At 39.5% G+C, this 120,291-nt stretch overlaps 8 protein-coding genes across 17 annotated transcripts; 3 read left to right on the plus strand and 5 right to left on the minus strand.

Moving 5' to 3' along the window:
* Positions 1-888: 888 nt before the first annotated feature.
* pdcd6ip (programmed cell death 6 interacting protein) lies at positions 889-13,020 on the minus strand. Of its 2 annotated transcripts, none has more exons than XM_033974748.2 (18): positions 12,687-13,020; positions 11,187-11,241; positions 11,032-11,101; positions 9,066-9,193; positions 8,725-8,878; positions 8,192-8,292; positions 6,665-6,781; positions 6,353-6,575; positions 5,907-6,030; positions 5,391-5,568; positions 4,809-4,920; positions 4,551-4,720; positions 3,895-4,143; positions 2,993-3,127; positions 2,752-2,846; positions 2,503-2,620; positions 2,232-2,428; positions 889-1,841 (listed from the first exon to the last, which is right to left on the minus strand). In XM_033974748.2, exons 1-18 carry the CDS (start codon positions 12,890-12,892, stop codon positions 1,673-1,675), a joined length of 2,601 nt encoding a protein of 866 aa, XP_033830639.1. In that variant the 5' UTR covers positions 12,893-13,020; the 3' UTR covers positions 889-1,672. The 2 variants fall into 2 exon arrangements, with proteins under 2 accessions (XP_033830639.1, XP_033830638.1); XM_033974747.2 differs by having other exon boundaries at positions 6,665-6,796; positions 12,687-13,019.
* Positions 13,021-13,334: 314 nt separating this feature from the next.
* Positions 13,335-21,570, minus strand: ubp1 (upstream binding protein 1). Of its 4 annotated transcripts, none has more exons than XM_033974864.2 (17): positions 20,732-21,062; positions 20,055-20,428; positions 18,344-18,495; positions 18,151-18,227; positions 17,982-18,087; positions 17,798-17,904; positions 17,559-17,711; positions 17,368-17,478; positions 17,073-17,180; positions 16,659-16,765; positions 16,530-16,584; positions 16,297-16,405; positions 16,133-16,223; positions 15,943-16,061; positions 15,687-15,829; positions 15,516-15,567; positions 13,335-15,397 (listed from the first exon to the last, which is right to left on the minus strand). In XM_033974864.2, the coding sequence occupies exons 2-17, from the start codon at positions 20,168-20,170 to the stop codon at positions 15,360-15,362; spliced, it is 1,644 nt and encodes a 547-aa protein (XP_033830755.1). In that variant the 5' UTR covers positions 20,171-20,428; positions 20,732-21,062; the 3' UTR covers positions 13,335-15,359. The 4 variants fall into 4 exon arrangements, with proteins under 4 accessions (XP_033830755.1, XP_055081438.1, XP_033830758.1 ...); XM_055225463.1 differs by having other exon boundaries at positions 16,297-16,390; positions 20,732-20,973; XM_033974867.2 differs by lacking the exons at positions 20,055-20,428; positions 20,732-21,062 and adding an exon at positions 21,282-21,570.
* A 611-nt stretch (positions 21,571-22,181) lies between these two features.
* Positions 22,182-59,511, minus strand: clasp2 (cytoplasmic linker associated protein 2). 5 transcript variants are annotated; one of them, XM_055225469.1, is made up of 44 exons: positions 59,062-59,511; positions 55,035-55,113; positions 52,031-52,134; positions 51,315-51,406; positions 50,607-50,682; positions 49,662-49,759; positions 45,257-45,327; positions 40,953-41,090; positions 39,837-39,910; positions 39,673-39,765; positions 39,459-39,604; positions 39,250-39,385; positions 39,114-39,184; positions 38,980-39,039; positions 38,787-38,864; positions 38,530-38,697; positions 38,385-38,425; positions 37,991-38,143; positions 36,266-36,367; positions 36,090-36,116; positions 35,154-35,180; positions 34,080-34,253; positions 33,770-33,817; positions 32,707-32,814; positions 32,119-32,181; positions 31,622-31,728; positions 31,484-31,507; positions 30,872-31,027; positions 30,098-30,189; positions 29,952-30,015; positions 29,398-29,457; positions 29,167-29,169; positions 28,634-28,797; positions 28,405-28,483; positions 27,175-27,318; positions 26,961-27,104; positions 26,528-26,634; positions 25,886-26,018; positions 25,019-25,208; positions 24,720-24,913; positions 24,495-24,623; positions 23,725-23,931; positions 23,527-23,643; positions 22,182-23,421 (listed from the first exon to the last, which is right to left on the minus strand). In XM_055225469.1, exons 1-44 carry the CDS (start codon positions 59,257-59,259, stop codon positions 23,344-23,346), a joined length of 4,617 nt encoding a protein of 1,538 aa, XP_055081444.1. In that variant the 5' UTR covers positions 59,260-59,511; the 3' UTR covers positions 22,182-23,343. The 5 variants fall into 5 exon arrangements, with proteins under 5 accessions (XP_055081444.1, XP_055081440.1, XP_055081442.1 ...); XM_055225465.1 differs by lacking the exons at positions 29,167-29,169; positions 29,398-29,457; XM_055225467.1 differs by lacking the exons at positions 29,167-29,169; positions 29,398-29,457; positions 32,119-32,181.
* A 927-nt stretch (positions 59,512-60,438) lies between these two features.
* fbxl2 (F-box and leucine-rich repeat protein 2) lies at positions 60,439-72,753 on the minus strand. Of its 2 annotated transcripts, none has more exons than XM_033975051.2 (14): positions 72,164-72,753; positions 69,234-69,295; positions 65,773-65,827; positions 65,254-65,328; positions 64,791-64,885; positions 64,179-64,343; positions 63,968-64,094; positions 63,672-63,746; positions 63,460-63,590; positions 63,249-63,309; positions 63,107-63,151; positions 62,866-62,922; positions 62,580-62,792; positions 60,439-62,287 (listed from the first exon to the last, which is right to left on the minus strand). In XM_033975051.2, the coding sequence occupies exons 1-14, from the start codon at positions 72,191-72,193 to the stop codon at positions 62,180-62,182; spliced, it is 1,299 nt and encodes a 432-aa protein (XP_033830942.1). In that variant the 5' UTR covers positions 72,194-72,753; the 3' UTR covers positions 60,439-62,179. The 2 variants fall into 2 exon arrangements, with proteins under 2 accessions (XP_033830942.1, XP_055081271.1); XM_055225296.1 differs by lacking the exon at positions 72,164-72,753 and adding an exon at positions 71,672-71,842.
* A 3,323-nt stretch (positions 72,754-76,076) lies between these two features.
* On the plus strand, positions 76,077-83,917 carry susd5 (sushi domain containing 5). Its single transcript, XM_055225309.1, has 5 exons — positions 76,077-76,315; positions 77,083-77,260; positions 79,913-80,022; positions 81,214-81,402; positions 82,023-83,917. The coding sequence occupies exons 1-5, from the start codon at positions 76,234-76,236 to the stop codon at positions 83,669-83,671; spliced, it is 2,208 nt and encodes a 735-aa protein (XP_055081284.1). The 5' UTR covers positions 76,077-76,233; the 3' UTR covers positions 83,672-83,917.
* A 2,130-nt stretch (positions 83,918-86,047) lies between these two features.
* Positions 86,048-89,616, minus strand: crtap (cartilage associated protein). Its single transcript, XM_033975635.2, has 7 exons — positions 89,057-89,616; positions 87,926-88,075; positions 87,661-87,832; positions 87,455-87,583; positions 87,237-87,382; positions 86,610-86,693; positions 86,048-86,213 (listed from the first exon to the last, which is right to left on the minus strand). The coding sequence occupies exons 1-7, from the start codon at positions 89,516-89,518 to the stop codon at positions 86,166-86,168; spliced, it is 1,191 nt and encodes a 396-aa protein (XP_033831526.1). The 5' UTR covers positions 89,519-89,616; the 3' UTR covers positions 86,048-86,165.
* A 1,037-nt stretch (positions 89,617-90,653) lies between these two features.
* On the plus strand, positions 90,654-99,189 carry fkbp9 (FKBP prolyl isomerase 9). Its single transcript, XM_033975356.2, has 10 exons — positions 90,654-90,958; positions 91,571-91,716; positions 92,847-93,036; positions 93,119-93,264; positions 93,422-93,611; positions 94,126-94,271; positions 95,269-95,458; positions 96,179-96,324; positions 98,064-98,227; positions 98,421-99,189. The coding sequence occupies exons 1-10, from the start codon at positions 90,756-90,758 to the stop codon at positions 98,595-98,597; spliced, it is 1,698 nt and encodes a 565-aa protein (XP_033831247.1). The 5' UTR covers positions 90,654-90,755; the 3' UTR covers positions 98,598-99,189.
* Positions 99,190-100,061: 872 nt separating this feature from the next.
* Positions 100,062-119,308, plus strand: LOC117379061 (uncharacterized). The gene is made up of 47 exons (XM_033975773.2): positions 100,062-100,186; positions 105,390-105,458; positions 105,536-105,560; positions 105,637-105,654; positions 105,731-105,790; positions 105,874-106,013; positions 106,092-106,202; positions 106,329-106,386; positions 106,471-106,518; positions 106,598-106,666; positions 106,760-106,899; positions 107,045-107,164; positions 107,233-107,290; positions 107,399-107,470; positions 107,550-107,606; positions 107,873-107,964; positions 108,047-108,115; positions 108,195-108,219; positions 108,419-108,484; positions 108,555-108,694; positions 108,773-108,886; positions 108,963-109,020; positions 109,245-109,289; positions 109,372-109,428; positions 110,411-110,544; positions 111,887-111,991; positions 112,071-112,119; positions 112,207-112,287; positions 112,956-113,321; positions 113,403-113,459; positions 113,534-113,670; positions 113,746-113,835; positions 113,923-113,983; positions 114,052-114,149; positions 114,340-115,378; positions 115,457-115,578; positions 116,196-116,300; positions 116,778-116,835; positions 117,113-117,274; positions 117,418-117,543; positions 117,620-117,682; positions 117,758-117,897; positions 117,969-118,091; positions 118,546-118,603; positions 118,671-118,742; positions 119,075-119,118; positions 119,236-119,308. Exons 1-46 carry the CDS (start codon positions 100,163-100,165, stop codon positions 119,077-119,079), a joined length of 4,986 nt encoding a protein of 1,661 aa, XP_033831664.2. The 5' UTR covers positions 100,062-100,162; the 3' UTR covers positions 119,080-119,118; positions 119,236-119,308.
* Positions 119,309-120,291: the final 983 nt, after the last annotated feature.

Genomic DNA, 120,291 nt, shown 5'->3' on the forward strand with positions numbered 1-120,291 from the left:
GGAGGTTGGGGTCTGTATAATAATTAACAGCAAGACAATGCACCCTAATATTGAAGACTATAGTAGGGACTGTGCTATGGGGGTAATGATTTGAGAGGTTTATGAGATAGTGATCAGTGCTGACAAGTTATACATGATTTGTGGTGGGGAAATAGTCAACTGGAGAGAGCGGGTGAGAAATTGAGACAGGTGGCATAAAGAAAGCACAACACGATGAAGGGTGTTGATGGAAAAGAAAACAAAGCGCTAAGGGAGAATGTGATAGAAATATGGTGGTGTGTTTTTTTTTTAAGCATTGGGATGATAAGAAGAGGGGAAAAACGCAGAGAGGTGGAGAGAGTGATGGATGCAGGCAGGGGACCAGCAGCGTTCTGCCAACATCTCCATGCATCCTTCCAGACATCACACTGCGCTACCATCTGCTTCAGCCTCTGCCACGTACACACACGTACACACACATACACACCCCTACACACACGTGCGCACGCTTACACACACACAGGCACACACGGGACACACAGGCGCACAATGCAAAAAGGAGGAGATACGTGAATCATTAGCGTCTCCCAGCACTGAATAAATATCTGGGGATGAAATCTTGTCTGCAAGGAAAATCACCTGCGGGGAAATACGATTGGATGAGATCACGACCTCAATGAAACGCAATTTGCATGTCATCTAAATGGGATCTGGCCCGGATGCACGGGAGGTCAAGAGGGGTCCGATTAGTCGAGTAGGACGACTCACTTCCCATCCAATTGGCTACAAAGACGAGTGATAGTGGCAGGTTGAGTGGTGGTCCTAGAGGGAGCTGCAGGACTGCCCTCTTCTGGACACTTCTCAAATATTCACAATTTAAACCTAAAACTGAAGACAAACAAATAGTGATTGCGGTCATTTCTGTTTAATCACATTAGAGCTGAGGAATAAAAATAACACAAACAAGAGCATGAGTGCATCACAAAGTGTCCTGGTTAACCACGTACATAGTCGTTTTATACATATATTTATATAGTGTAATTTCCCCAGTTGTACAGCTTGATTGTAAGACAGAAATATACCAACATTCCCTGGGTGAGAAACAGAAGAGCCAAACTCTCAACAGTCTACATTACAAAACCTACAGGCCATTCCTTTTTATAGGTTTATACATCAGCGAGGCATCAGGGTTCATTATAAAAATAGGAATATTGTTGGTGAAGAAGCACTATTTATGGGGGAGGAGGATGTGGCATGACAAGTCCATCCACTCAATACATTTCCATTGCAGGAAAAGTGTGCCCCCGTTTGAGCGCCTCTTAAAATGTGGTACAGCAGTCCAGCCCAAAGAATAAATGAATAAAAATCGTTAGAAAAGTAGCAGTACAAATACCCATATAAACAATAGAAGGAGGTTAGATTACAGAGAAGTGCTGTCAAATCAAAACAGGAGCATTAGAATCAAGTAGGATGAGATGAAACCATAGTGGCAAAGTAATGAAGGGGTTTTGGGAGAAGTGCAAAGCAGCACGGAGGTCCCCGTCAGTTGGGTTTCCAATGGGTGCTATTAGTGAGAGAAAAAATAATCGGGTGAGCGTGACGAGGAGGAGGAAGCCAGCAGAGAAAAGCTGTTATTGCTGGAGGGTTATTTGGTGTTAACATATGACCAGAGGAGCAGACAGAGAAAAAGAAATTATTGCTGTGGATAATAGGGCTGCTGCTGAGGGGGCTGTTGGGGGTAACTGGGATATGGTTGTCCAGAAGGGGGCGCTCCTGGGTATCCTTGTCCTGGAGCGCCCTGGTATGGCATGTAGTACTGTCCATAGGCAGCGTAGGGGTAACCCATCGGCATCTGGTAGTATCTGCATAAACAACACGGAAATAAGCAAAAAGATCAAATTTGTAATAGGTTTCTGACACAACTAAATATGTGAAAACCAGAATGTGTTTCACTGTGTACAAAGATTGTTTTTTCTAAGAAAATGTTAACAGCAAAAGATCAGTACTTCCTTTTAGCAGAGACAGAATTGCTCTTATAATAATTAGCAACAGTTGAAAGAATGGTTCTTTGATAAATGCCACATTAAATTAAGTGTCAATCTCTGACTTAATGTTTTTAGTGTACCCTTTACAAAGACAAATAATCCTGCCAACACAGAGCAAGACCAACATTCAACAACCTTATTTCACTAAGACACTTAAACACAGGAGTTAAGATGATTCAGATTCAAATTGTATAGTGAAAAACGCACCCTGGGTAACCCTGGTAGGTAGGGTATGGAGGTCCCTGGGCCTGAGCGGGAGGAGCCACAGGTGGGGGGTTGTTGGTGGGTGGGACAGCAGGCAGTGGGTTGGCGGGAGGTCCTATGGCTGCCTGGGGAGTGATAGCGGGTGGAGGGGGTCTGGCTGGAGGAGCGGCCTTCGCTGGAGGTTGCTGTGGCTGTTCAGGCTAAAAGAGGACACAAATGAGTTAAATGTACAGCTGTGAATGTGCGTCATTGCTGTGCAGTGATTTCTGCTTACAAACAGAGTCCTGGGAGCAGGTGTGGGTCCGGCGGCAGGGGCAGCGGGAGTGCTCTGATATGCAGGTACGTTAAAGGATGGAGCGCTGGGCTCACGTGCAATGCTTTGCTGTAGGTCTCTGGAGAAAAAGACAAATGCCTTTAGGTACAGATTACACCGCATAAAAATATGCCATGTGGTCTACTCCTGAATCATCAATGGGTCAAACATGTCAAACAATATGAGAGAACAGTAGACACAAGGACGTACTTAAGTAGTTCATCGCGCTCTGTTTTACGAGCAAAAACAATGTCGCTGCACTTGTTCTGGAACTTCAGTAGAATTTCTGTCAAGTCGTTGTAAAACTGTGGAGGAGAAACACAGGACAAAAATAAACCGCTGGGCTTGACACAGTGCGGTAACAACTTTTAGAAGAAAGTTTGTGACAGGCTGATTCTGGTGTGGTACAGTTCATATGGCACAGTGTGCAGGGCCTGGGCTAACTGAGTACCTTGGTGCCTTCACGCAGGTTACTGCTGATCTCGACGTAGCTGTCGTGAGCTGAGGCCAGCTTCTTCAGGACTTCCTCTCTCTGGTTGGCCTCAGAGTTTGACTGCTTCAGGTTACTGAACTCCTGGTGTGATGTCTGCATGAAGAGTGCAGGGTTTCAAAATGGAAAAACTTGGAGAAACACTTTTTCATAATTAGTCAGGGAGGGCTTAGATAAAACATGTAACTTTGGCTCAATTTGACTAAAATACATTAGGCTTCATTCATGAATGTTTCAAAACATCCTATCTAGACAAGAGAATTCTGAGCTGTATAACCAACATATTCTTAAGCAGCCAAATAAATTCTTGAGTGAATTTCTAATTCACCAATATCTGGTTATGAACATCATGTAAAGCATATATACTTTTTTATTTACATAAAAAATGTTTATGTATTAAGGTATTATTTAGAGATTGTTTCTTAGTAAACAATGCTAAGATTCATAATAAGTCTTCTAGAGCTTTTCCAGACATTTTAAGTCAGTATACAATTATGTGCATAATTCATTCACTCCGAGTAATACGAAAAATCACACAGCTGCCTTGTGGTAAACTGACTGTAGACTGCCAATCAGGAATCACTCGCGCACACACCACATGAATACTAGGCAATGTGGGTTAAGTGTTGCCTAAAGACACAACAACAGTTTTGCCACTAGCTCCCCACAGTGGCACCCTGCAAGTACTAATCTGACCCAGCTTTGGTTAGTGGATTTGTAGCAAACATCCCAAAGTGAACAATTTCTGCACTACTAATGCACTAATAATACATGTTGTTCGTTCACTGGTTAACTGGCTATACTGGTAAAGTGAAAGGGGTAACAGGGGTAAGAATGTTCTGAGGCTGCAGTGTTCCTTGCACCTGCACTTGTCCCAGCAGCTCCTCCTGTTTGCGGAGGCTGGCCTGTACTCTCTGGTTGTAGGAGCTGTACAGCTGATCGAGCTGAGCCAGTGAGAGCTGCTCCTCGTTGATGGCGCCATCTTGAGCCAGCGCTGTCAGGAAGGTGACAGACATGTCGAAGGTGACGGCCTTGATCTCCCCCTCCAGGGCCTCCCTCTCCCTCTTCACCTCATCAAGCTGCGCCAGCAGGGACTGCAGCACATTCACTACCTGCAAAAAAACACAAGATGGATGAAGCCAACGCAGAGCAATAAAGACTCGTTTTGGAGATGGATGTACACATGCTGTTTGACCTTTTCCATCACTTTCAGTTAATAATTGCCCATTAATCCAACATCCTTCTGATATTGTATGGCTAGAATTGACAATAAAACCTTTTTTTGTGTTTCAGTTGAGCCAGACCTATTTCCCTCTTTCTGCTTGCATAGTTATTTAAGTTCCCCCGTGAAACACTCTGCAGTCAGCAAAGAAAATGAAAAATGGAGCTGGGGTGAGAAGTGGGGACAGGGCCATAAAGCACACTGTGTCCACCAGGCATTTGAGTACAGCAGGTAGCACTGTTTATAGGTTTACAAAACACTTACAATGAGTTTTCACAAAAGCTGAGAGAGACAGACCTCACTTCCTTGCAGGGTCTTGGTGGGGTTTGCAGAGGGGATGGCAGCATTCAACTCATTTTCTGGTTTACACAGCAGAGCAATCATCTCACAGTGGGTATTGTAGCGGTCTCGCACCACCTGGTCTGCCTGCACTGCTTTGTCCAAAATGTTGCGGAAGTTAGCACCCTCTGGGGGAGAAAAAAAGCGAGACAGAGAGCATGGTCAACTGCTGTACAATTGGATGTATTTTAACAGATAGGCTGTTTGTGAGCATACCCGCACGGAGGGGTTTGTAAAGGTCACTGGATGGGGTCCTGTTCCAGCGCTGGTTAAATTTGCTTCGCAGCTCATTGTCTGTAGTCTCTTCGTCATTCAACATCTTCAGAGACTAAATGATAAAGCACAAAGAAGCTCACACATCCCAATAGCAAATAATACATTTTAGGTTGCTTTTGCATTTAATCATAGTGCTTCAGAAGGAAGACTTCGTTTTTGGAGGCACAATTGGGACAATCTGTGTTGGACTCTTCAGCACTGCCAACAAACTTGGAACTTGGGTTGTTTTATGTTTTGAGACCCGTCTGTTTATCATGGCTAAAGAAGCATTGGCACAAGATGGCGACAGAGAGTCCTTGGCCCAGAGATCAGTGGATTAGATATCAATAATGATCCTAATCTGGGATCTCTGCCAGTGGGGACAATTCTGACTTTTTTTCCCCCATTTGAAAACCACGCAAATCATAGAACGAACCAATATCCAAGTCCTTCATATGCCTCATCAAGTAAGCAAACCAAAATACAAGCAAGCTGTTCACAAAACTTTAGTGTAACCTTTTGTGATTTAAAGTGCACACTAACCTCATCCAGTATTTCCCGGTTACAAGTGAGCAGTTCAGGCAGGCCTTTGATGAGTTGTTCAATGCTCTGAAGCCCTCCTTGTTGTATGATGGCATGAGATTTCTCAACAATGGACTGTGGGATTGAGTCTCCAGACAGGTCCTCCAGAGCAGCAGGTAGGTTTAGTGACGCCAAAACACTGAAGGTAAAAAAGACCAATTATTTTATGTGTGGATCTGGAACAGTTTGTATTCTGAATTCTAACAGATTCTATGCCATTTTGAGAAACAATGGCTCAATAGCTAACAAACTGTGTTGAGGTTGCAGGACAGGGCCAAATAATTTCATATAAAAAAAGTTGTAGTTGACACTAGCTCCATTACATTAGCTTTAAAACAAATCCCAATGTACATTTATTGACGTTTTAATGTGTTGCACCATCTCCTGTGTTGAATATTTAATACCCATCTGTACATTAAGACAAATGGGAGGTACCCTTCATTTTGCCCATTATCTGAAGCAGGTGCAAACATGTACCCATTGCAGAGGTTGGTCGCCTCCCTCATTGTTCCCACCAGTCTGTTCACAGTCTCAGCCTTCCTCTGGTTGTAAATGCTCATGGACTGCTGCACCGCCATGGGAACCATCTTCTCAAACAAATCTGCAGAAGGAAAGCACAAACAACTAGTTAAACAACAGGCTGAAAAGTACAGAAACTCCACCCAACTCCTCTTGCATATCAAAAACCTCACTGCATTATAGTATAGTATTTGAGATCTACAGGTGCAACTGTAATACTTTATATATATATATATATACATACATACATACACACACACACACAGAATATTCAAATGCATGTTCCACCGACTGAGTCGTTCAAAAGCTTTTACTGTAATAATTATCAAAAAGAGGAAATTAAGTGTTGTTATGGGTGCCTTTCAGCGCAGAAAAAGAAAATATTTTTTGAAATAATCTGTTACCTGAAAACTTCTGACTGATTGGGGGAGTGATGGCTGTGGGTTTGGCCAGTGCAGCCTTGCCAATGTGCTCTAGATCTTTGACCTCGGGAACTCGCTCATTGTAGATGAAGTCATTGTCTTTTTTCGCTGCTGTGAGAGCTCGGTTGATCTTTTCACTCAAGTCTTTGACACTCACATATTCATCATAGCGAGATGCTACTGTTTTTACAAGTTCTGCTGCGTGCTGAAAGGGAAAAAATCAATCAAATTAGTTGATTAGTAAAATTTTAAAATAATGTAAACGAGACTAAGTAATGATTGGACATTTTTTACCTGCAGACGAGCAATTTCCTCCCCAAAGTGTTTCTTCTGCTTGGCCACCATGCTCTGGTGGAGCTCGGCATTGGCCTGCATGATACAGTGCTTGGCTGCCAGCACCGGGAGCACTTCCTGAAAATAAAAATACTGACCAGGGAGAGGCAACCACAAAGCAACACACAGACGTGCAAACAAATAAATCCAAGCACACAGACAACAGCAGGGCAAACCACAAAATGGCAGACGCACACCAGCCAAGTTCATCATGAAGAACAAAACAAAAGCCAAACATGAGCAGTGGTGGGCAAACAAAACAAGCACACAACCAGGACCACCAGCACAAGGGGATGCAAGAGGATAGGAAGACAAGAGAGAAAACAGAACAGGCCATGAGTTTTATGCTTATAGCGAATTCAACATTGGCCTAAACTAATGTGCCATTTACATGAGAGCAGCAGTATGAAGCGTTAATTATAAGATGAGACCACTGGACTATTATGTCAATGGCAAGATTTATTTGTGTGTATGTGAGGTACTGACAGAGCAAGTCTGATGCAGAAACTTTCAACTTTGCAATTTGATTTACAGTTTTACAACACGGGCATAGCAATAGAATTTCCTGATACTTTTTTTGGTGCATGTCCAGGCTAGACCTGGGTGATATGGCCAAAAAATAATATATATATATATATATATATATATATATTTTTTTTTTATACACACTGGACAATGATGATTTTAATTTAAGTCAGAACTGGACTGCTAGTGGTTCAAACAGGGGAAGCTCTTTACATTTTCATTCTTATAATATCTTATTATTTATTGCACTGTAAACTGCTGTCAATTACATTTGAATAAATATGTGATCTAATAGTTTAAATTAGGATGACATTGTTTTTTACAATGTCAGTTGTTTAATTTCAACTGAATTAATCCTGCATTTCATGTACAAAAGTCAGGAGTAAACTTGTTTCATAATTATACTTGATTTAATGATTTGTTTTCAAAATCTCAATTATTAAAACATGAATTAATCAAATTAATTTGATTATTTGCCCAGCCCTAGCTCCAGCTATAAACTTATGATACCAAAACGTGTCATTTGACAGTACCTGTTACCCAATTAATGCAGTGTTTGAAAATTCTCTGGCCCAGTCATCAAGCATTTGCAGCTCATTTTTACCCAAATATTTGTTTGTTTTTTTCTTAGCACATTACCTGCGGCTAGCTGCCTGTCACATTGCTGCTACTATAGGCTCAATGTTATGCCTTATAAGAGTATGTTTGCTTTGCCTCTAGCTGAAAGTTGTCAAGGAAGCAGTCAAAGAAATCCAACACCATTTAGTTCTTGAGTAATCAGTGAGAATAAGATGGAAGTGACCCAATGAGTACAGAGAGATGTTACAGTCCCACAGGCTGAAGCCCAGTGTCCAGCTAAGTTCTCCACACACATACATAATGATATACAACAACACACAACAATCTGTTATGAGTTACTTTATAAGTTTGTGAAGTCAACTGCAATGCATTTCTTTTACATACCTTGGGGAGATTATCTTTATACTGACATTGCTTGAAAGCATCTCCATAGAAGTCTGCTGCCTGGTTTGCCAGTTTTGCAATGACACCATCTCTCATTTTATCTGCATATTCAACATAAAAGTTAGTTAATAAAGAAGCACACACCAGTAAGGTAGTACAATACATAAGAGAATGTTTTGAAACTATTAATCCATTTTACAACAACGTAAAATGTCAGATTTACAAATTAAGGCCATGCGCAGCAGAGAACAAAAGTCCAATTCTAAAATGGTATATCCCTTAACAGGTAACCTTCAAAACTTTTGTGCTACCAGTCAGCACTTTCAGAGACATATTTAGGACACCGTGTGTAGAGAACATGCATCAACCCTGCTTTTGTCATTACTAATTACTCTTGAGGCAACTATAGTCATGGGTGTCCAATTAAAGATGCAAAAATGTTTTGCCCTGCTTATATGCGTGGGCTGGCTAATTTAAGGCAAGTTTTAGTTGTTAACTTGAAAGCCCTGGGTGAGTGGTGTACACCTGAGTACCTGAAGTAGCTTTGAGGAAGAAGACCTCTTGCGCCTGGGCCAACATAATAAGACTCAAGGTACCAACAGTCTCTGGGGAAATGTCCATGGTGGGTTCCCGGTTCAGAGCAGACAACACTGTGTCTTTAATGTGGCCAAATGCTCCACTGGCCAGCTACAAGAGAAACATGACCAGGCAAAAACTGATTAAACAGTCATCTTTATTGTGCTAAAACCAGTCTGGTCAGTGCTTAAAAGGTTCCTGTTTTCTACATCCACTGTTGAATACACTTGAAATCCACACAGAAACTACATTGCGCTGGTAGTGGCAGGCAAATTTATGCAAATAAAGTCCTTCTTACCTGGTAGTATTTTGCAGCAGCCTTCAGTCCCTCATCACTGTCCAGGTTTTGCTCTGCGGCAATCTGACTGGCCAGAGCAGCAGAGTTGAAGAGCACACAGGTTTTTTCATAGCCCAAACTGGCTAGAGCTAAAACAATAACCATAGAAGTTATGTTACAAAACTGTGACATCATGAACACAAGAAGAGGCCTAAACTCTTTTCCACTGTTAGATTAGTTAGTATTTCCCAATGTTATTCTATGGAGGAAATCAACAAGCCTTGAAGCAAACATAACACCTGTATAGTGCTGTTCAAGATGCTTTACACAAGGAGACAGGCAGATTATTAAAAGAGTTTTTCAAAGGCATTTTGGAAGAGGTGGATTTTCTGGGATCTTTTAAGATGGTGAGTATGAATGAGTCTCTGGTGTGACCCCCACAGGTCTTGTGTTTAACTTTATTTAATATACAAGGTCATGGATTTCTCTTAAAGGATGTGTTGCCTAACTGGTTAAAAAAAGATACTACAATCACAACTGAACATGGGTTGCCAGTGCCTAACATGTATGTAGTGGACACATACAAGTTTTTTCTCATTCTATTATATATCGCCAGGTCTCTCGTGAAAGACAGCACCTTTAGAATTTACTTACTGAGCTGCTAGTGATTAATGATAGGCTGCAGGTGCTGGGGTTTACATAGTGAGGATTCAGATCAGAGAAAGTCCTCTTAGGGTTATTTCCAACTGGTTTTAGGTTGTTTTCACCCTGCCACTAGTTGGTTTGACATAAAAGAGAATTAGCTCTGAGAGTGGTACACTTGGGCTGGTGTGAACAAGACAGTCACATTCTGAATCGCATTAAATGCCATTCAACAGTCTGAGAGCACTTAAAACAGGGGGGCTTGAAGCAGCTCCACCTGCACTCTGGAGCGGGGTGAGTGTGCTGTGAACGCGGCTGACCTTGGACCGGCATATGCAGTCCGTGGTGTAGGTAGAAGTGCTTGAAACTGGGTAAAAAGCACTCTGGTCACGTATATTTGTATGAATGGGCGCTGAAGACCTGCTGTTTGACACATTCTACTGATGAGGCAATTTGGATCAACTTAATATCAGTGCCACGTCTCCTCCCACCTCTGTCTGCGGAGCTAAGCCTGGGTCTGTCTGTCTGTTGTTTTCTCTATTGTCAGCAGCACACATAGTCCTCACTGTATATTTAGTCACAGGTGAAAGAAAAGCCCATCATGTAAAGCACCAGAGAAGTGAGCATGTGCACATTCATGGGCTCGGTCCACTTGAAGCACACTGCCATAGAAATAAGTTTATTAAGGAAATAAGTAATAGGTTGATCAGCTGATGGACTCTCACGTGGCTTATAATGTGGTGTTTGGGGTGAATGATGAGTGGTGGATGTGAACAAGACTGACCCAAAAGTAAAGTAAACGGAGCTAAATCTAATGTGCACTGGGGTCGGTCCAGAGAGCCACCAACATGTGTAAAAACGTCCTTAGTCATAGGAACTGTCAACCCAAATGACAGACTCATGTGAGACTCATTCAGCTTTCTGATTGGATAATTGCCTTGAGAACAAAAGCGCAAACATAAAACAACTTGGCCCTCATAATTAATTTAATTAATTTTGTAATTCAGAAAATGAACATTACAATTTATAAGTAAAAACAATATTTGAGTTGAATGTGTCTACCCCAATCTGGGAACAGGTCAAGTTTATTAAATTTGAAACAAATATTCTACATACCTTATTTTTAAGAAATACATACATTTTAGGTAAACCATCAGTCTTATTAAAAGCTACACACTAATAAATTAAATATTGGAGTGCAATTTACAATGTAATTACTTCATTTAGTGGTTGAACAACAGTTTTTTTTAAGTTATGTTGTACATTAGATATTCTTGTGAATATAACCTCCACTAACAATTATTACAGCTTTTAAGTATTGAGCAGTTGTGACTTCTGTACTTACCAAGCTTGACTGAGCCACCAAATAGAGATCCTTTATCAAAGGCATCCTTCCATGTGAAGGTTAAGCAAAGCTGTTGAGACAGAGAAAGACTTTGTATTGTAGCCATTCTGTTCAAATCTACAGTCATGCTCGCTGCTGAGGGATAATGCAATTACCTGGTTTTCAGAGAAGGGGAACTTTGGCTCAACAGCACATAGTTGGTCATAATATCTGTAAAGAAATATAATAAATTACTTTAATAATTGTGAACAGAAAACTATATTTCAAATTATTAATTTGTGAAGGTTGGTATCTGTGCTAAATAAGTGGCATGTGACAATGACTCAGGGAAAAATAAGACTGAAAGAGCTGACTGCATTGCAGAGAAACACGCACCAATGTACAGCTTAAAACATGAGGTCACTGATGTGGCAAGTGTCTATTATTAGCAACAACGGACATTGGGAATCCCCTTCTATTTGAGCTACACATAGTTTTGTAAATAAAGTCATCTTTTTGCACTTAGCCCACTCTGTAACAATGATATCCAGTTAACACGCATCAGTGAAAGCTGAGATGCATGTGCTGTGTGGTAAGAAAACAAAGAGACTGCCATGGCAACACTGAGGCACTGAATCTGATTGGGGAGAAAAGCTGGTCACTAGGGCTGTCTGGCGCTTTGTCAACGGACAAGTAGTAAAAACCTGAGCAGTAACAATACCTGGACTTTTCAAAGAAAACTACTCAGACAGTAAACTTATGTCAAAATCTTAAATTTGACTGGATGAGTTTTAAATTCACATTCCACCTGTATATCAGAGACTGGAGACAACGTCTCCAAAAGATAAACATGGCTTAGAAACTTTTAACTTTGAGGTGACAAAGTAATTGAAATGCACTAGGAGCTCTGGAAATCCTCTAAAATCCTGCTGTGCACCTGCCAACAATGTGATAGCCTAGCTGCCATATTCAATGAAGTTAAAGGTGGGGCTGGGGCCTCACTCTCATAGTGACTGCATACTTGGCTATGCAGGTAGCCTGGGCATACCCAGTGCAAAAAATAACCAATGAGTCACTGAGAACAAAAGCAACTATATCACAGAGAGCAAAGTCTGAATGATTGTGTGATGGGGGTGGATCAAATTTCAAATTAAAGAAACTCTAAAAGCATTATGTAAAAAGCTATGGAATGAAGTCATATTATGTGGATGAACACCTGTGTGACATTCTCATTACATAATGTATGATCCTGAAAGGTACTTTACAATTAAAGGTGGTCCTGCTATTTTGTGGTTATTAAACATAAAACCACGGGTTTCCTACAGAAGTAAGACTACGACATGTGACGTTTCCTGTTAATTCTGATATTTATGACAATTAATTTGCATTTGTGGTGAGCTTAAAACAACAGTGATTACTTATTTTAATTGTAAATATGAAACAAATTGTTATCGCTAAATCCATAAGATACAAAATTAAGTTGTCACCACCTGACACCCGACGATGAATAACATATGAGTCAGTAAAAAATCTCATGGTAGCATTTAGCATTAGCAAGTAAGCTAACTCATCTGGGTGCGGCAGAGAGAAAAGTGAACAGGACAGGTAACAAGGTAACGGCCAGTCTTTTCAATAGTAATCATAGAATTATAAGACAAAAAATACATTGCAATTACCTAAGTAGAATCTCAAGTGAGCTGTCGTGTTTGTCGAGCGGCCTTCCTAAAGCGCTTTTGCGTAGCTTGTTGAGCTCTTCCACTGCGCGGTGATACTCCGCCTGCTCCTCGGATCCTTGATATGTAGTTGTGACAAATTTCGACAGCGGTTTCACTAGATCCACCTCGGACGATTTCTTCAACGGGACAGAAATAAACGTTGCCATTTCGGCCCGCAGAAACGACAGCTCAAAACAGAAAAAAGCGTGTCGAATAGAGACCACAGAAAACAAACAACAGCGATCTCACTTCCTGGTTTCTGTCCGGAGCCGTCAGATGACGTCATGGGAACGGCGTGGCGCTCAGTCTGGACGCACAGGGATTAAATCATATGATCGCCAATGACAGTATTATTCTTTTATATAACCAGAACAATGGATATGCTCTACGTTCAAACTATTTTTTTGTTTTAAGCTCTACTACGTTTAACCAAGGCTGCTTAATTAACATTTTCATTGCAATAGATATACTTGAATTAAATTACAACTGAATAGATTTCACCATACAAAGATTTTACAAATTTACCCTATAACTGGCAACTTGTTAACTTTTACTTACAAAAAAAAAAAAAAAAAAAAATACACACGTTATAGAAAGGAGACTCAGAGGAAAGTTATGTAGTCATTTATTCCCAGCACATGGTTGTATACATGTCCAGCATACGATACTGTGCACATGAGAAGCTTTGACATTAGGCTGTACATGAACAGTGGTCAACTCTCTTGCTCACTCTCACACAGACACAGACTATGATCAGGCCGTCAGGGACTACAGCTGCTGCTCAAGAGGTTTTTCATAGATTTTCTTATCTGAATTGACTTGAACTGACTTTGTGAACATTAACATTGTAAACACCACAGAGCTACAATGCTGGCTCGTGTGAAATGAGACCAAAACTCCACATTCGTTTAGTTTTCAGAGCCAGAGGCAGGTACAAAGGTGCGTGGTGGTAAAAACTACAGACTACACACCGAGCTAGTTCTGTGTTTTCAGTGCAGGCTTGGTCTCTTAACATTTGGAACATACAGAGGGTTCACAACTGACCCCAGAAACAATTGACCCCCTTCCTCTCTTTTAACATATTCCACATGCTCTTTTCTAAACAAGCTAACACGTTATCATACACCAGGTAATATGACAACTACAGACAAGCCTTCTTTGCAAAAAAACAAAACAAAATAAAATGATACACATGCAAGCAAACATTCGGACACTTGAGACGTGCAGTTCACGCACAAACGCACCCTGTGCAACTCAACTTTGTCAGACGCTGTACCAAAAAAGGAAAAAGGGGGTTGGCTAAATAAAAGACTTCCATGACTCATCTGAGGTCAAATTATGAATGTAATAGCAATAAAAACATATCCATGCTCTGTTAACTTATAAAACAGGAGTAGAGCAACTTGAGTAAATCAGGCAAAAGTAAGTCATGTCTTTTCCAATGTATTTCCAGTAGTTTATTGAAAAATATGCTAAGCACCCAAGATCAGAGCTGTCCTGCAATCTAACAGTTGTGCAAGACATTAGGATCGGCCATTGCTGTTCTTGGATAAATACCTATTAAAATCGAAAACCCATTTGGTCCACATAAAAGTAGGTTCTTGTATAGTTATTCTTTGTTTTTGTACATTTGTGGCTTAGTACCCTTTAAGGTAGTCAAGCAAAGGCGGCATAGGAGTCCTGTACCAGCTGTATGTATGTGGGGGGGCGGTTTCTGATTGTGCGAATTAAATAAACAAAATAATGCTGACATGAAGGAAAAGCCAGTATGGCACCAGAAACAAGTGAAATGAAAGCGACATAAATAGCTACATACACATAAATACTCAACTAAAATAGTAAAAGCGTAAGCTGAAAAAGACATACCATTACAAGAAATATAGTTGTCAAAGTAGCACGTGGGGTAAGGCTGGGGTACTAAAAAAAAAATCACATAATATTTCATTATGTGAAATCTACATGAAATTAGTTAATTTGAAAAATAAATGTTGAGGATATAACACAAAAATGACAACTTCAACAAATTTGTTGAAGGGTCAATTTGTCAGGGGTAACCAACATTTCGATTTGTAAGAGTTTGTTTTAAGACAACCCCTCGAGAATGTTTAGCAAGCAGAGTTAAGATGTACGATAACTCAGAAAAGCAAGTTAGTATGCTCCGTTTTGCATGCTGTTTTGCTGTACAAATATCAAATACTGGCCTAGTGCTGGTTGTGTGCGTTGTGCAGGAAGGGCAACGAGCAATAAGGAAACTGCTTTCTTTCTACATATAACAACCCTCTCCTCCCTCACCTGGAGCCTCTCATCTCCCTTTTTTCACACAAGACAATATAAAAAAGAAAACATAAAATAAAATACATCAAGCAGTATCTTTCCCCCTATACCCTAAGCCTCTCCTCTTTAACTAAATCCTTCTGTTAATAGTGTTTTCAATATGAAACAATGGACACTCCCATGTCAGATTCTAACATTTTACATGGCTTTAAGTCAGTCCCTGCTTTCAGTCAAGCACCCAGTTAAAAAGGGAGGAGGGAGGGGTGTGAAGGGAGAGTAGAGGCGCACAGAAGGGTACAAAGAGGTTCTTCTCCTCCAAGACAAAGGATGGAGTATTAGAGATGCCATTTGTCCCAAGCACTACTTCAGGATGAGATGGAGTCCTTCACCAGTTTCATCTGAAATGGACAGCAAGCAAGTCTATTACTAAACATTAATCACAAATCTATATATATATATATATATATATATATATATATATATACACACACATACACCAAGTATATACAAACTTACCTTTGACAGTGCTGATCAAAAAACAGCTCTCATCTGTCAAGTTGTAAACCATCTAAAATGGACAGGGATGAAGATGAATAAGTTATGATGAGCAAAACTGTCTTTTATTAAACAATGATTTTCCTGTTAGACTACAAGTCCTTCATAGGGTTTAATGAGAGTGGCCATTACCTGGTCACTGAGCAGGATGTGTATGCCTGTGGGGCCCTGTCGGTACACATGGTGAATTCTTTCCAGTGGAAGGCTGCACACGCCTGCCATCTTGCGGATAAGTTCAGCTGCTGTCAACTCCTCTAAGTACAAAGCATGATACACTGCAAAGATCAGACGCAGAATATGATTAAATAAAATATCTGTTGTTTTCATTGACCTTTTATGCCATATTTAAGTTTGTTGCCAATGTACATGAAGCCTCATTAATTATTACCATGCAAACTAGAGGGGACACTGTGTTCTCCATTCTCATTACTACTATGTCTTTCCAGCAGGGGGCTCTCACGAGGCGACTCCTGACAGACATACACTGTCAGCCTAGGTCGCACAGATCTGCAAAAAGACATGTGTTTAGTGAATATTGGCCCTTGATCACACAAACAAACTAAATGTTGTAAACACACCTTGATTTAAGTGCATTAAAAAGTCTGATGCCATCTGCTGGACCACAAATCTGGACTAGGTCATCGCGAGTTAGCTTCAACAAATCAGAACCTACAAAAATAAACATGCTTCAGTTTACTTTATTCGTTTAAAGAAAAGATTATCGCAGAGGTGTAAACTGTACCTGAGAAGTGAGAAAAGAGTCTGGTATAAGAGTTGAAACGGTTCTTCAAAAGCCATTTCTGGGCATCCTGTATTGAGGCAGTGGGGCTCAACTGCTGCAGGAAAGCACACTGTCAGTGACCCGGAACAAAAAAAAAAACAAAAAACATGTGACACATTTGAACCAATAGTAGTAATAGTACTTATTTACAGATGTTAGAATGTACAGAAAATCATTGACATTTTAACACAAACCTCTGAATTGCCGTAGCTGCCTGGGTCTGCCTGGTGATTAGGAGAGGACGACTCACTAAAGGGGAACAAGTTAAATAATGGGAACGTAAATATTCAGTAATGTGGTGACGGTGAATACAAACAAGCTACCTGTCAGGTATGGAGGATGTTGTGTAAGTGGACAGAGGTGTGGAGGCAAAGGAGGGAGTAGCTGCCTGATTGGTGCTGACATAAGCGTTGTCTGGCCACGGGGAACACTGAAAAGGGAAGCCGTTTGATCATGTCAAAAACTAGTAGAGACCTATGAAAATGAGCTTTACTACATCTTAAAATGTGTTTGAAGTTGTTTTTTTTAATGTCTCATTTTGATATTCTTTTTTTGTTTGGCAAACTAAAACGTATGCCATTGTTGAAGATTGATTCATTGCTGAATCTCTGCACTATTACTTGATGGGGAAAAACAAGAATCATTTGAACTGAAAGCACTTGGAGAAAACCAGGTGGTTTAAAAAAAAAAAATCATATTAGATTTAAATAACTGTAGGAAAAGAAATAAGAGCTTACACTGCCTCTTTTGGCCAAGGAGTCGCCACAGTCAGCGGGAAGTGTCCGTTTACTGGACTTTTTCAGCTCATGATCGCCTGCATCCTCTATGATGGGCTCAAGCCTCGTCTACACAGACACAGCAAAAAAAAAACAAAAGTCAACCAATCACTAATAGATCAATTGAAGACAACATTCTGGTAACATATCAGAGCAACACTAAATGAAGATGGCAAATAAATTACATGCATGGGCAAAACCCAGTCTCCAGATTGATGTATTAATTGTTTTAGACACAAATCCACTGAAAACTTACCTCTGAAAGGATAGTGGTATCATAAGAAGGCTGGTATTTCTCCTTCTCTTGCGCAGTTCGTTTCTCCATTTTTTCCCTGTCCGTTTTTTGTTTACGGTCTGCACCCTTTGGCTAAACCACCAAAAACATTTATATATGAGTTAATGAAAAATGGCAACATCAGTAATAGTAGTCATTTAAAACAAGTGAACCTTAAAGACTTTGATTTGGCAGGAGGCTGAGTGGAGGTGCTCTGTGTACTCTCCACTGTCTCCTTGTGTGAACGTGTCGATCTGGATCCGAAAGGGGACGCCCTTCTCGCCACCATGTTTCCTGGGAGTGAACTCTGTGCTGATACAGTGTACCTGCAAGAGTCAAAAGTGCACAGTTACAGTATGAGCCAGTAATGCAAGACTGACCGACAAAAGCTGTAGATAAAATGGGCCTCTACCTGCACAAAAACAGAGGTCCTTTTGTTCAAGTCCCAGAGGAACTCGGCTGCGTTGAGCTGAGAGGGGTGAGTCTTTGGCTCCACGATGCCCACCGACATGGGGATATCTGCACCATACAAACAGACAAAGTTGATGTTTTGATCAATTAAGTTTGTGTGAACATCTTTCAACAAGAAACTTTACCAATGTCAAGGAGCCGGTCGCCAGGACGATTCCACTTCCAGCCCTCCAGCTGCTGGTGCTCCGTGTACTGCAGCCGCCGATCATGAAACACCACTCGTACAGTGCTCTGCAAAGAAAAACCATTAGCACACCATCCCCTCGCCTGGCAAAACCATCACTAGAGACTCACCTTCACCAGTTTGTTGTTAAGCTCAGGTAACTCCCCGGGGTTTCTGTTGTCCAACATACGCACCTCATAAGACTGACCTGTGAGGAAAAGTGTTTGATCAGAATTTTATTTTTCCAAAATCAAGCAGCCCTACATTAAACATAATGGTTGCAAAGGTGTATTTTAGGGTCCATCTATTGCAGACAACACTCACCTTGGTTCAAGTATGTGAGTGTCTCGTCATGCAGCTTGACAGCTGGAGAGGTGGCGGCGCACAGCACATATTGGAATGGGGGATTTTTGGTCTCACTTTCAGGAGGAAGGCTGGAGTCCTCCTGCTTGAAGATGGGCAGCGCCAGCACATCACTGGGGAGCAGTCAAAACAGTGAGGAGAGAGAGACAGACAGTTGGGAGGAAAAAATGTGAGCATCACCTCCATGAATGCTCAATCAGCATCTGTTTCATCATGACTGGTTTTGGCAATGATCTACAAAATGTTTTAATATAATGTTGGTTGTGTTCAAATTATTTACGTCTCAAAACGTGAGAGAGCCACAATTAACATTACATTGTTGAAGGTGATCTATTTTAGTGAGCATCTCAACTGACTAACGAGTGCTGTATAATACATGTGTGAGGCCAGTGCAGGATAAATGATCACGTATTATCTCACATTTGGCAGTCGCACTAGACAAACCGGCCATCCTCAGCTCACCCTGCCAAGTGCAGGAGTGTCACTGGGTACACATTAGAAGAGGTGTGTGATCCTGTTTGGATGACATCTAAATTAAATGCATTTTTTTTTATCATAAACTTTCTGCCAGCCATTCAAACCACAATCAAACTAACACCACAATGACAATTATTAGACAATCATCTCTTACTCGTAGTAGATATCTTTAAATTACATTTTTCATCATTTCCTGTCAAGTGTACCCATATCATGGCATCCTAGGTATGGCTGCTTGTATCTATCTGAACGTGGAAATCATCTGCTTCCTGAAACATGACGAGGCTGTTGCAAACAAACTGAGACATTCTGTTCCTACCAGCTGCTGAATCCAACCATGTACCCACCCAGATAGTGTGGCACTGACACTGGTGACCCTAAAGCCTCACACTCCATTTTCACAAATACATGCATGCACGCACACACGCACCCACGCACACATCACTCCAGTATTAGTAAATTGTACTCACATTAAAGTACATGCTTCTTACATCACAAACACAAATGTGTTAAAGGCAAGTCGAAGAGGAGTTAGACATCTACATACCACTTTACAGCACAAACAATACAGTGTTTCCTTGTATCATTTTGTTTAAATTATAGGATTAAGAAGTACTACCACAGTATTCAGTCGCACATAATTAAGGAATGGATGTATGACATTAGCTAGGCGAACAACAGGATATGGGCTGACAAAAGGACATTTCTTGCTTATAAGACAGACACCCATGACATTTTACCACAAGACCTATAGTAGATAGGTCAAATACATGTGTATAGACTTGGCAACTACTCAAGTTCATGGGTTTAATCACGTTAGATAAACAAGCTTTTTGTATTGTTTACACAGGCATCCTTGTGCATTAGCTCGTTGGTTTCTTATTTACTGGGAAACATACATTATTGTGTTGCATGAAAAGCCGTAGAACTGTATGCAGTCTTTTGTTCCCTGACACCAGACCCAAAGGTCTTTTCTGTTCACTCTTCTGTGTTATCTGGGAATGCTGTACTGGAGCGATACTATCTCAAACCACATTTTTCATCAATGTTTTCTCAAGAAGCTGTGTCCCTGCCCAGGACACACAGCAAAACAAAGGCTGACCCACAAACGATGCTGTAATAATAATGCCAGACATGTGTGTGCTTTTTTTCTGGATAACTAAAAGACGCCGATGTCGGGGTGGCCATCTCTAACCTCATGCTGTAGGCTCCAGCTCCCAGCTCCTGTCCGATCCCGGACAGACTGGCATCAAAGTCGTGCACAAGCCCCGACTCGATGGTGGCGTCCTCCATCTTCAGCACCCAGGTCATGGGCCCCAGCTCTTTGTCGTCGGCTTCTACTTGTAGGGCCGCCAGCTTGCCTCAGGTATGAGATGTCGCCAAAGAAGGAAGTGGCTCTGCAGCTTTCAGGGAGACGCTGTGGGAGGAAAGCTACGCAGCTAACCCGTTAGCTGCTCCTGCACAGGCTGGACAGGGGAAACTGTGCACTTTGCTTAACGCCATATCTCCAATAAGGGGAACTTTTGGACTTCTGACATTCAAGACGCGGTTCCCCAACTGGTAGAAAGTCTGGAAATAACCATAAGTAAGAATTCACTCAGCAACAATTGTTAGTCGTGACTGAAGATGAGCTGATGCTAATGTTATCTAAGTGCTAGCTAGCATACAAAGACAACATGCAGGTTATCGCAAGTACACAGCCGCCCGCATTTCTCACACTGAGCCGTGAGGAGCGATGTTAGCTCAACAAAATACAACAGACAGGAATTGTGTGGTTAGATGTGTAGCTGTCATCTACAGTGAATCCACGCAGTGTCCACGACTGTTGCTATCGATGTAGCTATGCGGCTAACTAGCACCAACTTCACTTGCTTTGAATCCGCGGTGATGTCCGCTTAGGTGCAGCTTCCTTCTGTCGCTCCGTGAACCATCTCCATCTGCTCTCCTCTTCTCATCGCGACACTGCGACCGCCATAAAGCCTTAGCTCACAAAGACGACATCCTTCATCCGCCCAAATAGCACAAAACCAGCATCAACATGGCCTCCTGTAATTCACACGGACGGTCTGTGAAGCCTGCGGCTGCCACCACCACCAAGCCTCAGGAAGGACGCCAGGAGCTCGGCCAATCACAGCGCGCCCCTTATGCCAAGCTCGACATTTTTAGCCAATCAGCGGCCTTCGAGCTTCCGTCATTGTGTTCAACAGTCTACCTCCCAGAAAATACACAAAATCTTATCAACAAACTCAGTTACTAACACAAACACTTCTACTTCACTTAAGCTGGTAATGGTGGTCCCTATTACAACATTTGTCAAGACCTTACATAAACAGGTGCTGCGCTGGTACATGTGTTACTGCCAGTTATGAGATATCGAGTCCAAGGAAACTCTTAACTTTACATAACTGATAACCGTACATACCCAGTGTAGCTACTGTCTCCATATTTTTCTGCGGAAGGACGGAAATGTTCCGTGTAAGGTTGCCAGAACAACATCTTGTGTCCCACAACAGCTGTGCCTCACGCCGCAGTCCAGTGGAGTCGACCCAAACCGGTGCCAAGAAGCTCCAGACCCACTAAAAACATCATTATTGCCATTTTGACTTCAACAACGGGAGTATATTGTGCAAGACGTGTCCACTACACTCTGGTCAATGATTATCTTGCATTTCTCGGACCCTGAACTGCTCCCTCTCTCTGCGTGTTTTCCAAGCTCTTTGCGCACACGCGCTATTTTGGCCCACTAGACCCGCCTCATGACTTCATTACCACCGCATGCCCCTTTTGACATTTCAATACATACAAACTGACTCCACAGATACATGGTGTGTTTATTACATTTGCAGCCAGCATTGGCAATCAAATACTGCATATCTGATTGTTTTGGGACTCAACCACCTAGAGGAATATTAGTGCAGTGGGTCTTCAGGCTGTCTCTTGTACAAAGTGTATCTGGGACTATCTTCAGCTGCAGCTAAATTTAAAGCCCAGTCAACAGATGCATACATGAAATTTAGCACCTGGATCTGAAATAACTGTTGCATAAGGTGAAAATGTTATTTTTTACCCAACTGCCCTCCTTTCCAACAGGTCCATCCCCCATTTCATGGTTTACTTGAGAGCGCTCAGCAGTCTACACCATAGGGCAGGTCAGACTATATTAAGCAAGTAGTCTATCAAAGCTTTGAGCAAAACAAAATTGACCCCCCTCAACTTTCCCTCCTGGAAATTCAACTGACTTCTGGAGAGTAAGGGGTGAATGCATTTCAAATCTCTTAATACCTATGATCATGCAAATATTGTAAAAATTATCCATCTTGCCTTGTTGTCTGTACAAGTTCTTAGTTTATTGTAAGCATTGCTTTGTAAATACACAGAAGAAACACAACAGTAAAAACTAGAATGTTACAAGGAAAGGAGAGAAAGGATGACGATGACAGTGAGCTTCAGAGCTGTAAATGATACGTTTCTACAAATAAAGCGCGAGAGACAACGGCACACGCATCAGAATGAAAAATAAAAGCAAGAATGGGAATAGGTGCACATACACTCCCCAAGAGACAAAATGAGTGACACTGTTATTGGATATTCCTTTTCAATATCATATATAGATACATATCTGTTTTGTGATAAGCCATGTCTTGACAAACTTCATGTAATAAGCTGCATGCACCCATTTTTTTTTTCAAATCTTGCCAAAAAATGGACAGACTTGATGAGCTGGGAGTAACGGGGGACCACATATTATTCTGAAAAGGGCACTGTTCACAATAATTTAATCCTGCCATAGTTTTCAACATTATACATAAAAAAAAAAAAAAAAAAAAAAAGATTTTGTCTCATGCATAGCCAAGCACATAATGTCTACCGTCGCCCATGTACTGTAAATGCTATGAGCAGGCATGAACCAATGTCACTGTGTTACTGCTATGAAGAACTGGTCGTACCGTTTAGGCTCATCAGCACCTTTGAAAAATAAAAAAAACTGTTTTGAGTGTATGCTAAGAGACAAGATTCTAAAACTGCTGCAGTGGAACCTCAGTGTTAAAATAATCCAACTATGATGCAATGTGAATTTACATTCTGGTCTACCTGGCCCCACATATGCATTGTTCAAGAAACAAACAAATCCAACACTGAGTTGTTTCAGCCCACCACTCTTCAGATGAAAGATAACCATGCACCGCTTCCTGTTGACATTGTAGCGGGCTGAAGAAGATGCTCTTGAAAATCAGAAAGGCAGAGAAGACATACATTTCTTTAAGGAAAGGAAAGACAAAGGCTTTTTACTCCAAAACTTTCAGTCTTTGAAATCAGGAGAGATCCTCGGCTCCCACTCTGTGATAGGAAATGTATTTGGACTGGATGTACCTACAGAGCATGGTGGATGAAGCAGTTTGCTCAGTCTGTGTGAGGAAATAATATTCATGTTTGGTGGGCAGAGATGCAGTTCTGTGATTGCCCTGCGGAGGATGCTGTGTCACCTATAGGCCTTCTGACGTGGGTTCACTGCCGCTGGAGCCAGACTGAGCGCGTTTGATGTAGAGATTCAACAACTTCAGCTGAAAACAGTTAACAGAAACATTACTGAAGAGTCATATCTACACTGACCATCAAGGAAAATAGCTCATGTAACAACTGCAGTACTTCAGCTTAACGGACCATACCTTGCTGCTGGAGAGTTGACTTAGGTGAGGTTTGAGGTCCTCACCGATCACTGCATAAATTGCCACCAAGCAGAACACACATGCTTTCCTTACGCTGCTCTCAGAGTTGTCATAACCCTATTTGATCAGATGTAACCAGTTAAACAATGAAGAAATTACACATGATATATGGCCTCAGTTAAAAGAATTACACGTCACCTGTATGAGTCCTGGCACTATCTCTGGCAGCACTGATATCAGGCCCTCCCTAGGAATCCTTTCGACTACCTTGGTCTGCATCTTGATGGCAGCTAAATTGATGGGGTAGTCAGCAGATTGAATTATGGGACACAACACCTTGATACATTGGTCTGGACTAATGGACTGAGCCAACATCGCTGCTGTCTCTTCTGCGGCCTTCACCACCTACAAACACACACAGTATTGATCTGTATCAGTATCAAACAGCGCTTCATTTAAAAAGTCATTTAAAGACATATTTATTGACCTTATTCTGTTCCATCCACTACTGTTGAAAATGCTACTAAACCACGGTTTCTTTGTGATGCTACTTCCAGTTAAGCGGGAATTCCATTCAATTCTATGGAGAATTTGGGAAAAGTTTTGCAGCTACTCTGATATAAAGTAGGTTGGTTGTGTAAAATGTTCATTGTTCATGTGCACCAACAAGTCAACACTGCACGATTCTCTGCAAGCTTGAAAAAGCAGCTTTGTAGTCAGTATAGAACGGATACAAAATAATACAACCCCAAAGATGGTAGTAGTGGGATCCACGGCAACTTCTTTTACTCTAGTTGTACAATGTTGAATTTGATCATCTTTAAACCTTTTTGTGTCTCTAGTCAAATTATTTCTAATATTCTAGTTAGATTGGTTTGATTAATTTTCATTTAAACTGTTTTAAATTAGCAACACTAGAATTTCTCCAGTGTGGGACAAATGAAGGTCCTCTTATCTTAAAACTTTACCTCCTTGTGTGGGTCTTTGTGTGCCTCCAGGGCTTTCATAATGGTGAGCTCTGCATAGTTTTTGAACCTCCAGGGCTGCTTGTTGAGAATCTCGCTCAGAACTCGTAGAGCTAGTGTTCGTATCAAATGCTAAAAGGAGACACAAGAAGCGGAAAGAGAAGGAAAGGTGAATAGTTTCATTTGGCATCACAGCCTAGACACTGTTGTTAGGGGGGACTCGTTTACCTCTCTATCACCCATAGTCTCAAGCAGAAGCAGCAGGATGGTTTTGAAATGTTCGTCCCAAACCTGCAGTGTATTGTCACGAATGAGCTTCAGCAGTTCACATAGTGCCGCTTTTCTCTCCTCTATCCGCTCATTGTGATTCGAAAGCTCTTTCAACAGCTCTGCAACTAGTTCAGACTGATCCAAACTGCTCTCTGTAAAAAAAGAACAATAATAATGTAATTTAGACACATTATATTAGTAGTTTCTTAAAGATGTAAACAACGGTGGGGGGCATTTGAGGAGTTCAGGGAGTGTACCATCTGTGAGTAGCTCAGAGTCATCCAGGCTGGTATGTTTGCGGCTGTGCTTTATCGGGGAGTCAGAGAAGTGTTCACGTCCCCCTCTTGGGCTCGATGAAAGCAGAGGAGTGTTAAGGAGAGACGTTTTGTTGTCCAGGGCCATGCGTCCTCCTTCCACTGCATCAGATGCTCTGCAGTCACCACTGCCCTAAAATCACCCGATGTTACAATAGATAAATGGGTGCTGCAGTTACATATCAACAGTCAAAGTATGTATAATTTCAATTGAACATACTTATGATTGAAGCTACAATTTACAAGAAAATGCCTGATTTAGTAATGCTGAGTGGTTCCTTAATGTAAAGCTCTTTGAAGATGGAAAAGCGCTATATAAAAATATGACCAATGTGACCATCAGTCTCAAACAGTTAATACAGAGAAATTTTGAACACATTTTGTTCAGCTGTTTATGAGACTACTAGTAATATGGTACTAGTTTGCTCCATCAGGTGAACTCCAACTGACAGAGTGAGGACATGTAGATGGCTTAAATTTCAAATGCTTCTCATGGGGAAAATGTCAAAAGGTTACATCTCTGTACTATAGTGCACCATGTCCTTAAAAGGGGCTCAGGGTGATGGGAGGCACTGCAACAGGACCTGACACGAGGCCCAAGACCATAAATTTGGACTGTTGGACTCTTAAGGCAAAGAAATGGGGAACTAGTTTTAAAAAACTGAATATTTCAGATACCATCCAGATGTTGATTGTCTGTTGACTAATTGGATAAAGGGTAATCCAAGTCCCATTCTTTAGTGAGCCAAATTAAATACTTGCATTTTATGTCATATAGTCTCAGAAAAGTAAAGCTTTTTTAAAACTTACTTCATCTCGCTGAACAGGATCATTCATGTCTTCTTGGCTGCGAACACTAAAGTTCTGAATTGCTTCAGTAACCCCTCTCAGTGAGCTGTAGATGTCCTCAGAGTTCATATTTTCGGTGTCATAGTCAAATGCACTAAACACAAAAAGAGCACATCCTTGGTCATTTCTTTTTCATGTTATTTATTAAAGAAGACATATTGTGCTTGAGCCTGCTCTATCATTATAATCTATGACACCCATGGATCATTATGTTATAATTTCGTCATTTTAAATCACAATATTCATCTAAAGCAAAGTAATGTAAAAAAAAATAAGTCAGCTGACTTCTGCCTTAGAAGGGAGCTGACATCACCATAAATATCACCATATCAAAGAGCTGTGAAGTTGCACATCACGCTAGCGAGCAGCAGATTTTTTTCATTTGTACCAAAATGACTAGGTGACACTGCCAAATGCTATGTGTATCACAGGCAGTGAGTGTATGTCAGTGGCGGTGAAAACAGTTAAACATTGCTCAAACATGCACACATCACTCCAAACACAACTTTGAGAGAAGGGAAAACAACTGTAACATGGGTCAAATCTCTGAAAAGTCGATTTTGCAGAATAGTCTGCTTTAAGTGAGGACCTAAAGCAAAGTACCTTGGTGAAGGGGTGTTTTGGGAGGTGTTTGTGGGCGATGTGACCGGACTAGACCAACTGGCCGGAGATCTGGGTGTATGGCGAGTCAGGGGGCTGCCAATTTGTGCCTGAAAGGAAAGAAAATCCAAGATATTACTGACTGCTCCATTTGTCCTAGTTTTAATGGTGAAAACACATTTTTGTTAAGCTTCCCCTCAGAGAAAGCTGTAGTTTATCATGGAGTAGACATGACCTGAAAATCCTTTGTATTTAGCTGGTCCGTAAACAAATTTTTTAAGGGGTTAATGAAGACTTCAAAAAGAAAAAAAAATCTATAACCAAACCAATGTATTACTGTGATATCTTATGCCTTATTAAGAGTCAATTACTTTATGACACCACAGTCTCTTTATTGCACGATATACACTTCCCCTCTGTCTTGTATAGTTTTTACCTGTGCTGCATTGCCGGTGTTCTTTAGATGATTATGGAGCAGTTTTGTGGCTCCGTCCTGAAACGTTTTGGGCAGAGCGGCCAGCAGCTTGGTGAACTCAGGGGTATTGAGCTGGAACAGGGCAATCAGCACTGCCTGAGCGGCCTGAACACACAAGAGACATTATGTTAAGTTTTCAATCAAAGAGGAAAACGTCTCCTAGGTTTGGACTTACCTTTCGGACTTCTGCGCTCTTGGGGTCAGTGGTCCAGGTAATGAGCCTGGACACAGCCAGCCTCGTCTCACTGGAGTTCACAAAGTCAGGAGCTTCCATCTGTAATGTCAGCGTCTCTATGTACTTCAGAATAGCCACCTTAACCTGTAACCAAGCATGTAATAGGACATCAGGGTGAGCTCTCTATAACAGCCCTAATAATGACCCGTAAACAAACACATGAAATATGTCTGGTCCACACAGCCAAATGTGCATCTGTCACATGGATGGAACAATAAAAGACTGCACAGAGTTCATGCTTAGCAAAAGTCAATTACTGATCAGAAGCAAAAGACATGAGAAATGAGAGCAAAATAACCAATGATTGCACACGGACAAAGCAGGCTCCAAAACTCCACAGATGACTCCTGAACTGTACATTTCCTTCAGTTAACGGTTTTGATGTTTGACTACAAAGACCCCTCTGAGTGTTCTCCAAATCACTGAGATGCATTGTGCCACCGGGGCACAAAATTGCTCCCCCCGGAGCGCACTGACCTGGGAGGACTGGCTCCAGGCTGCGGCCTGCTCGTCTAGAGAGCAGGCGTGGCGCCGCGCTCTGGGGGGAAACAATTTTACCCTGGCCCCTCCCCTGCCACGCCCGCAACACGAGCTCTGCCCAGGCTTCAGAGAGAGAGAGGAGAAGCACTGTGTCAATCAATCAACGCCAAGATAGACAGACCTATGGCCAAATGCAACTGTCAGGGGGTAGGTGCAGCCAGGTTAAAGGGAATTAAAAGGGTTAAATGGGATGTAGGCTTAAAATTTAAGTTTGTTTTATCAGTAAAAAAGAAAAAAAGACATTGTCAAGACAATAACAAAATATTTATGTGCAGAAAGTGTTGATTGCCATTAATAAATAACCAAGGACAGTAAACATATTGTGCTCAGTGAAATTAATACATAAGTTCAATGGGACAAGAGGGAGGAAGCTAAATGGTGTAATAAAGGGTGTGACAGGGAAGATCATTCTAGCAAACGTGACCAGGACAAAGATGGAGGACATGAAGAGAAAGCAAAGAATTAAAGAGGACAGCCCGAGGTCATAGCAGCGTCTAACCAATCACAGCCCAGGAGTCAGGGAGTGGGGTTTTGGGGCTCAGCAGCAACAGCACCAAGTTAGTTTGAGCAGTTTCCATAGTAACCAAATACAGCCATCTCTGCTTCTGTAAATGTAAAAGTAGATTTTACCTTGAGGTTTGGAGTCTGCGTCTGGTCCACAGTGAACCGCATGAGTATAGTAAACTGGAGATCATTGGGAAAACACTCTCTGGAAAAAATAATATTTCACATCAACACAAATCTGAAAATATCCACCTACATCTACAATAGCAGATATCTACATAACAAAATACAAATAAATATTGACAACTGGCAACCTATTCTGAAGCAGTTATTTCATCACACATCACAAACTAACCGTGTGACATCTAGTGCCCTTTGAACTTTGGCCTGTACAGAGCCGAGGAGGTCAGCCCCCATCTTCTTGAGCAGCTGAGTGAGTAGGACAAAGAGCCAGTCCTGCAGGTCATCTTTATGCACCTGGATGAAATCTACCAGAGTCTCCAGGAACATACTGAAAACCTGAACACGTAAAACACACTGGGTGTTAGAGGCCGCAGATTCACCACAGCTCAACACACACGGCACACGGACACACCAGGCACTGCAGCTGATCAAGTGAACAAGCGGTTAGTGGTTATTGACTCATTTTCAACAGCAACCAATACCGTCAAACCCAGTCACCAAAAATGTATCTGTGATTACTTGCAATGAATTAGAGCATAACAAAATGTCTGACTTTTTAATGTCATACAGTAATATTAATTAAAAGATAATGTCAATTCAAGCACGAAATCAGGTTAGTATGTAAGTGTTAAGCAGCTGATTGGTAACTTGTTATTAATTGATTACTAAACAGTTTTTGATGAAACAAATTGAGGCCAAACTTACTCTCTAGAGAGAGTTCCAAAGTTGGGTTGCATGGAGAAGAGAGAGACATGACCGTTAGCTTTCTCACACTGTAAAAGTCAAATCTGTAGTCCTGAAATCTGATGTTCAAGTGTAAGATGTAACCTTAAAGTAGACACTACATTTGAAATGATAAAATCTATGTATCACAAGAACACAATGCTGCGGGGCATAGGGAGGAATGCACTGATGGTCCACCATGAGATGAAATACCTTGAAGGACGCCGAGCTTATACCGGATTCTGCCGTGCCGTACGCCCTGCCGGAGTCTCGCTGAAAGTCATCAAATCGTCAAAGAAAGAAAAAACGAACAAAGAAAACGAGGCTCACGCACCTTACGACGGATGTGAGGCAACGGTGCTCAAACAGTGTTAGAAAAGACGAACCGCAGCTTGTTAGTTTCAGTTAGGAGCCAGCCCAAACGTGCGTGTGTGTATATTTGTGTACATTTCTCTGTGAGGCTAGTGTCGCCTGAACGGAAGCGAGCGTCGAAGAGTGGACGGTGAGTCCCAGAGATCAGCGAGAGGTAAGATCGCTCAGCGTGACATGCCGTTAGAAACAGGACTGTCTGCATGCCTGAATTATGGTTCATATCTGAGCAGGTCCTTTTGTGTTCCTCTTGGTTGTGGTGTGTTTTTTGTTTTGGCAGAATCCGGTAAAGTGAAGAGGAGTGAATGAACATGTGAAGTGACCTCCACAAGGGAAAGAGATTATGGAATAATAAATGTAAATGCGTGCATCAGACAGTACGTTGCATGCAGCCATACCTTGCTATGAGGGTCAGCAAACATCCTAGTGAAAATTTCACATAGTCTCTTCAACTCCACCCGACTGTCAAGATAAATATGGGGTTAAATGAAGACAAGTTAGATTAGCAACAAAGGAAGAAAATGTCTGTTAGTCTGTGGCCCACCTGAGGGTGCGCTGGTTTTTGAGCAGAGCTTGTAAACCCAAAAGACCCTCCTTTCTCTCAGACCAGTTAGCGCTAGCACATCGGTTCAGCACCTGAGAAAAACATGAGAATCATGGGTTTGGACAAAGGGGTCAATGACTGGATTTTGTGTGTTTTAAATGTACTGTTATTACCAGGTAGGGGTTGGTGATTGAACTTTATTTGAGGCTGAGATTCATTCATGTCAAATTGTTAATGATAAGTTTTTTAAAAAATCAACCCTCAAAGCATGGAGGTTTGGAAAAATATTAATATTTTTATGTTACATGGCACTGAATATAAGTCTGTCCGATGTATGTTCATTAAATCAATATTAAAAGGCATTTTTGAAAGTCATTTTATTTAGAAGTACTAAAATGTAACTGAGAAGAGATCAATCAATATCAGAAAAAAATTGTGATATATATATATATATTTATTTATTTTTTTTTACCATTTTTTGCTTAAGTGTACTGTCAAGGCAAACTATCATTATCATTGAGTTTCAAATGACATCACAAAATTCTATAGGCAAATAATATTTAATACAGCTAAAATGAATACTGTTAAAATGTAGGTTTCTGTCATAATACAGGGAGGGTCTAGGGTCTAGTCAATAACAGAAATGGTCAGGTTCAAATTACCTTTAGGATATGTCATGTCAAAATATAATGTAATCAATAGAGAAAACGGTCTCTTGCCCCCATCTGAATGTCAACAATATTTCACTGTAGTAGCACACTGAAAGTCCCTCACCTCTGCCACGTCCTCAGTCTGTCTCATATATGTGGGGATCGCTCCTCCGTTCCTGGAGCTGTACGAGCGCTCAGAGCAGGCACTTGACGCGTCGCTGTTTGCATCATCGTCAGAATACATGCTGTAGTTCTCATATCGCCTTCTCGCTGGCTTCTTCTGCAGGAGGTCAACAGAATGAAGGTGTTTATATGACAGTTATAAAAGGTTGAGTTCACGTGATGGACTATGAGTATGGTTTAAAATTAAGGTGGAGGGCCTGATTTGTGGTTAATATCGCTGAGCCTAGCCACATTGAAATACTGTTGTTTTATATGGCAGTATTTCAACCACAGGTACAATTACTATTAGCAGAAAGATACCACTAAAATCACGTTTAAAGTTTGTGAACCTAATCCCAAACAAAAATGACAACAGAATACCTGCAGAGTGGCTTGCTCTTTCAAAACAGTGAATTTTAGCTAATTTGGTACTGCCCTCCATCTGAAATTATGAAATCAAATTCTACAATGTCGTGAACACAACCTATAGATTATTATAGAAAGGTGAAGACTAGAGACATGCAGTAACAGAAGACACAAAGCACACAGGTATGAGGCGGGAGAATAGGCTGACCTTGGATCGCATGTCTCCCAACAGCTGACAGCGTTAAACAGAGGTAGAAGTGAGGGTTAATTTTCAAACACACAACTCCACACTCACTCTGGTTACTAAATTAAACTAAATATTTTGTTACATCGTGCTTGTCAATACCAGTGCATCCGCAAGGGCCTCTTCCACATCGGAGCCAGTGTTCAAGACCCGCATAGCGCTGACTGAAGACGAGAGGCGGCTGGACTGGCTGATCCCAAACCCTGAGCCTATATCAAGAGAAACAAATATTACACCCCAATCCAGACACGTATTCAACTATTTCTCATGAGCCTTTGGTGCAAGTCAATGAGATGACCTGTTAGATGCAACTGAGGACATAGAATGAGGTAAAACTGGAGTAGGAAACTGGTGCTCCATGGACACGAACCAAAGCTAAATATTAAAGAATAAAGCAAAAATGGTAAAACTGATAGAATGGCTGCAACTCAATGTGTGGAACCATGCATTTCCACTAGAAGGCGTCCTGGAGCAAAAAAAACAAATAACCATAAAGCAAATGGGGAGAGACATGTTGACAAAAGATGCATGAGACGAAAAAGAAATAAAAAGAACGTGGGTGGGTAAAGTACGGAGAAGGATGGTAAATCAGCCTTCACCTGCTGCCCCGAAAGCGTCAGGTGTGTGGAGAGCCCCAGTGGAGCGAGAGTAACTTCGTGTAGCTGCAACCAAGATTAAAACACACACACGCAGTTTTAGCAATTGCACACATGCACAAGAGAAAAACAAGGAAGAACTGTAGATTAAATCAGAGGCTTGAGAGAAACATTTTAATAAAGTTTTTAACATTTTTTAAACTCAAACACAGAGGCCTGTTACCCCAAATTAAAACAAAACCAGCTTCTAGATGCAGGCATCAGAGAGAAATGAGGAAGTAAATATTGATAGGACAAAAAAAATTATAAAATGAAATATCAAAGCATTTTAACAAAAAACAAGTGAAAATGACTGCGTTGAAGCCCAAAAAATTCACTATTTTAATTTTACTTGACATATTTACATTACAAATCTACAAATTGCTGCTCTGCGATTGATATCTGTTCTGTGCAGAAATCTTTTTAGCTGCTGGTAGTTTGCGCTTTAGAGTGATTTTCAGTGATTTCCTCCAGCCTAATGAAAAACACATCTTTCTGACCCTGATTTTAATGTGGATCCCTGCTTGAGACGTGTCCACTCCAACTACTCACCCAGAGGTGTGAAGGAGCGTACTGGGCTGGTGTCCCGACTGCTCTCCCTGCTGGCATCTCTGCTGCAACCCTGACTCATACTGGGCCGTGGGATACGGCTTCCCCGAGCTAATGCCACACAGGAAAAGAGGGGCGGGCACACAGAGTCGAGGCCGCAAGGAAAGGAGGAAAAAACGAAAGTAAGAGAACACACATAGACAAAACGAGACAAAGTCGGCGGACGACAGCAGAGACTCAGACGAATGAATAAAGACAAGACAAAAGAACAAGGACGAAAAACTGACAGTGAAGCACAGGGCTCCTGGTCCAAGTGGGTGAAAATGGCATTAATGATGATGGAATTAATTTAGAACATACATACATACTTTTTCTTGGAATAGTGTTCATTTAAAAAGGCGTTTTGTATAATAAGCTCAAAATAACTAGCCAATAGCTTCACTAACCAACAATCTCATATTTAGAGGGTCTGTGGCAAGATTTGTATCTCTAGAGATCATAATTAATCTGCACCCAGAAGGACACCTAAGCCCTGGCAAACATATTAACATACATATATAGAAATTCATGCAATCAACATTTTGCACAAGAGCCAGACAAAACAGGAGAAAGTATCTTCATGAAATCGTGAGATCATGAATCAGTGAGGGACAGGGATCAAGGATTGGCATTTTTAACAGAGACATCACAATCAACGCTTGTTCATTGCTCCATTTGTCAGTGCCAGCATCTTCCTAGCCAATCAGTGTTAATCACACAGCCCCCCCATACCACCACAGCCAAGATGAAGCTTAGCTGTTCCCGCTAACAGTTTCATTCAAAGGCCATGGAGTACAGGTTTGCACAGAGATAGAGAAGGGTTGGACAGTGCTGCTGATCATTGGCACCCATGTCCGCAGCCAACAGCCACGGAAACACAAGAGACTGGTTCAATGAGGCAGTGAGTTTATGGTGAGATTAAATGTCAGGATGGTGTTAGAATGACATTATGAAGACATATTTAGGTTTTATTATAGTTGTTATTAGATGGATTGGTGGGACTGTGATTTTCAGGATGGAGTCTTACCTCCTCTGCTGGCCCCGTTGTAGATGGAGCTACTAAGGCTGGAGGGAGCTACAGGGAAGGAACAGGATACACCACAACAACACAGGGAGAGAAGGGAGAAAGAGGTGAGATCTTCCTACCTTCAACATAAAGACATTTGTGCTAATCCTAAGTATGTCAAATATCAGGGGTTCTCAAAATATGGTAAAGTAAGCCCTTTATGTTAAATATTTTATAGGCAGTCGATTTTTAGTTTGTGGTGACTGCATTGCATCAGCAAACCATCACTCTGTCAGGATAATACTTGAATGTTTTGTGAGTATTTTCTTACCAACAGAAAGACGTGTGGGTGAGGAGTCCCGGGAACAGCCCTGACTGCGTGGGATCCTGCTGCGTCTGTGTCCATCTGCGGTGCTTCCCCCCAGGACCCTGTGCGCCCCAGAGCTCATGGTGCTGAGGGTCGTGGTGGTCAGGACACGGCCAGGAGAGCCACTCCGACTGCCCGCTATAGTTAGACAGTAAAGACGTTTTAAGAAAGGCTAGAAATATGGAGTTACAGTTCATTAAAACAATTGGAAAAACTGAGGAGAGTTGAAACCACGGTGACAAATCTTTGTTGTGACAACAATGCTATAACTATAAGGCAAAGAGTTTAAAAGAGAGGATACTACAAAGAAAAAAAAAATTCAATCCAATTTTTCATGAAATGTAAACTGGCAGCTGTGCTCCATGACAGTCTTTAGGATACCTGGATCTGGCACATGTCAAGCCTTATTTTAGACTGACTCACTGGTCTAGTAGTCTAGGCTACAGCACATACGCTAGGCTCTGTGTCGGGGGAACAATTCTGGCTCTGAAAATTGACCTAGTCTCTTCCCGCTCTTCCCCCCCTTTTCATCTTTACATCTGTCTTATCAAATACAGTCTTTAGGAAAATATTTTTTTTATTCATAAAAAAAATTATAATAACAGCCAAAAGCAAACTACAAAAGAGAAAGAAAATAATAAACTAATAGATCTATTGTAGTAGCTACAAAATTGAGCATGAAGAGATTGCACCTACACTACAAACCAGTGACACAACACAGAAGCCATCTAAAGCAATGTAACAGAGTGTTGCAATAAGCCAATAAATTACATATTTGTACCAATTCTTTGATATTTCTGAATATTTTTGTTGCATCTAAATATTTTAAGTACCAATGAAAAGCGAAAAAAATAAAAAAAACAATAAAAACTCAATGAGCAGAAACTGCCACATTCTGAGAGCCCCACTGTGCTCCAACCAAAAATAAGGAGTGTTACATTAAGTGACCTTTTTGTGCACATCTAGAAAGGAGAGAACACCAGGGCAGAGAAAGTATACACCATAAAAAGCGGGTAAATCTTAGCATTTTAATCTTACCACCAACAGGGTTAGCCGACTGAGATCCTGAGCCATAAAGCACATGGGATGAACGAGGGAAGCAGAGCCCAGGGAAGGAACAGCAGATTAAACCAATATATTAAAACCATTATGTGCACAAAAAGCACCATGAAGCACAGAACAATGTGATCGAGTCTTAAACTACAAATGAGGGCATAATGTTCATTAGTTTCAGCTGCAAAAATTATGAGACATCAAACAAACTACACCAGCTGTGATGATAAAGCAGTGCATGTGCGGACACCTGTCACAGAACGTATGGAGTGGGGCTAAAGCAACTAATCAGAATAAACTTGATTAATAGAGAACACGTTTGTATTAGGACTACGAGTTACTAATTTGATTTTCAGTTGAGGAGAGGGTCTACTATTCACACAGACGTCCGAACAGTACACAAAGAATGTGCATGTGCTTTCCGGTTTAAACAAATAAAGTGATAATAAACATCCTTCTATTAAGAGCACATTACCACAGTCAAATGAAGCTTGTGCATATGAATATAGAAAAAAAAAATGAAATAAACAAAATCTTACTTTGCAAAGAGAAACTGTTATCTGCAGTCCTTAAGAATAAAAGTAAATACATAATAAATTGACTGACTGAGCTGTTCTATGTAACAAGCTCTTCAATTTTAATAATATTTACAGGTAAAAAAACAAACAAAAAAACACTCCTCACCATCTTATTTCAGTCACATTTGTAAGATCTAAACTAAGATGCAGATCCAATGTTCAGATTAAGTTCAAATCAGAGCCAGGCTAAAGCTGTGGGAAACAGTTAAGTAATGTGACACAGCATGCAAGGTTACAACACACTCCCACACCCGTTTAAAAATACTGTAATCAAAATGGCAGCGATAGCAGGTGGGCCCCCAATCCCACTGTGAACACAGAGATACACACACAGACAAAATACCTGGTGTGCAATCGGATTCGTCCGAACCTAAAGGCACAAAAATATTTACATGGAGCTTATTGTCACCTCCTGGGCAACAAATGATCAAACTCCAACAAACGTGCCAGTACACACCCCCCCCCCTATGTGTCACACACCTGTTTTTCATGCATTTGATGAGACAGCAGAAGACTTACGTTGGGACTGTGACACCATCTTAGAGCGGCTTCGTCCTCGCGAGTCCACTTGGCTGGACATACTGCCCGCTGTGGACAGGGGCTGCTTGGTGCGAACGCGTCCTAAAATGTCCAGATAAGAATATTAATGACACAAAACAGTTTAAAGTTTTTCAAACCTTACTCATGCTAACCCAGCCAGTAGTTGAAACAAATTTTATGTTTTAGCCCCAGAAATTACAACTAAAAAGCAGCTGGTTTCCTTCACAATGTTGTTCATTTAGACCAGGGGTCGGCAACCCGCGGCTCGGGAGCCGTATACGGCTCTTTCATCCTTATACTGCGGCTCCGCGTGGCTTGGGAAAATAAATTGTAAGTATATAATTGAAGTGTATTTTATTTGTGTTAGTTCTTTTTTAAATTGTAGTTGCAAATTGGAAGATTATTGTGATCTTGAAACATTAAAATAAAATAATATTTTATTATTTTTTGCTGCTCAAAATAAGCGTCACACTTGCGGAAGCCAGTATATCCGCCAAGCCCAAAGACAACTAACTAACAGGATGACGGCTCATGGTATTTTTTGTTTGTTACATGGATAATTTAAGTTCAGGTATTTAATTAATTTTAATGAATCACTACAGTTGATTATACAAAACGTAAAGGTAAAACAAAAATATGTACAATGTTATCTTCATTTTATATGGCAAAAAGTACTTGTGGTTCCCAGTGGTTTCTTTTCTGTGGAAACTGGGCCCAAATGGCTATTTTGGTGTTAAAGGTTGCCAACCCCTGATTTAAACAAAGGCACCTTAATATACAGTATGCACTCAGGGATGGCATTGAAGGATTACTAACTTTATTAGTGTGATTATAATTTGCAGTTTAGTTTATGTGTCCAACTTATCCTATATTGGGTCTTAACAACTATGCATCCGTGAGTCTACTGTAGGATCAGCCAAAACACCCTATGTTCTGATAGTTGTACCTGACTACAGTCTTACCAATGTCTGATCTGGTTCCTATGAACAGAAGAGGAATCAAGGGGTAACTCATCATCATAAACTTACCATAAACCTCAGTTCTAAGTAATGAGTATGATGCCAATAGTTTCAGTGTATATAGGTTAATTAGTTCTCAATTCTGCAATTTAGTAACATGCTAGTAGTAGTACTGCAGTAGCATAGAACATCTTTAATGAAATTCTTATTTTTTAACAGAAGGGGGCGCTGTGGCCACATACTGAATTTATACATGGTTAAATAGGAAATGAGATTAGGAAAACACAAACTGTAGGGTTATTCTGTGTAGCTGAGAGATGATCTTACCATCCTTTTTATCAGAGGCATCATCTTTAGAAGCAGAGAATATGAAAGAATAGCAACAAGGGATAAAGGAAAGGGTGTAACAAAACAATAAAAAAAGGAAAAGTTTAAAAGAGAAAGGGAAAATCAGAAAATAAAGAGAAAGATAGACAGAGAAAGAGAGAAGAAAAGATTGGCATGACTATTAGTACATGAATTTTTCTACGTAGATCCATGCAGCAGAGACAATGCATGACATTTCAGACTAGTGATAGAACATGCACAAAAACTGGGATACTGTGAAATGGTGAGAAAAGGAGGAGGAGTGATCAGTCCGGGCAGTGTGTCTAAGAGTGAACTGCTTTGATTTTCTGCTGGTGTTTATCCAGAAAATAGCGCTCCCTGACAATCTGCTGATCTCTACTGCTGACCAGGCCCTTACCCAGAGAGGAGTAGGAGCCAGCAGTCAGACGGCTCGCCCCTCCAGACTGTCCCACTTGTCGTTGCTTAGCCACTGCAGCCGCGTTAACATCCACATCGCTACGGGAACGCTGGAGTGCGGCTGATGACAACCTGCCCTTTGACCCCGCAGTGACTGATGGGAAAGGAGGGGTTTGGAAGGTGATGATAGACAATACAATGTACAGCACAAGACATGCAGGCACCACAATATATAAACAACAACAAACAAAGCAAAATGGGGAGAGAACTGGTCACAGGCAGAGGGGGTGAGGGGAAATGGAGTTTGTACATATTTTGGTGTGTTTTTTCACAAAGTAAAAAATATAACATGTGTATCATGGTTTGCTTGAGCATTGTTGAGCATTCTGACTCACCTCGGCCTGGAGCCGCTGACCACTTCGAAGATAAAGGCCGACTGTGGGGAAAACAGAAAAGTAGGTCAAAACAATTTTTTTTTTGCCAAGGTTTGTAAATATCCCCAACCATGCTGTTAATAAGTCCAAATCTAATTGTGATTACTTGAGGCTCTCCTGTGAGGAGGAGGAGGAGCGGTCACTCTGAGGCAGAGATGCAACGCTGCCAGAGTTCTTCAAACAGGACTGGAGCGTTCTCTGGTACGACGGCTCCAAAGAGTTGTACAGAGCATTGGCTTCCCCTGGAAAATGGTTCCTGAGACCCCAGTAGGCCCTAAGCAGAAAAAATTGTGAAATTTAAAAACATCAAACCCGTGATTGATGGCACCACTTTCATTTCAGATGTCATTTTGAGAAACTTACTTGCGAGCTTCCACTCTGGCTTCTGAGTCAGCATCTCGAATTCCCTTCTTGATGCTTTCAACCAGAACTGCAGTGTGTCTGAGAGGAACAAGACAACATGATTATATTAAGGGAGAAACAAAGCCAGACTATCTGAATAGTAGGAAGAAAAAACTACTGGTTTATTTGTTGCATTTATGCGAAAAGTACTTACCGCTCCAGAGAGTGCGTTTGCCATTCTTGTAGAAGAAGATCTAAGAAGTCATAACAGCGCCTGAAAATAATCAATTTTAAAGTTTGTTATTATTGCCAAAAAAACAAATATGTTATTAGGAAGATTTATGTTACCGTCTGACAGCCACAGACTTTGATGTGCAATTACTAGCTATCAAAGGAATGAGTCGTGGGACATGGGTGTGCTGAAGGGTGTAAAAATATGATTAATCAAAGGAAACACATAAAAGTATATTTGAGGAAAACTCACCTGAATGATGATGCGAATTGCAGACACACCAGAGGTGGCCATGACTTTGGCACAATTTGGGATGAGGTTGAACAGGACTGGGACAATGCCTTCAGCTCCATGATCAAACTTGTTCCCCAGCACCGATGAAAGGTAACTAAGGAAACACAGAATAAGTTAGTTACACAGTAACTTTTTTTTTCTTTTCAGATAGCTGATTTGAAACTTACGCCACAGTAATGCAGGCCTCTCTGACCACTTGAGATCTCAGATCTTTAGCAGAAAGTTTGAAGGCTCCATCCAGGAGCCGTAAGTGCTGGTAAAAACAGTCATAGTTGGCTGCACCAGCAACCAACAGTGAACGGATTTTCTTAAGCTGTAAATAAACATGATTAAGCTGGTTAATACTGTGCGTAAAAGTTGACTAATATAAAGTGTACTTACAGCATGTGCTCTTTGGTCCCAGTCATGTTTGTCATCAGAGCAGATCTCTCGGATTTTATTAAGGTTGTCTTCAAGGTCCCTTGCTGAATAAATCTACATATAAAGACAAAATAAATTAAAACCTAACAGTTATTGCTGTAATTATTCACCTGCATGTTGTTTACCTGCACAGTGGGGACATCTGTAAAGGCTCTGATAAAGTTCTCTTCATCAACAGCACCAGCACATTCTTTGGATACTGGGAAAAATCACAGAATAATCAGAAACAGTGGTGTGAACTTTAATGGTATTTCTGTTCTGTTAGAATTGTTTCTGATTTAATTCAAAACACTGAATTAACACAGAGCCCTCAGCTGTCAGGGTAGACTGTGTCTCTAATGGATTTCCTGACAGTAACAAGAACGTCAATCACGTCTCTCTGGGAACTCTATGCTCTATAAATCACAATATTAAAACTGTTCTCAGAAAGATTTAGACACAAAGCTCCTCAGAAATAGAAAACTGTACAGAAGTATTTATATACACAAAATGTATACCGAGGGGAAAAAAAAACTACAGAACGGTGAATATCACAAATTCCTGAAACATGCTACAGCAGATTTTTCTCACAGTTACTTAGAAACTCAAATATTGGTCTTCGGTCTGTTGGTTGGTGTTGCCATGGTGTGTGGGAGTCTTGTCATGTTCATCCAAATGCTAACAATAAAGCCTCCAATCTCTGCTGTCAAGAAAACTAGTCTTAAACAACTCAACAGTCATAAGAAAAGGGCTACATTGTCTTTGAAATATCCATTGGTAAGAGTGGCCAGAATGCCCTTGACATCTGCTTCTCCACAACAATCTCTACAATCAATAAGACAGTAATGATCCACGAGACATCCCCATCTTTTGTTTCCAACTGAAAATGCTTCTGTGCTACAAATGCAGCACCTGCATCTCACATGTATGAGCAGATGTAACGAGACGTAACAAGGGAGAGTGTTGCATGTACATGTTTTTGCTGACACAGACAGATGAGAAACTGAGGTAGGCGGACTGCGCTGGGATAGAAACATTGCTTTAAATCGGCATGACAACAGAGCAAAAAACAAAAATGAGCAGAATTAACCAGATATATAATGGAAATGATCACATCTAATAATCCAATAACCATTTTCTTGGGACCTTTATTTTGTACAATAAATCCCATAACATCTCAGAAATATTCTATGTTTAGCATTGACAGCAATAATCGTCATACTATCGCCATATTAAGTTTAAATAAAATTCAAATAAAATACCTAGCTTGCCACCGGTTGCACTGGGCCTGCGAGCGGCTGAGGACTCTGCTGGCTTCTTGGGAACTTTTGGGACTTTGAACGCTTGAGCTGAGGAAGCACGACTCCCATCCACGCTGTCATCTTCGTCAAAGCTACGATCTGAAAGAGAGATATGAATGTTACATATTTATTTAAAATATTTTACATTTTAAGAAAATAATTATTCATTCATCATCATTCCTTGTATATATTAATTTTCTTTCAATCTCACCCTTTGAAAAGGGTTTGCAGAAAGCAATATAACTGAGAGGATGTATCCTTCAGAGAGCTAGGTCAGGAACAACTAAATCAATACTAATTACGCACTCACACACCACATAGCATTTTAAAGAGTAAAAACTACAACTTAATGATTACTATGTCCACTCAGACAACTGGTAACTGACAAGTCTACACAAGTCAACCCTTTATTCTGCAAACAAACTCCATTTAAAAACAAACACGCTAAATGGGATGCTAGAAGTAGTGTAGTGTTTAAGTAGTGTGAAAGAGTCTTAGAGGAAGTGGGGAAAATGGTTATTTCATAAAAGCTAAACTATAACAAATGTAGTTTAGCAATACGATTTTAAAGCATAGGAATGCATATGTACTACTGTCACCCTGACAACCAGTGATGAAATGCGCCAAAGCCAACACCCTACACCTTCACTCAGATCAATTTACTTTTTCACATACAAAGCAAAAACAGTATCAGGCCTACGCATGTGTCACATAAACACAGCAGGTTTATCATTAATGCAAAGCAGCACTTGGACAATAACAAGAAGAAAGCTAAACAATAAGAGATAGCACATGTTCACTGAAAAAACACAGATATCGACAGCACACCAGTCCATTCCCACACTCACAGTCACAGATGCGCTGGCAGATAAGGCGTCTCATGCTTCTGGGAGGGCGTGGCAACAGGGCACCCCCCTTTTCCGAGGTGGTGTACCCCCAAACAAGACGCACACACCAACGTCACTGCATCCTCACAGCAGGACTCTGTATTCACGCAACCCTAACATTACCGTCTGAATACCCCTCCACCCATACAACTGCCGGCATTTTCCTTCTCTCTCTCTCCTACATCTCTTCTCCCTCTCTTCCTCGCTCAGCCAGCATCTCTGCTCCTGTTCTCAGCCAATCAGAGTGCAGGTGACATCATAGTGTGCAGCCAGTGCGGAGGCAGCAGCTCTATGAATGTGAATGTGCCGGGGCAGAGAAAGGGACACACAACATGAACGGACACCCCAAGAATATTAACAGGGAGTCTTTGTATAGCTAAACTTGCCAATCCTAACCTATTACTACACATAACTAGGGATGTCAAGATTTGGTTAATCACAATTTGGCCATTCACATCACAATATAAATCATAGGAACGAGCAAAAACAAGTAATTTTAATATAATCTAAGTAAGCCTAAATTACCTCATCAGCCATGTTTACTAGTGATGTGTAGTATCTTTATAACATCATTAAAATCAATTACAGAAGCCCATCCTTAAGGATTATGCATATGTAAATTTAATATTTTAGTTTCTTTAGAGATGGACTAAATACTAAAAGAAAATATTCAAGCTAGATATTTTTGCTAGCTTTGATGATAGTAGTAGCACATAAACATAACATGAACAGCAGCACACTACAACAACATGTTATAAGGAATTTCAAATAAAAAAACAAATGTATTTAGATTACCAACTACTATATTTAAGTAAAAGCACAGATATGTGTTAGCATCATTAGCATTGAGCTTTTGTCTCGTCAGCCCAGGGGGACAAGTCTCTGGTGTCTTAGCTCTGCCCTTCACCCAGAGAGAGACGCTGAGCACACATGCCGTTTCTATGGTAACCGGAGTTGACCAATAACACAAATGATTCATAGCAACCACAAGATAGACAGCAGAATGTGTGATTTAGAAAATACTACTGAAAAAAGATGAAAAGGGACAAAGCTGAGTGAGAGGCATATGTAGGATTGATAAAACGCACTGTTTCAAATTGGGATGCTCAAACACACATAGAGACAGTGTTGCTATGGAAACGTAGATGAAGATTCCAGTCTGTGAGCAAGGAGGAAAATCGGTCTCTATGCTACATGGTCGGTGAAACAGTTCCGCAAAATATGCAAGAGACTGCTAGATATAATTGCTCAAACTGGCTGAGCGGGTTTTGTGCACAATAAACCTTTATATAAAATATACTGAGTGGATGAATGGCATTTATTTAGTGAACAAATTGTGTTAATATCCACAACAAGGAGGAAGTTACATCCACATGATGGCAGCACATCCTCTCTCACATAAACAGTTCCCAAATGCAAGAGAATTATGAGTCTGATTGGACAGTTAAAAAGTCTTAAAGGGGTTTCACGCCATCTTTCTGGATCAAGCAAACAAGCTATGACCACACCAAATATCAATCATAACAACCACAACAATGAATTTGCTAAAAAAGACAAGACAGGCTTCTCAGATATTTGAGAAGCTTCAAAGCAAATTTCTAGGACAGAGAGAGTGAGACACAAGCTTTAGGGCTGGATTCTCAAATTGAAGATGGCCTGCTCCAATTTCAGCTCGACTTAAGAAAATGTAGCTTCTTAAAGGAGAAGCGCAGCTGTTTGGATCCCAATTCCTGGATTTGAACAGATAACCTATAATATTTAAATTCCTGCTTTGCCACGGCCACGAGCCTGGCCTGTAAATGAGGTCATGGTTTCCTTGGCAGAGCTGAAGATGCACTGAGGCAGAACCAGCACGTCTGAGGCGGGACACCAATGAGCGTGTATTTGTGTGTCAACACAGAGGCATGAGGAACGCTGCCCCCAATGACCAGTTTGCATCAAAACAAAGTCTATTCACATTATTTTAGTCTGATTGTTCACACAACATGCAGCAAAAAGCCAGGGCTGAAGCTTGTGCATTGCCAATGAACAGAAATATGTACATCTCATATGTACGCTTTTCTTTAAGACCCATCAAGTATAATTTCATTTTTAATATTTATTTTTAATTTTGAATAAACACAAACTATATCAAAATAGGCTCATTGGCTCCAAAATATACAATAATAAGGAATGTGTTGTGCTACTTACTAATAAACTGTAGTGGTATCATTTCTAAAGACACATGAAAATCAAAATCAGAGGCTAAAACTTACTGTACAGCACTGGATAAATTTGGGACAGTCCATGTTGTCCTCTTTACATGTGCCACACAGTCTGAGCCAGAGCATGTGGGGTGAAAGTTTAAGCTGATTTTGAACCATATGTTTACAAGCCTTTGTCTGAGTGCCAACATCCACAGCCAGATTAACCACACTTAGCAAGGGCATCCTCTCCTAGTGCCATAGTTACGCTGAATTATCAGTAGACACTTCCTGTCCATCATCACCGACTGCTCCTTTGTCCTTGCCACTTCTGTTGTTATTTGTTCTCTGTCTCAGTCATGGTGAATCAGGGGAGAGCAGTGACAGGCACAGCTCTGTGACTCTACTTCCTCCAACAATCCTCTGTCCTCCTCAAATCCTCTTTACATCTCCTCTTTACATCTGCCTCACTCCTACTGCCTGAACTAAACTGTCCAAAATGATACTGCTCAAGGACACACTAGGTCTATATCTGTATGACGGAAGCTTGGCACAAAACATGAGTCACAAGTGGCAGTGAGCAAATGAAAAGTTGCAAAAAGCAATTCATAAAAGGCAGTTATTCAATTATTCTTATAAATGTTATGCACACCCATTTAAATGAAGGGCTTGAGAGTAAGTACATTACAGGGAGCAAAGGCCAACACTCATTGTGCTAAGGTTAACTGAGCATCTGCGGAAACTACACTTCAGGTACGAGGCCAAGGGACATGTGGCCAAATTGTCCTCCAGATAAATGAAGAAACCGATAGAGGTTAAAAGGCAATCTAACTTTCCCTCACACAGCAGGTGAGAAAGTTCTAAGTAAAGCAGCAATAGCAAATGAAAGCATAAAAATGAATTAACAGTTCTGCATTTGATGATACATGCCAGTGTATAAAACTCAACACAACCCCGGGAGGGAGGTATGAGTTCAGAGAGGCTGCTTTTATATCACTGCCACCTCACAGCCAACTTCATTGCAACATACACAACCTTTCTATCCAAAGTAATAAAATAAGGTATGGAATAAAACCAGTTTATTTAGTTACATTGTCTCATAAAAATCTATACCAATAAAAAATAAACAATCCAAAAGAAGAATAGACTAAAACTTTCTCTAATACACATTAATTAAACCTAAGTTTGTACTGACCGTGACTTGGGCTGAGAGCCATGTTGCCTGAATTCAGGGCTTCATCAAACCGGGCAAATATTGTCTGCAACCTGCAAAGAACAGAAATACAAGAACATATCAGTGTTGCATAGCAGGATAATGAATGACAGGATAATGAATGACTAACTATACTTGATCATGACTGCATAGAAAGAGCATCCACTGGAGGAGCAGCGGAAACTTTAAAGTGAAAGTGGTGACTATCAGCTGTCTAAGTGTGTAAGCCTTCAGGCAGTGGGTGTGTCCACCGTGCCAGTCAAACTCATGAGGCTTTGGTGGCAGCAGATCTCTTGGCATCCTGCTCAGTAATACAACAACACTATCACACATCACCTCTGCTCAGCAACACACACTGACAACAAAACCCCCACAGAGCATTCAACTGGTTCAGACGCATTGGGAAAATGAGCCACTGGTGTTAAGTGTCACGGATCTATTGCACAATTGTAGCAAAATTAATAAAGAGTATTTTAAGTTTGTGTCATGCACGAGTAGAAAAGACTCATATTGTTTACATTACATATTTTAAGGCGCGCAAAGAAGGCATATTAAGAAAATAAAAAGCCAAAAGAGGTGCATGCAAGACTTGAACCATAACCAAGACCTAGACACGTTTAACCACTTTTCAAACATCATAAAATTATTGGTACTGGGAGAATCTCAGGAAAAATATCTACATGTCATTTTTTCCTCAATATCGCCCACCCCTATGAACAGGTAACAAAAACAACAACAGAACCACCATGACCCGAGCAGCAGCACCCAAACATACTGTATGTCTCCTTGTATGCAAACATGAGGAGTGATACACACCGCTGAGTCTGTGCCTGTCTCAAGTGTCACGATGCCAATCCAAACGACAGACTGCTTAGGAGCTCCAGATAAGTGGCGTTTAGCGTTGTAGCGGACTGCTCAGCTGCGCAGGTTTTCACATGATTCCCAGTTTATCTTTAACACGTCCATTTTCTTTATAAGTAAATCCAGAAATAGGCCGGTCTCATTCGTCTCTATATTTCCCAGTGGGCTTATTAATAGGCTGGTGCGTTGCTGTGCAGTGTAGAATTAGCTTGCATGCCAGTGACAGCGCTTGGTCCACGGCTCTTCTGGGCTCTTTGTATCCAACATGGTGCAGTGACTCTGAAGGGGAGGGAGCACCGTGGGAGGGGGGAGAGGCAGCCAAACAGAAGAGACCTGAGCAGGCTACGAGCATGCGACAACCACCACCTCCTGACACACACGCAGCGTTTGCTGAGCACACACAGTTCCTGAGAACAACACTACAGGGCGATACCAGAAGGTAAATCTCAGGATGCCTCTTTTTGTCCCCGTGTGAGAGGCTGACAAGTAGGGCAGTTAGTGTGATGGGACGGGAGATTGAGTTACCCTTTACATAACCTCCGCTCCATACAGACACTACTGAGGGGGAGGGGCTTGAGAGCAAACTGAAAGCATGGACTACCCTGCCTCTTTACATTTCCTCCACATCTTGAGCCTGTCACCTGTCTCAGGTCTGGGTGATATGCAATTTTTTCTTTTTTCTTCATATTGATCATCTCAGTTTTATAGACATATTTATTTTATCTTATTAAAAACAAATAAAAATTACTTTCAATATTAATTTCCATAAACAATACATCATTTTAATCATTGTTATTTAACCCAAAACTTTTTTCCCTCTACTATCGAAAGTCCACTCTAAACCTTTATTGTTCTGTAAAACAACTTTAGCTGCCCAAAGTGCTTCACATAAAAGTCAACAAAAAAACAAATATACAGGGAACACAATACATAGGAAAAGAACAATAAAACACCAAGATATCCTGCCTGCTAGTATTAAATACCAGGGAGAACACATGAGTTTTCAGTGTAAACTGCATTAAAGACGTTAAAGGATCTGACAGGCAGAGGGATGCTGTTCCATAGTCAGGGCACTGCCACAGAAATGACCCGGTCACCTCTGGTCTTGAGCCTGGCTTTGGGCACAGCAGCAGGAGCTGGTCAGCTGACCTCAGGGCTCTGGGTGGAGTACAGAGCTGCAGTATCTCCCTCAAATAAAGTGGACCAATAGAGTGCAGATATTCAAACAGTATCAATAACATTTTGAATTGCACCTGATATGAAATACTGTTGGAGGATTGGCAGTAGACCTCCCGGGGAAAAAACAAGCTGATAATTGAGGCTTAGAAATAACTCTTGATTAAAACTGGATTAAATGCACAGCTCTAACCTGTTTGTCTAGAAACTTCATTTTCGGTTACAACTTTACACAACCACCTTTGCAACAGAAAACTTTAAATGTTTAATTTTTGTTTTTCAGTTTCATTCAGAAAACATGCAGGTGTGACAGGGTTTGGAGGCAGAGTTAAGCCTCATTGAGCCACTAATAGAGTAAATGTCTGTTGTGCAAGTTTAATCCAGTGTCAGTTCCTAAACATAACTATGCAACTGTGATTCCTCTGAGCGCTTGGAAAAGTGCCAAGAGATTTAAGCCACATCCTTTTAGTGTCAAGTGGTCTGCATAGTGTGTTTTGGTGCTTAAAAAGACAAAAAACAATGTAATCAGAACAACACAATATAATCCAGTGAACTACTTTTATTAGTTTTGTCCACTTGTGAATCATACCTGGACGACTCAGGGATTACATAGACATACTTTTACTAGAAATATGTTATAAACTCTATAAATAGCCTCTTCTCCATGGCATTTAATACTATCTAGACAGAATATTTTGGTGTTCTATTGTTCTTTGCCTATGTATCATATCTGTATATTTGTTTTATTTTATTTTTGTTTACTTTTTAGCTGAAGTTGTTTTTAAATAAATTGAACTGAATAAGGATGTGCTGATGCAATTTTTTGGCAAAAAACGTGACATTGGTAACAGAAGTGATACGTTATCCAGCCAGGATCCAGTGCAGCAGATCGTATATCAACCCACACTGACATGCTTTCCACTGAGCACTTGTTTCACTGTACATTGTACCGCAACCACTGAAAGCCACGTACATTACAACATCATACAGTAGGAGTAGACGATATTGTCAAGGATAATACGAAAAATATTTTGGCAAGCCAACAAAAAAGTGCCAAAATGTATCTTTAAAGGCGTATGGTTTTATTTTTATTTATTTAGTTGATTGAGACAATGCATGCTAATGAACAGACATGATACAACATGAATGCAAACATATCAGATTATAGCAAAAGGCCAATTTCCATCTGTTGTCCCAAGTAACAAACAAATGTGAAAGAGTATTGTGTTTTTAGTCTTTCCGCAAGGGTATAAAGTGATATTTTTGCACTATTTTACAAGTTAAATCTTTAATCAACCAGTTTTGCAGTGTTTTGAGGCAGTTTTTAAAATAGCTATACTCAATAATCAAATTTGTAAAGCGTAAAATGAGCCACATAATCTTCCCTTAGCTGTGGATGTGAGATATTTTAATAAGGAATCTCACTAAACTGTACAATTAGTTTGACCCAACACCATTTAACATTGAGTATCATTATAATTACTTAATGCACATACACCCCCTCCATCTTCCCCTCTTCTCTCCCACACGGAGTCACGGACAGAATGTTTACAGTGGAGATCGACATAATATGAGCAATGCATGACACAGCCTGAGCAGCATTCACAGACTTTGAACAGTCAGCATACATCACGGCTGGAATCTCACAGCAGATATGTGTGCTCAAAATAACCCCTAACCCAAGCTCGCAGCCACAACGACCAGCGACTGACCACACAAAACGATCTTTTCATATGAGTAAAAATTATTCCTGTCTCAAAAATTACTATATGGACTAATCGTACAATACATGACAGTTGGAACATTTTTGGGGCTGAATATTTTATGTATGTATATTGTCTTTGCACTAGAAGAACATTTTTATTTCTTTTTGTCCTATACAGGGCTGAATTAGTAACTTCTATGATTTATACAGATGAACTACTGTTTCAATCGGTTTTATTTGTTGTATGTGTTAAGCTTAAACATTTACATATACTGATATAGATATTTTATCAGTGGTATAGATTAGCTTCAATAATTATCGTTTATTGTGATATTTTCTATAGCAATATATTTGTTATTGTGACAGGCCTAACTACAAAGACAAACAGCACTGTCTTCATTTTTGGGTAGGGGTGGGGGGATTAGACCAAATGCCATTGTACCCCATTTGTCTCTTTCTCTCTCTCCAGCATTGTGCTCTGGATAATGTTCCTCTGTGTGCATCAAGGGCACAGTGGTGCATGGTGTGGCCTGGGACAGACTGAGCGCCAATGCAGCAAGGCTCAACACATCACCCCTCCCAGATTTGGATGAGGGCACAGACACAGAAGGAGGAATATCAAACTTAGGGGTGACATCGACTCACCGCGCAGCAGGCAGTCCTCTCTTTGCCAGGTCAGCTCTAACTTTCTCACCAATGTGGCGATAGACGTCCACTAATGTTGTTATGGAGGCCTCACGAACCTTAAAGCAAAACACAAAATACATAAATATATAGACTAAAATTTCACTTTAGATTAACATAGCACGACATTGCTAAGGATTTTTTTTTTCACATTCAGAGAAACTTGCAATGAAAAAATAATAAACTAAAAGAACAAGTAAAAATAAAACATTGTATACAACAAAATATTAGTAAATATTAAATGCCAATGAAAGGGAGGAGTGCAGACAAAAAATTAATTCAGATCCACAGTTACAAATAAACTATCTCATAACTACTGTGGTTATTTGTCTAAAAGTGTCCGAGGAAAAACGGCTTGTAATGAAAATGCTAATTTCCTTGTACAGCTTTAAAGATGAGAAATGGGACTTGAAGAGCAGTGTTGTGATAGGATGGTGAGTCAGTGTTCAAGGGATTTCTGCAGCTAAGAGTGGGCGGGACTAATGGACGTGCTGATTGGCCAAGATGCTGTGTGGGCAGATAATGATTGGGTAGAAGGCAGGAGCAGATTTTGGTTTTGGGATGCGACTCCACAGGAGGTTAAACCAAGCCTTTCCCTCTTTCTTTGGTGCAGATTTGAAGCTCAAGCTGTGTGGGTTAATAGATGGGTGCGTGCAATGGTTATGATTCAGCAATAAAACGCAGCAAGAGGGTTTTTGGAGCCCATTTCCTGTTGATGACAGTAATAATGAGAGAAACGCAAGAAGACAAATGACTGTAAAACTGAATTTAAAGAGATGAAACAACATTTCCTTCAGAAAAAGGGGTATAAACTGTTAGAATGCTGTAATGACGCTATCACTCATATCACTGGAGGCATTTTAAGCTTATTGTTGTAAAATAAAAACACAGTTGAGTTATGCATACCTGCGGGTTTTGGTCTCCAGTCAAAGAGCAAAGATGAGGGACAAGTTTACTGAGGCTCAGCGTATGAGACCCATATCTACAAAGAAATAATATACTGGTCAATACAAACATGCATAATGGGCTGATACAGAGCTAAGTATGGCATTCACTGAAGGTGTGACTTTTGATTAGTAAATGAAAACTACAGTAAATAGTACTGAAACCTGAGTAGTGAAATACATAAAGATACTACATTTAAATTTACTTAAACCACTCAGTCTGTACAGTCTGGGGGTTACATAACAGTAATACATCTCTATACATCTGTAATGGTGCAACTGAGAGGACCTCACGTTATGTCATCTTAAGAGGGATAACATTATACGAACAAGATTACATTTTAAACCTTTGTTAAACATTATTATAGAAGTAAAGCTATGTAGTCACATGACATTGGTGGTGGCTGTACTTGTTGCACTTATGCCTTCTTTATAGTCACACTAACACTTAAGAGGATTAATCCTGGAGACTGGAGTTCTTGAAAAGGAGTTCACAGCACAAAGATCCTTCAAGAAAACGTGACTACACTATCTTAAAACATAGGGAATATAAATGTGACAAATGCCACATGTTTGATGATTGAGTTGCATCTAAAATAAAAACTTAAAAATAATTTGAGTTTTAAATATAGCCAGGAAGTACACATGAGTGAAAAAGGAAGCTACTCACGTGGTGATGGTGGCACTGAGACAAAGGCAGATTCCTTCTCGACTGCGGAAGTTCTTGTGTTTGAAACCAGGGAGCAGCCTTTCCCAAACATACTGAGAGGAGCAGAAACATGCAAAGAAACACATGAATGAATAGAATACTTGAAAAGAGGCAGTTAAACAGGCACACAATGTACTGCGGTCGAATGAACAAATTATAGAGCAAAAGTCTGTGTCTGTGAAAAGACAAAGCAGAGTTGACATAGAATGTGCAGCTCCAACAGTGTCCAGAAGAGGGAGATCAAAACACATTTTACTTTAGCAAAACAAAACAGAATACTTCCCTTAATATTGATACTACAGCTGCTTGAGTATGGACAAAATCACAATTATTTGGCACCTAATCTAAATGCTTTCGAACTATTATTTCTAAAAGTTAATCTTTAGAGAAAGTAAAGGCCACATCGTCTTTGTAACTGAATAGAGTATTTGAAATTATGATTTTAAATGTTATTAATTGCACAGGGTTCAGCGATAGCCATGAGTAGCCTCTAAATCTAACCATAAATATAATATAAAACTGTGATATTGTGAGAACAGGTTTGCATATCTTGCTTAAAAGTAATCATGTGAATTTCGCTTAATTCACAGAGGATTTGTGATTTATATAATCCACAAGCTTTATCTACCAAGGACAAGATGCTCTGACTTACAAAAGCATGTTTATTTGAGTCTTACCATGGGTGAGGCAGTCTGCTCCATAGTGTGGAGGATGAGAGCTTGGCTGTTTTCTCTAACCTGATCCTTCCCATCTCCCAGTCGGTCCACAAGAGCTGGCAACACTACAAACAATGCCAGAAAGAGAAAGGGTCAAAGCATGGACATTGGATAAGAAGTGAATAACAACAAGGAAGAAAATGTAGTGTTTTTAGATCAACAATTGACCTTTGAAATGTGTGTTTGGCCAAGTGTGTGATCAGACAAGGATGAAGTGAGGACAAATGAGAAATGGACCGTAACTAAAACTATGTCAAGAGCATGAACTGCACTCATGTCACACCCATTTAAACTTACAACTGCTCCATCAATATCCAGACAGTTAGACAAATGTGTGACTGTAACTGCATTAACCACAACTGTGAATCATAACATGGGCCAAAGAAAGACAAAGAAACATGTGAGATTGGTATGATTTATCTTTCAGCCCCAAACAATGCAATTTGAAGAGTTGCAATTAAATTGCCAACATTAAAATGATTTACCCAGCCATCTCCATTGGGTTTTATTGTGTATAAAACTTAGCAAAAGTAACTTCAATGTTTATGCCTTCATTCAGTGACAATAGAGGATTGTAACTAGCAAATCCTTAGACCTCTACATATCCTGAAATGTGTGGGATTTTGTATTAATTTGATAGGTCAGTTTTTAGTCTACTCTCAAATGTAATTGAATGAATACTTGTTTAAACATTTGCGATACAATATTTTAAAAATCATTCAGTCCTATTAGGATTTATGTTTTTAAAAATATATTTTAAGAGCATGGGGTTTAAATAAGTCAGAGTAGACAAACACACTCCTACCCAAATTCCTTCTCTGCAGCATCAATGAGGGAGTAACACAGTGATGTCATCTGCCCTTTTTCTCTACATGAGCGTGCATTATGTTAGCATAACAGCTGGTTGCCTAGACTACAAAGACAAAACCCTCAAACAGAGAAATGACAGTGGGCCATTGTGTCACCACAGACGGCGTCATGCTGTAGTATGTTGTACTGCATGGGCTCTGGAACTTTAAGATTTAAAGGGCCCATATTATGCTCTATTTTTATCTATGTTACAATGTTGCTTCCTCATCTAAAACATAGATGTTTTGTTGCATTCACCCACGTTTAAACACAAACCCTGCATATTTAGGCTTTGTTCTTCTCTCAAACAGAAAACATGTGCTTCAAGTGCTTCACTGTGTTTTTAAATTCCATACACCTTCAACAGGATGATTTCAGTACCCTGGAATTGCCAATCTCTACTGAACTGAAGGTAAAAGGTAGCTAAATTGAAAACTACCACTACATGATATCATAAGGTGGAGCTTTGGAGATGTAGACAGACTAATAAAGCTGGATTACTCAAATGTATGTCAGTAAAACATAAAACAGTTCCAGGTATGTTTTTGAGGTGGTAACAGCATCTAATATGGCTTAAAGTGCACAAAAATCAATTTAGTGTAATATAGGACCTTTAAAATGTATAGAGGAGTTTTGTTTCCTTTCAGATGCTATTCCAGGTGTTTAAATACTGGACTGCTTTTGGTAGGCTATTTATATGGACACAACCACAATGACCTCAGCAATTTAGTAAGCAAAATGGCATCCTGTGATACAAGACTTTGATTCCTACTTTACTGGAAACACAGAATTTAAAACGAACAAATAAAAAAAAAGAGAAAAAGAAAAACTGGTCATAACGGCTGCATCAAACACAGATTAAAAAAATGAACCTACAGATATCAAATGTCTGTATTGTTTTGGACAATACAAAAACCACCTATCCTTTTATTATGAGATCACGTCATCAAATCACCAGCGGACTATAATTTTCGTGGGATAACACAAACTGCTAGGAGTACTGTGGCCCGTACTGTCAACATGTACACAAATACGACACACAAGTGCAGTGGCGTGGAAAGAGCAGAGGCTTTGGATCAATACAATCGCTCAGTTTCAATGATCTCATCTTCCTCCCCTCTGAGGGCCGTGGAGGAGGAGGAGGAGAGAAGCAAAGTGGAAATTTGAGAGCACAGGAAAACAGAAGGGAAAGTCAGACACAGGGAGGACAATTTCAAATGTCATCCATGTTTTTACCGTCAACCTGAAACAGTTCATTACACACAGTCAGGACAGAGGTGGGCTCACGCACTCAGCAGCCCAAGGTTGAATATATTTGTGGGTGTGCGGTTGCGGACTTTGCACTGCACATCATGATAAGCTGCTCCAAAGCTGCGCTCCTGAGAAGTGGGACTTTGTTGGCGTCAGGAGCCAGTCTAGTTGACAAAGACAGCTGCTAGCACTACTGCCACTCACAAACACAAAGGAAAATCTGATACAGGATCTGGTGTATGAAATCATATGAGACTTAGGCGTAGTTTGGGTGTAATGAACTAAACAGCAATATGGCAGACATTTAAACAACCTAAAATAGACAAAAATGAGGACTAAGATGAATCATGGGGGAAGTCGTAAACACCAGTTAGGTAGTTTAAGAGGAAGTGGAACAATGTACAAGTAGATTCAGAAATAAAGGTATAGATATAAATAGACTGAAAGGCACATGTACTTTAGAAAGCATGACAAACGGAACAATTTCATTTAAAATTGTTCGCAGCGGTCCAGTAATTTCTCACTTTCTTAACACATTCCTAGTATCCTAAATATTATCTGTGATGAGTTCATAAGTGCATTTCACAACTTTCAGAGGCCAGAGTGCTACTTCCGGGTTCACAGAAGATAAAATTATATATATATATATATATATATATATATATATATATATATATATATATATATATATATATATATATATATATATATATATATATATTATATAATACTGGGACATTTTACTTTATTATATGAAAGAAATTTGGTAGAGCCCTTTTAAATTTGCAGTTGTGTTTTAGCTTTGGTTATTTCATGTTGTTTGAAATCAACCCTTTAAAAAGCAATCGTACAGTTCTGCTCTCACCTGTGCCTAAGTATCCTTTGAACCGTTCTCCTATTCGATCCACAAATGCTCCACAGATGTCTATCCCCAGAAGTGCCACCTAAAACATAAAATGATTTGTTATAAAGGAATTACACAAAAATAAACACTTTTGTTTTTGATACAGTGCAGCATCAAGTTTTGATAATTATTATATTAATATTTTAGGCAAACAATTCCTTCCTGATTTGAAGAAAGTTAATTCTCCATTCAAAAGATCATATATTTTGACAAAGAGCATAAAAATAAACAGAGAAGTTGTCTTGAATCAAAGGTCTGATTTATTGAATCAATTGTGCACAATTGTCAAAGAGCTGTGTCCCTAACGGTGTCGTCTCACCCTCAGCTGACAAATGTAAATAATACAGAGTATTTATACCACCAAAACAATCTTGCCAGTTTGGTCTAATCGAAGTGGCTTTGACGCCAGACACAAAAGAACATAACAACATAACAGATAGTATTATGAAGGTTAGGTCAGAATGATAGGTCAAAATGATCCATAATAATACAGATAAAGATTCATGCTAAAGAATGCCATAACAGAGCCAGTGTGATTCTGTTTAGAACCCATGAATAAAAATATTTCTGTCAAGACAAAGGTGAAAGTAACACGTGAAAGTTACAACTTAGTGTTGTTGGAGTGGTATTGATTTACCAGTCAGACTTGTAGCTGTGTCACCACATAATCAAACAGCTAAATTTATTGCAACAACAACTTTTTGGGCTAATCACTGCACTTAGTATAGCTACCACAAAAGTGCTATTGTTGTGTTAACAGCGAGTATGATGTGAAAAAGCCATTTAATTTGACCTATTGTTTTATAGACTAGAGTTTAGAGCATGCCTAATGTAATTTCCAGTCGTTTAGCCTGTCATCACTGGGATTTGCCATAGTAAATACTATTTGGCTTGTGACTCAAGTCTGTGAAGGGAGCCATGTTTTTTTTCTCCATAGAGTAAAGCTGACTTTTCCACTGCGTTTCTGATTAGAATCACATCCCACACTGTGCTGTGCCACTGGAATGCTTGTCTTGGCAAAGCTGTGGTCATAACAGCTTTCAAAACCACATTCAAACATTACTTTCCCATATCGAAATGCCTCTTTTAGCATTTTTCCTTATTTGGACAAAGGGAAGCCAGGCAGGTAACATCAGATACAAAGGCTGAGGAAATAGAGAGAAATAGCTGGCATGGAAGCCAAATAACGTCACCAGAAAATCACCTGGAGAAAAACACCACAAGCTGGTTGAATGAGATGACTCCTTCTTGACCTAATTTTGGAGTAGAGATGGAAAACAGCAGGAGAAAGAGGAAACCAGGGAAACGGGACTCCCCTCCCCCTCCAGTACCAAGCACCCTAACAAGCTAGGGCCTTCAACCATATGCCATCATCAGAAACAGGTATAGGGGTGCACTTTGAAGAAAATAAGTATTGGATAGGGCTGTCACAATAATATCACAACTATAGCAACTTCAATGTATGAAACTGGAACAATACATTTATTGTGTCTACAGTTTCTCTGCAATAGTGATAAGATTTTAATTATTTTTGTTGTAATTCGATAAGATTTGAGCTGTAGAGAGATGAATAAGTACATTTTAAGGCTAATTGATGCTTCATTCTGTTAGTTATTTGTTGGAGATCATGTCTTTAAATCCTGCTTCAATTTTATTGTGACAGAGAAATAAAGTAGTTTCAATATTATCGTTTATTGCAGTATTTCTCTGTAGCATTATACTCTAATTCAAAATGCGTTATTGTGACAGGAAATGGATTGCATAAAAGAATAGAGAAAGTATGACGTTTACACACACAGTAAATATATAGTCATTGAAAAGTACAGTTCTGTGGACATGGCCTTGATGAAAACATGGTGGTTGTGTTGGGTTGAAAGTAAGCGAACATTTAGTTCAGAATGAATAGTCCATTGTGAAGTTACTACTTAAAGTGGCTTAGTTTGCTAATAGGCCTCATGCCACGTACAAGGTTTACTCTGGAATTAAGACAGGCCCACAGCATGTTACATAAAAACATCAACAACATAAAAGGCTCCCAGTGGCACAATTTTCTCACATAAAAATATATTTTGTTTTTCATCTAGAAGAATGGCTATTTACATGTAAAACAACTCATTCTGAACCTTTGTCCATGTTATCTTGTTTCCTCATGACAAATATAAGCATTTTTCTGAGCCAGAATAATGCCTCTTATAGGACTTAAATTGAAAGTTCATGTCCTTCAAATCAACCTCCCCTCATGTGTACAGTGAGCCACTGGAGGACACAGAGCAAAGGCGTCTTTCATACAACGCTGCTATATTTCACTCCATTTCTGCCATGACCCTGTTATATTGAATCTGTCATGTCATGCTCGGACCCCTTTGGACTCCATGTAATAACATTGTTTGTCTCCATTTATTTACTTGCTTATTTGTTATGTGAATTGTATATTTTGTTTTTTCTGTGTGTGTTAGTTTTTATGTCTCCAGATCCTCTTTTTGAGGGTGGTACTTTCCAGCTAGACGGGAAGCTGAAAAGAGCAGCTGTTACAATACAGTATCTGTTCAATATTACATTCTGTGTACAAGTACAAAGCATGTTATTCTAGTGATGGAAAGCTGGATTCAGGCATCAGTTTGGATTTGATGTTAAATTAGGTTGCATATGGAGGCAACATCATTCCTTTGTTTCGCACAGTGCACACACAGTCTCGAGAGGTTTTCCAGTCAGCACGGACGCCTCCCACATTAACACCATAATATTTTAAATGTGCAATAAAACACCCATTTGCCTTTTGTCGATGTTCTTACTGTTCATGAATTTAAGTGAAGCCTATTAAGTCAAATCCTCTCACAACAGTGTATGCCCTTTATCTTGAGACCAGGTTCTCCTGTCCAATGATCTGACTCATCAGTCCTTAAAAGCTCCATGTAATATTCATTATGTCCATAAAGACACTAAATGCTTTGAGTGAAAGAATCATCACTATACACAAATGGTGCATGGTTCATTTTAAATGTTGTAGACTGTTCATACTGCCTACAACTGACTACAAGATGTATTTTTGAGAATTACAAAACTCAAAGTAATGTGTAATGAGACTGAGTGCATGATATCATATTTCCCAGGAAGAAAAGAATTTGCTTATTTATGTGTGGCATTATGTTTATCGGGAAAAAAATATCCCAAGTCTGTTTCTTTAATTGTATTCTTGTGCTGCATTCCCCTTCATCCATCAATGCATCAACACCTCTTGGTCCAGACATTCATCTCTGGAGCTGACTCAGCATATTACAGCTAACAGCGCCTTCCTCTCTGGCATGGTACAACAGAAAGCTGCTGCTTATATTTGATTAGCCTAATGTGTTGAAAACATCTGGCTCACAGTATGGTGATGCACACATGTACAGAAATAAAGAAACACATTAGTTCACCTGTAAATAAATCACACAAGATAAGGAATAAGATATTCAAGTCTAACCCAGCTTAAACCTAAGTACAAAGGCATAATGAAAAGGTAATCAACTGTAAGCACGTTCAGGCCTGTCTTGACTTTGGTGGCAAAAATGTTACTTATCTTAAATAAGACTACTACTCACAGGCAAATATATTACAGATGAGACGTGATTGGTAAAGCAGACAGATGGAAAATTGGGGGGGGAAATAGAGAAAAGGCATATGTCATAATAAGGAGTCTACAAGCCCCTCCCCCTCTGTTCAGAAGGCTACAGTTCTGACAATGGGTCTGGTCTCCTCACATGCCCACTATACTGGCAATGTCAACATTATAACCCCACAAATGTACTGCATAATCCACACTATCTCATCCCAAACAAGGGATTTTTTTTAACCTGGAAATAAACATCTAATGGAATAAGAAAATTGTGTTAGTGTATAATTTGTCATTGGAACATTGGAGTCAAAACTTAAAATGTATTCTTGCCCGTGATGAAAGCTACTGCAGCGCCACTATTGACTGTTGTCCACTGAAAACCCTAAGACTCACCTTGAAATTGCTGGCGTTGATCCATCCCGTTAGCTCGTCTATCGTCTTGTCTAAGCGGGGTTTGTCCTGCTCTACGTCCGGGGAGCGTTGTGGGTCATTCAGGTAATCAATTAGATCCTGTCCGACCTGTAACCTTCGGGACACGTCCTTCTGTACTACCTGCTGGTAGAAATAGTCCATGTTGTCATGTTCCTCCATTGGGCACTCGCTGCCGAGAGGCCAGCCCCTGGAGCCGGCCGCAGACTGCAGATAGCGGGAGTAGAGTCAGGGCTGAGCAGCGCTCTCCCGTAAAGAGGCAGATGGACTCTGGGTGTGGGCAACAAAACTCTTAAATATGATGCACATGTATGTTGTTAATGAGCAAATTTCTTGTTATATATTTCATCCACAAAACATCTTTCAGAACAAATAAAACTTTAAACACAGCAAGGTTAGCTATCCTTCCTTGTTTTTGTTTTTTTTAAAACGGTCAAGTAAATAGCTAAAAAATAAAGCTTAAAAGCACTTCCGTTTAGAGATGTTGGGATTTTCCAAAGAAAGTGTCAGTCTGGGCTGTCTTTATACTGGTAAAAACAGCAGGTCGGTTATTAGCGCAGCGACCCAAACAAGAGCTAGCTGAGAGCTAACGCTAGGCTCGGCTCCGGAGGCCCCGCGCCGGGCTTCACTTCGGTCTGTTCATGTCCAGAGGCTGCGCTCCGCGGACGCTGTGTCTGACCCGTAAAGTTGTAGAAAACTTCCAGCAAAGTGTTACGATCCAGTGACACAGTAAGATTCTTCTCTGTAATCCGCAGTTGGGCGCCAATTCGGGTAACCCTGTGAAGTGAACCTGCCGGGGACCGCAGTTTGCAGAGGCGCAACCGATCAGGGCTGGGTCCTTGGCGCCGCACAGCTGTCCACCACAGTGCCCGACGAAAAATATCAAATAAACATGTTACTGAAGGCACGCGTTTGGTCTTATTTTCTATACCACATGCATTATTAAACTAAGTATCTTTTAGCCAGTTCATATAGTCCCTTTTAAATAACTTGTGACAGATAAACGTTTACATTTAAACACTGGGCGTGTTTATTACAGATGTAGATCTTTGCTGACACCTTGTGGTGCAGTGTCTTGTTCAGACTGTAATGTTTTAACCGGAGGGTCCAAACTTTCATCACCGAATATTGAGACCATGGATTGAAACACAGATGAAACATTAAGGGCCATAGACGGATGGTCAGTACAGTGTATAATTCAAATTAATGCATTCAGCAGGTTAAACTCAAAACACAAGGGCCCAATTTCACCCCAGGTCACAATTTGGTACATCCTTGGCCTACAATTAACTGTAACTTCTGAATAACTGAATAAATGTGACAAAATAGACATGTCACCATTTCTTTTTGCATTTATTGTTTATTTTTTCCATGTATTTATTTTTTCCAAACATAAAACTGTTAAAACAGTCAGAGAGAGGGCAAGTATCACAGTTGGTGAACTATTTCTGCTCTGATTAGTTAGTTTAGATATTATTGTTTTATGTCTTTCCAGAGCCCTGTGCATCTCTCCAAGCTGACACTACTTCCCAGACTCTGATGAATCAATACTGACGGCTGCCTGAACTTTGTCTGTGCCTCTCCAATTCCTACATATCACATTTTCCCAGAAAATATGATATACAGCATAAACCTACGACTGTGCAAGACATGTGACATTAGGCATACATATTTAAAATGAAAGGACTTTAGGTTGAAAGGTTGGAAATATTCAATGCAGTCTATGTATTTGTTACAATAATCACCACCTAATTCACACATTTTAAATACTTCAAGTTATATGATTGTCACTATGTCGAGGTGCCTTTGCACATAACCTTAAATGTCTTAGGTGAATCCAATTTTAAAATTTCTTTGAGGCAAAGTTGCACCAAAATTAGTCCTGATTGATATCCAGATGCAGGCAGCAGACCCATTATTCTATTGACTCTACTGAAAATCATGGTACAATTCACCCATCGATATTACTAAGGTCACCTCTAAGAAAGTAGGGACTGGAAATCTACTCTTGTAAACATGTTTGTGATGCTAATCTAATCCCAGGATGTAAACAAATGCTTAAGTATTCAGGTAGGAGCTAGTGCACAGGCTACTGACAGGATTGATAAGGGCCTACAAGCCAACAGAACCACGCAGTACAGAGAGCCCAGTCTATCCCAGTAGCAAATAAACTCAACATAATGCTTACTGACATCAAGTCTCTGAATCATAGGTCCACTTTTTCCACGTCACATTTCTCTTCTATTTCCAAAAGAAAAACATTTGATCTTTCAATCTGGATAGACAGGCATCACCAATTACAATAAGCACTGAAAAGAAATGGTAAAATAAAACTAAATCTTTTTACCCACTCTTATTTTGTGAGTGAGTTACCATAAGTGTAATCTTTTATCATTGCAAAACATTCTCTGTACAAACATAACAAAATCTCAACATAAGTATTTTTAGATGCACAAGTATGTTGTGTGTCCATTTCCTGTGTCCCTCTCTCACACAGAGGTTTCAGTATAACAGTATTCCAGAGGGTCTATGCATTTCTCAGCTCTCCTTGTCCAACATGATGGTTGTTTACTGGTCAGAATAATTCACAGGGTGACCACAGAGTAGAGGTGTTGAGTGATTGGTTGAGATGATAGTCCTCAAAGAGACATTTTTATATTTTTCTGCTTGAACATGATGTATTGTCGAGTTTTTTTTCTTTTCATTCAGACACTATTTCTTAGTCTACACTTCTAGCCTTATTTACCCAAGGCTTGGGTCGCTGGAGTGTACAGAACATTATGGTGGAAGTCAGTTTTAGTTTTTGAAGTGAGAATGAGAATATGCAGAGAAAGTCCATCCATCTGTGATTTGTCCAAAACATAAATCTTGGGCTTCTGCAGCACTGAGTAACGAAGTGAGAGGAGGGGCAGGTACAACTGATCAGCAAATCAGAGGCGACCAGTCAATATATTGATCAGGAGAAGTGAGTGGGTCCAGCCCTCCCCCTGCCCCAAACATTAACATATATCCCAGCCCCTTTCCCCCGATTTCAGAGCAGCAGGACCTGTAGACAGAGGTGCCCCCCCCTGGCTCTCCACTGTCAGAGGATGATACAGCAGCGGCACAGACGCTGTCCGCCTCCGTGCACAGAGGGAGGCGGAGTCACTGGAGCAAAGTAGGCGTGGACTTTGATCTCAGGGAGGTGAGCCTGTGAAGAAAATGGAAATGGTTGAGATGGGCTGTGCAGATTTTGTTGGACTGAGGTTGACCGTTTGTATATGCCAAATAATTAATAACATTTTAAAATGAAACATACATAAATTTGCTTCATGTAATTACCTAGTTTTCAAACAATGTAATCTATATTGTTGTTATCTAAGCTTCAGTATCACACAAAAATTTGGTTTGGAATAAGCAAAACAAGTAAGTAATAAAAATGTAAGGCCTCATAATTCAGCTGTAAATTGAAATAACAGCCCTACAGGTCAACATGCTCTCACCCGAATGCGCTTGATGCCAGCTCGCGTGACCTGTTGACAGTCATAGAGCTCTATGCGCTCCAGACGATGGCAGCTCTTCAGGTGTTCCAGCGTTACGTCTGTGATGAGAGGGCAGTTATCCAGCTCCACCACTGTGAGGCGCTCTTGGCCACAGGTGCTACTGCTCAGAGCTCTAATACCATCATCTGTGATCAGCTCGCAGTGTGACAGAGACTAAACCACAACAGAGACATCAGAATAAATGCAGTACAGAAGCCAGTCACACAGGTTAAGATAAATTTTATACCAATGCTTGTAGGCGAGGGCAGTGGATAGACAGTTGAACCAAGGTATTGTCTGTCACCTGTGGAAAACAAAAATGCTTTACTATGATAACTTTCTTGGTATTAATTTATAGTATAATTGTTCATTTTGATCTTATCTATCTTATTTTATCTTATCTTCATTCACACATTAAACATTGTATAAGATGGACCGGATATTTTTTTACTCTGAAATAATGTTAAGCCCTTAAAAATAGCCCTTACCAGAATACATTCTTCTAAGTCCATTTTTTCAAGCTCATGACAATTCTATAAGAAAAATCAAACCAAGTGACATTAAAACATTACATCTATAAATAAGAATGATGCATGTAGAGTTAAAACAAATGAGAAAAATTTTACTCACTCTTGCAAGAACAGTGAACCCAGCATCAGTAACATGGGAGCATCGAGCAGCTTCTAGTATTCTAAAAAAAACACAGGTGGTATATGTATGAGTACTACAAAATTACCAATAGCCTAGCCTAATGTATGTAGACTACATTTCAGTGTTAAATACAGCTACAAGTATAAAGAATAAACAATAAGAAATTAACAGTATAATAAATGATTCTTACTTAAGTCTGGGACAGTTGAGTCCCAGTCCAGTTAAAGAGGCATCAGTGATGTTACTGCACCCAGACACACAAAGAATCTGTAACTTGGGACAACCCCTGCAAAGACTGACCAGGCCGTCATCTGTTATTTGCTGCAAGAAAAGACAAACAATCATGTAAAAATACACACACACACACACACACAACGTTTATTATCACACGGCTTGTCTTACTGTGCAGGACTGCAAGTTGATGGTGGTGAGTTTTGGGCAGTGTTTCTGAAGGTGTTTCAATGCTCCATCATCCAGCTGAGAAAGTTTTGCGGAAGACAAAAGACAGTGAACAAGTATTGGACTTAACAAACTATATTGATCCACAAGGGGAATTTCTTGAAGATATATTATACATATTATTTTTAGAAATTCAGTTCAAAATTGTAAAAATAATAATAAATAACAATAAAATGCAAAGGATAAAATAGTTGGGCAGTAGTTGGGCAGTGAAGTGAAGAAACAAACTCTAGTGTTACCTGTGTGCAACCTCTGAGGAACAGTGCTCTTAAGTCACTACAGCCTCGTGCCAGGGCCTCAATACCATCTCGTGTGATCTGATCGCACCAAGACAAGTTCAACATCTCCAGCAGCCTGCAGCCATCACTGAAAAAATACATGTCAATGTTAATCTATGGATAATACATGATATAAGTATGATAGAGGTCCGTGTTTGTCAGCGTGTGCTACCTGAGAGCTTTGAGGGAGTGGTTGGTGATGGACACACATGACGTGAGATCTAAGTGTTTGAGTCGAGAGCAGAACTTGCTGAGGCTGAGGCAGGTGCTGTCCGTGATCTTGGTGCAGCCATTTAAATTCAACACTTCTATATTTCTACAATTCTGTGCAAATGTCCTGTAATGAAAAATATGGAACATTTTTTTTTTTTAAATATCATTACCTCAATTGTTTTATGTTTTGTGAGCTGCTGTAGGTTTTGGAATAATAAACATTAAAAATAAACATTAATAATAAACAACACTTTTGATATCGCACAACATACAACAATTAAGGTAAACTTTATCGCCTTACGAGATCAATCTAGTGCCTTACCTTAACTCCAATGCTTCAAATCTAAATAATAAATCTCAAAATATCAGGGCAAAACCTGAGGCACTGCAATTACAGTGTACAGCAGAATTGCCATGTAGGGATTAAATCTACAGATTCACAGATTTAAGAGAAGGTTGTCTTGGTTGGTTTTATTATTACTTGCTTTCCATATAAAAGATATTTTGAGGGAAAACACAGTGCCACACAGTTATAAACAGTTTCACGCCTGAGAGACAATAAGAATCTTACTTCATTGAGGCATCTCCCACGCTCAGGCAGCCCCTGAGGCTCAGCTGCCTCAGGAAGCCCCCACATCTCTTCGAAATGTTTTCCACCACCCGGCCCTGAGAAACACATTTACATTTTAAGACTATTTTTTTTTATTATTTGCAGTGGCGAATGATTCATTTGACTGAAATTTCTTACACTAAACTTGCCTTATTCATGTGCTTATAGTGTATCTAGCTAGCATAATATACACACACTGCCACTTCTTATACTGTCTAAAATGCTGCACAGAGAAAAAGGAGGAAGAAGAGACAAGACTTAGGTCACAGGACAGAGGATAAACTGTGACATCATAGTCGGCACCAAAGCCTACTGACCTAGCACTAAGCTGCAGGCCAGATAATGCTACTGAATGAATGCGCTCACACTGTAACACACCCAGTGGTCCTGCCCTCATCTGCCCTTCTGCCCCGTCAAGCCTCACCTCGATGTCGGTCTGAAAGTTGAAGAGGTCGATCTTCTGCCAGTTGCTGCCGTCCAGGGCCAGCACATTCCACGCCTGAGAGGGTCATGGACAGAGAGACACAAGTAGGTCAGGCAGAGGTGGGAGCGCTTATCATAAAAAGTGAGAGCACGCCAAGCACTAACACATGACTTGCACAAACTTTTAGAAGGCTTTTAGACGTAACCCTAACTTACATACACAATGAATTTATCATGAAAATAATAATACAAGCTGAAGTAAAATACCTATGCAACAGAAATCCATGTTGCTGTAAAATTTTGGCCTCTCCAGCTCTGAGTCCACAGTTCACGTGCCAAGCCTTTGTCATTATCCACAGAAAGCTCATTCATAAATGGCTTTCAGCTAGAGTGCACTAAAGCAAAGCAGCTAACCAGAAGATCGCACTATGTGGGATTTCAGAACAATTTGACAAATATTTTGGTAAAAGTCAAGAGAATTGATTAGTTTGTAAATTGGCTTGTCCAAGTTTCTGCTTACCTTAGATACTTGGGCACACCTACATAGTGTAACCACATCAAGATAGGAGAATATTCTGTAGAGAGACAAAAGATGCCGTGAGTTTCTTTGTAAATAAATGATTTTATTTACCAGTTTTTTGTAAGCCCCTAAACATGGATGTTGTAGTATGTGTGGAGAACAATACCCTGTGTTTGCTGGTAGCAGGAGAGCCCCTCAGACGACTTGTGTTTGAGCTGTGAAACGATGTGCCACAAAGGGCCGCATGCACCAGGTTACTGGGTCAGCTCAATCCATTAATCTGCCAATGAGTAATCTCTGGCACTCTAACAAGCAAGGCCACAGGCCACTAGGGATTGGTATATATGTAAAATATTTTATATATTTATTTTATGCTATGATTGCATTGTACATGAGCTTATACTCACAGATATACCATCAAGTAATATGCTACAGTGAACAGTGAGTCTCAAACTGTGGTACTGCTGGTGGCTTCACTGCTGGCAGTCTTTTGTAGGAAGAACACTACTAACTACTACTGTTAGTAGTATCCTAGTTTGCTCCATGGTCTTACACCTTCTCTCCATTTACACTAAATTAGGCTGCTTTTTCAAAACTGGTTTATTTCTAGTTTATAACTGGTTCAGAGTTTGTTTGGACATAGTAGTGGAATATAAAAAGTACCTAGAGTTTGTGGTGTTGTCAATGCTTTGGTGCAACCGGGGTTTAACGTTCTTTTAACAGTAGGAAACAGGAGCCAGCCATTGTTCTCTTCATATAGGATCAGACAAAGGCTGTCTGTTACATGGGCCGGGTCAGGGCATGTCAGGACATGTCCTCACTGTATAATCTATAAGTGTCTTGTGTCAAAGTAAGACAAAAATAATACAAATCTATTATTTCCTCTATGTACTTGAAACATTATTGAACATAATAGGAAACGCAGAGTCTGTGAATGCAGCATACTTATTGACCTTTTTCTATTAAGCAGTCAATGAGTCTCTAGCAAATCATTGATTTAATGTCTGCTATAATGAAACAGAATGTGGCTTTCTATTTTAAATGAAAGTGGTCCTTTAAACAAGTTCTTTCATCATTAATGATCTGTGACAGATTGTGAACAGAGAAGTTAAACTAACTTGAGCTGAGACTTCAGTGACTCAACATCTCGAGTCAAGATATAATCCAGATATAAATCAAAGAATAATCATGATTTTAAAATGGCTTTATCTGAGAATAAACAATCATCTAATCTTGGATCTTCAAAAACAAAAAAAAACACACTATTTTACAGGAGGGTGTGTAGAATTTCTATTTCAAATTTAATAAGTTATCTGTGTACAGACATTCAATCAACAAAACTTAAATTTAAAATTATTTTTTACTGATAATAGTTTACAAAAACTTTGTATATCATGGCAAAGCTGTGAATGTTTTGGTGTCTTGGTTGAAAAACCAGTTATCCAATCAGAAAGTGGCAAGAGTCTCACATTTAGGTTGCCAATTCCTGCAGTTTGTTTAAGGACCCTCTCTGAGCTGCATCCTCACCAAACCTCAGCACCTGGCTGCATCCAATCATTAATCAGTGGTAGTGCAGTGAACAGCCTCTGCAGCTCTGTGAGTGAATTTTGGAGGTTTTGAGCTTTCACATGAGGCATGGTCAATCCATATAAGTGTATAATGAGAAAAACTATTATTATTGTGTTATCAAAACACAGGTTGAAGACATTTTTTCAGCCTACATATCCTCCCTTTAAGATACTGTATTCATAAAACAAATGAAAACCAAAACGTACAGTTTCTAAAGTACTTAAAAATCAGCTGATCTACAAGGATGATTCAGAAATGCCCTGACACTTGTCCCGAAGATGACCTGACAAGGTAAAAACACGTCAGTGTGCCTCTTGCACAAACACGTCTCAATGTCTTTTTACTAATAACTACACATTATAAAACCTATGGACACCTGGAGCCCTTGACTGTTCAGCAAAATCAAGCTTCTGTCATGCAAGTTTTTGTAAGGTACAAAAGAGGCATTAGGATCATAGTCATATTTGTTAACAAAATGTAAAGCTGGCTTCTGAAGCGTGGCCAAATTTAGAGTGGGGCCTTCACGGAGACTAGCAGTAGTTGCTATGGTAACACCAGTCAGACATGAACTTGGTTGTTTTTTGGAGTGACTGCTGAGTCAGTGTTTTGGAGCCTGTACCTCAGTTCCTCTCTGATGCTCAACTTTCAGGCACTATAGTAAGAGTACCTGCCCTTTGATGTGAAAATTACTATACTTATATATTAATGTCATGACACAACATATGCGTCGTTTTGTGTTGACATAATACAATATTAAGGATGCATGAACTTTCTTGAAATTTTTCTACTAATAAAATACACAAGATCATTATGAACAAAGATCTAAATATACATTCTAAACAAAGAGGAACTGGACCCTAAAAACAACTAGTTTATGGGAAAGATTTTTCATATAATAAAGTAGATTTCAAATTTGAAGTCTAACGGAATTTAGGCCCTTCAAAAACATCCCCATATTTTTTTAAGATTACTACATAAACCTACAAAGAAAACATAAACCTAAAAAGAAAGTCTTCTGGTTGTTTACTTTTTCAGTTTATCCTGCTGACTTAAATATAACAGAGGAACGTCCTAGTTTAAATGTCCTCTACAGCAAAAAAAAAACCCCAAAAAAACAAAAACATTACAATAAGCAAATTAATATAAAAAAATAGACAGCATTATGTCATCAAAAACACACTCATAACTTTTTTTTTTCTCTATAGCCTTCACAGAAGATCTTACACAAACAGCGAGAAAAGATGTGAACCAATATGTACCATGAACATGTAGTTAACCCACTTTCCACGGTTTCAAAGTCCCTGTTACAGTCAGTGTTACAACACATGTGCGACTAGGTCATACACTGGTGTTACTGAAGTGCATGTTTTATGTGGAGTAGAGTGTGCTGGTTATAATGGGGACACTGGTATTCTCAGGAGAGCACAGCTGGAGCAGGAGTGAGCACAGCACTACAGAATTCCCCACCATCGAAGACAAGGCTATTTATAGCACGCACATACACAGACATACAGTTTACATAGGCCCAAGGGTGTTGAAAGGTTCATAAAAACACGTACAAAATATAAGCAGTTCACGCTATAGTTTGTGCAGGTGTATGGTCTTCTTAAAGCTGAATTTACAAACACGTATGAACATGAAGTATGGTTACTGTGCACGCATGACTGCATGTGTCCGATTTATGGGTCATCCACAGCTGCCCAGGGACATAATGTCGGTCTCTAGGTCAAACAGTCAAAAACATCTCATCGAGGCCTAAGACATGCATCATACCAAAGCCGTCATGGTAGACATGTGTGTTTCTAAACTAACAGTAGATCAAGGCTACTGCAGCTAATGGATATCCCTGACCAAACCAGTGTTGACTTGGATAAACTGGTGAGTAATCTTACCTAAGTAGAAGCTCTTTGGGAAGCTTCTTGTTGATGGGAGCTTCATCGCTGTTTGAAAACACCTGTTAGGAAAAAGAGGATAAAAAAACACACATTAGACCTGGTATCTAATGGCTGGAAAGGGCTGTACAGTCAGCTACTGTAGGTCAGAAAATGATGCAGTAACTTGGTAACAATAATGGCACTAACAGCATGATTGTCCTCAAGTAATCCCAAGGTATTACCCAACTAAAATAAAGTAGAATAGACAAAATAAAATAGCACATATATTAGGCATATTTTGTTTATTTTTGTCATTCTAAAAAAAAAAAAAACTATTTATTTTTGTGGTATAAAATAATCTGCACTGAAACCCCATTTTGTAGAAACTGACATTTCAAATAATATTTAAAAATAATGCTATAAATAGCAGCATTATACATAGTTCATACATAGTAAGGTACTTGATTTAATTTGTGTCCATTTATCTTTTCATAATTAACTTGACCACTTGTTTGTATCAGTAAACCTTGTGTTGAATAAAAAAAGGTAATTACATGCTAAAGCTATGGTAACTAGCATGGCCCCACTTTACGAGATTATAATTCTGTCAGCCTGGTCAGCTTGCTGGCATGCTTATCTCAATTAGTCTACTCTGTGGACGTCTGGCCATCTGCTGAGAGGGACTCACTGCCTCTGGCAGGTGATTCGCATCAGAACAGAGAGGAACGTTCCAGATCAGGTGGGCTGCGATCAGCCATGAATTTAAATCACAGAAAACACCCACATGCACTTTGGCGCTGCACACATCCGACAGTGATGCTCTTGTGTCCTCAAAGAGTCGAGGGCTGTGTCTAATGAGAGAGCTCCTGCTGTTTTAAACATCAACACTAGTTTATAAAAAGATACTAGAGTAAGGGTAAGGCACAGAGCACCAAAGGTGGATTTAAAACATATTGAGCTCCTATAGAATGAATCCTAAATGAACACTGCTCTGTGTTTGAGCAGAGGTTCATTGAACAGAGAAACACTGAATCAAGACATAGCATTTTGCCACAGGATCTTGATTAAATTTTTATAAGAACCATCCCTACCAGGAAGAGTATAATATACAATATGAAGTGCTAGATGGAGGCCAATGCCTTTGCAAAAGAAGCTATTGTCAAGAAAAGAGAGAGCACAGGTAAAGATTAAATTAATTAATTACGGTAAATGCTGAAATATAGTCCAGCAATCAAAATGGTTTATAGTATCATTCCTTACAGGTGCTGAATCATAATTCGGTCAATCATTCATTATTGACTGGGCTCAGAATTTGAACAAACCTTTTACCAGTTGTTCTGCTTTCTTAAACAACAGTTAGCAGCATCTCCTAAAATTACACTCTTTATTGAGTGAGAAATTTACACTAAGTTCCTTCCATGTGACTTTAGAGTTTTGATATTTTGACTGACTTTGCAGTTGGGTGACTTAAATATAAATTGTTTCCAATAAAGGTAAAGCAACGCAAGTTCTTGAGAAGGTGCATTCACAGACAAAACTTTCATTGACTCTTTACGCCACAGCATTTCTGTTACACATCTTTCACCCTTGACCCCATCAGATAAATTCTGTTTATATTAACTTAAGCAATACAGGCAGACAGTGGTTGGTTTGTTTACATTTGCAAAATATGTGAAACTATCCTGGAAAGATGGATGACTACCAACAAGATAAAAGACAATATATCATAAACCAGTTTGTGTGGCTGGACAGGGCCTCAGCCGCACAAACTGTTTTTACTACACATACAGTAGACTAATGTTGTATAAACCTAAACATTATGAGAACAAACTATCGCTGACCTGCACGCTTCATTTAAGTTACCACATCAGCCTGTACCCAGTGCCAGCAGAGCAGCATTCCCAAGCAGGGAGTTCCTTTGAAGAGGCCTATTCCTTTACTGTGAGATTAAGTTAAATGCAAATAAACCTGATATATTGTTGTTGTTTTTTTTTCCCTGGGAAGACTAATTTGCATAGTTTCAGTATTTTGGTTTAGCAAGTTGAAGTCTATGAAGACCCATCTTTGATGAACAGTTTAAATATCATCTTCTCAATTACTCAATTACTCTGCCCCAGCCTGTGTCTTTACTCCACTCTCTCTACTACATAATTATGCCAGTGTTTCAACTATGCACTAGTTTCTAAGAAGCTTTTGCTAATGTTGGGCAATCCAGTGATATGGCAACACACACCAGCACCACTATCACCTTGGGCAGTCATTCGCTCTCAAGCTCAATGAGGCTGATTGCAGTCAAAGAATGTCAAATATGTAATGTAATATTTCACAGGAGATCAGGCATGAAAAATAACTAACACCGTTTCATAATTACTGTGTAATGCACTAAATAAACTGAATGTGGCTTTTGAGAAAACACCTTTACTACAGTTGCAGTGTAGGATGGTGTGTTTATTTACCAAGCAAATGATTTCCAGTGTCACAGTGTGATGGAGAGGGTGTGGGAAGAAACTCAATATAAAGTAGGATTCAAGGCTATTTCTAAAACACAGAGGGATATGTGCTTGTCCTTTACATTTAGAGAATGGGTTTGGGATGTCATCTGCTAAATGCATGAGGTAATGATTAATTGCTGATAGCCCACATTTATCAGTGTGAGTGGTTAGTCTCCTGCGAGCTTGTAACCTCAACCCAAATATACTGGCAGCCCACAGCCACAGCCCTCCTGTCCCGCAGTCCTATGTTCCATGTTGTCGCTGTCTGATGGTGCGGCACGACAATAACCGGATTTTGGATTACCCTTGACCAACAAAACGACACGACTGACAACTGCAGGCAAATTAGGAGCAAGGAAAAACACACGACACATGCCTGGACGTACACATATTACACTTAACAAGTCACACGACAACAACAAGAAGACAAGTGTTGGTCCACTCCCCGTGCCATACCTCGAAGCGGCTCTTGGTGATACCGTTCATGTCTGCGGAGGCACGTCCCTGCTACGAACCGCACACCAGCCGAGCTTTATGTTTGACGACTCGGGTTTTTTGTTTTTTTGTTTAGTCGCTTTGTCGTTTGCGTGTTCGCTCGGAGTATAGGAGCCGAGCCGGAGCTGGGTCCTCGCACCCTCCCCCCAGCGGTCAGCGAGGCTCCTCTCTCCGGTTCGGACGCGGCGCTGGACCGGGACAGACTGCGGAAAGTCGTCGTCTCGAACCTCCGCAACCCCGCAGCCCGTTTCTCATCGCAGGGCTACCAAAATAACAATAATAACATGGACGGTCTGTCAAATGACTTCACTTCCGCCTCTCCCTTCATGGCCAGAGTCTGTGCCAGGCGTCTGTCCTCAAGTCTCCTGATTACGCACCAAAACGCACCAACAGACCTCAGTTAACCCCTCCGTTCAGATCACAAAGCGTATTTTCACTCCCAAAAGCCCATATGGCGGCGACATCGACGTATTCCTGCTCTGTTTACTCGGTAGGAAGGGGCGGGACTTAGTGACGTAGTTGCTGCGGGAAAAGGCACGCGTGGTCGATTTGTTTTGATTGTGGGGGTCTTGCGGAGATTTGGAGATTTTGACGATGGGACACGGTATTTTTAAAGACAGTACGCATGCTTTTAAAAAATCATGACGTGAAGTTTGACACTGTGCAAGACCAGACCTCAATATTTCAGAATAAATGATAACAAAACGCACAGCAGTGACTTTGTATAACCCTGCACAGATCACAAACCATGTTCTTTCCAGTGTGTATCTATGTTTTAGATAGATGTTTTAACTGTTTTTTTCATTAAAGCCACACAAAGGTTTTCCTCACACACTCATTAGGGCATCAGTATCACACCCGTGCACTAACACTAGGGGACACTCTAGTTCAACTCCCATTTCCACTGCACAGATTTCATTTAGTCAAAATATTTTAACCAAATTACACTCTCTATTTCAACAAAGATATTTTCTTACTATAGTATAGCCCTGCCATACTTTGCTAACCTAATTTTCAAGTACAAATACAACAATTATACCACATCCTAGTCCTATTTACCTCATCCATAGCCGTGTCCAGAAACCGCAGACTTAAAGCCTATATTTAAATATGATTAGTAGACCTATAACATATAATAAACACATAACCTATATTAAAATGATTGCATTTATTATTCAAACTGAAATTGGCATTGTACAGAGGAAGAGGAACAGCAGAGACTATATTTTAAGGCGATAGCTTTTAAGAAGATGTCAGTGTAATGCCTCAGTCGTCCAGGTCTGGTCCATAACAAAAGCCAAAGTTAAATCTGTCAATTGATAATCTGACCAGAACTGAAGAAGCGGCTTGGACGAGCAGTGAAACGTCTTCACTCCTACAACGTTTTGTCCAGTTGACAGATTTAACTTTGATTTTTGTTATAATGCCTTTTAATGTTAATTTTATGATGATTATTTGTGATTATTTACGTTTTGATTTGTTGCATTGTGATTTTAATGTCTTTCTTATTCTGTAGAGGATTTTGAATTACTTTGTGTACCAATTGTGCTATACAAATAAACTTGCCTTTCCTAATGACCAGTCAGTGAAATGAAAAAAAAAACGGACAGTGAAATGTTCCCCGCAACAAAACGGGTGTCTCAAACAAGAGGTTAACCCAGGGACACAGACATTTTATAAAGTTTGTGCAAAGATTGAGTCTTTAATCTGTGTGCAATGATCTTATAGCCACGTGCATCTCACTGCGCTGTGTAGTAATTAACAATCTCCCATCAAAAGTTAGATTAATTACCTCAGGTCTTTGAATAGCTCTGAGCTCTTCTCTTCAGGGCTGTGGCTGACAGCTCGGTGCAGAATGTGTCCAAATGCTTGAGTAGTGCAATACAAATCAATTTAATTACTCTGTTTCCAGCTATGCAGTCGTCAGGGGTGGAAATTCTCTTATTACAAATGAATAGTCAATTCAAATTAATAGTAAATTTTTTGTATTGTGTAATGTGATGTATTTGAGTATAAGTGTGTGTAATTGTAATTTGCTATATTTAAATTACAGGAGTTACTAAGTACAGCACAAGTTGGGCCAAAGTGACTCTGGTTATCCTCCAGATGGTGGTTTTAATCCAGATGAAAAAGGAACTGCTCTGCATTCACTCTGACCCAAATGAACCGTCCGCAGTTGTCCCAAACTTGAGAAAATTGCAATATTAATCATGCAGTAGCTCACTTGGTAGCGCGTTTGTCCACTGATGCAAGGGTTGGCAGTTTGAATCCTTCTCTTGACATAAACATCATTGGTCGCCCCCAGTGTCTGTGTAGACTGTTGTATGAATGTGTGTGTGAATGGGGGAGTGGCTCCTTGATGTTAACCATGTTGAGTGCCTTGAAGGTGAAAAAGCACTATATAAAAACATGGCAATTTAAAATCCTTCCGGTTTTGAACTAATTCTGACTATGATGTGGTAAATGATGATGACAGCAGGATTTATTTGAACTGAAGTCATTATAACTATGACAGAAGCGCTTCCACTTCCCTCATTGGTGCTCACTAAAACAAATCTTTGCTCTGAGTCAATTTTACAGTCATGGCTCATGGTGACAGGTCAAGGCCCACTCACTCGAGGTGACACTGGGCTCTCACGTACCTGCGGTTGGTGTACGTGTGTTTACCTCCACGGCCTGATTGTCTGTTGCAGCCGTACAGGAAGTTGTGTAAGATTGCACGCCTGTGTGATGTCTCGTCGAGTCCATCCCCAAACGCCAGGCACCTGCATGAAACATAATTCTCACCCTGAAGCACCAGGTGTGAATCAGCGTTTGTCTTTTACCGTTACGACCACTTTTCTCTAGAAATAGCTTCTCCATGAGTCAGTCCACCTTATCTCCGCTCTCAGCCCTCTGAACATCTGTGGGGTGTAAAAATGAAAAACACTGTTCTCAAAATACTTGATAAACACAGAAATAAATAGCAAAATGCATCTGGGAAATTGTAAATATAAGTGCAGTTCAGTTAAAATCTAAACAATTATAAAAACATTTGACATTATTGCATATGGCAAGACGAAGGGAGAAAAGTTAAACCCTAAAATACACCTATGAATGCATGTTTGAGGGTTTTTCTTTTTAGTACCGGTATTAGTAACGTCAGTAAGTTTTAGTGGTAAAGGAGAGATGGGATGTTATGGGTGTCTAAGGGATGAGAAGTTTAACAGGGGCAATTGCCATAACTTCTTTCTCTTTAGGTTCTTCCACAAAAGTCTTAAAATGACCTAATCTGCACACTAATATTGGTTTTCATGCTGTAGCACCTTGAACCTGACCTTACATAAACAGATGTAGGTGCAATGGTTGACATGACACCACATGTGCGCACTGTGATAATCAGTGAGAGTATTGTATAGCTCTTGGTAGTATTGAAGTGGTTCCGGTTTGTGAGCGTCCTGGTTATCTTCACCTGCAGATACAATGACACAAAGACACTTCCCTCTCCATTGTCCTTCATCTATCTTCTCTCAACAAATGGGCATGGCTGTTCGTGAAGCCTAGTCTTAATAAAACCTCACTGAAAAATGTTCACCTCAAATCAAGTGAGACGGACTGTGACTTGCTCAAGAGACCCTCGGAAGCAGTGGGCCTATTTGTGAATGTTCCATCTCCTCTGCATCTCCTTTTCTGTAATAATGAAGTGAAGTACAAGTTTATCAGACTGGCCACCCTCGAGATTTTGAACAGTGACGTATTTACTAACGGGGACACGCCAGTTTTCACACGGGGGCTCTATCTGCTGGAGAGGGCGACTCTTTGGGAAGATAAACTGCGCCTCGCGCTCGAGCTGTCCCAGCCTCAGGACCTTTTGCGTTATTCCGCACTTGTTATTCCGCACTTGTTAACTTCAGTCACACCTGGAAAAGGTTAAACCAGTTGTTCTTCTCACTCCAAACTTTGCACTTTCCACTGAAATAGCCGTTAAGGACATACAGCATCTACAGAAAGCGTGGATTTTTCATACTGTACATTTTCGTTACTAAGGAAAGATGCTTTGTGGCCAAAACGTGTTTTTATTGTTCTTTGGATGCATCACTTGCCTTCATTTGGCTCCAGTTGTAATTGCAGACGGTGAGTCGTTTTCCTTTACCTTAAAATAAATCAATAACTTGTAAACAAAATAAATTATTTTGGTTCAAACATATTTTTAAGTATTTAGCTAAATGACCTGCCTTGGTGCTTTAACTGCTTCTGGTGCCTTGATCATTGTCTCGCGGGAATTGCATTTAACCTTAAACGTGAACAGCAAAATGGCTCATTTTACACATTACGCCTTCCACTTGTTTTATTAAGGTCTAATCCCTGTGTGTTTTATTACAGAAGCACTGGGGACTATGTGTCCTAACACAGTGGTATTAATTAGCTGGCTGCTTAGAAATGTGTATAGGCATTATCCCAACTATTGAATGCTAATTGAGTGGTTTGAGGATGATATAATTAAAATGAATTAACAGCAGTAACTAATTAGGCTGCAAAATGAAGTAATATAGATTTGAAATGTTTACATAGTCTTCCTACATACACTGATTGTTATTCTATTAATGTATTTCTAAGGTTGGATGTCTGTGATTGGCAATTGACATTTTAAATATTGCAGTAGGCACATATAATCTAACTCATGTGTAGTTTCCATCATAAACATCATGCACGACTGCTCCTATAGGATTACATGAGACCTCAACACAATAACTGTTAGTCTGGTTATGACTAACTTATTTGAATTGCATTGCCTTGATATAATTCGAGCTGAAGCTGATTTTATGATAATTCTGAAAATATTTGGGCTGTTCTTGTTCTGTAAAAGTGTGTTACAAAGCCTCCTTCTCATCTCGTCTCAGGTCGTGTGTTTGTTCTGGAGCTGAAGAACTCCTCTGGCCTGATGGGACACAGAGACGCTGAGCGAGCCTGTGCTTTACAACAGACCCGACTCGCCTCAGCAGAAGAGCTCCATCAAGCTGTGGCCGACTGCTTTTTCTCAACATGTGCCCGTGGGTGGCTATATGGAGGCACAGTGGGGTAAGATAAGAAGACATCAGATTTAGCAGCAAAGTTGTATTTATTCGTCCATTATTTTACCTCTTATGAAAGACAAAATAATGTACTGAACTGAACTGAAAAGATTATCTTAAATTGCCTTTATAATCAAACCACTGATGACAACAAGAAGGCTTCCGTCTTCTACATGGCGTGACTTACATTGTACATGCAGGCTGTAGTGTCCGCTAAGAGGGAGACAGGAGGATGTTAGGAGAGGACCCATTTGAGAGGAGACAGAGAGAAGCAGGAGAATGGCCCCTCTGTTCAGTGATGGAGCAGGAGGGAATTCAGAGCCAGAGTGTCATGTCGACAACTGCCTCCATTTACACCTCTTATCTCTACGGCAACACGGCACACGCCTCAGACTGCAATGAGACACTGGGGCCAGGTATACAGTGAAAAACTAACTGACAGTTTGATAGGTGTGCTTTAGTCGTAACAATAGAGGAAAGTATGGCGCATAGTGGTTGTCTTACCTGGTACTGCCAAAAAAAGTTGTGATGATGTTTCAAAATATCCCATTTGGGTGAGTACATGTACTACTGAGGCAACAGTAATTCAGTTGATAGAGTATTTGTCCACTGATCCCAAGATTGACGGATTGAAACCTGCTCTCGACCCACAGGTTAGGGTTAGGCTATGCTATGACAAATGAATACTGTCGTTGTGTCCTTGGGCAAGACACATGACCCAGCAGTGTCTGTGTATACTGGTGTGTGAATGGTTGAGTGGTTCCTTCATGTAAAGCGCTTTGATTGCCTTAAAGGTGAAAAAGCGCTATATAAAAAAGTGACTATGTACAAAGTCAGGCAGATTTGAAATGTCTTTGTTTTTAAACCTGCCACAAATAAGTATGTGTAAATGCAAAATGTTGAATGAATCACAGGTATTAAACATGACCACACACCTATAATTTAGTCTCAGTGGATTCTGGGCTGAAAAAGTTACTGTTACAAAAGTGATCTCTGTGCTGGACATCAGCTTTCACACCATCTTACCATCTTTCACAGAGATTTACCGTCCCCTCTGGCGCTGTCCGTCTAAAACTGTGTTCGGGAAGAAAGGTCACATAGATATATCTTCCTTGTCAATATTTGATTAAAGTATATGTAGTCACCTTGTTTTGGAATGCAGCTATTTTAAGCATTTTTTTGGGCTTACATTTATCTGTAATGCCTGTTTGTTTATGCAATCTATATTTATTCCATTTTGAACATAAATGGTTGTGTTTTTTGTTTGTTTGAGGGGATTCTTTATATTGGGTGTGCTGTCTGTGACATCATTCTTAGCTTTGCTTCATAATAACAGGTATCTCTCAGATTGACTCCTGTACTTTAACATTTTCCTCTTACCTGTCACTCACCTACACTACCAAGGCAACCAAACACAATGATGATGTCAAGTCACCTCAGGTTCAAGCTCTTTATTTGTACAAACTGCTTTGGTTACGTCAGGCCTCTGTTTTAATATGAAACAGTGATTGTCTGTGGAGAATGTTTTCTTTGTATTTTTCCTAATTGTTCCATTTCCCTTTTTGCCTCCCTGCTTAGATGTTTCTCCTTATAAGTTCACGTTGAAGTGAACATGGCACATACGCGCACTATGACTCATAGGCTTCCCACAGTCACACTGCTGTCAAATTCTCTCCAATTACTGATTCTTTGATTAACCCTGTATATCGAAATTGCAGTTTGAGCAGGCACAATTGTCACAAGGCAAAGACTGCAATTATGTAGGTACAATGTCCACCTTATATAATAAAACATCATCTTTTTAATGTATTTTTAAAGCTTGTTTAGTTTTTAGACCTCCACAAACATATCTGTAATGCATGGAATTAGTGAATTAGTTTAGCACTTAACTTTTCAGTTTTCTCTCAAAAGTTAATGCTCCCGGAGTTGTTTACCATGTGCACTGCAACAAAATCCTACTTTTTCTAAAATGCAATTGCAAATCGAATCTCAATGTCAATAGATTTTCTTTTTTTTTTCAAACCTATGCTGCCCCTAACACACACACATTTAACCTTTGCAACCTGCCTTTTCCTTTAAATGATGCATAGCCGAGACTATTACTGGTACTATTATAACATCTGATTTTAATGGGTTCTTTATTAAAGCTTTTAACTTCCTAATGAATTTGATTGGAGTCGGCCCACTTGGGAACGCATTGTGCTTTAACTGCGAGGGAGGTAGACTAATTATAATGAAACCCTTAAACGTGAACAGAATCTATAATAGCAGCTATTTAAAGCATTGTCCTTGTATACTTTCACATGGGAACATTTATTTTGTTGTATTAGGGTGTGATTATCAGGGCCACAAAAGTTGATACTGAAGCTGGTGGGGGACCATGTATGGAGTTCCTGTGTGTGATGTCATGTTGAAATAATATTTGTAATCTCATGGTGGGAGACAGAACAGAAAGTTTGTTTTCAGAGGTATATTTACACTGACTTGCTACATTGTCCAAAAACAGCATGGCACAGCATTTCACATGTGTGTTAAGACATTTGCTTAACTTCCTGTGTGTTTTTGGTATACAGTGCAATGTGAAGTGATGCTCTCACAACAACAACATAAAGTAGTAAATTCGATTTTTTAAATGAATGCAAATTTTATCTGTTAACAGGACCACAGTATGTAATGTTGAGACTGGTACTCTGAAAGCTGTGGATGTAAAAGTTGAAAACGTCACAGAGGACTTCACAAACCTGGATGCCTTTTGTATCAAAGACAAAGGTGGGTATACACAAAAAATATTGAATAATTCAGTCATTTGTAATGTAGTGCATGTTTAGTTAATATATATTGTTTTTTTTAAGTATGTTTTCACTGTTTCACTTTTTATTTGTGTTTGAAATTTTAAAAATCCACATATTTTTCATCGCCTTCTTATACTGTTTTGACAAACATAAAATTAATGTAATTGTTTGTCTATATATAAGATCTAAGTGCATACAAAAAGTACAATAAACCCTAAGGTTGGTGGTAGATAGTAGGTTCTAGAGGGATGGTTTGCCTTTCTTACTGTCTTAGGGACAGGAATATGATTAACTTGTAACTTCCCGCATTGATTACTGTAACTCTCTTCTCTTTGGTCTCCCCAATAAATCCCTCCAGAAACTGCAGCTCCTTCAGAACTCTGCAGCCCGGGTCATAACACGGACCCCCACTATCCACCACATCAGCCCCGTCCTACAACAACTCCACTGGCTCCCCATAAAACAGAGAATTAACTTCAAAATACTAATTACCCCCTTCAAAGCAATACACAACCTAGCCCCTTCATACATATCTGACCTCCTCCATATTGCTGCTCCTGCCCGCACTCTCCGCTCCTCCTCCTCAGCTCACTGTACCCTCTGCCCGACTTGTGACCATGGGGAACAGGGCTTTCAGCCGCTCTGCCCCCCAGCTCTGGAACTCTCTCCCTCCTGATCTTCGCAACTTAGACTCTCTTGCACTTTTCAAATCCAGACTCAAAACTCACCTGTTCAGACTGTCCTACCTCTCGTAACCAATCACATATCTTTTATCAATCAGTTTTTTTGTCATGTTTTATTGTATTTGTATGTTTTTATCTAATTTTTATCTTGTTCAGTGTCCTTGGGTGTTTTGAAAGGCGCTTATAAATAAAATGCATTATTATTATTATTATTATTATTATTATTATTATTATTATTATTATTATTATTATTATTATTATTATTATTATTATCATCATTATTATTGTTATTATTATTATTATTATTAAGGTTAGGAACAGGCTTATTTTAGGTTAGGCAAATGGTTAAGGTTGGTTGAGTTAAGTTTAAAAACAGGATTAGATAGTTGGCTCAATCTCTCTGGAACTGACAATCTAGCACTTACCAATACGTACAGGTAGAGAACAATAGTAAACATTGATTCTTTTGCATCCTTTCTTCTCAGGTAAACCGTGTGGTGATCCGCCTTCCTTTCCTCACGCTCACCTCCAGGGCCATACAGGGTTTGAGCTGGGAGATGAGCTGCTATACTCCTGCATGCCTGGTTATGTGATGCCCAGTGGAAACGGTGCTTTCAGTCTGTTGTGTGACAGCTGTGGGGAGTGGTATGGTCTGGTTCAGCTTTGTGTAAAAGGTAAATAAAATGGTTACAGTCCTTTTACAATGTGATGACTATGTCTCCTTGTCTTCCTTTACTTCAAAGTGGTGAACTTTGACCCAGACTGGACAGGAACATGCTGAGGTCAAAATAGTCACCGCTGTGTCTGTTAGCAGCTTGTGTTGTTAAGTGCATGGAGCTTGAGTCGATCAATTTGGAGGAACACTGTCTCAGTTGTGAGCTGAGTTCAAAATGGCCGCAACGACACCTGAGTGTGACATGCCACGGTGTGTCCCAGTTCACATAGAGGGATCAAGAACCAAGTGTTGTGTAAAGGGCAAAAGGCACATTAATTGAGATGTTTTTCTGTTCCTTACAACATTTTAACTCTGGGATCAACCAAACATTCTCTTGAGCATTAGTGTTCAAGTGTTCTATGTATTAGAAAATAAGTTTTAATCCAGAGGCCAGAGTTTTATTTTTTTTCTTGAGATACACCCTAGCAGAAATCTGTTTAAAAATAACATATCAATAACATATTTATTTGTCATCTATAGGCACCTGTAATTATTTATGTGAAACCGCAAATTGTGTTCATAATGTAGTTATTTTGTAAACATTGTAATCCAATTATCTGATATGTCATATTTTGACAGATGACACCGAGAGCCCCGTTGACTATGAAGACCAGTTTACAGACTCTGACAAGCAGCCCAAGGGTCCAGAGGAAGCTCAAGGCCAGGTCTATCAAGAGGTGCACGACGCAATGTTTCAGAATGAGAAGGAGCACAAGGAAATAACCATCAGTGTCGATGAGGCCGAACACCAACATGAACAAGCAGCACTAGATGAACCTGGAGTGTCCATTGATTTGAGTAAGAAACTGCATGATGCTCCTTTAGGAGAGGAACAGGCTGAAGAAGGCGGTGTTGGAGATTTTATTGTGAATCAAAGCTGGGGCCAGGAGAGGACAGAGGTGGTCCGGACTGAGGACATACCAGCTACACACTCCCCTGTGTCCCTGCTCTCCCAAAAGCACATGTTCTGGTTTCCATCTGAAGCCTTCCACGACGGACATCCAGTCTCCACAAACTCTGCCACTCAGAGCTCCACAGGGGTCCAATCAAATGAGAGCAAGGAGCAGGAGAGCAAAGAACTGGACCAGCAGCAAACTGTGGACTTTGAGGGTCAGGTAGTGACATTTGACAATCATAATGACAGCCGGAGTCATGAGCAAGACACCTTAGACAGCCACCAGGAGAAAGACGATCATGTGACTGTCTACATTCCCACTCAACACAATGTGGACCTTTCAAGACATGATCGCTATGACGACCCTGACCGCCACGATGATCACTATGACATGGGAGAGCACGAAGAAGACCGAATCCGCGTCCGCTTCGACAGTCGGGAATACGATGGACTGGAGCAGAGTTATGATGAACATGAAAGTTATGAGGACCACAGAGAGGAACAAACAGATGTGTCCCAGGAGCAGGTAGACCATGACAACCATGATGATAAAGAGGAACCATATGACCCAGAGGATAACGACAGCTACGAGGACAATAGTCAGGAACATGTGACTCTTACAATAGATGGTGGAAAACAGAATGTATCCCTGAAGGCCACAGAAACAAAAGCAACCACCGATGACACGTGGTTAGATGGGTATCCCATTGTGCAAAAAGAGGAGGGACAAGATACCTCCATAACAGGGAAAGAGCAGGAAGTTACGGTTACAGAGAACCCAAATGAAATAGATGTTTTTCTCAATACAGGATTTCCAAATACAGAGCCAGGGTTAAATCAACTGGGTAAAGAGGATACGACTCCTCCTGCTCGCCCAGACCCTTCGGATGCTCATTCATTTTCTGACACCATTGACTATGACACACAACAGGCCGCACCCACCGACTCCTGGCATGGTGACCTCACAGAGCACCCTTACCTCGCTCAGGGCCCTGTGCCACCTTTGAATGACTTCGGTGGACTCGGAGGTGTAGAAGAGCACACCATCGATAACCTCCCAGGGCAAACTGGTGAAAGGGGTGAGATAGAGGGGGAGAAAGGGGAGGCGGTATGTGCGGACGAGAACTGCCCACCTAGACCTCCAAGTTCATCGCGCAGAGGTCCAACAGTGGCAGCCATTATTATAGCAGTGTGTGTTGTAGCTGCAGCGGTGATCATGGGAGTGTGGTGTTACCGACGGCAACTGCAGAAAAGCTCAGTGTATGAAATGAACGGTAAAGGCCAAAGTCAGAAGAGACAAGGGCAACAGATAGAGATGCAGCAGAAAGTCTAAGCACATGGAGGAGACATGGACTCATTTTGAATGGTTAGGAATATTCAAAGACACTATTGATACTAGTCCTTATTTAAATATTGTGGGTCCAAATAAATTAACTAAAACTGACTGATATCCGATGGAAAATACACATTCAAACACTTTCAAATGAAACCCCTTTCCCTCTGAAGTTAAAGAACAAACCATCATCATTATTAATCTAAATGAAAATGAATGTCTTCAAATCCAAGGTTAACATTTATTATGCTGTACATGTGTATAAATGTGTGTTTTTTGTGTTTATATGGCTTTCTTGAGATGGAAGATTGAAATAAAAATGGAGTAGGTGATAAACATTTAATTATAGAAATGTGTATGCATGATGCAATGAAGGTTATAGGTTAATGTATACTATAATCAATGTGGGGAAATTTGACCCATCTTTTAATATCGTAGGAGCACTGGGCGACCGCTGTGCAGTGCCCTGAGACCCATCTCTAGATCCTGAGCTAAGCTTGGTCAGGACTATAGTGAATGGATGCATTAACCTCTAGAGAAGTCTCAAGCAGTGTCTTGAAAATAGATGAAGAGAGCCTCTGCTGCCCAGGTTTTTGTTTTGGACCTGGTGTATCTATTTATAATGGGATGTTTGCATGTTTCAGGTCAACGCAGTGAGGGTCCAATGTCAGTATTGCGATAATTGGTACAGCAATTAGCACCAAACTGTAGTTTCACCACAGGGAAGGTGGAAAAACAAATGTCACACGCTTATATATAAATGTACAGATGAAATGACAAAGAAACCACAAGTTTAAAATGTCAAGATAGATGTGAAAGTGAGCTTACTTTTATTAGGAATAGTAGTATAATAGAAAAATGTCTGTTTGACTAATGTAATGCATTTATTAATAATGACCAAAGTGCAATGTAAATAATAGTCATGGTGATGCTTATGTATATTCTTGTATAGGCATAAATTGTTTGTTGACACATGTTTTAAATAGTGCAACAATATTCATGCAGTTACAGCCTTTTTCCTTTGCAAAATTACAGAGTTCTCATAATAATAAAAGGTACCGTTTTATTATCTGGTGCTCAGAAAATATGTACAGTGCATTTTAACATCCTCTGCTTGTATTATTTTTCCTTACAAATACAAAACATGTGTACTGTACAAGCACATGTGTAACCTTAGTCATGAATATCTGACTGGTAATGGTTTTGGCTTTGTGTGAAAAATTAGCCTGGAAGTAAACTAATTCTTGTTCACCTCTTATCAATGTTTTTATATATTTTCAGTGTATACAGTGTCTGGACAACTTTAACAACTCAGTATACAAAAAATAAAGATCTAAAATACATCTGTGTGATTTTAAAACAATATTATTTTATGTCTGAAAACTTCTAAGAATGAATAATAGCAACTGATGTATAACTTTTAGTTATTTTGTAGATGAAAGATCAAACAACATTTTAACTGTAGGTTGCTATTAAACAAACAAGCAATAATCTAGTAAGTGGAGTAGTGAGGATACCTGAGGGACTGATACAGTGAAAAAGTTGCCCTTTGCAGTATTTCAGCATCGATGTGTGACAAACTGCACAGACTCTCAATGTTCAAATATTAAACAACTTTTCCCCACGTGTCCGGCTTGGATTAGGTAAAAGACTCCTACTGTGATTATATTTTAATCTTTGTACTCATCAATAAAAACACTAATATTACAATAAAAATGACATGAGACATTTTACATTCTTTTATTGTAAAAAATGCATATAGCCAACGTACATAGACGATGTCAGCTGGAATTCTCTGTATGAAGTCTGGCCCAGGGGATGATTTATCACTTGTTTCTGATGCTGCAGTGGCCAATTACTGCTTCTAACCAGGCCTGTCCAGAGTAATTTCAGGGTCTGGGGCAAGAAGCCTCACATGGGTTGCCTGGGATCCAGAATACGCACTTTTTCAAGACATTACAAAGATGTGAGTCTGGTCACCAGTGAATGATTGACAGGTGTGCTAGCCAATCAGGGACACACATAATCTGTTGGTATGGGAAATAATAAAGGAAAAAAAACATCTCCAGAATCAATGAGTGATACACTAAACTATGTTGATCTGAGGTGGGATAAATTTGATTGTTTTTGATTTTATTTGTAAATCATAAGTGGCAAATGAGCTCCTTGGTTTCACATGTGTCACTGAAAAAAAACCTAATCTGCACAATCACGTTTGACAGGATTTGAGATGCAACGGAGGACATGGGGACCAGACTGATATCAATCTGTATAAAAAATACAGAGATATCATTCTGGAGGCAAACACCTGCCCCCATCCTGCTCTAATATAAATTAATTAAGGTCCAATTCTGAGCCCTTAAAACCCTGGGGCCTGGGACAACAGACCCCTTGGCCCCCCCTCTACTCCCCTGCTTCTTACAAAATAATAAATACATGCTGTGGAGTGTTTGCTTTGTTATTTGGAGTTCTTTGGTTTTCCCGCTGTTCAGGGCTAATCATCCTCATCCAGAAACTCATCAATAAACTCCACAACCTCCCCCTGTAAATGCACATATAGAAACAAACATTTACAAATAGGCTTAATATGACATTTGTACCACATACATAAAAAGGCACCATTATTTGTATATTAATATTCCTCAAAATGAAAGTAACTGTCACACAGCATGTGCAGTTATTCTGTTTTATATTGCCCTGGAGCTATATTATTTTGCTGCAGTGCTGTAGTGCTACCAAATACAGGTGTCATGCTGCCCCCTCCTGGGTGGCTGCTATTAGTGTCTGATTGTAAGGACAAGGCCTAAATTGCTTAAGGGACATGTGACCCACAGAAAAAAGTGAAGGTTTATTACAGGCTCCGAGATGACTACTATTTTAAACACCTATTTAAAAACACTACACCAAACCACAGGAGTATAAAGGCACAAACTCTCACCTCATCATCACTCATCAGGCGCTGTCTGGCAAAGTCCAACATCTGAAACTGCAGAGTTGTTTGATTGTAGTACCGCACTGCCTCCTAAACGACAGAGAAAAAGATTAACTAATATATTTTAACTAATTGTCTGTGTTTAAAGGTGCATTATGTAACTTTTTAGTAAGGGAGTGGAATCTAGAATGTTGTATAGTTTGGCATTAAACATATGTATTCTTGCCATGACTGGGCTTGCCACTCCACAGATTTGACCTGTAACTTGGCCAGGTGGCATTGCCTGCTTGTCTCCATACAGATACGAAAATGCCACACTGCGAATCATTCTAAGCAAAGCCATGGACATCTTGGAGACAGGCAGATTTGATTGTTTGTATTTGTATTTTTGTTAAATTATTATTAAAATATAGGCGGAAAATCTACTGTAACTCTTAAATCAATCTTGTCCAATCATTGTTGTCCCATTAATTAAAGAACTTTGGTTACATTATGGGAGCTATATTAACTCCCATTTGAAGATTAAAGTTTTATGAGGAGATCAATACTGCTGTCCATTAACTCTAGTTTATTGAGTGTACAAGTGGTTACTTCAGTAGCTGGTGTAAAATGTAAGTCGTCAATTTGTCTTACTGATCTGGGCAGGAAATCCTCCTCTGTCAGGTCCCACTGCTTTTTGTGATACTGGTAATAAGCTACATTATTCTTCATAACTTCATCATTGGGGTCAAATAGTAAGTAGCTGGCTGCACAGGGCACCGCGTTCTTCAAGTCCTTCACTGAGAAAGAAAAAAAAAAGTTGTATTTTCTACTCAGGACAATATTTTCATCCAGACAAATGTGACACTTACATTTGTAATAAGCAAACTGCAGGTAGTGATACATTGTGGCCACAAACTTTTCGACAACAAATCCACCCACAACAGGTGTAAGATCATTTTCACATGTAACTTTTCGTTCCAGGACCTCAATATAGTGATCTATCAAGAAAATTAATAAAGAATATATTAAACATGCAATAGAAGCCAGTGTTGTAATAGAAGTGATGGAAACTGACCAGCTATAGAAGGATAGAAGTCTTTGAAGTCTTTGACATCTCTCGGTCCCTCAGAAGCAGCCAGGCACTCGTCATAGACTTTAAAATAATCCCTAAGTGCCAGTTCCATGTCTGACACTGATGTACGGAAATTGTCTCCATTGTAAGCTCTCACTGCTCGAACAAATAGAGTCTAAAAAACAAAACCACCATTTCAATGTTGCTTAGCCAAACACTATGGCAGTGTGTATTACAGAGTATATGGCACTAGCCTAGGCCCCTTTACCTCATAGGATTTGCTCTCAAGGTCTTTTAGATGATCCTCAGCTCCAGGCAGGCTCTTGTAGTAGGCCATGTTTCTTTGCATCATCTCATCATCTGGATGTTTCAGGAGGAAGGTGTGGGCTGCAGACACTGCCTTGGCCAGGTTGTCAGACTGTAATAAAAAACATACATTGTACATCAAGTAAATTACCCAGTATGTACATCCATTATAAATGCACATCAGTGGTGGAAAGTAACAAAGTAAAAGTAGTAAAGTACTGTATTTAAGTGCAAATTTTAGGTATCTGTCATTTACTTGAGTACATTTTAAAGTGAATACCTTTTACTTTTGCCCCACTACATTTGAGAGCAGGTATGTACTCTTCCACTACATTTCTTATTAGAACAGAAAAGTTAAAATCTTTTTTATGATTGTTAGAGACCTGCTGAAAAGTCTGAGGGGTTTATTTTTTTTAACAAGTTCATAGTTTGAGCAAACATAAATAACAAATAAAAACAGCTAAAAACGACTGTTTAAATTGTTTCTAGTGAACAAAATTCAGTACAAATCTTTATCAAAATCAGTGCATTTGAAGCCTTACAAGACCTCAAAATCTACACGAAATACTTTTACTTTTTTCTCTTTAAGTACATCTTTAAATAGATTTTTCATGTGATACTATTGCTTTTACTTGAGTTTTTTTTTTTTCCTTTATTTTTGCTTAATACAACTGAGTACTTCATCCACCACTGATGTGCATTTATTAAAGAAACACTTCATCTCAAAAACAATACACATTATAGTGGATATTTATTAACTACACTATAATTATACAGTTAGTTTAGTTAACAAAGACAACCACTGACTTACAGGCCTAAGAGACAGCATCCCCCTCTGCACCGTGACACGTACATCACGTCATTACGCACAGTATTTCACGCTCATTAACATTAAATAAGACAATAAGTTTTGGTACTCTGGCAAGTGTGGGATTCATCTAGCACCTAAAGTAGATTACTTCCAAAATACATTCCTAAATCTGTTTAATTACAAGAAAAACCTAACGCCCAAGTGGCCTATAATCAGGAGCGGCCATTGAACCCCTTTAATTTGTGGTCAGCTCCAATATATGTTCTACTTAAATGTACTTACTTTAAAATACGCGTACTGCAGGTATCTATACGGCTCCCTTCTTTCAAATTCCTCTATTGTTTCTCGGCTGGGCATAGTTTGTCTGAAGGCAGGTAGTCCTTGCTTGCATCGCTTCAAGCATTGTGCCCTTTTCATGACGTTGCCGAAAGAGCGCAGTTCTGGGAATTCCGCAAACTTTTCCTCGTCGTCCAGTCTAACGGAGCTGCAGTTGAGGTTACAAAAGGCCTCGCTGTCCCTCAGGAGTCGGTAAAGCCGCAGGGAGACCTCGATATACTCCACGGTCTCCTTCCACTTCTCCCCCGTGTACTGGTCCAGTGCGTACTTGTATGCGGACTCCAGCGGCATCAGCTCCTGCCTGGGGAAACTCCTAAAGCTGTACTTTTCGTATTGAGAATGAACTCCCACAAATAAAAACGCCAATAGGAGTGTGGTTAAAAGCTGTGAAGAACCAGTGGAGGCCATGTTTAGAGTAATGTGCACGGAGGGGCTCAAGTGAAGCTAAGGGAGAAGCCAGGCGTGAGTTTGTGGGACCGCCTCAAGTTCCATCACGTATCCGGACAAAGGCTCCCCTCCCCCGGGCAGCAACAGGCAGAAGTAGCGACTTTGATGGCCCCTCCCATAAAAATTACAAAAGCAGTTTAAATCAGTTCAGTTCTTTACATACATATCTGAAAAAAACTTAAAACCAACCCAAATATAAGGAAAAATAAAAAGCTTATAGCCCAAATCACTCACTAAATAGTTATAAATGTAGTTACCTTCTAGTTTTTACACTTTTCACTCAGGTCACCAATTAGACCCCTGGTGAGAGCTGTGCCCCGCCCCCTTAACGCTGTCTGCCACGTAGAAACATTTGGGGCCCTTGGGCAATAACAGGCTTGTAAACTAACCTTACCCAAAATCTCCTAATTTAATCATTTCCGTACGCCTTTTTCTCTCCTCTGCTTGTATCTTAACACGTTGGATTTGTAATGTTTTGCAGGTAAAACGATAAAAGGGGGCGTGGGGCTTGTGCTACTGAGAGTGCAGTTGTAGGGACCCCACAATACCACGTTGACACATCACAGACGCCGCACTGCGCAGGAGCAATACGTGGTGCCCCCAACTATCCCAGTGAACACCAGAGAAAGTCAAGTTAACTGTTAGTGCAAAAGCTGTGACAGGACAAAGAAAGCTAAACTTCAGAATAAATTGGCTGACTTTCTTGTAGTTTTTTTCTTGGCAAGAGCTGCAGACTCAACAAACTCAGTGTCAATGAAACGGTTCTACACAGAGTTTTTGCGCATGGACAAGAGGCAGGTCCATTGTAGACTACACAAACATATCGCCACAGAGAACAAAACCGAGCCCATTTTGATTGAATAAACAGATAGATTAAACCATAGATTAAATCAGAACATACAAGTGACAAATCTCGCCTAATCCCACTGAAGAAAATGTATTAAGTCAAATTAAAACAAAACAACCAGCTATATTTTCCACATGAACATAGATTAAATTTATTACAAATTATTTTTTACGTCTTAACAGGAAGTTGGCTTTATGTACGTAACTTGACACGTGTTCATCCCTGCCCCGGGACTTTGGGCAGGACTTGACTGTAGGAGTAGAGGAAGGCAGAACACCGGGAGACGAAGCGGACGCGAAACACCTCTACAAGACTAACATTTGACATCCGAGTTGAGTAATCTTTAAGAAAATGATTCACTGCGTGCAATGGGCGCTCTGCCTTGCATTTCTGGTTGCATTTGCTGCCTGCGATGCTCCTCACATCCCGTTAGACGACATCTTCATTGAGAAAACTTTCGTGCCAGAGCAGTGCGTGCGCGCAGTCGAAGTGGGAGATTATGTCAGATATCACTACATCGGAATGTTTCCCGATGGCACGAAGTTTGATTCCAGGTTCGTACGATTCATTTCCCCCCTTTTCTGAACTTTAAACTTAAGTTAAGCTCCGAAGATGTTATCAATGGTAGGCTAGCTGTGTGCGTAATGCGTAAAAGTAGCCATGGAGAGGATGGTCCCTGGAAGCCACGCAGGCAAGACGAAGCTATGGGATGTATAGGCTATAGTTACCTACCACTTAACCTAAGCCACCCAAACCCATCATGCACCTTAAAACCATGAGAACACATTATTATTATTATTATTATTATTATTATTATTATTATTATTATTATTATTATTATTATTATTATTATTATTATTTTTTTTTTTTTATTTTTTTTTTTTTATTATTTTTATTATTATTATATACATTTATTCGATTTTAATTACCATTTTCATCAAGAATTATTTAACAGACTGTATACCATCATTATTTTATGTGTACTTTTTCTGCCATAATTTTTTAAATATCGATTATGCCTATGCAGATTTATGTAATTTTCTAATAGTGCACAAGTGAGCATAGATATGAAGAGTTTGCATAAAGTGTTTGCAGAATCAACATGTAAGCCATTCAAAGTATTTTTTGTGTGTATTTGAATTTTAACATTTGTTTATTGTATTTAGCTATGATCGAGGCAGCACCTACAACGTGTATGTTGGTAAGAAGCAGCTGATTGAGGGGATGGACAAAGCTCTGGTGGGGATGTGTGTCAACGAGCGAAGACTGGTCAAGATCCCCCCTCACCTGGCCTATGGCAAAAAGGGATATGGTAAAACAAGATTTATGAAGTTTATAGGAACTACTACTCTATTTACATGTAACTGCACATAGAAACCCTAATGAGATTTTTGGTGCAGTCTACAAAACTATCAATGGAGAAAATAAAGACTTTTTTTCCCATTCCAGGCCAGGTAAAACAGTTATTGTAATCCAATGGTAGTGTATTCATGTATACTGGTCACACCATTGTAGTTCAGTGAAGGCAATTTAAAATTTTCATATATCTTTTAGGCTGAAAATACCTGGAGAAAAACATAGTGGGGTGTACATGCAGATGCTAGATCCTTAAAAAAATATCTTGATTGATACAGGATTGATGACAGCCATTTAAACGCAATTACTAAACCAATCAATTATTAATCTACATACTTGGTCAGGTAAAGCCAGCATGAAGAGGTACCCATAAGGCTGATGAAAGTATTGATACTTTCATACGTATACAAATTGATACTTATACAAAAAATATCAATTGTTGTGTAAAAAATGTACAGTACATTCATTAAAATATAATAATATTTTAATTAATCTTCAAAATACATAATTTATATTTTAGTTAATTGCACATATATTTAATTTGTAGACCAGTTCAAGCTGGGCTGGACCAAAAATAATGATAGACTTTATAAATGTTGGTGAAATTCTTTACAGTAGAGGAGATTCAATTGTATTTTAATACAAAATGCATCGATTGATGCGATTGATCTCGTAATATGGTAGTGCCCAGCTCTAGCTACCACATGTAGACTAGCTATTCACATTTTCAATGCCAAAGTTTATTTATGGTCACTTTATTTTGACTTACATCACAGAACCTATTTAGTTTTTAAATTACTTTCTTTTTTATATATATATATATATATATATATATATATATATATATATATATATATATATATATATATATATATATATATATATATATATATATATATATATATATATATATATATATATATATATATATATATAAATGCTTTCGTATTTTAACACAAGACTCTTTATGTGTTTGTCATTACGTGAACAATTTATCAGCATGAATAAACAACATTTATGATTATTTTTCATCTTACTCGAGTTCTTTAGAAGTATTTCATTGTAAAACTTGTTAATTCTCCACAGGTGACATTATCCCTCCTGATTCCATTCTTCATTTTGACGTCCTGCTGTTGGATGTGTGGAACCCCGAAGATGGAGTTAAAATCAACACCTATTACACCCCATCCACCTGCTCCAGAAAGGTGGAGGTGTCCGACTTTGTGCGCTATCACTACAATGGAACCCTTTTGGATGGGACTCTCTTTGACTCCAGGTTTTTACTGCCACAAATTTTAACAATCCCATCATTTTATCCTAATCCATGTTGAAATGTCGTTCTTTGCTTCTTCTTGCAGCCATACTCGGATGCGTACTTATGACACATATGTGGGAATTGGATGGTTGATCGCAGGCATGGACCAGGGGCTTCTGGGAATGTGTGTTGGGGAGAAACGAATCATTACTATGCCCCCCTCCCTTGGATACGGGGAGAATGGAGATGGTAATTCTCTCATGTAATCAAATCAGCCATATCAGTCATTGTAGTGCAATTCTATACCTCGGTCAAAAGAGGGCAGTATAGGACTAAGATTGGAGAATGAAAAAAAATTGGACTGAAATCAAAATACACAGTTTTGAATTTGATATTAATTTCCCAGGCAGTGACATCCCAGGACAGGCCTCTCTTGTGTTTGATGTGGTTTTGCTGGACCTTCACAACCCTAGAGACGGAATCACCGTGACCAACCAACAGGTGCCTGAACCCTGCACCAGAAAGACAGTTGCTGGTGACTTTGTGCGTTACCATTACAACGGCAGCCTCCTTGATGGGACTTTCTTTGACTCAAGGTACATTTGATTTTATTTGTACCATTTTATTACTTTCTTTCTCAGTATTTCATCTGTAGGTTTATCCTCTGTTATACCTGATGTCACCACCTTATGGCAGTATTGCGCTAACTTCAACTTTTCATTTTTGTAGAAATGAAACTAAACTTTAAAATGGTTCATTGGTCTGTACTATAGACAGGCTCAGTGCAAGGTCAACAATGCATGAATTTTTAACGCTTTACTAAGAAGAAGAAAACAACAACAACTGATTGTGGTGAATCAAGAGGAAAATGGATCTAATTGTAAATCTGCCACTGTCACGAAAAACACGTTAACCATTTTACTCCATAAAAAAATGTGTAAAAATGCAACAGATAAAATAAAGACCCAAAGTATATATTGTGTTGAAGCACCAAGGACAGGATAACGAAAAACCTTAACGTGCCAGCACAGAACCTAAACTTGGACAAACTTTGATTTCTTGCATAATTTAAACAATGTGACTTGTTATAATTAAGTGATATTTCAACAGCTACTCGCGCAATCGCACCTATGACACATATGTGGGTCGGGGCTATGTGATCGCTGGTATGGATGAGGGCCTCATTGGTGTCTGTGTCGGAGAAAAACGGACCATCACTATCCCCCCACATCTGGGCTATGGAGAGGAAGGCACAGGTATATAAAAGAGGATGCATATGAACGTATTATTATTAATATTATATTTCCCACTAGTACAAAGAAAAAGTACCCATTATCATTATTGACCCCCTCTGTTATGTATTGAATGATAAGTTGATGTAGTATTTATTGTGACAGACCTAGACATGAGCGGAGTCCTGCAGGAATGGCGTTCTTTGCTCTTATTTATAATTCACATATACAGTTGTGCTGCTTCTACCCCATAGTATATTTCCATTTTCTCATTGGGACCTTTGTTCTAACAGTATAAGGCAGACAATACCTGAAAGTGACGTTCCTATATTATAAATCTGGCCACAATGTTTGGACAATGTCATAATTCATCAGGCCTCACTTTTCACCCCCTGCTTGGCTGATTATATACTCTTTCTCTAAGCCTGCCTCTCGTCTGCTCTCTGTATTTACAACTTTTGCCTTGCTACTACAGAGTTTACACAACCATTGCCTTACTCTTAGACAAAAGAATGTGATGACAATGTAACGAAATCCTTTATACAGTTTTTTAACTACATCTAATGCTTTAGGATCATAATCATTGGTGGAAAAAGTACTCAATTTTGTCAAGTACAGATACTTCACAAAAATACTCAAGTAAAAGTTAAAGTATCACCTGAAAAAAATCTATTTAGGTAAAAGTATTAAAGTACCTGTTTAAAATGTACTTAAAGAGTAAAAAGTAAAAGTATTTCACACAGATTTTGAGATCTAATAGAGTACAGACACCTGCTCTCAAATGTAGTGAAGTAAAAGGAAGATGTATCCACTAAAATGTATTCACGTAAACTTCAGATCCCTAACTTAAGTACAGTACTTTACTATTTTTACTTTGTTAAATTCTACCACTGATCATAACACAAAACAATCCTTGATGTTCCTTTTAAAGAAATATCCCAATGCTTTAAACATATGTGTGGCGTTATGGTTCTGACAGTTCAGACTACATGTCATTTGTATTATTTGTACTTTTACACAGGCTCCAAGATCCCAGGTTCTGCAGTGCTGGTCTTTGACATTCATATAATTGACTTCCACAACCCTTCTGACAGCACTGATGTCACGGTCACATACAAGCCAGAAGAGTGCGATAGTCAAACCAAGAAAGGGGATTTTGTTAAATATCACTACAACGCCTCTTTACTGGACGGTTCATCGATTGACTCCACGTAAGTTGTGCAGCTGCTGTGTATGTTCCATCAAAAGTGAAGCAATACAGATGCATGTGCACTTCCTTTTCCTGTGTTTGTGGCTTTCTTCTTTTGCATTGTACATGCATTGAAGAATGCTTTTGTAGTTTAATTTGCACACAGAGCAGCTCACCTGTAATGGTAGCCTGGTGGTCTGGAGTGGGATGTATTCAGGAAATTACCCAAAAAACAAGCTCTGATAGTGTAATGATATTTATTACAAAAACAGAGCATATGCCAATTACAGACAGAGTCTGGGTATTCTCTGAGCCAATGTGAGAAAGACCACGAACAAAGAAACTCACCCATATTTATACTCTACAAATCTATAGAACTACAGGACAGCCGCTTGTCTGTTCAGGTATTTGACCCCAAAGCTTAGCAATTACCATACATTGCACCCATACATTACAGTGTCAGGTCATGACCTTTGTCCCCTCTGGGCCTTAACCCTTAAAAAAGATAAGAAGAAACAAATGGACCTGATAACAGATGGCAGGCCAGATACCACACTTTGTTATAACACTATGCCTGGCTTACTGATCAGATACAGAGGTTCAAATTGTGTCATCACATCTCAGAGAAATTACAGTTAATGTTAAACCAATGGAGATTTTAAGATGCTAAATATCAAACTTGGCATTCATTCAAAAGTATTGTGACACTAGAGTGTGATAATATATAATATATATCCTTTAGGTATAACTATGGAAAGACATACAACATTGTGCTTGGAGCTAACCAGGTTGTACCAGGCATGGAGGATGGACTGGTCGGGATGTGTGTGGGAGAGAGGAGACATCTTGTTATTCCTCCTCATCTCGGCTATGGAGAGAGGGGTGTCAGTAAGTCTTGCATGTTTTGCTAACACAATATATACATTTTGATCGTCAGTTACATTTCATGCAATTAAATAGAGCGAGATTTACACAAATGCATACCTGGTGAACATTTTGCCGTAAACTTGGTCAAAGTGTAGTAAATGCTCTTGGCCAGTAGGTGAGGACTGACAAACCACTGAAAACACAATATTTTTTTGTGCTATTTAAAAATTTCTACTGCTGTATCAGTAAAGATAGACAAATATATCGGTTGAAAGATATAAATATTGGGCAGATTGTTGTGGAAAAATTACAGTTCTAGATGAAAAGTAATCCATTTGCGAAGTGAGTTTTGAAATACAGAAAAAAAGGTTTTGTGGGTGCTTTCTCTCGAAAAAAGCTGAGTCCAAAAATAAGGTTCCACAGGTTTATTGAAGTGTTGAGTATGAACAAAAATGACTTTAGCTTACAGATCAGGTGTCTCAGTCGTTGAGAGGACCCAGACCAGTTCAGTGTAAAAAAACAAGTGGCTCTGAATCTAAAGATGCCCAACAAAGCCCCAGATCCAGGTGTGGCTGTCACTTTTGTTGGATCTACTCGAATTGAGGCTCCACCCCTTCCTCGGACCGTCCACCCACCTGACGCAATTTGGTGCAACTCTAACTCCGGACCTGACTCTGACCATAGAAGGGAGTGAGATGGAATCTGAGCTCAATCTGGCATCTGGTTCCTCTCACAAGGGTCATCTTGACATTCGCTTACAAAACATTTCTCAACATCCTTTGCACAGAGTCCATCTTTTGGGAAGCAGGATGAAGTTAGCTTCCAGGAATTTCAAAACACCCACAGTTTATTGTTTGTTACAGCAAATACAGACAGGACAGGGCCCAGGCCTGCCCTGGCCACAGACTGGTAGCTTCCCGGCCTCTCCCCTAGTTCTCCTCTCAGTCTAAGTCCAAGTCTAAACCAACCCCTGAGCATCTGAGCTCTGACTACTTTATACCAGAATGACAATGCTACATACATTTCAAAGCAGAGTGACTTTTGTTTCACACCCATATGATAATGAATTTTTACACTTAGAGAGGTAGAACAACAACGAGTTTCCTGTGGGATGGATTCACACAAAAATTTCAGCACAGCTTATAGGTCATTGGTTTCTCTGGATTCTAAATAATCAGTATTGGCATTGGCCATGAACAAATATTATCACGTGCAAATTGTACACTGGTCAAATGATCTGGTCAAGCTAGAACACTGTATGAATATAGCGCACAGTTTGACCAAATAACATTAGCTATTCTGTTATTCTCTACCAGTATCCAGAGATGACTAGGATATAAAAATAAAAATGTAAAAAGTAGCGTTAATTCAGTGTAAATATATATGCACGCTGCAGAAGATTTCTGTCTTTGTCTTAGTTGTAGGTTTAGTGTAAATGCAAAATATGACAGTCCACTGTAAAAACAGATGTGTACATGCAGAGGACACATAATGTAATCTAATCTGACATTAATTGACCAAAATTATTCATCCTTTCCTGTGTGTTTCTTACTGTTCTACCAAAGTAATAGGGATATAGAGGAGGGGGGCGAAGGGATCTGTTGTCCCAAGCCCAAGAGTTGTAGTGACCCAGAATTGGATGTCCATCCTATGAATTTATATTAGAGGGGGCCCATGTGAGGCTTCTTGCCCTGGGCCCCCAAATTTCTGTTGCTAAACCTGACCATAATATGATGCTATCTATGTTGTACTATTCCCAGCTAACGAAGTGCCTGGCAGTGCAGTGTTAGTGTTTGACGTTGAGCTGGTGGAGTATGAGGAGGGACTGCCCGAGGGTTACATGTTTATCTGGAACGACGAAGTATCTCCGGATCTGTTCTCTGAGATGGACAAGGATGAAAACGGACATGTGGAATCTTCTGAGGTACTTTTATTAACAAAACGAAATACATTTATACTTTATACAATTAATTTATTAACTGACATTTTTTCTGTTTTCTCCTATCCTCCATCGTGCCCCCACAGAAAACATAATATGACTTCTTTATAGCTTGTGTGAAAAAGACATGAGAATTTTAAGTTCTAAGCATGTATCATTTGTTTGTGTATTTTTCCAGTTTACGGATTACATCATGCGTCAGGTGACTGAGGGCAAAGGTCGTTTAGCCCCTGGCTTTGATCCATACCGCATCATCGACAACATGTTCTCCAACCAGGACCGCAATGGAGACGGGAAGATTACGGAAAACGAGTTCAAACTGAAAGCAGATGAGGCTACCCATGACGAGCTATGATGAGTTAGGATTTTTTTTATTTTGTGTTATGGGGTGCAGGTTGGAACACTGATAAAAAACAAACAAAAGAACAAACAAAAGGAACAAAAAGAGTTTAGGAAGATTGTTTAAAGATGGAATTATTGATGTCACCTTATAATTTTGTGAATGGTTATTACCTCTTTTTCCTTATTGTGTTTTAAAATAGCACAAAATGTATGTTTGATAAGTCAAACCAGGGCTTCTATGTCATTTGTCTTGCACTCAGACAGTTTTCTATGGAGAGATCTTTTTTATGTTACCACTCTTGTTGACACAAACAAATGGACTGTTACTTCCTCTTTTTTTTTTAACAGATTGTTTATTTAAAATTTTAGATAAGGACAGTCTGTAAACCATGTTGTTTTTTTATTTCTTTCTGAGTTGTAGTGGTTTTACGTGTCTTTGTCATCAAATTATTCAGGACATTGTGAATTTGAATGTGTGTTTGAGTGACAGAGGGAGAGAAAGCAGCGTGAGCATGTGTAACAGTTTTTGTGTGATTTTATATTCAGGAATAACTTGAACGTGTGATAACAGTGCCACAACAACATGATTAAAACATAAAATTTTACTCATGCTGTTCGTCATTTAAACAAAGTAAGTCTACTCCATTCAGTGTAGTGAAGAGTGCTGTGAGCGTTGGAGAAAGCAGCCACTTCATAAGAGAATGTACCAACACCGTCATGAGAGCTCCTCAGGACTCCAGTTTGCCGTACAGACTATAACTCCATCTATAACTCCATCCTCAGACCCAGAACAATGAGAACAATAGCAGAGTCGTTAAAAGTTGAACAGGGTAGTTCTAGCTGAAACTGCAGATAACAGATGTTTACAAATTCAGCCCCTCCCCTCAGATAGAGATAAGGAAGTGTCCACCAGTAATCTGACCAGAACTGAAGAAGCAAAACGTCTTCACTCTTACAAGGATTTGTCCAGTTGACCGATTTAACCCTTGTGTTGTCCTGAAGTAATTTATGAGCCCAAAAAATAACTCACTCACAGCAGAACTTGGACATTTCTTTATCAAATGGGTTGAAAATTGGGCCACTTGAAAAAAATATTGAATGTATCATAAGAACTGTTTGAAAAACAAGGTACGTTAAATTTCAATTTGACCTCACTTCTTATAACTCAGATCAACTTAATTTCCACCACTGTACTTGACAAACACAGTACAGAGATGAAAATTAAGAGTTGCAGGAGATTTTGGATTTTGAGGTCCAAAAAATGCAACAATCTTTACTAAAATACGGCCAAATTGGGGTCAAATTGAGCCCAGAGGAACGTCAAAGTAACTCTGCTGGGAGGAAGGGTTGAACTTCTTCTCCCAAAGCCCATGTTATCTTTTTAAAGAGGCGTCATGTGAGTCTCCAAACTGTGCGCTCTGCAAAAGGGGCGTGTCGTGTTATTTGCACAAAGCCTTCCGCTATCGACTTACACACGCTCGCTTAATTTCGAGGTTTTAGTTTATTGTCCCGTTTGTATGCTTTATGTCGGGGTATTCTTCCACTTCCTCTTGGATCTAAATTGGTCTCACGCCAGCGATGGAAAAAGAGTTTTGCTGTCAGGTAAATCAAATATTTTACACTATGTGGAAACAAGGCTTGTATTAAGAACTTCGAAATCATACTGTGCATAAACTGTAAAGTGCTGGTCATAATTTCTCCGACTTGAGCACTGGAACACAGAAACTCGAAGAAAACTTACTTTGAAGTCCGAGTGGCGACCTCTGAGGGTAAATGAAGCTCAAAATTAGACAAATTGCGCATGTGGCGCAGCAGCTCCTCTACTCAAAGCTGCACCATGTGTCTTAGCTCCTTACCCTGTCTCTGAGGAAGGCAACTTTATAGCATAATTCAAAGTGCTTTACAGAATGAGAAAAACATTAAAATCACAATACAACAAACCAAAACATAAATAATCACAAATAATCATCATAAAATTTACATTAAAGGCGAAAAGTGCAGAATAAAAACCTTTCAGTCATATCTACAGCTAAACATAACTATTATGAGTAGGGGAGTGCTAAAAATCGATATACATAGATATGTATCGATATTATTAAAATCGATACACCATCAATTCTCCGTATCGATATTCCCCCGAAAGAGAAGCGAGAAGCGTAGAAATAGAAAAATGACAAGGACACTATTGTGCATTATGTCTGCCAAGGTCTGTGTCCATACAGCGTCGTGGAGAACCCAGGCTTTCACCTTATGATGAACACATTAGATCAACACTATGTGATTCCCACACGTAAACATCTGATGGAGGTAGGGATCCCGCAAATGCACCAGAGAGTGAAAGATGCCCTTAAAACCAGCCTAAAAGCAGCACCGAGAGTGGCCCTTACTTGTGATGGCTGGATGTGCTACGGTATTGTATGTAACCACTACAAGTCATTTTGTAAATGAACAATGGGAGCTAATTTCCCACGTTTTACAAACTAGAGCCATACATGAAAATCACATGGGGACTAACACTGCGGGGCTTTTCAGCGTGATTCTCGAGGAATGAGACATCACTGACAAAGACCCGGCTATTATGACTGACAACACCGCTGATAAGAGCGCGTGGAGCTCACTGTCATGTTTCAAGTGCTTTTCCCATACGCTCAATCTGACCTCACAGCGTGCTCTGAAACTACCTGACCTGGCCTCACGTGATGCTCTGAAACTACCTGACCTTGCCTCACGTGATGCTCTGAAACTACCTGACCTGGCCTCACGACATGTGTGAGAATGTTTCTTCATGTAACATGAATGTATGTGACAATTATACTTTGAGCTGTCTCCCTCTTGTGGACTCCAATGTGGAATGTTATGCTATGCTGTACTTTGAACCGCCATATGTATGTTTAAACACAGAAGATCAGATAAGCATACCTGTTTTGTCCACTTTGTCTTCAGTGAACCCAGATAACATGTTCATGTCTATAAATACCAAGTTAATTATTAAGAGAATGGGACTCGTGGCACTTGTATATAAGAGCCCACCCGGCCATGATAAAATAGGAGACGGTGAGGGAAATGAACTTGAATTACGCCTGTATCTGCTTGAGCCAAAAGTCTTCTGAACTCTTGTTTTCAGTTCACCTCTGGGAAAAGCTGTCACGTGATTCTCTGAAACTACCTGATCTGGCCTCAGGTGATGCTCTGAAACTAACTGGCCTGGCCTCATGGCATGCTTTGAAACTACTTGTAGTCGGCGTCTGTTGGGTCACGTTAGACGCATTTCAAACTTTTTCAGACGTAGCACAACGCCACATACTCAGCCAAAATCAAGCATTATTCTACAGTTAATGAATGTTCTGTGGTTGGTTTTAGAATCACAGCAGTGAGATCCTTTAGGTCAAACTGCACGTGCTTTTGTTTAAGTAATTGTTGAGCTCGTATAAGCTGTGGATGATGATGCAGCTGAGCACTTTTCTGAGGTTGTATTGTTCTAGTTAGAAACATGCATTAATCAAAAATCACTTTGTTCTTTAATCTTCCATAAATGGAAGATAAATGCAACATTTAATGTTTTATTTTTATGAAAATGAAATCAAAATGCATATTGTATCATGGCCTGTGTATCGAGGTACATATCGTATCAGCAACTTCTTGGTGATACCCAGCCCTAGTTTTGAGCCTGGATTTAAACATTGTCAAAGTAGAGGCCTGTCTCACATCTTCAGGAAGACTGTTCCAGGTTTTCGCTGCAGAAAACTGAAATGCTGAAAGCCCATTTCGACTGTCCAATGCTCGGGAACATAAATGAGAGTAGAATAGGATCAGACATCTAAATCATCTCTAAACTAGGACCCTGGGGCCATAGGTGAACCTTGGAATGGATACAGCAGTAAACCGAGGGCTTTGCTGTGACCCCATCAGTGATCCGCCTGACAATCCCACACTCCAGATCCTGAGATACTTGAACCCCTCCATTTGAAGCAAGCTGCCCTCTCCATCCACCTGGAGAGGGCAGACCATCTTTTTCCGATTGTGAACCACGGCTCTGGATTTAGAGGAACTGCTTCACACTCGGCTGCAAACCGCACCAGTACATACTTTAGGTCCTGGTTTGATGAAGCAATCACGACAACATCATCTGCAAACAGCACAGATCCAGTGGTCCCCAATCCAGCTACCTTCCAGCTCTTGACTGTGCCTAGAAATTCTGTCCATAAAAAGAATGAACAGAACCAATGATAAAGGACTGCGCTTTGGAACCAAGGTGTGAACCTGCTCAACATATTATTTGCGTGTTCACATTGTTGTTTTGTATCTCTGGGTTTAGGGAGAGGGAGGCAGTGAGAGCACCTGGCTTAAGCCCTGCATACGTAGGCTGTTAGGGATAACGATCTGACTCAGAGCTCTGTATTACAATTGTATCAAAAAGGGAATAAACTCTTGTGATTTTAACTGATCGATTACAGTCATCATTTTGATAGAACATGCCTAACATCTCCCAGAGCACCCCCAAAGGACACCATGAGGGGCACGGTCGAACGCCTTCTTCAGATCCTCAAAGCACATGTGGATTGGTTGGGCAAACTCCCATGACTCCCGATGGAGAGTATAGAGTTGGTCCAGTGTCACGTGACCGGGATGAAAACCACACTGCTTCTCCTGAATTCGAGGTACAATTGTCGGTCGGACTGTCCTCTCTAGCACCCAGGATGAGATCATACTGGGGAGGCTTTGGAGAGTGATTCTCCCTGTAGTTGGCTCCACTTTCTTGAATCGAGGGACCACTACCGCGATCTGTCAGTTGAGAGGCACTGATCCCGACAGCCACCCAGAGTTAGTTATATAGACGTCTAAGCCAACTTGGTCCCACAACATCCAAAAACTTAGATACTCACAGAGTAGGCCAACGCAACAGTGGGAGACCTGTTCCCAACCCAAAGGCGCATGGATGCGACCCTCTCAGTTACTGGGGAGAACTCCAACACGTGGAGCTGAGTTGTGTGGCTATAAGCCCACACCAGCTTTCCGGCACTCCCCATGGGCAACGTCAGAAAAGTGGAGGGTCCAGCTCCTCTTGAGGAGTTGCACAGTTGCGCCTCCACACACAGCAAGGAGACTGAAGAAGTTGAAAATGGATTGAAGAAGGGGAGAAAAAATGGGAGGAGCTTGGAGGAGGGCCACTGCTCCTCCATGTCAAGAGGAGCCAACTGAGGTGGCTTGGGCTCCTGGACCTGGATACTTCCTTCACACCTCTTTGGGGAGATGTTCCGGGCATGGCAAAATATATTATCACAGATATGAGATCACAATTCGATTTTTATCGACATATTGCCCAGTTCTAGATAATTTGAGAAAACAAGCGGTGTGCATAATAACTATTGAAGCAATTTGGGGAAAAAAAGGAAAAAAATGACAGATTTTTCAAGGGGAAAAATTACTGAGAGCCGTGAGATGTGCCTATTGAGTTTTGGGGGTGTGTGTGTGTGTGGGGGGGGGGGGGGGGTGTGTGGGTGTGTGTGTGTGTGTGTGTGTGGAAGGTCCTTCTTCTGGTCTGCATGGCGCCCTCATAATATCCACGCTGGTCTGTACAACATCTTCGTGAATTCCCACATATTCCATAGATCTGCACCCCCCTGGTGGGCTTGTGTTGTTTACCTTAGCATTATTGAATCAAGATAACAGTTTGATGTAGTGCTGCACTGCTAGAAAAAATACCTTACAAAACCAAAAGGTGTACGTGATACCTGGGGACAAGGACTACTGTAATAACTGGATTTGGGGTACCTAGGTCACTTGTCTTGGAAGCTACTGGGGGAAAAAAATCGTTCTGGAATCCAACAGCTGTGCGTGAACCATGATGATGATTGATTTCACTATTGTAAGAAATTGTGCCATAAACCTTTGTAAAGATGAGAAGTGAACTCCAACACCTCCATCACCAACGTCCTTTGGCTAATATGCACAGGTTTTACTTATAAATTTTGCTTTGTTTGCATATCGTGTATTATGTGTTCTTTGTCTTGCTGCAAAAATATTTGGGTGACTATTTAGAATAGGTCATGTCAAGAAAAGATCAATGGGTCAGTGACAATGAAATCAGGTTTTTGTCATTAACCTCCTAAGACCAGAGCTCTTGCATGACATGCTTTATTAATTTCTCTTTGTTTTTACACTAATCAGGTCCCAATCAGCTTAAATAACAAAGAATTACCTTTTTACATTATGTAGTTTCTGAGAAAATTGGTATAAAACAAATGTCCTCATATGTGGACATTTTAATCATTTTGATAAAACATTTGAATAATGATTTGCAAAAACTATTTTTTAAGACCTTAAACACAGCAATATTTGTCCTGAATGTAAATACAAAATGAGAAACAACAATTGATGAATTGGAACAATGTGGCTCATGTGAAGTGCTGCTGACAGGAGCAGGAGACATGTGCCTTTGCAAAAAAAAAAAAAAATATATATATATATATATTCTGCACATTCTAAAGTCTTAAATATATTCTAAATTGAACATTTTGGTATTGTTGTTGTTCTTGTATGCTGCTGTTCTTCTAAAAATTTGCATTGTGGCCTAGACAACCCAAAATGTGTTGTCCACATATGTGGACGCCAGGAGGCTAATAATTAAATATGCTTATTTTGTTAAAATCCCACTGAATAACTTCTTACCCCCCCAAAAACACTTCTATTGCACTGATATACAAGGAAAAACATAGGTGCTTACTGTGTGCAGACATGCATCTCCAAAAGCCTGATTTTTATCTGGACTTTCATTTTAAGATGTCCTTTTTGTGTTGTGTTACAGATATGTAGCACATTATTTACCATAGTCTCTGACTTCAAGAAACACATGACCTCATATGTGCATAAACAGGTGAGTGAGAGAATGTTTTCTACATTTTTTTTATATTGAGTTTAGGAACTAAAACTGTGCCTTTTTTTATTTTGTAGAATTTCAAGAGAGCTTACCCAGATGGTGAAAGATTTTGCTATTTTCTCAGTGTAATTTGTTGTGATTCAGTTGTCTCATATTTCTTTTTGTGTTTTTGTAGCATCTATCTACTGGCACCGTAAGCCCAAGTTCTATGTGTGTCTAATGTTCATTATTTGTTAATTATTAGTTTACATGTCCCATAATTTCTTCAGGCTACACTCCATGGATTTTCTACAAAGATTATAATTACAAAGGTACATCTCCTGTACTAGGTTTGTTTTATGTTTTTTTATGTGGGATAATGTGATGTTACCTTTTTAGATGGAGATGTCAATCACTGTGTCATTATTTGTAGGTTTGTCCCAGATGACCTTGTGTTTCAGTTCAGATTTGCGGAAAAGTGGTTTTTACCTTTGCCACATCTGTGAAGCAACGTGTCCAATCAATGATGTGGTAGCTCATGTTTCTCAAAGCGTCCACTTCAACAACTACTTTGTAAGCCAAGTCAAGATATTAATGAAACTGTCATTAATGGTCATTTTGCCACCTGTTATGTAATGCAATATTTTCTAGGCCTACACTGACCCCAATGCTTTGAATTTTGCTTGGACGCACCCTTCAAAAAAACCCGAAATGAACTACACAAAGAATGAATTACAAAAAAGGGGAAGTGGTGTGTTACAGGTGTGATTTTGAATTTTTATTTGTAAACTTTTAATATACTGCCCTACTTTTTATATTCAAATCAACATGCAAACCGCAGATGATTTATTTATGAATGAATGTATGGATGTATTCATTTAAATGCAGGTGTTGCATTTGCCTGCACAGATGGGCAGACAATGCCAGACTAAAACATATCGTCAAGGTTTGTGTCACAATATTTACAATAGCTTGTTAAAAATCTGTTTAAAAGTCTTTAATAACATGTTGATTTTTAATGTTTCTATAGTGATGGATTTGCTCCATCAAAACAAATCGCTTTCAGTCGTGTTCAAAGGTGTGTTAAATATTCTAGTATTACCTCTTTTGTGAAATAATTCAATTAGTTTTAAAACAGTATTTTCATATACATACAGAAATTAAACCAGCCAGAATGAGCATACAGACATACAAAGATGATGCGAACAGGAAACATCCTCTTCTTGGTTTGGAAACTAATACTTTTAAAATAATTGTTCTCTTCCTAATGAAGCTATGGGCTGTTATAAACACAGAGTTCATTGTTGATGTGTCCCCAGGCCTGCAGCACATAGTGGAGTGTGTCTGTGTCCCCCCGTATGAGATGAAGCACTATCTCTGCACACTATGTGAGCATCATGTGTCCTGCCACATGATTTTCAGACATCTGCTGAGCCTCGATCACCTCTTATGCTACGTTGTAAGCTACTGCTACATTCTGGTCATGATTGTAGAATATAAGGAACCATTATCCAATCAGATAAGATTTAAACTTGTTGAGTTGAGGGTAACAAAATGGGGCCATGGACAAACATTATTTTATCATAACACCTTATCGTTTGTAGAACAAATGGCACCCATCTACTTTAACGGGGAAAGAAGACTACAGAAATTCTGACATTGCTGGTAGGCTGACTGATTTGGCAAAGCAGTTGGAGAAACTCCATGGTCTTGCAGACATTCAGGTGACTGGATAAAAGATTACACATTAGTTTGCAAAGCCAAGAAAAGTTATCATCATTATGTTTTACAGCAAGTGAAACTGGAGCGCAGCCCATTTCTTTCTATGTTTGGTGCATGTTTCAAAGATGGTCAGTATATTTTATTTTACATCAAACAATGTTTATGTCACGTTAATGTTATTTTATTTTGTAATATATATTAACATGTATACTGTATCCTTCATGTTGGCTTTTTAGCTTTGACAAAAATAGAATTGGTGACAAATAAAAGGATTTGGCTACCACTTGACAAACCTGGAATGAAACTTGGTAAGTGTAGGATGTTGGTCAGGGTTACTGCTCTGTTTCGCAGTTTACTGTTTTTGATTATTATTTTTTCATCTTTTAGAACCAACTTCAGAAAGTGGTAAAGTACCATCAAAGCTTGAAGAAGGAAGCAATCCTGGTATGTTTATTCTAAATTACCACCCAGCTCCAAACATAGATTTTTTTGACCCATCCTCTGTCTGCACATTCTAGATCAAATGTACATTTATATTTAAAGCACAAAATTGCCAAAATAAATGTAATTCTCTTGATCGGTTTAAAGAACTCCATTTTCTTTTGCAATGGAACCTACCAAGATGAAGGATTAAACGGACACAAAACCAAATTGATAAACTTAATTAACTGGCTACATCTTTATTCGTCAATAAATGTTATACATTTCAGAACCATGTCCCTCGGGAAGCAGCACAGTGTTACCGAGTGCAGGTGAACCAAGTGTGCCACTGGCTGCACAGTCACACAGTCTTCATTGTCAGGTGCAACATCCACATGCAGTGTCTAAACGCCTCTGGAGGTTTTATGCTTTTTGTCTAAAGTTCTTTTTTTTTTTTCCTTCAGAACTGCAGTCGAAAGTTTGAAACGGATACTTTATATTTTAACCACCTTTTGATGAGTGGACACCAGGAGGTAGGACTTTCTACAGTGAACTTAAGGGAATACAGTTTCCTTATTGGAAAATCACACTTATTTCTGTCTTTGTCAACAGAGATTTAGCAAAAACTTCAGACAAGGTAAAACAAAAAAACTTTCTTTTGATAATGTATGAACTCAAAATACATTTTATTTGAACTGCAAAGTGTTTTACAGCTATTGACAAAGTGAGCATCTTTGAAAACTTGCTTTATTGCATGTAGCCTTCAGCATGCTGCTCATTATGTTCTGCTATGTAATAATATTTCAATATAAATGCATAGTAAAAACTTTTTGCAGCTCACCAATGCAAACAACATCTTCCCCTATACAATGACTTCACAAAACATAATCTTTCCTGTGTTGGTAAGATTGAAGTTGATGTTAAATGTAATTATATATGACTAAACAATATTAATAGAATCTATTTTGACAGGCGTGTCCCTGGTTATGACCATTCTCAGCCATCAGGTCATCCGTGAGTCTGTTCATGTATGCTTGGCTTGTGAAGCTGTTTTTTTAAGTGACGGTTACAAACAACATATGAACTCTCTCAGACACCTTGTGCAGTCTCTGGTAAGAGGGAGGTTTTAGTGCCAGATGACTTGTAGTGTTCTATTATTTCTTCTACATCTTTATCTTGGTGCTTTTCAGATGTATCAAAATCCATGGAGGCTTCCTTTTGCCTGGAAAATGAGGCTGGATCACAAATATATGAAGTCGCAGGCATATAAAGAGGAGGAAGAAAGAGGTCAACAGATCATAAGGGTATTTGAAGTTCTTTAATAAATGGGTTTTTTTTTTTTTTTTTTTATGTGTCATTGATTGTTTGAAATTTCCCCAGATACTAGATGTCCCACTAAATCTTCTCCCAAGGGGAGCCCCTCTCACTTTTTCAAAAGGTGCACTCAGGTTTTCGTTATCACTTTGTTAGGCTTGAAGTGTTTGTTATACTTCCACCAATGTAGTTAAGTATTCAGGCAAACTTGTAACAACATCTGACAAGAACGAAGAAGAGTTTTCAAATTCCTTTTTAAATGTACACAGGCACAGAAATAACTGAACAACATGTTTTGAAGTTGACTGAAAATTAAATTCTAATTCAGTGCCCTCTAAACATTTCTAGTGATGGAGAAACTTAGTCGATTCCACTCTCTGTTGTTGACTGGAGGTAGGTAAAGAGTCCATTGTTAATCATTTGATAGGACACAACTTTTCTTTCCAAACACTTTGACTAATTCGTGTTCATACAGTGCGACAGCGTGAGACTTTCAGCAAACTTCAAGATGGAGACAGATTTCCATTTCTTGGTAAGCTAAATACCAGTAGCACTGTCTATCACGATAACAAATTTTGGAGTACGATATATTGGTGAAAAAAATATAAATGCTAAATGATAATATTCAATGCCAATATGCCACTGACATGATCCCCCCCAAATAATAATAATAATAATAATAATAATTATTATTATTATTAATGAAACACTGAGTCATAGAAGATATTTAATCAACCCTCTACAGCTCAAATCTTGAGAAAAGTACCAAAAATAACAAAGTTCCCCACTAATACAAAGAAAAATAGCCACGGTAAATATTGATCCCACCCAAAAAAAATAATTGTTCTGATAGGTTCACCTTTAACCTAAGTTACAGTTCAAAAGAGAAGAGAAGACAAGAGAGATTATTTTGTCTCAATTGAGGAGAAAGGACGGGGAGGCAAAACCTTCAGTTACAACCTCCTTACCCCTTCTGAAGTCTCCACTGTCTTTCACCTCCTTTTATTAGAATTAGGAACCCTAGTTACAAATGCACTGCTCACTCTCAAGGGGAGGGGGAAATATATTTAGCAAGCAGTGCGAAAAACAAATTACGAAGTTCAAATAAAAATACATTCTGTTCCTGCATTTCTCGAGGTCATTCCCTTTTGCACAAACACCCTCCCAAGATGTTTCAAGGACAAGGTTTTGCAAGTTCGCAGAGACCTCGACCTCTCCCGTGTGGTCCTGTAAATTTCACAAGACATTTTCTGCAAGACTCAAGAACAGATATTAGTGCAGATTACATAGTTAATATGATGAATATAATAAGAGTGAACATTACATTACCTTTAAGATGCACAGTGAGATTAATAAACATAACTTGAATATATATCTTGAATCCATCAGTTCCATTTATATTGAATAAGTTGATATTGTAATGATCGTGACAGGCCTAAGTCGGGTGGTAAAAATGTTTTCATTTTCATTATGAATGTAGTTAGAAAATGTTTTACTACTTTACTTACTTGCAGGTAACGAATTTTTGGTCAGATATGGACATTCAGCCAATGGATGGAAGTTTCTGTGTCTGCTCTGTCAACAAACACTGTCACCAGATGAATATGCAGGACATGTGTTCAGCTGGGATCATGTGATTACTTTTCTGGTAAGTGCATCCAGTTTAGAAAAGTAAATGCATTGAGAGCAAACCAGCATGTCCATTATGTAAGTAAATTCTTTATGCGAACAGAGCAGTATTTGTTATGAACTAAAGATGAGCCTAGATTACTGATGATGATAATGATTATAATTATTTTTCTTATTACATTTTATGTGAGGAACCTTTGTAAGGACACCGTACAACATTATAAAATGCAATAAAACCATAGAGAAAATAGACTAAAATAATAGTAATAATAATGCATAATGTTAAAATAAAGCTACATATTTTAATGATCTGATATTTTGTGTTTAGTTCAGCGTTTACAACTTTTATTGTTTTTGCGACTGTTTGTGTTGTGTTGTTATTAATGTAACTGCTTTTTTATGTGGCACTTGTTATGCCGACAAGTTAACGTGAAGGTTCTATTTGTCAGTTACTGGTCTGTTTTGGAGAGTGGCTCTAGTGAGTTACACTGCTGTTGTTTTGCCCTTGTTTTGGCGTGGGTTATGGTCTTCAGTAGCACTTGTGTTCAGAAAATAAACAACTAGAAGAGATTAGGCGTGTTTCCATACAATATGCAAATGGTGGTGGAATAGGTTTATCTGAACAAGTGGGTTTTGAGCAGGGTTGAGGAGTGGTCTAACTGAAAGCTCAAGAGCTGTTAGGCTGCTGAAACTAGCGGAATCGTGTAATATTGTTAATATGTGACTGACAGAAAGCGATCAAATATCACACCACTTGATATGACGGGATTATTGTTATTGGTGAGTGAGAGTGAGTGTTGAATGAAGAACAGACACAGAGGCACAGGAGTCTTTCTGTATGGTATTTATTGAGCTTCACAGAAATGCAGCAAAGACATTTTTTTTTTCTTTTTACACAGTGTGTGTTAAAAAAAAACTAATTCAAGTGTCCTTATCTGGACAGCAGGAGGCTACAGAACAGACATTTGGCCTTGACCAAAAGCAGCTGCGACATTTTGTTTTCAAGAGAAACGGAACATTTTTGTATCTTTTGTAAAACAAAGCAAGCAGCGCATTATACCTGTATATTGTTCACAAACGCACACCCTGGGAGTGTGATGCTATTAGCTGCAAAGTATCAATAGGAGAAACAGTCCCATTTAGATGCTTGCTTTCAGTAGAGGACTTAACAGAATCTATCACCCTCTTGTTCCAACTACCGTAAATCTTCTTTATGGTCAGATAAGCTCAGAATAACTGTTGATGACATCTCTTGAAAGGTATCAATACATTTCCATTTCACAGATGTTTACCAATAGGTTTTTAACAATGATACACATTGCTATAAATACTACCTGTGATCTTGTTTTATATATTTTAAGGACAAATATCATCCAGGCTCATTGGATTTGGACACCATCACAGAAGAGATATTACTGGACTTAGCAAAACAGGCTGCACGCATTCATCGTGTTTCCAATGAACAGGTACAGATTTTTTTTTTTTTTGCACAGATGTGCCTAGTTTTATTTTGTTTATATTCCTCAAAAATGTTGTGTCTTGCAGGAAATTGAGTTTGATCAGAGTATTTTTGAGGTATCTGACTATAGCACAAGTAAGTATTGACATTTATATACGTATTCCCAAATTAGCCAGAAGATTTATACAAAGGAAAAATATAACGGCTTTTTTTTTTTTAAAGAAGTACAATTGCTGTCAGCTGAAAAGGCAAGACGTGGTAATGGAACACTAATGCCTTGTATCACACCAAACATGAAACTGGGTAAGTCAAGGTTATGGACTAAGAAGATACCAAATTATGTAGATTTCAAGTGAGTTAGTTGTTGTAGTTTAGTTTCCAATACAGCTACTCACCTTTGTAGCTGTCCTGCGGTCCAGAGTGGGGTGTGTTCAGGAGTTGAACCAAAAGACAAAAGCTCTGATAGTTTAATGCTATTAATTATATGCCAATTACAGACAGAAGGTCCAGGCGATCTCTGAGCTAATCCTATGTCTGAAGACTTAAACAATTCCAGATGTTCTATACATTACAACTCAGTGTTAGGAATTTTAGCCTCTGAGCCCAAACAACTCTATGCATTAAGACCTTAAATGGGTTGTAAGGCGCACAAGCCCCTGACGGTGGAGGCCAGATACCTCATTGTGAACAAGGCTCCCAGTTTCTAAATATAACCCTTTCCAAACTATGGCTAGGGCAGGGTTTTAAATTTAAACTAGGAGGGCAGGGTTTTAAATTGGTTCTAAAAATGTTGTTACATTGTGCCGAGTATGGCTGGAAGAGTCGTCAGTCTCAAAGGCATTTTCTGTCTACATAAAGATTTCCTTTTGAAAAGTTTTGTATAGAAACAGATGCTAATTTGGGTGTGAAATGCTGAAATCAAACTGTAGACTCTGATGTTAAAATGTATAATGTTTTTATTTATTTTTTAGTTCCCAGACAAAGCCAAACACAAGAGAAAGATCGTGGTCAGAATACAAAAGCAACAACTGGTTCCGATGTGGTCAAGAACATTCATTCCAACGCAAAGGCACCCAGTGAAAAAGCTGCTGATGGCGTGCAGTCAGCAAACCAAGTATCATGCATTCACAAAACAGAAACTATGGAAATCAGTGTGCAAGAAAAAAGTATAGAACCAGTTCAGCCAGAAAGACAGACAGGAGAACATGAACTTCCTAATCCATCTTCACCATGTCCAACGGAAGATGTTTCTGCAATGGAGAGGTCATACTGCTTGTCAGATATGGACATCAGTGACTCTGGAGCTGAGAAAGAGGACTCTGCTACTGCCAGATCAGGTATTGCTAGCTCAGGCCTTAGTGCATTTAGTTTTTTTTCATTCAGTGTTTGTTTTTAAATGATTGTTTCTCTTGTGTCAGATTGTGGGCGCATGTTATGGTCGTATATTCAAAAGAAAATACGAGAACCTTTGATTGGTAAATTGATTTGAATTTAGCAACTAGCCACATTGTAATTTTTGACATGTCAAAATAAAATCTTTTGTTTTTAGGCTTAAGTGCAGTTTATGAATGTGTTCACAACAACGATGCCCCAATCTACCTCTGTGATTGCTGCCATTGTGTAATTATTGAGCAGCACATTGTCAGCCATCTTACTCAAGCATGGCATTATAAGAATTACTTTGCAGTGAGTAGTTTGTTCATGTTTTGACTTGTAATTAGTAATCTTTCAATCTTAAATGACTTCTTATTGTGACTGTAGATGATTGAGAAAGTGAGTGTTCTCCCAAGCAACAACTGGAGAAAAGAAGCAGTTCAATGGGAAAGGAGCCAGGGAAATGGAGAAGCTCAGGTTTGAAGGAATTATTTGCAGTTGTATTTTCTGACCAGACAAACAAAGATGAACACATTTTACATACTGTATTTATTTGGAGTATAGATTGTGGAGTTGACTTCAGAAGAATTTGGCAAACTTGTCTCATCGTCAATGTATCATGAAGGTAAGCCTCATTGAGTAATTATTTTTTGCTATATTATCAACACTTAAATGTGGTATTCTATTTTGCAGCCATAAGTATTGTGCAAAAGCATCTGGATATGCAGGAAAAGAAAAGCATCACTTGTGTTGACACAACCACTGCAAATTCTCAAAAGACAGCTCAGCAGGTGAAGTTCACAGTCTAAAACGACACAATTAACCCAAGGAAGAAAAATCATAGATATAGTAAACACCTTTAGCCATGGTTTAATCCTATTATTGACCTGATTTAGTCCTGGTTTCGACCTGGTGTGGTCTTGTATTAGATGTGACAGTACTAAAAAATATTTTTTGTTATTTTATGTACCCTACTTATAGGATGTGGAGATGGAACTCGACCCAGAGCCTGTTACAGCCCCCTCAAAGCCCAGCCTCTCAACTAAAACTGCAACCAACTCCAAATCAAAACAGGACATAATGGTCAGACTCCAGGGCCATGAAAAGTCTATTACAACTACTACTGCTACAGTTTCTCAGTGTTTGACCAGTACAGTCACAATTGCAGCAACTGCTCAGTCTCCAACCATTTCCTCAGTATGTCTTTTGAGCAGTCGCAAATTCTCAACAAATCCTACAGATGTAAAAAATACTATAACCGATGAAGATGCCAGCCTTAAAATGGAAGATAAAACACCTACAGTTACACCCAAACCAAGTAAACCGCTTTGCAAGTTTATAAAAGCTAGAGGTGTAAATCCTGAAGCTGAATGCAAAACTGCAAATGAATCAATCATGTTTGTCAGTTGCACCACTATTGACACATCCAAACCAAACTTCAAACCCATCTGTAAGTTTATTACCAGCAAATCTGCCAACCGAGATACACCTGCTATGACCCACCTGGAACCTCCTCCAAATGGCAGAAAATCTACAACAGCAACTATACCTACCTCACTAAATGACACTGATGATATGACACCAAATACCCAAACAGCTGCCTCATCGATTGCAAAGGACCCCACCAAAGAAACAAGTTGTTCCCCTATTTCAGATGCATCAAATGCTTGTAAAGAAGCTCCAAATCTGCAAGGTGTTTTTACAATACAAGATAAATCAATCTCATTTGATGCTATGCACAAATGTAAAGCAGACTCTATGCCCAGTCAACCAGCTTCTAAAGTTGCTCCTTCAGGCAACAATCCATTATCTTGTTGTGTCACAACCAAAACACTGGAAGACCATACTAAATCTACAGTAAATCAATTAAAGTTGAATATAAATGCAGAAACGCATATTAAAAAAGATGGCTCAGTACTTAAAATGGACTCGTTGACACCTACTACACCCAACTGTGATCCACAGACTTGGACCACAGAAGCATCTGAAAAAGCAACTACAACTAATTGTCCTAAAGTTGGTAAGTGTTCTGTTTGTGAATACAAAATGACACCTTTTACTGCTGGACGTACTTGTCTCAAATGTTAATCTTTTCCAGGTTTGGACCAGCTGCTTAAAGTGACATGTAAAGAAAGCACACACACCTATTGTTTTGCATGTTTACTGATTCTGGAAAAATCCAATCACCTGACCAGTACAGCCCATCAAATAAATTGTGTGGTTGGTATTAGTCTGTTTATATAACCATGATAAGCTCTGGATAAATATTAGCATCAAAAGTGTAGTAGAGCCCTGATGTTTATATTTTTATGGTTGGTTGTTTCTAGAAATTAATTAGATACCTCATCATCAATACTTTGTTGGGTGTCTTAACTCTTGACTAAAGTAAAGACAAAAATAAATTAAAAATGTAATTGAGAAGGAAGAGAAGAGTCGAGGTGCAGACAGCAGGCACATGCCTCTGTGTGTATATATACACTGGGAAGGGTACCGAGAATGCTGAACATACGTGGACTTAAACACATTTTACTTACTGTACATACAAAATTGTAAATCGATGTACCTTTAAACTATATAAATAAGTATTGGTAATAAGTAAAACAGTTCATCTTAGTGTTTGTAATACGCAGGATTTAAAGCAAGTTTAAATGGCAAGAGATTAAATTATAACAGAAATTATGCTTTTACAATACGACAGCAATTGTTAAATAACTCGGCCGATCTTTCTTTTTATTGTCTAATTTATATTTGATCACTTTGGTATGAAAAGTTTAACAGTGACATTGTAGTGCAGGTAATGGGGAAATGAGACTTACCAGCTCTTTCACGTATTCCAGAAAGCAAAGTATCCATCGTGGAGTGGTAAGCCAAATGAGACAAAGCTCAGTGATATGGTGGCTCAGATGGCTCATGATGAGAAAGCTCAAAAAATTACATGCAAGGTAAGATTTGTTTTAATTTGTCTGTGTGTGTGGATCTAGAGTGGTTTGGCACTGTAATAAAATTATGCTTATATTTTACCATCTAATAAACTGTGTGCATGAAGCCTGTTCAACTGAACTGAAAAACAGGAAACGGGGATGTGAGTGAAAAGTCCAGAAGCCTGTGTAATTTAATTGAAAAATAGGAAATGGGAGGCCCAGGGTGAAAGGTCATATTTGTGTGGAAAGATAACAAGTTTAGTTCTGACAAGCATGTTGAAATAATGATTTGTGTCAATGCGTCTAAATAAAAGGGAGAGTGGAGAAGGCACAGAAGCAAAGTCTGCACAGCTCTTTGTCTGTGCTATCTCCTCTCTGATCAGAGCAGAAGAAAAGTCTAACCCTTGTCTTGAGTCTTTTTTGAAAACAGGGCGTCAAGAACGGAGTTTTCTTGACAGGCACATACAGTTAAAATAATAATGTTATTTTTAATTTCAGCAAATTGAAGTGCCTCCGAATGTGTACAAAGAGCTCAAGAGTCTTCCAGATAACTTGGGTAAAATAATCTTTGACCTTCTCATCGTGCAAATAACAAAGGCTTATAAAATATACAAAAGTCACTTCTTAAAACAAACTTTGGAAATTCATTCTCTTTATTTTGTATAGAACAATACTACAGTTCAGATGTAATAAGCATTGGGATATTGCACATGTTGTTTAGTCAGTTTATTTAGGCATTGCTCTATTATTTATTTTAACTTTTGGCCAAATTTCGATTTAAGTACTTCGATCTGTATTTAGCAGCTACTGATAGTCTTTCTTTCTCCCTCCAGCAATAGAGAAAGTAAAAGGTATGATCGAAAAGAAAAGCTCAAAGAAACCATCTCAACGACAACCATCCGCTGCAACAAGAGATATGTCTTCCAGTCCGTGTAGCTCTCCTTCTAGTCCCTGTGTTTCAGTTAGCCCATGTGACGTCACAAGCCCCGGCCTTGGTAAATTGACTTTAACCCTCTGTTTTTTAGCATCGCTATATAGAAAATGTTATTCATGGCAACTGTTAGCGTATTTCAAAATGACAAAGAAGGTCAAGTAAAGTGTTAATGTTAACTGTATGCAAATGCGGTACTCTCAACAGGGGTGGAAAATGGTAAGACCAAGCCACTGGCAAAGTGTAATGCTGAGCCCATAAAAATATTGCCTATATCAACCTCCAAAATAGTCCAGAAACCAACGTCTAAAGTAACTCCGAGGATTTTAAAAGGTTAATTTAAAAAAAAGTATGACATTTTAACAACAAAACGAGGTTTATAGAATGTTTTCATGTAAATATTGTTTAGGTTCAACAACAGACCGTAGCAACTTGATCCGTATTCTAGGGGTGATGGGCAGGCCAGTTATTGGTGAGTAAGCATCTTATCTATCAAATGCCTTTATTTTTGTAACACATAAGAGTTAACCATAATTTTCACTGTCAGGTCTTAGTTTTGTGTGGGAATGTCGAGTTGTACCCCCCAAGCTCCCAACCTTTTACCTTTGTGAAAGCTGCCACCTGACCATCTCAGTCCATGAGATCTGTGGGCACATGGCAAGTGCTGAGCACAGACGGAAGTACATAGTGAGTGAAAGTAAATGCACTTTTTTATTACTATGTCTCAAGACATATTAAATCATTTGTGTTTTCATCAGATGAGACAGTACCCAAGGTTTATGTACTGGATAGAGGAGGACCTCCTTCCAGAAATGATAGATGAGCTAATGAATGATATTGCAGGCTGGGTTTGGTGTCGGGAAGAGTTGATGGATGCCCAGGTATGTGTTTGGTTGATTTTTGTGAATAAAATCATGTTTATATTTCATCATTAATGAACTATATACTTATATTGTGTATACGTGACCCATAATGTATGGTGGAAACAAAGAACACTATGTAAACAGGAATGAAGCCAGAAAATGGTTTCTGGAAATTTGAAGAGTGCTAATTTGTTTAACATGCTGAGGGGTCATGTGAAAGGAAGTGTATGTATGTTATCTGATAGAGTTGTACGTCATGTGTCTAAATAAAAGGAGAAGAGGAGGGCGGAGAGGCACTCAGGCAGAGGTTCTTTGTCTGTGCTTGTTCCTCCCCTCTAATCAGAGCTGAAATAAGGGATATACTTGTATTGAGACTTTTTGGTAAACAGCGCGTCGAGAACTGAGTTTTCTTGAGAATTTTATTATTGAAAAATAATACTTGTGTAGTTAATGTTTTTGTTTTGTCTAATAGACTGTACTTTTGAGTGAGGAGTGCTTTGAGCGGGTACGAACAGCACCATTTTCTGAAGGTAGGGAATATAGTACTTTTTCAGCAGGTACAGGCTTTTTAATAAATTGCTTTGTATTTTTACCCAGCCTTACATATGGTGCGCAGGATAAAGCAAACAAAAACAACTGCCCTTCCACTCATTGTGACATCACAACATGGTGAGTGCCACAGATTTGTTTAGCTTTATGCCACTTGTGATTATTGTTGCATTCATATTCATTTGTTTCTGCAATGGGGAATGTGTACGTGAACAGTGGAAACAAGAGAGCCACATTGGACACAACTGACTTCGGCTACATCAAATAATCCTTTAACAGGATATTTATCATGCATGTATATCACTCTAATCCACAATATCTGGTGGTGGTGTTCATGAAAACATATTAGCATTTCTACCTAAAAAGAAGAGCCTAAATATTTTTTTTTAGTACTTTAGTCACCAAGAAGTACATTTTACTGTCAATGTCACACAGTCATGTCATGTTTACAGAATAGCAGAAAAGACAAAGATGTGCTGCTTAACTGCTCCAAAAGGTATATTTAAATGAAGTAAATACTGAAAACTGATTTTAGAACCATCAGACAGGTGTTCAAATGGGTATGGCTGTCATTGTGTTATTATTAAATTATGTTTTATTCTTTTTTTGGCAGATGTTGAAAATCAAGTGGAAATGTTAGAAGATAGTAGGGCAACAGATTTGGATCACACATTACATAGTATAGCTGGAAACTCGGCTGAAAGTCCCACAGTGTCTGACAACATGCCTTCTCCTCATATTACTCAGCTACTCTTATCTCCAGCTCAAAGTCCTGCATCAGCAAAACAGCCCGATGACATACTACTCTGTTCTGCTTTTAACCAAAACATGTCTATGTCAGCAAAAGATGAGAAGAAAGAGCTTTTGGAATCAGTAAATGAAGCTAGTGCAAATATCCCCACACCGTTAAGTCAACTTCACAACTCCAAAATTTTAATCACTGAACTGTCTCAAAACCTCCTTCAACAAATCCCCCAGAATGACCAGTCAATCAGTTTTGTTAATCAAAACTTGTCATCACCAAAAACCAAGAATCAAGAACATTGTGAACCACTAAATAAAGTTGGTGGTGATGTGTCTAGTCCATTAAGTCATGATTCAGCAGTTGGGACTCCTGCTCCTATTGACAGTGGGACAACTTCTCCACTGACAGCCCTCAAAGACACAAGCATAAATGCTAAACATGAGACTGGCATTGAAGATTATATGGCATTGGAAGATGCACCTCAGAATAGCAGTGGCTTGACAGGAGAGTCTGTTTCTGCTATAGCAACTTCCATCACAGACCACAATAATGCAAAAAGCCTAGCACTTGATTCTAATGTCCAAAATGAAGTGGACATGTTTCAGATGTTAATCAATTTAATCAAACAAAATAAAAATGCAGCAAATGTAGAGGTGTCATGTACAGCAGACTCATCAGAAAGCAATGTTAAAAAGTGTCAGGCACTACAATCCACGAGATGGGATACGAGGTCCCTACCTGATACAGATACGGTTCCTAAAGAGGATAGCATCTTAAATGAAGACATGACAGGCACACGGGTATTAATACCAAAGAACAACTATCTAGCATCTGGGAATGGAGCGCCAACGTCAAAAGAGAATACAGAAAAACCTGCTGTGTCAAGTGATCTATGCAAAGATGTTCTTAAAATGATGAGCTCTG

Source organism: Periophthalmus magnuspinnatus, chromosome 11 (assembly GCF_009829125.3).
Source record: "Periophthalmus magnuspinnatus isolate fPerMag1 chromosome 11, fPerMag1.2.pri, whole genome shotgun sequence".
Taxonomy (NCBI): domain Eukaryota; kingdom Metazoa; phylum Chordata; class Actinopteri; order Gobiiformes; family Gobiidae; genus Periophthalmus; species Periophthalmus magnuspinnatus.

Excerpts from the sequence above, each read along its gene's own strand:
- pdcd6ip (XM_033974747.2), bottom strand. The coding sequence starts at position 12,892 with ATGGCAACGTTTATTTCTGTCCCGTTGAAGAAATCGTCCGAGGTGGAT. Across the intron at positions 9,194-11,031 it reads TGGTGGCTCAGTCAAGCTTG|CTCTAGCCAGTTTGGGCTAT; the intron begins GTAAGTACAGAA and ends TTATTGTTTTAG. Across the intron at positions 6,797-8,191 it reads ATAAAGATAATCTCCCCAAG|TATTTTTATTTTCAGGAAGT; the intron begins GTATGTAAAAGA and ends CTCCCTGGTCAG.
- ubp1 (XM_033974864.2), bottom strand. The coding sequence starts at position 20,170 with ATGACCTGGGTGCTGAAGATGGAGGACGCCACCATCGAGTCGGGGCTT. Across the intron at positions 17,181-17,367 it reads ATACCACTATCCTTTCAGAG|ACGAGGCTTGAGCCCATCAT; the intron begins GTAAGTTTTCAG and ends GTGTCTGTGTAG. Across the intron at positions 15,830-15,942 it reads TGTCCCCTCTAGTTTGCATG|TGTATCATGCTTTGTACTTA; the intron begins GTAATAATTAAT and ends TGATCTTTGCAG.
- clasp2 (XM_055225469.1), bottom strand. The coding sequence starts at position 59,259 with ATGGAGGAACATGACAACATGGACTATTTCTACCAGCAGGTAGTACAG. Across the intron at positions 38,865-38,979 it reads CAAACGCACTCTCTGGAGCG|ACACACTGCAGTTCTGGTTG; the intron begins GTAAGTACTTTT and ends TGTTCCTCTCAG. Across the intron at positions 32,815-33,769 it reads CAACGGGGCCAGCAGAGGAG|CTCGGGGAAGCCGTATCCCA; the intron begins GTAAGACTCCAT and ends GTGTGGCATTAG.
- fbxl2 (XM_055225296.1), bottom strand. The coding sequence starts at position 71,827 with ATGCATTTAGCAGATGACATCCCAAACCCATTCTCTAAATGTAAAGGA. Across the intron at positions 65,329-65,772 it reads GGTGTGCCCAAGTATCTAAG|GCGTGGAATGTGCTGGCCCT; the intron begins GTAAGCAGAAAC and ends TGACCCTCTCAG. Across the intron at positions 64,095-64,178 it reads CACTCCCTCAAAGCTCTCAG|TGATGGCTGCAGGCTGCTGG; the intron begins GTAGCACACGCT and ends GTATTTTTTCAG.
- susd5 (XM_055225309.1), top strand. The coding sequence starts at position 76,234 with ATGCTTTGTGGCCAAAACGTGTTTTTATTGTTCTTTGGATGCATCACT. Across the intron at positions 80,023-81,213 it reads CTTTTGTATCAAAGACAAAG|GTAAACCGTGTGGTGATCCG; the intron begins GTGGGTATACAC and ends CTTTCTTCTCAG. Across the intron at positions 81,403-82,022 it reads GGTTCAGCTTTGTGTAAAAG|ATGACACCGAGAGCCCCGTT; the intron begins GTAAATAAAATG and ends ATATTTTGACAG.
- crtap (XM_033975635.2), bottom strand. The coding sequence starts at position 89,518 with ATGGCCTCCACTGGTTCTTCACAGCTTTTAACCACACTCCTATTGGCG. Across the intron at positions 87,833-87,925 it reads TTGAGAGCAAATCCTATGAG|ACTCTATTTGTTCGAGCAGT; the intron begins GTAAAGGGGCCT and ends TTTGTTTTTTAG. Across the intron at positions 87,584-87,660 it reads CTTCTATCCTTCTATAGCTG|ATCACTATATTGAGGTCCTG; the intron begins GTCAGTTTCCAT and ends TTTTCTTGATAG.
- fkbp9 (XM_033975356.2), top strand. The coding sequence starts at position 90,756 with ATGATTCACTGCGTGCAATGGGCGCTCTGCCTTGCATTTCTGGTTGCA. Across the intron at positions 93,265-93,421 it reads ATACGGGGAGAATGGAGATG|GCAGTGACATCCCAGGACAG; the intron begins GTAATTCTCTCA and ends TTAATTTCCCAG. Across the intron at positions 96,325-98,063 it reads CTATGGAGAGAGGGGTGTCA|CTAACGAAGTGCCTGGCAGT; the intron begins GTAAGTCTTGCA and ends TACTATTCCCAG.
- LOC117379061 (XM_033975773.2), top strand. The coding sequence starts at position 100,163 with ATGGAAAAAGAGTTTTGCTGTCAG. Across the intron at positions 105,459-105,535 it reads CCTCATATGTGCATAAACAG|AATTTCAAGAGAGCTTACCC; the intron begins GTGAGTGAGAGA and ends TTTATTTTGTAG. Across the intron at positions 108,695-108,772 it reads GACACCTTGTGCAGTCTCTG|ATGTATCAAAATCCATGGAG; the intron begins GTAAGAGGGAGG and ends GGTGCTTTTCAG.